General features: G+C 52.9%; 9 protein-coding genes across 11 annotated transcripts; 6 read left to right on the forward strand and 3 right to left on the reverse strand.

Annotated features, from left to right (window-relative positions):
- Positions 1–3,959: 3,959 nt before the first annotated feature.
- MRPL27 (mitochondrial ribosomal protein L27) lies at positions 3,960–7,231 on the reverse strand. Its single transcript, XM_082294298.1, has 4 exons — positions 7,185–7,231; positions 5,623–5,745; positions 4,842–4,909; positions 3,960–4,381 (listed from the first exon to the last, which is right to left on the reverse strand). The coding sequence occupies exons 1-4, from the start codon at positions 7,204–7,206 to the stop codon at positions 4,175–4,177; spliced, it is 420 nt and encodes a 139-aa protein (XP_082150424.1). The 5' UTR covers positions 7,207–7,231; the 3' UTR covers positions 3,960–4,174.
- A 176-nt stretch (positions 7,232–7,407) lies between these two features.
- Positions 7,408–11,798, forward strand: EME1 (essential meiotic structure-specific endonuclease 1; the record flags this gene model as incomplete). The annotated part of the gene is made up of 8 exons (XM_082294330.1): positions 7,408–8,083; positions 8,167–8,294; positions 8,468–8,560; positions 8,975–9,096; positions 9,292–9,424; positions 9,947–10,062; positions 11,084–11,273; positions 11,622–11,798. 8 exons carry the CDS (start codon positions 7,408–7,410, stop codon positions 11,796–11,798), a joined length of 1,635 nt encoding a protein of 544 aa, XP_082150456.1.
- Positions 11,799–13,626: 1,828 nt separating this feature from the next.
- Positions 13,627–17,910, reverse strand: LRRC59 (leucine rich repeat containing 59). Of its 2 annotated transcripts, XM_082294363.1 has the most exons (8): positions 17,651–17,723; positions 17,239–17,298; positions 16,839–17,096; positions 16,563–16,721; positions 16,152–16,256; positions 15,530–15,602; positions 14,923–15,096; positions 13,627–14,388 (listed from the first exon to the last, which is right to left on the reverse strand). In XM_082294363.1, exons 4-8 carry the CDS (start codon positions 16,701–16,703, stop codon positions 14,144–14,146), a joined length of 738 nt encoding a protein of 245 aa, XP_082150489.1. In that variant the 5' UTR covers positions 16,704–16,721; positions 16,839–17,096; positions 17,239–17,298; positions 17,651–17,723; the 3' UTR covers positions 13,627–14,143. The 2 variants fall into 2 exon arrangements, with proteins under 2 accessions (XP_082150489.1, XP_082150488.1); XM_082294362.1 differs by lacking the exon at positions 16,839–17,096 and having other exon boundaries at positions 17,651–17,910.
- Positions 17,911–21,752: 3,842 nt separating this feature from the next.
- Positions 21,753–57,514, forward strand: ACSF2 (acyl-CoA synthetase family member 2; the record flags this gene model as incomplete). Its single annotated transcript, XM_082294069.1, has 16 exons — positions 21,753–21,841; positions 27,200–27,395; positions 29,129–29,257; positions 30,222–30,275; positions 32,811–32,929; positions 33,135–33,297; positions 33,704–33,799; positions 34,706–34,854; positions 35,433–35,524; positions 36,600–36,676; positions 54,895–55,002; positions 55,110–55,261; positions 55,712–55,853; positions 56,938–57,048; positions 57,209–57,277; positions 57,369–57,514. 16 exons carry the CDS (start codon positions 21,753–21,755, stop codon positions 57,417–57,419), a joined length of 1,797 nt encoding a protein of 598 aa, XP_082150195.1. The 3' UTR covers positions 57,420–57,514.
- On the reverse strand, positions 41,120–46,094 carry CHAD (chondroadherin; the record flags this gene model as incomplete). Its single annotated transcript, XM_082293943.1, is given in 4 exon segments — positions 41,120–41,261; positions 41,426–41,589; positions 45,221–46,063; positions 46,065–46,094. Coding segments are annotated over 4 exon segments (1,179 nt in total).
- Positions 57,515–59,842: 2,328 nt separating the features above from the next.
- On the forward strand, positions 59,843–64,979 carry RSAD1 (radical S-adenosyl methionine domain containing 1; the record flags this gene model as incomplete). Its single annotated transcript, XM_082294300.1, has 11 exons — positions 59,843–60,007; positions 60,450–60,583; positions 60,663–60,867; positions 60,940–61,305; positions 61,390–61,453; positions 61,540–61,687; positions 61,758–61,812; positions 62,180–62,283; positions 62,359–62,526; positions 63,801–63,931; positions 64,845–64,979. 10 exons carry the CDS (start codon positions 59,843–59,845, stop codon positions 63,820–63,822), a joined length of 1,431 nt encoding a protein of 476 aa, XP_082150426.1. The 3' UTR covers positions 63,823–63,931; positions 64,845–64,979.
- Positions 64,833–75,029, forward strand: MYCBPAP (MYCBP associated protein; the record flags this gene model as incomplete). The annotated part of the gene is given in 18 exon segments (XM_082294198.1): positions 64,833–64,992; positions 65,094–65,197; positions 65,686–65,860; positions 66,624–66,739; positions 67,410–67,560; positions 67,740–67,855; positions 68,539–68,639; positions 69,261–69,369; positions 69,702–69,882; positions 70,401–70,588; positions 71,136–71,282; positions 71,429–71,701; positions 72,502–72,623; positions 73,366–73,481; positions 73,929–74,044; positions 74,235–74,450; positions 74,925–74,987; positions 74,991–75,029. Coding segments are annotated over 18 exon segments (2,493 nt in total), but the record flags the coding sequence as incomplete, so codon positions are not given.
- Positions 75,030–78,695: 3,666 nt separating this feature from the next.
- Positions 78,696–88,109, forward strand: EPN3 (epsin 3). Of its 2 annotated transcripts, XM_082294028.1 has the most exons (10): positions 78,696–78,913; positions 81,528–82,183; positions 82,540–82,658; positions 84,242–84,325; positions 84,610–84,717; positions 84,810–84,894; positions 85,143–85,454; positions 86,333–86,434; positions 86,820–87,041; positions 87,161–88,109. In XM_082294028.1, exons 2-10 carry the CDS (start codon positions 81,613–81,615, stop codon positions 87,478–87,480), a joined length of 1,923 nt encoding a protein of 640 aa, XP_082150154.1. In that variant the 5' UTR covers positions 78,696–78,913; positions 81,528–81,612; the 3' UTR covers positions 87,481–88,109. The 2 variants fall into 2 exon arrangements, with proteins under 2 accessions (XP_082150154.1, XP_082150155.1); XM_082294029.1 differs by lacking the exon at positions 84,242–84,325.
- A 488-nt stretch (positions 88,110–88,597) lies between these two features.
- SPATA20 (spermatogenesis associated 20) lies at positions 88,598–103,063 on the forward strand. Its single transcript, XM_082293995.1, has 16 exons — positions 88,598–88,656; positions 89,520–89,657; positions 89,746–89,810; positions 90,174–90,328; positions 90,543–90,686; positions 90,937–91,138; positions 91,237–91,367; positions 91,461–91,565; positions 92,072–92,146; positions 92,358–92,570; positions 92,727–92,919; positions 93,625–93,793; positions 94,208–94,416; positions 94,518–94,717; positions 94,838–94,918; positions 98,992–103,063. The coding sequence occupies exons 1-16, from the start codon at positions 88,625–88,627 to the stop codon at positions 99,160–99,162; spliced, it is 2,283 nt and encodes a 760-aa protein (XP_082150121.1). The 5' UTR covers positions 88,598–88,624; the 3' UTR covers positions 99,163–103,063.
- Positions 103,064–136,625: the final 33,562 nt, after the last annotated feature.

The following is a 136,625-nucleotide window of genomic DNA, read 5'->3' on the forward strand; positions in this document are numbered from 1 at the left end:
GCATGTGATGGAGCTCTTATCTACACCAGTGGAATAGTTGGGTTGTTTTTTGTTGTCTCCCAAAAAGAGATGGTTCTGTTGTTTTTCAATGAAACCCTGCCCTGGGACCCAGACTGTCCCTCAGGCTGTGCTCTGCTCCAGCTGGCTCCGGCCCTTGGAGCAGGCCCTGTGCTGCCAGGAAGGATCTCCCGGAGCCATTGGTGTCACCAAACAGGCAGGGGCTGCTGCCAGCAGCGAGAGCTGCAGGAGCCACGTGGGCAGAGGGAGCAACTCTTCTGCCAGGGTCCTGCTGTCCCATGCGAGCTGGCTGAGCTCTGCTCTCTGCTGGGATGGGTGTGAGGGATTTCAGCTTTGCTCATGTCCTCCTCATTCCAGGACCGCCCCCCGCCCTACTTCAGCAGCAGCCAGCGGCTGGTGGGACCCCAGCGTGGAGCCTCACGGCTGGAGAGCGCTGCCGAGAACCCCGGCATGCAGGTGATGGCAGGGTCCCTGCTGGGAGCTGGGTGGGAATGGTAGCAAAAGTGCTCATGAGCTTGGAAACAGACTCTGGTTATGGGGTTTTCCTGGAGCAAAAGGTGCTGGGCAGCATCTTCTGGTGCTATCCCACAACTTTGGGAAGTGCTGCCAGTATGTAAAAACCCCCGGGGGAGGCAGCATGTGGAGGGAAGGAATATTGCAGAGGACACCACAGTGCCCTGAGGTGTTTGGGCATGAAGTGCCAGTGGTAGATCCTGGGGGCTTGGGATCCTACAGTGCAGATCGAGGTGTAATTGCCTCCTGGGAGGGAGGATTTCCTCTCTGGGTGTTCAGAGAAGCCTACAACTACCTACAACTTTGAACCCTGAATTAACTCAAGGTGACACCAGGACATGAACTTCTAGTGAAGAGAGCCACCATCACACTGACCCTTTTCTGGGGATGGGCATTTCTAGGGAGACGAGCTCTTCTGTGTCGGACCCCCCAGCACGTACCAGCTCCCGTCCTGGGAGCAGCCCCGCCTGCCAAGCTACGAGAGCGTGCGGAAGAAAGATCGCCAGCGGGAAATCCATCAGATGATTGCCGACAGGTTTGGGCTGTGGGCAGAGCCATCCCAGGAGGTGAGCTCCCCTCCCTGCACTGCGGGGGTGGCAGAAGCCCATGGCAGTCACCACTGTGGTCCGTATCTGTGTCTTGCTTCAGCAGCTGGTGGTAGCCGAGGACTCTGTGCTCTGTGATTGCCTGTCCCTGATAGCTTTTATCTCTCGGAAAGCATGGGAGGCTCCTTTGGTGTACATCTGTGCTGGTTAATGATCCATCTCCCCTCCCCCAGCGCATTTGCAGAAATGCCTGTACCAGGAGGCATGGCAGAGCCCCAGGGAGAAAGGGCAGGCTCTTCGGATCACGGGCTCCATACAAGTCCAGGCTGGTTGGATCTCTAAGGCTTTCATGGGTTCTTGCTTCCTTCTCCCTGCAGGACACTCCTGGGGATGCCTCTTGCTATTACCTTGAAATGTTTATGGCTTATTAATGATCAGGAGACTTGGCTTGTTACCATATTTAAGATTTGCCCTCCCACAACAGAACAGGGGAAAGTGAGTGCATCTGCCAAGTAGGTCCTGTGGCAGCATCCCGAGATGCTCCTGTTCAGAGACCTCATTGTCTAAAGCAGAACAGAAATGTCTGAGACCCTGAGTAAAGCACTAGAAGTTCACTAATTTACCTAGATTTTGAGCTCTTAAAGCTGTACCATAAAGTCTGGCATAGTCAGCACTTGCCACTCAGTGTTTGGAGCTATGTCTTAGGACACCTGCCTGAAAAGTACCAGCCTGATATAGTGGAAGGTGTCCCTGACCATGCAGGGGTTGGAACTGGATGATCTTTAAGGTCCCTTGCAACCCAAACCATTCTGTGATTCTGTGAAACCTGGGCAGTGAGGGCACAGGACAGTAAAGCTCCAAAGACAAGTAGTTGAGGAATGGCACTGGAAGCTCTTCCACAACATCCTCATGCCACTTCCTGTCACTTGTGGGTAAGAAGCTAGCCCAGCTCTGCCAAAACAAATGTGACAAGGCCTGGAGGTTCCTCTCTCTTTGCAGTGAGACTTGCTGCTGAAACCTGTGTACAACGCCTGCTTTGTAGGTGCTTCTGTAAATCCCAGTAGCCTTTCTTTAGTCAAGGGAAAACAAATTACAGCCCTCTCTCAACAAAAGTCAAGTCTGTTCTGTCCTTCTGCCAAGTCCTTGAAGGACAACAGGGAAGAGCAGGAACCTGGCACAGAGTGTGAGGGGAGAATGTGTCTCTCAGCGGGTTTGTGCTATGTTCCAGACTGATGCTCTCATCTCCAGGTGTTCCCCTGCCTACAGCCGGCTGCGCTGGGGGACTGCGGGGGTTTAATTTCAGGCTGGTGGTGGTTGTGAGCTTTCTCATCCGCTCTGTAAGAAGAGGTGGGATAATCTGGTTATTTCTGATCCGGTGTAATGCTCTTCCTTTCTCAATAGATGCCACCTCCTTATGAGCATGCTCTGAGGCATCCTCCAGCTTTCTCAGGAACAGGAATAAGCTCAGAGACCTTGGACAGACATGGTGTTCCAGACCCTTTCCATGCCCCTCTCAGCTACCAAACTCAGCGAAACACTGCGGTGTAAGGCCTTGGCCTCGGTGTACTGCTGCTTCCCATGCTGTCAGCAACAGAAGTGCCTGGGATACCATTTTCCTCTACAGGAAATGGCCAAACCTTCACCCAGATCCACAATCAGCTGAGACACAGGCAAGCCATCAGTGACATCCCTCTTGCAGCACAAGGACAAGCACAAAGCCATTGCTGGGTACGGCACTGAGCAGAGGAACCGGGGACGCCTGCTCGCTCTTCTCTGGCAAACACCAAAGGCAAAGGTCCAGCTGCTGGAGCTGCACAGGGGAAAGCCAAGGGGAAGGTCTGCTAGGCCAGAGCTCCTCAGGAGCAGCATTTCATACCTCTGTGAGGCAGCGCTGCTGGCTGTACCAAGGATCAGACCTCAGGCACTGGTGGTGTTGTGCTGCTTCACCTGTTTCTTAGATTGTTTTACTGTATCTGGATTGGCTGCCAGGTGGGAATCCTCACATGTGAGGGGCAGAAGGGATGTGCTCTGGAGCATTGCAGTGTACTCTGGCACCAATGGCCTCTGTGACTGACAACAGTTCTGTACAGACCTCACATGGATTTGGAGGTCCATGGGTTATACCCAAATACCAAACACCAAGCTGAACCATGGGACTGGATTTACAGGCTGGGAAAGGACAGATGCATGGACTGAACAGCTGGTTGGTCTCCATGAAGGCTGCAAAGCACAGGTGGACATTTGTGGCTGACCCAGTTCACCTGGTCTTCTGTAGAGCAGAAGAATTGTCTAATAATGTCAACACCGGTGTCCTTACAGTACTGATTTTGATAACCTGTTTTCTACTGCAGAGTCAATGTTTCAAATTGTTTACAAACCTATAGATAAAATGAGATCAGTTTGGCCACAACGAATTGGGGCTCCTTTATTTTGAGGAATATAAGCTCAAAAATGTCATGTAATGACTCAAAGATAAAAGGATGAGTATCCTGGATAATGCTTTATCATACACCTCCAGCTGCTGAGCTTCAAATACCAGCCCAGACGTGGGCATCTTACCAGGCCCCCTGAACGTAGTAATGACTTAGAGTTAGGCCTGTGAACATCCCTCACATGGCCAGGTATTTAAGTTAATCATTGAGGGGAGTGAGGTAGAGTAAAAAATCCAGCTTCCAGGTACACAGCATTAGGTGCATGTGGAAAAGGATCTGTTCTGCAGCATTGTGGATTAAGGTACAAATAGAACAGTAATGACTGAAAATGAGCAAAAATAGAGGGAATTATTAGTGGGACAAGTACTGACACAAGAGCGATTGTAGAGGGAATTCATCCAGTTGCACAACAGACCAGGCTCTCCACATACTAAATGACCATGGTAACACATTCCATGTGCAGCCAAGACCTTCAGCTGCCCCACAGCATTTATTAAACACTCTTAAAAATGCCAGCAGGTGATCTCACTCTGAACACAGATCACAAGCACTTCAGGAGCAAAAACAAGTCCTAAACTGGTATCTTCAGAGCCACTCTTGTCCTCAGAGGCCAGTACAGCTGTAGTAGTCTGTCCTTCCCATCTGTGCCCATGTGACACAGCAGGTTCACAGCATGGTGACCAGTTTGAAGCTTCCTACCTCTGTGGTAGGGACGACGCTGATAAAGGTTTTATACAGGATTGCTCCTTTGGGTAGCTGGCAGATCACATCTCTGCTCTCACTGCTGCGGGGTGGGGGCACATAAACCTCTTTGGTGTATCTCACAATCCCATCCTCCAGGGCATAGAGTGTCTTGTTACGGCCCATCCCCACCTGGGAGAGGATGAGGAGCATTAGAAAGGAGAGGCTGGACACCCACAAGTAAAGCAGATCTGATCCCTGGTCTGCCTCGTTTGATATCCTGGCTTCAACAGCATCTGTTGCTTTATTTTTTAAAATAAAATCACACAACTTGCTTCCAGGAACCAGTGTGCAATGGTGCTCAGTATGAGACATGAGACACCCCTTCCAACCTGAAGCACAAGCGCCCAGTCAGGTCACAGAAGTGTTTTGGGATGTCCATGACTTGCAGACCTTCCCTAAGTCTCATGGACACAGGTGAGGCTCTGAGCAGGCTCTCTGACTAATACCAGGTCATGAAACCCAGTGTTGGGATATACAGAACACAGGGATGAACATTAAGAATGAGACTGAAAGAGAGGAGGCAGTGAATGTGGGACTCTGGGGAGGCACTGCTGTTCTGTGAGAACCAGAGAGAGAGAAAAGGCCTTACGTGAGCGCCGGGATGCCAGCGGATCAACCGCTGGGTAGCCAAAATGTTTCCTGCATGGACAAATGCACCTGCAACAGAGTGACACAATCAGACTGCAGAGAAACAGCTCCCCAGAGCCCTGGCAGAACACAAATGATTCCAGGACTTACAAATCCCAGCTTTCTGTGGGCATTTTCTAAGGAAAAATTATTTCAAATGCTAAAAGCATCTGAACAAAAGTGCTGTTATCAGGAAATAAAAGGGCAATGGATAGACCATGGCAAAAAGTCAAATCTCTGAAAAGACTGCTTCTAGGGTACAAGGCATTTTCTGGCTGCTGAAGGCATTTGTTTTATTACATTTACACTGATATGTTTCCATCAGCAAAGCTAATAATTATTAAGCCCTCAACTGCAAGAATCTGCACTTTGGCTTCTGCTAAGCCTTGTAATTCTCTCCTTTGTAAACACTGGAAATGCTCAGTTTTTCCACCCAGAGTGGGGGGAAAGTGCACTGCAGTTATGAGGCGTCCCACAGCGTTCCCTCCTCCCGGGCTCTCTGAAGAGGCAAAGTTAGAACCAAGTACATTTTCTGTAGGCAATTTTGGCTGATGGCCGGAGCTGACTCACCCTGCCCTCCCACCAACGACCCTTAATCACGAGGTTTCACTGATCCTCCCCTTCCCTTTCTCCTGGAAAAGTGTCCTGCCCACCTCCTCCTGAAACACTCAACAACCAACACGTACCAGGGGAGAGAAGCTGTGAAGAACCCAGTGAAATGCAAATAAGATACTCAGACCTACCTTCGACTTTTTTGAACCCATAGCGTTTCCCGGGGCTGCGGCCACCTAGGTTTTTTGAGCTGCCCCCACTTTTCTTAGAAGCCCATCTGACAGCAACCAAGCTTGTTTGGGGAGTGGTTAGAACTAGGTTTAGAGAAAGAACAACAACATCAGCTGGAAAAACTATCACACATAGTTCCTTTTCTCAGATGTAAAGGATATCAGTTAAGACAGGCTTTAAAATTAAAGGCAAAGGAAAGCCCTGGGAGAAACAAAAAGTACTTCCAGGATAAATTAGACCACAATGGCCTAAATTCCCTGAAGAGAGGTCACATCTCAAGTGCTGCTGCTGCTCCCCAGGTAAGAATTAAATTCTCAGCAACAATGTTAAAGGATGTGCACAAATTCCTGTTTCTTTCTTGTAAAATGCAGCACAGATGTCACTGGTTGCTGTGGATTGCTCTAACAGTGCTTTCAGAAAAGATGGGTTGTGATTTGTTTCAGTTTCCCCTTTGACCAAATGGCATTTACTTACACAGTTACATCCTGAAATCTTACAAATGAGCAGACTCCAATTCTGGACAATATATAAATATCTATCACCAGCCAGAAGCAGTCTGAGGATTATCTAGAAGGAGCATAAAGGTTGGACTTGCTGGTGTTGGAGATCTTTTCCAACCTTAGTGGTTCTGTGATTCTATGATTAATGGCTCTAAGAAGGAACAGAGAGCAATGGGAGTGGCAATAAGGGAGTCTGGAGCACAGTCTTTTCATTAATCCTCCCAGTCTAAGGAAGTGTTCAAGGCCAAGTTGGACAGGGCTTGGAGCAACCTGGTCTAGTGAAACGTGTCCCTGCCCATGGCAGGGGGTTGGAACTGGATGACCTTTAAGTTCCCTCCTAACCCAAATCATCATGATCTTAAAAATCTCTTCAGTACTGCCTTTCATGCAGTTAGGAGACAAACCTAGTTTTTCTGAATCTAGCCTCTTAAGCAGCAGGTTAGTGCAGAACAGTGGTTATCTTGTTTCCTTAACGTGAGTAAAACCACTAGTTTAACTTAATTAAATTGTCACGGATACTCAGCGAGCTAGAAATATGTCTCATCACTAGAAGTGTTCAAGGCCAGGTTGGATGGAGCTTACTGCAACCTGGTCTAATGGGATGTGTCCCTGCCCACGGCAGGGAGTTGGAACAAGATTCCTTCCAACCCAAACCTTTCCATAATTCTATAAAATACTGTTGAGAAAAGGGTACAAAACCCCATTAATTTCAGGAGATGACCCATTAAGTAAATTAAAGCCTCCGAGACGTGACAATCTACAGGAAATTAGGCAAAGACGAACTATACTTACAGTTTCACATACACAAGCCCGCCCATTTCACCAGAGCTCCGCCTCAGCTCCAGGCAAAGGCAAAAGCCTCAGCCTCGCGCTACCGGCCGTGACATCCCACCGGGGGCGCGACAATCCACGGGGTGACCTCCCTGAGGCGCACTCTCCCGAGCTCATCCCTCTCGCTCCACGGCCAGAGCCCCGCTCCCCACCCCTCAGAGGGTAAACCGCTGACACAGCCCCTCACTCACACAGCCGCCCCAGCGCCGCCATCTTGATGGTGCCGCTTCCCCTTCCTCTTCCCGCTGGGAAGGCGGTGCGCACGCGCCCGCGCTGGGCGGCGATTGGTCCGAGCGCGCGGCGTCGCGAGCGTTCGGACCAATCGCCGCCCACTGCACGCGCCTCCGGGCCAACCAGCGGCCGGCGCGGGCTTTCCCCTCAGGCGGGCACGGTTGCCCCTGAGGAGGAGCGGGGATGGAGGAGAGCGACTCGCGGTCTGAGAGCAGCGAGGAGGAGAACTTGCCCTCCTTGGCCTCCCTGCTGCGGCCGTCCCCGTGCCTCGGCGGGCCGAGCCGCCCGCGGGTACCGTCTCCTGATCCTGAAGCGGCAGAAGTTGTCGAGATGGTGAGCAGCGAGGGCGAAGAGGTGAATGAGGAGGTGATGGACGTCGTCCCTTGGCGTGAGATGATCAAGATGAGAGAGGGAGCGGAGCCTGAGCCTTTCAGCCTGGGCGCTGGCGATACAGGAGAGGTATCTGGGCTTTGTGCTAGTGGTGACCTGATCTCTCCTGGCAGCCATGGGCTGGGAGAAGACCTGGCGCCGTCTGGAGAAGTGGCTTGTGACAGTGAGAATGCTACACGCAGTGCTAAGAGACCCTCTTTGTGCTCCCTGCCAGTCGACTCAAACAGGCCTAGTAGCCCGCCGGTAAGCAGAGAAAGGCCAGAAACATCGCTCCCTCTCAAAAAGCGACAATATAGTCAGAAGGAACGGGAGGCAATCTACCAGAAAGCGTGGCAGAGAAGGGAGGAGCAGGAAGCAAAGAGGAGGGAGCAGGAGGAGGAGAAAGAGAAGAAGAGAGCCTTTGCCCAGATGCTGAAAGCTCAGCGGCCAGGAGAGTGCCAGAAATACATAACAGTGGTGCTAGATCCAGGTAGTTATCCTCACAGCCTGCACCTGCCTTGTATTGACTGTTGTCTCCTCTCTCTGGAGGCCTGACCCATGCATCGATTTCAGTCATCTTACAGGTGGAAGGTGGTGAGCAGATCCTTAGTGCTCTGCAGGCTGCCAATTATTCCTGTGTGTTTGAGAATCACGATATTCCCTGCAGCATCACCTGGAGGAGAAAGACAGTGACATCACAGGTATGCGAATAAAATCTTGATAATCTTGCATTTTTTTTCGTGTGTTATTTGCAGTCGGTAGTAATGGTATTTATCAACTCAAGTAAACACTCTCTAATCTCCCCGCTCAGAGCTCTGAGTGGGAGTCTGAATCCTAAACAGACTGTGGCCTGTTTGTTTTCATATCTGAACAGATGGGAGGAGGAGATGAATGGACAGAAGAACCAAATGTCCTGGTTCTGCTTGGCTTGGAGGAGTTTTTGTCCATGGCTCACAGCTACAAACAAGTGAGAACGCTCATGACTTTTGTGCTCCTGAACATACCTTGATGCAAAACCGGTGTTTTGTCATCTCTCTTGGTGGCAGGAAGGTTTTGGTGTGGGAGGAATGCAGGATTTCAGTAAGACAGAAATCTGGGTTTAGGAGCCATTAATGGATTCTATAATGTAAAGTTCTGACAAGCTTTCTTCCCTAGTTAAAATTTTCACACATTCCCAAAGAGTTATTATTACATCAAGTGGGATTTTTTTTTTCTTTCTTTCTGCTCTAACTTTACATTGGATCAAGTATTGCCTGCTTGCCCTGAAGAGCAAGGGTGAACAGACTCATCTGCAGACCTACAACGAGGGCAATAATTTGCAGTGCTTCTCTGTGTACCTCAAAATGGTTTAACTCCGTGTTTTTCCCATTCATCTTTGTAGAACGCTGACAGCTGTGCAGGAAGGCAGAAGGAGACCCTGCAGAGCTATGTAGCTCATATGATGGAGAAAATGCCTGGGAAAATTCTGGCTCTGGCAGTAATTGGAGTGGAAAATTACTTCAGGTCAGGCTTCTTTCTCTCCAGATGTTTCTGTGTTTTCTCTGGCCTTGAAAAATGCCATAGGTGTTTACTTTAATTCCTTCTAGCAAAGACTGGAGTATAAGAGGCATTCCCAGAACTGTTCCACCATTTTTTAGAAAGAAACAGAAGCAAAGGTCCATCCAGACTGTCACCCCAGTCTTACTTTACTCTTTTTAGGTCTCTCCAAGGTCAGCCAAAACAAAGGCTGCGACACACAGCAGTGAGTGGGAATCAAGAGAAACGGGGAGAACGGAGAAAAAAGGAGGTTAAGGGTTCTGGCCTGGACTTATCCAGAATGGATGTGGAAGAAGTGAGTGCTTTTAAAACAGGCATGCAGCCATCATCTGTTGTCTGCCAGTATTTGAATATTTGACCCAGTCACACAATTTTTTAGATGGGAGTATGCATCCTTCATTATTCATTAGTCCATCAGTCTGTGGACAGAGCTCTTTGGGTTCAGCTCCCCACTGCTCAGTCATGTACCTGCTCCCACACAGACTGATGTGTCTTGTTCACCTGGGTACTGATGTCAGTCTCAGCACCTCTTGCCCTTCATGGGCCGTTGGCAAAGCCCACTGGTGGTGGCCTGTTCATAACAAGAGCCACGGAGGAGCTGAGGCAGCTCAGAGGACACTGAGGCAATATTAGCTGTCAGGAGACAGAGTGCCCCGAAATACTTCAGTGTCTTAAATTAACTGTTTCCAAAATGGGGAGAGAGTGAAGGTTCTTGTCCTACAGCAGGATGTTCGTGACTCTTTTCTGCTTCAGACAAAAATGGGGTTTGATGCAACAAGACTGATTGTGCCGTTTGTTGTTCCCTATGGTGATACAGGCCCTGGTGGATCTGCAACTGAGCACACAAGTCCAAATCAGCATGTTTGAGAGCAGTGAGGAGCTTGGGGAATATGCCACTATGTTCACAAAAGCTGTGGCTGAGGCACCATACAAGTGAGTAAGCAGAGGAGGTTTGGTCCTACCTTTGGATAGGCTGCACTTAATGCTACTGGGAAGGAATAGCAGGTACAACACAGGGTAGAATGGTTCTTAAAGGTGCAGGTGACAGAGCAGCTGCTAATGCAGCTCCTTCAACACAGGAGTTGTTCTTGAAATTGATGTCCTGCCCACAGAGGCGTGAGGACAGACCCGGGTTTCATAGTCACAGGCTCATTTGGGTTGGAAGGGACTTTAAGGATTGTCTAATCCAACCCCTTGCCATGGGCAGGGACACCTTCCACTAGACCAGGTTGCTTAGCGCTCCATCCAACCTGGCATTGAACACTTCCAGGGACAGGGTATCCACAACTTCTTTGGGCAGTTTGTTCTGGTGCCTCACTACCCTCACGTTTCACACTGAAGCCTTGCCATCAAGTAGAGCTCTTGTTCTCAGTCAGATTTTTGGAGTGGGAAGGGAATGCAAGTAGGACTGGCTCTTAGAGTGCCAGCTTTTCTTCTTCAGTGTGTAACCAAGAGACGTGCCTGAGAATGAACCACTTGGCTCTTTCCATTGACAAGGGAGGACAGCAGATTGTTGCACAGTGATAGCTAGGAAAGCCATCTTGTGCAGTCTCACACAATCCTGATACTCCTATTACAGCAGCTGCTGGATTTTCCATGTCAGCCATGAGGAAAGATGAGATGTCATTAAAAATGACATCTAGAAGTGTTTTATTATGGTTGACAGCCAGAAGGTGAATTCTTGTTTACCACTTTGTCTGCAAGTTGGCTTGTGTCAGGATTGCTGCTGAGTACAGGATTGTTTCTTTTTCAGTAGCAGTCTGGGTCTTAAAGAAATTGGTAATGCATGTAAAGAAAACAGGGTCAAATTGTTTGCATTTCTTTGATGCCAGTGATGTCTCTGACATCTCAAGCGAGGGACGGCGCTCTGGCTCTGTGACAACAGATGGCAGGGACAGGATTTTCTTCACAGCCTCATTGTCTCATTTGCTTCCTCATTCCTTGTTCTCCCTAGGCGAGAGCGAGAGAACACAGGGTTCTCTTTCTACTTGGAGAAGGGCTGCTTCGGAGGGGTGAAGGTGGATCCTTCCGGAAAGGGTCTTCTGAAAGTTTGGAAGAGGCAGGTACAGCAATTTAACCGTGTCAGCTCTGAGATGGCTGAGGCTATCGTGTCTGCCTACCCTTCTCCTCAGCTTCTGATCCAGGTGAGGATGCCTCAGGGATACCCAGCACTGTGTGCAGGCAGTCAGCTCATGCAAGGGGTGGAAGAAGTAATTTAATAAGTATTAAATTAGACACAGTGATTCTGTATGAGTGGTTCAGTAAGTTAGTGAAGGAACTGATTCCTTGGCATCCACTCTTCTGGCTCCCCACTGAGGGAGCAGCATTGGCTCCACTCTCCAAGTTCACAGATGGGACCTGGGCAGAGAGCAAGTGAAAAATGAATGGACATTGTGGAAGGGCAGAGCAGTCACAGGTGCATAGCTTTGATTGGTTTTTTGAGCAATGGATGCAAATGGGTGATCTCATTGTTCCCTTGGTGTTGCTTTTAGGCCTATGAGAGATGCTCCTCGGACCAGGAGCGGGAGAACATGCTGGCCAATATCCCTGTGCACCGTGGGGAGGGGGTGACAGCCACCTCCCGGCGCATTGGGCCGGAGCTGTCCCGACGCATCTATCTGCAGATGACTTCCCACGATCCTGACCTCTGCCTGGATTTCACTGGGTAGCCCCAGGGAAAAAGGGTTTTACTGTTTGTCTGGTTCAAGTGTTCCCTTTTGAATTTCACTCAGTAGCTCCAGGAAATAAGGGTTTTACTGTTTGTCTGGTCAAGTTTTCAGTTTTCTTCTGTGAAGAAGTGCTTAGATAACACTCATTGATCCTTGTTTAAAGACTTGAAGCACATTTAGACTTTATCGTAGCAGGGAAAAGTTGGATAAAATTGCTGAATTGCAGCAGTTTACACATGAAAGATGGTGAACATCTTTCCTAAGCATGAGTTGCACACAGCTTACAGTACTGATGTTTTATTTGTCTTTCTATAAAATAAATAATTTTGAAGAAAAACCTTTACTCTTAATATGTTGTCTTGAAAATAGACAGGTATGTCCTCCGTTGAAAGGAATACTTCCTGCTGCTCTCCTGAACTGCAAGGACTTACCTTCTTCCTCCTTTGGGACAAATCCTGATGCTAGAGCAACATGGTGCTGCCCCCCCCAGCACCTGCTCTAGTGAGGTGAAAGAACTTCACCTCACAAAACAGCCTCTCATTGTTCCACTGTGGCAGGTGGGGATGAGTAAGACTAATTTTCAGATATAGAGTGATTCAATCTCCAGACGGCTTAATCTAGAGAGGGTCTTGAAATCTGATTATATGTGCTGGAATTATGAGGTCTAAACAGTTGGCAGAAAAAGCTTCCTTTTAATTAGATTGGGGACCACGGCCTGTCAGTGCAGCCATCAGCACTTGTGTGCACACAAGGACAGTTGAGGGTTTTTGTGACAGCAGCACTTACTGAGATGAGTGCTCAGAGAATTAAACTGCATCCCATGCTAACTCTTTGGAACCCTGCTGCCTCCAGTGGAAAAAATCTCCACCTGCCCTGCTTGTTCCAGGCATCCAGCAGGAGCCCTGCCTGGCCCACAGTGCTGCTGACCTGAATCTATAAATTGTATAAGCCTGGCACTCACCAACCTATGTAACACTTGTCTGGATGTTGGCAGGAAGGGCTGTGTGGAGAAAACATTGCTTTGGATGTTGTTTGTCGTTTTCCTGAACATTTCTGGATAGGAAGCAAGATCTTTTACAGAATGGGGTGAGTTAGACACCCAAAGTAAAGCTTAAAGTTGTTTGAAGGAAGCTTTGAAAACATGCACCCTGCTAAGGCAGAGGCAGCTCTTCCTTCCTTTTATCTGATACTTGTGCTGCTGCTCTCTCCTGTGTGATATTCAGGGAACCACAGTCTTATCACTGGGTTACAGAAAAGTGAAGATTTACTGCTGTGGTAGTGACCTGGGTGTGAACCACTGCAGATGATTTCCCCATAGCACTGCTCCTGGCAGCAATAATCCCAGGTATGAGAAGAGGGAGTGATTCTGGAGACCAGTGTATGATGTCTCTGTGGAGTCTGTAGCACAGATATTCTCTGAAACCTGCACTTCATTAAAGTACTTGCAAAGCCCTTAAGGATATGAAAAACTTCTGCTTGGTGGGGTTAAGGAAAATTTAAAATGAATTCATTTCAAATAATTTTTAAGGAACTGATAAAAAATTTACAGACCATTGCAGAGGTGAGTTTTCTCTCGAGATGCAAACCACCAAACTTCCCAGCCTTCCCCCAGCCCCGAGGCTTCCCCTTTCCTGCCAGCAGTGCTCCCACAGTGCCACCCAGTGCTGCTGCTGCAGCTGCAGCAGGCAGGAATTATTCCTATGTACTCAGAAATAATTTGTGGCTGTTCCCAAAAGGCCTAAATAAAGTTAAAACCCTGTTAACGACATAAACATCCAGTTCAGACAAATTGCTGTGAAAACTGTTGTATTGAAAATTTTCAGCTCCTTTCAATAGCCCATCAGCCTCTTCGCTCCAACATAGGGATGCACAGCCATCCTACACACCTGTAATTGGTCCTGGAGTGGGGCCTTAGTGTATTATTCCCATACAGCCATACCACCAATTTTAGCACGAACAGAAATGAGAGCAAGGAATGGATATGTATTAAAAACCTTCCACCTCCAGCTCAGAGCTACAGCTCTCACCCAGGTGCTGCGAGGGCTGCTTGTTCCCATTCCTATAGACTGGCAGCTTCCTGTACCTCACAATCCTGGTGGACACCACTCGGAGGAAAGGAGTGGTAACAGCTTTAGGTTAACGCGCACAAATAATGGGAGTTACAGGCCGACTGAGAGACATGCACAACAAAGACGGTTTGAACAATAGCTCTGCTCTGTGGAGTGGACCAGCAAACCAACGCTGACTGGTTCAAAGCAGTTTCATCAGAACACAATTCCATAGGAATTCTGGCTGCGTAGATGGTGGAAGGAGATGCTGACGAAGCAAGTGCCCATCCAGGACAATCACTGCTGCGAGTTGTGCTGTAGCATGTTCTGCAGCATTTTGTGGTTCTGCAGAGCAGCCACCACATCCTCGTAGAGGGTGTTCACGCTGACGCACAGAGGTTGATGCTGCAGCTCCGTCAGCTTGCAGGCAGCCAGAGTACAGAGGACGCAGAACAGCACAAAGAGCAGGACTCTCAGCACCGACCGCGACCACGAGGGCTTGTGCCGGGGGGGCTGAGAGGGACGGGAGCTGGAGGCCGGCTCTGTAGTGAGAACATGAACAGGATAGAATGTGAGGAATTAATCAACTATCTTTGACAGGCTATGCTCACAAACAAACTGTTCAGGTAAGATACTTAATCCTCTGCTGCAGTTGGCTTTTGTTGTGAGTTTTCATCACTTAGCTCTGATAAATAACTAGATGTGCAGGATTTAACTTCTTAGGATGAAAAGTTTCAGATCCAGTTTCATGGGCAGCAGTGAAGAGGGTGTAAAGCACCTCTGTGTTGCACAAGATCTGATTACGCAAATGTTCAGTGGACTTAAGAAAAAATGAGTGGAGGGAAGTTCTCATTAGGAACAGCTGGAGAATTTCCTGACTTGTAGCTCCACAGTTCATGGGAACACAGGCAAAAGGGAAAAGGGCACAGCAGCAGTTTATTAAAACTCCTACAGGTTCCCCCCTACCCTTTCCCACCATCTCCCAGTACCTGGGTACATGAAAGCAATTCTGGCAGCATCAAAATCTGATGAAGATGAAACCTGACACAATCCCACCCAAAATGGACACTACTTACTTCGGGTGTGCACTGTTTCCTTTTTAGTTTTCTTTTCCATCTCCTGTTTTGCAGCTTTCTGAGCATCGTACTCCCGCCTTCTGCGCTCCTTTTCCTCTGCCTTCTCTCGCTTCCGCAGTTCTCTCTCCTGAGCCTCCTTTGCTCGCTGTTCTGCTTCACGTTTCTTCTCCATTTCTGGGGGTTAACAGCAAGTTTTTCCCTTTTATGTAAAGGGTTGTCATTGCCATTTTCCTTATTACCTTATTATCCCAACTGGAACGAGGAAACCTTGGAAACCAATTAAACAACTATCCTCTTTTTAATATTTTATTTAGTATTACATACCTTGCATTTTACTGTGCTTTTTTTTAATGTTTTTATAGGTAACCTATAGCACATTCCATCTAGAGATGTTCCTGTTTCTCAGGCCAAGAAATCACACAGTTACCCCCCTGCTGTCTTTCTCCCTCTAGCGTTTTTACCCTACTACTCCCTGAGTACTTTGGGTTTGGATGGCCATAAGTATGTGTTAGATGGCAATTTGTTACATAGAGATCAGAATGTTTGGGTGTGTTAGAGACCAAGAGCTGTCCTCAGCAGACAGCACATGGGGGTTCTTTGTGCCTACCTCTCTCTGCCTGGAGTTTCCGCTGCCGTTGTCGATCCTGCTCGGACTGGATGGCTTTCATGTGCTGCAGTACCTTAAAGGGCCAAGGAAACAACCTGAGGGCTGTGCAGAAGCCTCGTGGCACAGTCAGTTCAGAACAGAACAGCTGGAGTGTGGCCGAGGACAGGCAGCTGGGACTGACCCCCAACCCTGACTTATCCCTACAGCTACGGCTCTGAAAAAAACTCACAACTTATGTGAGTCTCTGTTGTTAAAAAACAGATCTTCCCATTAAAAACAAATGTGGCAAACTGGTGCTTGATGATACAAAGGATCACAAAACATTTCTATTTATGTTTGCCAAAACTTCTCCATAGGTTTTTGTACTATCAGCACAGGCATGGATTATTACGTCTGATTATGCCTCCACTTTCTTGGCAATGGAGAAGCATCCTCCTCCGCCAGGTGTTTGCTCTCCACGGGCACAGCAGTAGTGGAGTCAGTGCAGTGGACCTGCACCTCGCTGCCTGAAGAAACTCCAAGCTCCTGCAGCAGCTGCCCAGCTTGCTAAGCAAACAGAGGAAGAATCACCAGCAAAGCCATGAAAGGAAAAAAAAAAATAGAATAAAAGCAGACTCCTTACCTTGACAGCAGCCTGCTTACACTGCTTCTCATCCAGACAGTCTCCTGCCACTTTAGCCAGGACAGGATCCAGGGGATTGTCCTTCAGATCCAGCCACTTCAGGTTCTGCAAAAAGGCACAACAAAGAGGAGGCTGTAAGAGCACAGCAGTCTCTTAGAGATCTCTAAGAGATCCAAAGCAGAAGCAAAGAACTGCTTAGTTTTCATATGAATGAAACAGGTACAGAAGATGAGCAGAGATGTTTTCAATAGATTGAGAGGATTTTCACTGAGCTGTGGTGCAGAGCCAGCTGAATTTTGGAATGGGTGTCAGCAGGATGGATGCTTTACCAGAGAAATCAACTTGAGCAGGATCACAAGACCCTGGGCTGCATCCCAAAGCTTTACATAACTGCCCAGCAAACAGTTTTACCTTGAGCTGTGCAAAGCTGACTGGCAGGGTGACCAAGCGATTGTTTAGAAGGTCCAGGTGCTGCAGATTGACCAGGCGGCCAAAGTCCAAGGGCAGCTGTTGCAGCCGATTTTTACTCAAATCCAGTTTCACCAGATGCATCAAACTGCAGAAGTCTGACTAAAACCCAAACAAAGAAAACCCAGAGAAAGCTGGTCAGCACCTTTGTGGAAGAACCTCAGTGGGAATTACGTGGAGACAGCCTGCACCTTGCATTAGGCACAATCCTTGACTTACTACAGGACTGTGATGGAGGGAAATTGCTCTCCTCCTTTGCCTTGGAAGATGGAGGTGAGACACAGCGGGACAGGTAAGACGGACCGAGAAGGTTATGGATGACAATATGACAGGAACAAACCCGAGCCTCCACTGCTGATGAAACTCCTCTATATTCACTTGGGAATGGTCTGGCAGGAATGTACTGCAATCTTCACACAGTTCAGACCTTTACTCTCTCCTGCCTCAGCCAAACCTACTGCCAGCACTGACCTGTCACTGACAATGGAGTCATTCAGCCACCCCAGGGCAGGGCAAGTGCCAGTTTCACAGCTCTTGGTGAGCCTCTACTGAAGCACCAGCTATCCTTCCAAATATTTCCCAGCAGACTCATCCTCACGGAGGCTCTCTAGCACCTTACCGGCAAGGAAATCAGGTTGTTACAGGACAAATCCAAGATAGTAGCTTTTGGAAGAGCGGCCTGAAAGAAAAATAAGGCACTGAATGAACACGGAGCGTCACCTGAGCCCTTTTGACACCTGCTAGTTCTGCTTCGGCCTCTGCGGTTTCTCCCGCATCAATCTGTCCATCCCCCGCGGCTGCTCCGAAGTCACGTCATCTCCGGATCCATCTCTGAGTCCAAAGGCGGTTCTTATCCCGGGACAGCAATGACTAGCAGCTGCCAGGCCCGCGGGACACAGAACCTCACTGCTTTAAATACCTGCAGGCCAGGTCACAACCCCCCAGCACATCTGGCTCTCCTACGCTGCCCCTTCCCGGGGACCGGGAGCCGGTACCCACCCCCGCCGGGCGGCCTGCAGCCGGACACTCACCAACTCCCGCACCGGCACCTCGTTCAAGTCGCAGAGGCTCAGGTCCAGCTCGTTGCCGTCCAGCTTGTCCTTCAGGCTGAGCCCCTTGCCGCTGCCCCGCGACATGGCTCCGTCGGCGGCCGCCCGCGGGGGATGCGGCTCGGCACGGGGAGGCGGCGCGGCTCGGTTCGGAGCGGCTCAGCTCAGCACAGCTCCGCACAGCTCAGCACGACCCAGCCCGTCCCGTCCCGGCGTGGCACGGCCCGGCCCCGCCACCCACTTCCGCGGCCACGTCCGCGCGGGCCCCGCCAGCCGCCGCCGCCGCGGGGCCGAGCGCGCCCGCTGCCGGCCCGGAGCGGGGCCGCACCGCCCCGCCGGCACCGCCGCCGCAAAACGCCTGAAAACTGTCTTAAGAAGGGATGTTATCTGATGTTTGATCGCTGCATACCTTCAAACCTAAGCAACAAGAATGGAGATTTAGTCCCCGAAGCAGAGAGCAGCCAATAAGGTCTAAGTGCTGTCTTAAAAAGACGAATTACTTGTTGGTAGAATTGCCTTGTTAAGTTTTAAGGCTTGATCCAATGATCTCAGACTTAGTGCGAGATTAACAAAGCTTGGGAAGAAGGATGTACTACTGATAGTGGGCACAAGGAATGCAGGATTTATGGGCTACTAGGACATTTGGCAGAATCCCCAAGATAAGGAAGAAACTTATAAAGCTAACTCAGCAATTGGGTTTAATCAGCTCCAAGTGGGTAAAAGGTAATTCTGTCAGGGGGAGATTGTGACTACCTCCTCATGGCCACAGACCCAAGAAAGCCACCAACTCAAAAGAAGAGAAAGACCAAGCCTGTGGACTAATTAGCATGGGAAGCGAGAGCATCATTAACCAATGGAAGATAGAATACTAATTAATATGAGAACTAGGTAACTTGTAGCAAATAAACATTAATGCCTTTGTTTGCTAAAATATATAAATAGTGAAAGGTTTTGACAGTCGTCATGCTGGCTTTGTGGATTTGCTATCCAGTGCAGAACTGTAAATAAATCCAATACCTCGACTCTGGGTGTGGATTGGCCTCTTGCACACTGGGTGGAAGAACCTATTTTGGGACACACTGGCACGGCTCAGGGTATCCCTGCAGCTGTCCCACCAGCCCTGGGACCCTGGCCAGGCTGGCAGGAGTTTAGATCTGGGCTACATGAAACAGCCCTGCAGAAGGAAGGAGAACTCCCAGCCCAGCCCCATGGGTGGGTGAGGTTTGCACCCAGTCCCATCACCAGTCACACACCACCCCACAGAGAAACAACTGGTTTATGGCCAATAATCCCAACAGAAACCCAGTGATGCATACCTCATTTTACAATATCTGATACAGCTGCTTCAGTCTCTCCACAGTCTCCCTAATCCAAGGGGTGAATTCCCTCTCAGTTGGGCTGTTACTCCACAATGTCTCTTCACAGGAGGAACGCTTAATGGATATTCCTGCTTTGCTCCCAAGGCTCCAGTGCCACAGGAGCAGAGCACTCTCCTAATCCTCTGTGGAGAAAGTCAGTGAAAGAGGAAAGAGCCTGAGGCAGAACCAAATTAGTGTTACCTGGTAATGGGATTACAGCAAGGACTAACCATGAATTTCCTGACCTCTGTGCTATGTATGTATGTATGGGACATTGCAAAGATGTTTTCACTACTGCAGCGCATCTACCCTGTGGATGCATTAGTTTGTTTTTAAGCTGCCAGTGAATTTCTTCCAACACCCAGAAACCAGCATTAACTCAGCACTGAGGTAACTGAGGCCACACGATTCTCTGAGCAAAGGCACCTCAAAACAGTGCACAAGGATTTTCCTCATAGAAACTACAATAAAGTCTGCCCAAGGCTGAGGTGCTCCTGCCCAGGAGATTATGGAAGTTTTTGGAGCACGTCATTGTTCCTCCAAATGTGAGAAGAAATTACAGAGCCCTCATCTGAGAAGAGAGAGGTCTACTTATCTGAGAATCTCTACCATCCCTCAGTTTTCACAATGTTTGTTTTTGGAGGGAAGGGCCAGAGAAGACCTGCTCCAGCAAATGGTAGGGAAGCCTTTCATTGCCAGATCTCCAAGGGAAGCAGCTGATTGCTGATCCCCTTGTTACCCTGAGGCAGTGAGGGACTCGTGATGTGCTGTGCTGTGCTGTGCTGTTCCCTTCCATGGCTGGGAGGCACCAAATACAGTCCTGCTCTGGAGGACAAAACCCAGAGGGGCTCTGAGGGGGCCTGAGCAAGACCATCTGCATCTCTGGGAAAGGTCTCTGTCCATGCAGTGCTACAGAGACTGAAATCTGTGTTTGCACAAATCCAAGAGCCTTTGGCTCCTAGAAAAAACAGGGGTGTAGATGGGTTACAAAACCTGCCTTCTTATTTGTGATTGTCATGAAGGCAGATTTTTAAATCTGGATTCGAAAGGAATGGTACCTTATGCAATGGTGTATGAAATGGTACTGCTTCAGGCATCCTTTGCCTTGATCTCAAACAAACATACGCAAATGTCAAGGTCACATTATTTTCTGCATAATTCTTGGTTTAATTCTTTCTTTAACCAGGATTCACCCTCTGGGCTAATGATCATAATGTGGTAAGATCAAGCTAAAAGTCATCTTTATTTTTATTTATTAAAGGTTTGCATCAATTTTTTCCCTGTGGTTATACAACACCGAGCGCTCTGATGCTCCATCAGCACAAAGACAATTGCTCTGTTCTGTCCAAACCAGTGGAAGAACAACTTCTGGCCACAAAAGTCACACAGCTTTACATCCCCTGTGGGAATCCAGAAACTCACCTCGCTGCTGAGTTCAGTGGGACTGACTTGAAGAGGTATCTGTGCATGTAGGCTAGAAAGACTTTGAAGCTCCACAAGACAGGCAAAGCATAGCACGAGGCACATCTGTGCACTCTGCTGGGGGTTGCAAGCACAGTAGCAAGGAGAAGGGAGCAGGAAATGCTGAGGGAAGTGGGATGAACACAGTTGATCTAATTGTGATCTATTCATCCTTACTGGGCCTGAGCTGGCCATGCCAGCCTGGGGTTAGAGACCATTCCCAGACTCTCTGAAGATCTCTGTGTTCCCTCTGCAGCCAAGGCAAATTTTTCACATTCCAAAGAAAAATCTCCCTTTCCCTACCAAAGAAGATATTGTCACTACTATCACCAAACAAATTCCTTATGAACTAGATGCGCATCGGGGAAAATCCTTCCTGTTTCTAAAAACAAGTGTCAGACACCAGGGTCTGGTGGCAGTTGGTATTTCACTCCATTACCAGCGCATTTTTTGCTTTGATGTCTGACATTCCTCATTCTGAGGTTGATATTTATGCCCTTGTTCCGTGTTGTGCTTGATGTGATACGGATACGCTGTGTCACCTCTTCAGCATCAGTGCTGCTGCAGAGCTCAGCACCACCACACTCCTTACCTGATGCCTGCCCACACCTCTGCCCTTAGGTGAGGAGGTGTCAGCGTGCCCAGCCTTGGAGCGGCTCTGCAGTTCCCAGCTGGTCTCTTCTCCACAGGGAGTGTCTAAAGGTGTTAGTGGGGTGCTAAGTGGTAACTCATTGAGGGGATAGGGCTGGAGGCCAGTTGGTGACTCACAGGGCTCGGGCACCTAGTGATACAGGTGGAGGTAAGTGGAGGCAAATGATGGTGGTTTTCTTGCACCAAAGTCCATCTCCACTCATTCGGGGTGTAACAGTGGTTGTGTCAGGCTGATGGAACAGGCTGGGAAGAAGAAATAATGGAGTAGGAATGTACAGGGAAGGAATTGCAGCGCAGAGCTTGGGATGGGGACCGGAAGAGGACGGGGCAAGTGCCCGGGCGGGACTCTGGGGGCTCCCTCTGAGCCTCCAGTTCCTCTCGCGGACCGGGCAGGGCGGGCGCTTTCTCTGCTCCCCGTCCCTCGGTGCCTCCTCCCGGCGGGCGAAGGGTCCCGGGGCCGCGGGGAGCCGCAGGCGGGGCGGAGCGGGGCCGGGGCCGGGGCGGGCCATGGAGCGCAGCGCCCCCGAGCACCGAGCGGCGGAACGGGACGGGACGGGACAGAACGGGCCGGGTCGCGTCCCGCCGGGTGCTCGGGTGCTGCCGCCGCTGAAGGAATGGCCACGGCCCGTCTGGCAGCGCTGTCCCGGCACGGGCTGCAGCTCCTGCGCCGGGCGGGCGGGCTGCCGGGATCCCCGCCAGGCAGGTGGGTGCGGGCTATAGGGGGTGCAGGGCTGTGGGGCTATAGGGGATGGGTAGCTGTAGGGGACTGGGGGCTATAAGGGGTAGGAATTATAGGGGACAGGGGGCTGTGGATGAGAAGGAATAAGGGCTATAGAGGACAGGGGGCTGTGGATGAGAAGGAATAAGGGCTATAGGGGGCAGAGGGCTCTGGGGTAGGGGAGCTGTAGGGCACAGAGGCTGCAGAGGATATGTGGAGACCATGTGTGATGGGGGACAGGGGCTATAGGACAGCTGCAGGGCGCTGTGGGTGTCCGGCCAGGCCAGTGGCTGCATGCAGGGAGGGCATGTTCATCTCGGTGTGTAACTCTTGGCTACCCTAAAACCCCTCCAAAGTGGCAGGAGGCAGGCTGCATCCCCTGGATCTGCTTCCCCCCAGCTTGGGAGTGGGCCTGGGGCAGGGATAAGCCCTGCACGGTGGGCGGAGGGATGTGAACGAATGGCAAGGGCTGAACTTTGAGCAGCAGCTCCATCCGGATTGCAGCAATGCGAAGTGTAACAAATGGCTTCCCCATCCTTCTTCAGGGCTCTGACTTGCAGTCAGTGTCCCTGTCCCCCTGTGGTCCTGCAGGCCCCAGGGTGCTGGGTGACACAGCGGGTCCAGGACACCAAGGAGCTCTGGGGCTTGGGAAATCAGGCAAGTTCTTTGCCTTGCTTTTCTTCAGTGCTGCCTCTTGGAGCAAGATTGTGCGAAAAAACAGCAATGTGAAGCACCTGGCTTTGGGACAGGCTCTGAAGGTTTAGCTGATATTCAGAGTAATAATCGCTGGGATGAATGACTTCCAGTGAGCAATTCCAAGAACCGGGTGGTGGGTTCCTTGTTTTTCACAGACAGGGTTTGGGTGTTTCTTTTCAGCTGGTTTGACATTAGGAGTGAAGTGGTTGAAGCCACTTCATCATGGGTGTGTGAAGATTGCCTTCTCAAAATCTGTCCTTAGGAAATAGGATCAGAAGGGAAGCATGACAGAGAGTTCACTGCAGCTCACTCCAGCCCAGGATTGAAACTGAGGGACAGGAACACAAAGCCCTTGGAGAAAGAGAGCATGTACTTAGAGAGTAAACTCTTTCTAGTAATGTTATAAAAAAGCTTATTAAATTCTGCTTGTAGGCTTGTTTATCCTTTTGGCAGGGAGAGTGCAGAGAGCAGAGAGGCACAGTGGAAAAATATAACCAGAAAGTTGCTGCAGGAGGAGTCTGAAAACCCAGGGAAGTTGATCTCTCCTTAAAGAAAAATAAACAAAACAAAAAAAGAAGTAAGAATCCGGTTAACTCTTTAGTCAACAGATTAAAGAGGAAATGAGAACAGAGTGGAGTTAAATTGCAGCACCCTTTAACTGCAGTCATATTACACAAAAGACCCAGAAGCTCTTGCTTTGGGGAGAGAAGCTCCTGGTAGATGTCCATGAGCAAAGGAACTGGCAGAGGAATCTGTGAACCATTCCAAGTATGATTTCCGTAGTCAGGACAGTTCCCAAGCCCTGGGAGGGCAGGGCCTTTCCCACAGGTGCAGAGGTGATGGCACCACAGAGCAGGTCATTGTCCTTCACTCTGCAAAGGGGACAGGAGGTTACCCTGCCTTGCATTCCTCTCTCATCCCTTTTGATAATTTCTGTAGAGACTGGTAAAGAGTTAAAGGTGAAAACAGAGCTGGTTATCTTATATCAACAACTCTAGACTGTTCAGAGAAAAGTACAAACAGCTCCTAGGATTAGTCCAGAGTGCTTGCTTCAGTCTGATCATTTCTGCTTCCTGCCATCAGGCAGGAGAGTTCTGGGGTTGCTGGGATTTGGCTGCTCCCCTGCCTTTTGCAGGGAACAGGATGCATTTTTCCCTCATCTCTGATATCTCTCTGTTCAGCTGTGTTGCTGAACTCCAGGGTTCCGGAGTTTTGCAGGGACAGCCTGTGGATGAGGCTGGCTCATTTGCAGGCTGTCTTGCTGCTGAAACGTGCTGCTAACAAAAGGCACGTGCTCTCCAAAAGTCGTGGTTTACAGTCTTTGCTTGACACCCAAGAGCAAGCAGAGTTTTATTTGCTCTCCTTCGGCTGAGTCAGGGAAATGAGAGCTGTCGTAATATTGGACCGTTGGTCTGATTTTATCTCCAGCAGCACCAGATGCTTCGTAGGAACAGGTGAAGGGTGAATTACTTGTTTTGTGTAACAAAGATGAACACAGAGATTATTTCTAAATCCTTTGGACTCTTTCTCTGTAGAGGTCTCTTGATAACATTCTCTCAGATCAGATACATACACTTGCTGCTGGCTATAGGCAGGAGGGAGACCAGCCCTATGTGATTTCCGGCACGATGCTGCTGATAATGAACATATCTTGTGTCTGCCTCCTTTATTCCACTCCTGACCCCCAGTGCTTCCAACAGGCTGCTGTGTTTTATCTCACACCTTTCACTTCTGCCACTGTGTTACAGAAATGCTGAAGCACATGTGAATGTCAGACCAGAGTTTGGGGAGCTCAGACCCGATGGCAGCTGAGAATTTTGCTTTAAAGCGTTTGAAGAAATGATGTGAGCTAGTGCTTTGAGAGGAGTCAGTGACTCTGAGTAATGAGCGTGAGAGATCTTAGCCTTCTTAGCCTCTAATTTCAGTACTGCTGATGCTTTCATTTGAAAATGTGAATGCTTGGGACCTCTGAGAGCAAGCTGTGTTCACACTGTGAAATACAGCACTATTTTCTCAGTATTTTGGAGCATGTGGCTTTGTAATGATATCTTTTACTGCTCTTTGATGCGCTTTCATCCTCATGTTTGGGGGTAGGGAGGAAGCCAAGCCGTGAAGCCTGGAGCTTTGTGCCTTCTTGCATTTAGTGTAAGAGTCTGGTTCTGAAAAGTCGGTGAAACCCTTTGGCTCTTCAGGTCTGGAAAATATTGAGATAGTAAGCCCAGAGAGCCTGATCTGTGTAATGCTTTGCCAAGACATGACAGTGTAAGATTGCCCTTTTCATTGGCAATGCAGGGTTGTGCAAGTACCTCTTTGAAAGCTGACTGCAGAGCAGGAGACTGCTTCAGCTGGACACTTTGGATTCTGATTGAATTTTCTTAATCTGAATTTTGTAGTATTTCCTCCCCCTTCAGTCTCTTTTTGTGATGGTCTTTTGTTGTTTATCTTTCCCAATGCTGAGCCTGCTTGGCTCCCAGTGCCCCCTGAGACATTGCTGGGGGAAGAGCTCTTATGCAACCAGGCCAGCAGCTGCTCCCTGCCTGCTCCAGCCCTTCCCAGGCAGGGGAGTTAGAGACGGGCTCTGCTGACACTGGAGACTACTTGGCTTGAGGGAGATGTGAGTATGGCTGGCCCCATTAAACGTTTCAACAAACAGCCTGAGGGTTCCTCATCTGCCTTTGTGAGCTATGACAGGGGACAGGGACTTCTCCAGTTGCTGTTTCAACCAGCAAGTGGTTGTGGGTCCAGTGGCTTTTACTGCTCTCCCAGGAGCATTCATCCTCCCCTTGCTTTAGGGAGAGTTTTTTCTACCTTTTATTTTATAGAACTTATGTTTATAAAGGCCTTTCTTCAGAGCTTTCTTTCATCTCTTCATTTATCTACATGCTTTGCCCAAGAGTTTCTGAACAATAAAAGGTAGCTCAGTTTAGCACTTGTCCTCCCTCCTCCTCAGGCAGCCTTACAGCCTTGATGTGAGTTGCGCAAGAGCTGGGTGGGGAGGGATGTCTGAACAGAGCCCATGGGAGTTTGCACAATTCTCCCTCTGCTGAAAAGCAGTGGGGGAAAAGGGTCAGGTAATTCACTTGTCTCTTGGAACAGTACTCCCCTGAAGGTAAAATCTAGTTTTTGTTCTCTGGATACTGAATTTCACTTCGTGTAGGAGGTAACTCCCTGCTCAGACTTGTTTCTTGTGGGCAGGAAAACAAATCTTCTGGGGCAGTAACACCAAGTCTTTGTAGAATATTGATCCCGTAGTAGATGGGAGTTTAGGCTGAGCTGTTTTTCTTCTTTAAGGCAGGGATTTCCCCATTATACACTGAATTATACACAGCCTCTGTTCTATGCACCTCACAAGTGTCCCTTAGCCCTGTCCCTCCTGGTTGTCTCCTAATGTTGGAATGGAGGAGCTGAAGTGGTGGAGGAAGGCAGAGAGGAAATGAGGAGGGACCGAGAACATGGGGGGCTTGCCTGGGGAGGAGGACAGCGTGGTGGGAGGTGGCTGCTGGAGCAGAGAGAGGCTTGTAGGAGATGGAGAAAGAAACCAAGGTAGGAACTGCAGCACTCAGATGGTCAGGAGCTGTGGTTTGAGGGGAGATTTCTGCATTTCCACTGATGATCAGACCTCAGGGAAAGCCTCAATGATTTTTAAATGATTTTCCCTATTGTTCTGACCACATCTTCTCATTGCTGCCTCTCTTGATTCATTGGCTTCCCTCTTGGCCTCCAGCACCTCTCAGTGCTCCTGCCCTGCCCAGGATTGCTCTTCTCAAACCCATCCCTGTTCTCCACCTCCCCCCCTGTCCCAAATTTGCAGTGGGGGCCATCTCCTCCCTGCTGTGGTATTGACTCTGCTCTTCTCCCTCCTCATCTCACTGGTAGTTCCTTGTTTTATTGATGCTGTTTCAGTCCCATAGACTCTTTACATTCCAGCTGTCAGAGAGAGGATGTGTACAGCTGCTCGCTGTTGTAAACACAGACCATTCCTTTGCAGACACCTCAGTTACAGCTCAACTTCTCTGATCTCTTTTAAACAGTTTTAATTCTACAGGATCAGACTCTTTGCTGATCATTTCAGAGACTGACCTCTTTAATTTTAATTCTCTCTGTCTCACTTGTTTGCTCTTTTCAGCCAGCTGGGAGAACTTACCTACAAATTGGTTTGATCCTGTTAATTCTCAGCTATTTATACCTTTGAATGTTGCAGAAAGACCAAACCCAATTGCCATCTCTCAATGAACTGCACAGCTCATATTCTGTCCAGGCATTCCAACATGTTTGTGTAGTTTTCACTGCAGGTGAATGATGGTAGGAGCAGGCTGTGGTTCTGCAGGGCTGGTGCAGGCTCCTTCCCCACCAGGTTTCACTGGAGGAATGGAGGCTCTGCGTGTTCTGCCTGCTGGTATGGACACGCATGTGGGTGCCCTGGGGGGTACCAAGGTTGTCCCTGTGCCCCAAGCCACTGCATAAGCTTTCAAAGTCCTCTTGGAAGTCTTCCTGATCCTGACCCACTGAAGCAGCTGCCTGTGGTTCCCACTGGTGCAGGAATGTTCATGAGGTACTCCCGATGTCATCGACAGGCTGGTAATCCCTCCAGATGGGGAGAACTGTAATGACAGGTTATATTAAACAGCCTCTTCTTTTCTTTCCCAGTGCCCTGCACACAAGGATGCCCTCTGTGTCCCCCAAGGTGACCAACAGCTACATCCAGGGGCCCTCAGACATTCCTCTTCTTGACAAAACCATGGGCCAGTGCCTGGAGGAGACTGTGGAGCGCTTTCCCGACCGTGAGGCCTTGGTCTTCTGCCGGGATGGGGTTCGGAAGACGTTTGCTCAGTTCAAAGAGGAGGTGAGTGCCTGGTTCACCCCTCAGGTGAGTGGATGGCAGCAGCAGGTGAGATGGAGAAATGGGAAACAGTTTCATTGCTCAGCTCAGGACTGAGATGAATTGCGTGTGGGTGGACCTTCATCCTGGCGCAGAGGGAACAGCGCGTTTCCAGCACACACCGACGGGTGAGCGCTGCCTTCATCCTCCTCAGAACCTTGGCATGGCAGGGAGGAAGTGGCATATGCAAAATGCTTGTTGAATATCCCATAATGAACCTTCATACTCTAAAAATTATCACACTTATCGGATGGATTATGGGCTGTGTTGTGGTGTTTTTCTCTACTGGAGTAGACTCCACCTTCTGGATTAGTCACTTTGACTATCAGAGGCCCTGAGTGTGGGGAAGATTTTTATCCAAGCATGAAGGCAATGCACAAAGTCAAGGACTAGGGCTCAGTATCATCAGCACAGATGTGTGTGGGTGTATGTATGTGTGCATATACAAATATATGTTTATCTGGTTTTGGAATGGAGCGACTAACTACCTGTGAGGTTTCTAATAAATGTATGATATGATCTTTGAAAGGAAAAAATGGTTTTGTTTGTTTTTAGGCTTACTATTGTTTTGGTCACATCCATCAGATAAACAAGGTTAGCTGTGTTCACCCTGATTTTAAGAAGTGGGCTGTAATTCAGAACTAGATCAAATTGTTCCTCAAATTCATATCTCCTACAAGGTAGATTTTATAAATTCATTTGAGAACTTAACAAAACTATAAAACATTTCCTGAATGTCTCAGAGTATTTATACATACATTTGTGCACCTGAAACACGCTTATGATCCTGCAAAATAAAGTAGTTGTTAATGTAGTGGCTGAATTTGAGTTAATGAATCACAGAATCATTCATGTTGGAAAAGACCTCCAAGGCTGAGTCCAGCCTTTGGCCGAACACAACCCTGTCATGTAGGTCAGAGCACTGAGTGCCACGTCTAGTCATTTCTTTAATGTCTCCAGAGATAGGGACCTCCCTGGGGAGTCTTTTCCAATATTTAATAACCTTTTCAGTGAAGAAATTCCTCCTAATGTCCAGTCTGACCCTAGCCTGGTGCAGCTTGCGGCCACTTCCTCTCATCCTGTCCCTTGTTCCCTGGGAGCACAGCCTGACTCCCACCTGGCTGCCCCCTCCTGTCAGGGAGTTGTGCAGAGCCAAAAGGTCCCCCCTGAGCTTCCTTTTCTCCAGGCTGAGCCCCCCCAGCTTCCCCAGTCACTCCTCACAGGACTTTTGAGGACAGGAGCCCTGGTCAAAAATCACTTGATAGAATTTTCTTCATCCAGATCCTTTTTGAAGTAAGTGATACCCAGAAGGGAAGCAGATCCACCAATGTGGATGGGCCCAGCACATGGGTGAGGCTTGGTCCTAAGTGGAATTGATGAGGAACTTGGCAATAGTCTTTGGGCAAGAAGTAACTTGCAACAACATATTGCCTATTTTGATTTCCTTCCTGCTTTGTTGTATTGTTACAGGTTTGTTATTTTTATGCTTTCAGTCAACCTGCTGAGCAGGGGCTGGTCTGTGCTCCAGGCTCAGAAGCTGCTGCAGCCATGGGCTGATGGACTGTTCTGGGGAGATACATTCTGTTGCATTTCAGTTACAAAGAAGATGCTTTTTCTCCAGAAAGCAGTGCCTGGAGACCAATAATCCCCACTGCATCCTGTGTGTGATCCTTAGGCTCTTGTGTTGTATTTTTCAGGTGGACCAAGCAGCAGCCGGACTTCTGGCCCTTGGCCTGCGGAAGGGAGACCGGCTGGGGATGTGGGGACCCAATAAATACGAGTGGGTTCTCATGCAGTTTGCAACTGCCCAGGCAGGAATCATCCTGGTAAGGAGTTTGCTGTGTCTGGGTCTTAGCAATCTATTGGGAAAGGAAATAGAGACCAAGAAGCAATAGGAAATACTGGAGAATAAAGTTTGTCTCTTTTTTCCGTGCCGTTACCTGGCACATCATCTATAGCTGAATCAAGCTTTAAAGGAAGGTCTGTGCAGCTCTCTGCATCTTTGTCCTCCACTCTGTAGGGAAGCAGACTGCAGAGGGAGGAGCAGCAAAAAAAGTGCTTGCAACAGCTGTTAATAGGAGGAGATGTGCTTTTCTCTACAGGATCATTTTTATGTGGGATGTTGCTGTCCTAACTGGTTACCAGCTGGTTGGATCCCTTCCAAATGTATTGCTCCGTGGAACAAATGCTCGCTTAAAAATCTAGTCCAGACTGCACATCCATAAAAGCCAATTTTGATTTGATAACATGACCAAAATACACCTTATTTAGGCAGTGCATTGTGCTGAGGTCTGTACCCTGCCTTCTGCTCCTTTTCTCCATCCTGGTTCATTCCAGTGTCTGCAGGAATAGGGTGGAAGAGCGTGGCTCAGTAGGAACCTGGGGGTGAACTTAACTCCAGTGGCCACTCTGTGGAGGGCCGAGTAGAAGAAGGTGTTATCATGGTTGTCCATCAAGAAACCTGACTTGCACAAGAGTTTTGATCTAGTTTAGTGGATTGGATCAACTCCTGTGAGACAGGAGGTCTGGTTTCTGTTCCTGAAGCTCTGTTTTGACTATGTGACCTCACATAAACCTCTTCTGCAATTGTTTTCTTGTGCACAAACACAGAATTCAGGTATTTTTTCTGTGAATGTGGAATCCCTGTGGTGGTGAGCTCTTAGTTCTGTGTTGGAGGAGGGGCTCTGAGTGTGGCTTAACCCTGGGGCAACTTTGCTGTCGGAATCTTTGCTAGGGGGGAGGGTGTTCAAGGCAAGAAGGTGATCAAACTTCCTGTTTCTTGCTCTTCAGGTATCTGTGAATCCAGCCTACCAGGCCTCTGAACTGGAGTTTGTGCTCAGGAAGGTTCGTATGGCACAGACTGTCTGCTGCAGGGGGTGGTGGGGACGTGGTGCAGATGAGCTGCTTAAGATTTGAGTGTATGGGAAGAGCTGGCTGGAGATCAGGGCTGGTGGTGGATGTGTAGAGGGATTGAAGCTGCAGTCCAGTGGCCACATTTCTTGCTGTTCCCTGTGGCTGCCTCCCTGTCTGATGGAAACTGCTGCATCTTTCTCATCCCTCTCTGTCTGCTAACAGCCAGGTACTGCCAGTACTACAGCAACCCACAACCCCTGCCAGCAATCATTTACCATGGGATGAGGGAAAAAATGCAGGACTAGTTATCTCTTCTTTGCCCCCCCTGCTCAGGGCAAAAATCACCATCTGGCATCTCAGCCTTGAAAGCAGAACCTCAGAAAGGACCTCATTTTAACCTCAGAAAGCACGAGTCTACTTGGTAGCTTGATTTCTCCTTCCCAGGTTTGTCTGAGGCTGGCTGACCTTGGATTTAAGATGGTTTAAGTCCTAGGTATTGCCACTGTTTAACATCTCTCTGCTGTCTGATCCTGCCACCTCATCTACCCTTGAATACCTGCCTGGGTTTGAGTTTGCACTGATCAATTTAAACTGTTCAGGCTCCCTTGCTCAAATAATGAGGAATTCAGGTTATTAAACATTTGATGGCTAAAAATTAAGATTAAGCAGCTAATTTGTTCACTGTGGTTTGTTCAGCTATAAATCAAAGGCTGATATTAGAAGAGAGGGAGCCACTTCTGAATGTTCCCAGCACCATCCAAGTTACTGTTTTACTTAGAAAGTGGATAATTTTTAGCAACTTTTCTCTTGTATCAATAACTCTGTAATTGGGTTGTTGGGCTGCAATTTGAATTCTTGTTTCATCCTTCATTTAATCCTCTCAGCAGTCCCACTGCTCACTCCTGTTCTCATTGGGGTTGAACCCCGTGCTGCAGCAGAGCACCATCTCTTCCAGGGTGTGGATGTCCTTGAGCTTCTCTTTCCTGCTGGAATGTGCAACTCAGTTCTTCCCTTTTTCCTCAGCAAGGCTTTGGTTTTCCTTTCCATCTCCTCTGATTTTCTCCTCTGGTGTAATCTGGAATGTTGATGGGGTAAGAGCAGAAATGTGCTTCAGCTCCACTGGGAATTGCTCCTGTCTTGCCCTTCCAGATTTGCCAGCATTCCCAGTTTTTTATGCACCTTTGACACTGGCATCTCTGGAGTTCCTCACCACCCTAAGGATTTGTTTGTGTTTGTTTATTTGCATAACAAAATTTCTGGAGACTTTAGGGCTTTTCCTTTTGGATCCTGTCTGTCTGTGCAGTCCCATCGGTATACATTGAAATATGTGTGGAATAAGCATTCCTTGGATTCCTGCTGTATTTCCAGGGCTTTGTAAAAGCAAACTGATGACGAGTTTTCATATTTTACATTCTTTGAAGACAGGTCTGCTGCCATTCAGGTTGAGACCAAGTAGGAGAGGCCCAACCAGAGACTCTTATCTTGTCCAGCATCAGCCCTTCAAGCTCCTCTCCTCACGTAGCATCTATTTTTCAGAGCTGGTTCAACCAGAACTGTAGTTTGAAGGAAGTAATAGTAAAAAGTTGCAGAGGCCCAAAACAGCCTGAGTCCCCTGGGTTCTGGGCAGCCTGTTCCAGAAAATAGAGCAAATGTTTATCTTCCTTTCTGACAAAGCCCAGAGGGTACTTACAAATAATTTATTGGCATAGCCTTTGTCTCCTTATTTCCCGGACTCTGGGAAAATAATGAGAACAGCTGAGTAAATCATTTATGTAAATAGTTTATTTGACACTAATGCATTTTTTGGAAGATGAAAGCAGTTTGCAAATCTGGGTCAAATTCAGCAAATCTCCTCTGCTGAAAAAGAAAAAAAAAATCTTGGAGTAATTAGGGTGCTTTGTTTTGGGATTATGTAAATGTAAGGGTTGAATGAAAAATGTTTTAATTTTCAAAATAGCTAGTGCTTTAAAAAGAGGTGGAAAAATCTTAGGAAAAGGAACAGCTCAAAAGAATTCCACAAAAAAAATCTTGGCTTGATCTTAGAGGCAGATTTTAGAATTCCTTGTTTTTCCAAAGCTCCTCAAAAATCCTCATTCCAAAACAACACAAATTAATTTGTTTTAGCTTTCTTTATTTCTTCATATTTTGGGACTGGGCTTTTTGTTAGTTGAGACTCATAATCTGAAAAATCAGTTGTTTGCCTTGTGCCCATAATGAAGAGTGTTGATCCTGGGCAAGGAGGAAACCTTAGGCTGCAGCTCTGCTTTCTTGACCAGCAAAAATCATCCTGAATCCCTCAGTGGAGAGGAGCAAAGCACTGGCTGCACAGCTGGCTCCAGGCTGGGGATGCTTGGTGTGCAGTGACAGCACAGCCCTGCTTTTGGGGGGTTTTAGGAATGCACAGCTGTAAGGGCTCATTTGCTTTTGTCCTTGGATGTTGTTCCTGTATTGGTGGTGACTGCTCTTTATCATGTCCTGACCATCAACCCAACGTGACTTTTCATGAGTTTCTGTCTCCCTTCACAGGTTGGCTGTCAGGCACTGGTGTTCCCCGCTCAATTTAAAACACAGAAATACTATGATATTTTAAAACAGTCATGTCCTGAGCTAGAAAAATCCAGTCCAGGAGGAATAAAGAGCAAAAGGTGAGCTAGGAATATGTGGTGTCTTTGCACTGACCTCACAGCCATGTCCTGCCTTGTGTCCCTCAGCTGCAGAACAGGGGCTTTGCTGAAGAAGGGTCCACAGAGGCTCTCGTCTGAAGAGAACAAGTTAGGCTGGCCCAGAGGTTTGACCTGGGCACTTTTCTCCTTGTTCTGTTACTGTTGATGGTATTTTTCTCTCTGCCAGGCTACCTGACTTATCCATTGTCATCATGTGTGACTCGAAGCTGCCTGGTACCTTCCACATGGATGAGGTGATGCAGGCTGGGGACAGCAGCCACGTGAAGCAGCTCAGGGCTGTGCAGCAGACCCTGTCCTGCAATGAGCCCATCAACATCCAGTTCACCTCAGTAGGTGCCTTGCTGGCTCCATGCCCTGGGGTTGGGTTCCTCACTGGGGACATGGGGAAAGAGATGTGCAATGCCACACATCACATTTTCTTCCTATTTCCCTCTGAAACCAAGCTTCAAGCTTCTGCAGTAGGATGGAAGAAGTGTTCTAGCATTTCCCCTTCTTCCATTCTTTCTGTTCAGCCCTTTGTCAAGGGATGATGGAGATGAGACAGGGCCAGGTGAATTCTGTTCAGCTGAAGTTGGGCTATTTTTTGGGATTCAGATGCTATTAAAGAAGTAAAAACAGTCTCCCAGGTCTGATAGGAGAAAACAGTGCAAGATCAGCCCGGTCTGCCTGGGCAATCTCCCCTGAGCTCACCCTCAGAAAAGGTGGTGTTATTGCATAATGCCCTGTGTCTTCCAGGGGACAACAGGAAGCCCCAAAGGAGCCACCCTCTCCCACAGGAACATTGTGAATAATGCCAATCTGGTTGGTCTGAGGCTGGGGGTCACAAACCAGGTGGGTCTTGGTGGGAATGGGGTTTGGGGAGGCCTCTGCTGCAACAGAGAGACCACATGTGTGGAGAATGCTGGTGTTTACTCAGTGGAAGGGCAGGATGTTTTGCTGCAAATGACACTGAAGGATATTAATGCATAGCATTTTGCATTTCAATGGAATTCATTGATGTTTCATTTTAGTTTCATGTGAAGCTTTTTTTTTAGGCAAAAAAATCTATCTTTTTGTGGGGGAAAAACATGAAATTAATCACTTTTCATTTTGGTGAATACTCATTTCGAATAATTACAAGACTCTGGATGTTAGCTTTGAATTCTGTTGAATGAGGTTTTAATTTGATTTACATGACTTCATTTCATGTCATGTTTACAGTCTTATAACTCTTATCAGGGTTCGACCTCTCTGTTTGTGGTTTCTTTTAAAAACTGCTAAAGACAAATATTTTCTTTTGAAGTTCTGAAGTACTTATTTCTAACATATCAGCTTTGATCCAGAGCATAGATGAGTTGTTTCAATCAGTCTTCAGAGCCTTTGGTGTTTTTAAAAAAACAAAGTAAAATGAATAGCATGTGCCAAGTCCTGCATATTTCATGCCTCTCACAGCACTCCCACTCGTCTGTTTTGGCATATGATATATAAGCAATACCAGACCAAGGTGTCCAGCAAAGAAGAGACATTGCAAAATTACAGGATGAAATATTGACATTTAAAACTTCCCAAACTGATTTTTAGTAAGGGTAGGATGTGCCAGTTGTGTTTTCACCTAACAGGAACACAGTGGAATGTCAGATTTCCAGCCAAGTGGATCAGGAAAAATGTCTCTGCTGAGATCTTTGCTCTTCAGCAAGGAGGTGGGCTGGACATGCCCTGGGAGGTCTTCTCTCCTCACTGTTGTCTGGTTGATCCCAGGAGAGTCGCTGTGGGCTCCCTGCGCCCCTCTACCACTGCCTGGCATCGGTGGGAGGCTGCATGGTGATGGCTCTGCATGGCACCTCCTGCATCTTCTCATCGCCCAGCTTCGAGGGCAAGGCTGCTCTGGAGGCCGTGTCTCGAGAGAAGTGAGAGCCTGTTTTGCTAAGGAGCAGTTCTTGGCCTCGTGCCTCTGCTTCTTCCCTTGCCCCGCCTGCCAGGACCTTGCTTCTGCTCTTCCTTCTCACGATGGGAAGATTTGCTGCTGCACTCAATTGCACAGGCACTTCAGGAGCCAAAATCTGCCTTTTCAGCTTGGGAGTGTGTCACCCTCCTCCCAAAATTAAGGGATCCTTCATGTCACCACAGGGCTTTGTCTGGGAAGCATAGTGGTGTCTTGGTTTGCTGTGCCTGCCGTGTTTACTCATCTGAACGCCTGCCCTTCTTTTCCAAGTCCAGCTCTGCTGCTGGGATAGTTGTGTTTCCAGATTGTTCCTCAAGTATAGCTTGGGAAACAAAAGAGCTGTTGCTGTGTCTGCAGTATACATGTACCTGTGTCTCTGTTTTATACAGATGTAAGTCTGTGTGTGCTGCTGAACAGCAACTCTGCTGTGCCTGCTTCCATGCTGCTGCTCTGCAGCCCGGGATGGGATGGGATGGGTGCTGAGCTGGGGATACCTTCAGTTCCACCTCTGCAGCTTTGCCTTTTTTTCCCTTTCTCCTCAAGATGCTCCTTCCTCCTTGGCACGCCCACCATGTTCATAGACATGCTCTCCCAGCCAGACTTTGACTCCTATGACCTGTCAACTCTCCGGGGAGGTAAGTCCCAGAACTCAAATGGAAAAATCCTGAGAACCAGGATATTCCTGGTTCCCTGCTGGGAGGCTGTATCAAGTTTTGTGAGCAAACATCTCTTCTGGTGGGAAGAATTTAGTTGCGTGAGCCTTATGTTTCTCCTGTTAATTTGATGCTACATTTCCTTTCCTTGGCCAGTCCTTCCATCATTATGTATTTTAGCACTCGTTCATCTTAAGGCAGTCTAAGGGAGGACCTTTCTATTTTAGCTGCAAGGGGAGATGTCAGGAACAGCCTGATTTTCCTCAACTCCTGTCTCTCCAACCACCACCGCGTGGCAGCAGATGCTTTCTGTGCCTCAGGCTGGTGCGGTCCCTAAAGCAGAGCCATGCTCAGATTTCTCTTTCTGACCTGAAGTTTCCTGCCCGTTTCTGAAGTCATTCATCCCAGTACTGGAGGGTGTGATACCGTGTGCTGGAGCTTCCTCTCTTGTCACAGCCCACCTTGCAAATAGCTGCGCAGACCACCAGTCCTTTTGAGGCAGTAACAGTACGGAGAGAAGGTGGTGCTGGAGCATAAGGAAATATTTTAGCAGGTTATCTAATCATCTCTGCTATGTGCAAAATGATCCTGTTTCATCCAGTTCCCCAGAAAAGCCCATATATTACCTGCCTCTTCTGCTCTTGTCATCCTAGGTTGGAATAGGTGGAAGTGGGGTCTGCCCTCTCCCAAAAGGGCTGCTTTGTGCAAGGCAGGCGGAAAGGTTTTTGGTTTTATGGTGATGATCTATGGGAGCATTTGTCCCACTATAAAACTGTGCCTCTTTCTGCTCTGAATCTTTCCTTGTTTGGGGAACCACAGGTTGGACTAGGTTTGTGCTATAGAGTATTTTCCTGTCGAGAAAGGCAAATTGGCCTTGTTGCAGCCTTTGCTTCTAGAACAACTAGGACCTGTATAAAAACATTTAGGAAGTATTTTGACAGGAACCAGTGTATCCCACAGGTCTTGTCAGCATTAAATCTGGGAGTGCAGAACCATTTGAGGGACCTCTCCTGGGAATAAATAGCTGGTTTCCAAGGTCTTTTCCTCTTTCTTTCAGGAATCATTGCAGGTTCTCCTGTTCCCCCTGAGATCATGAGGACAATTATCACCAAGATGCACATGCCAGAGCTTGTGGTGAGTTGTGGTTGCTGCAAGGGGTGTTTGTTATGGTGAGATGCTGAGTTTGGGTGTCTCTGGACCCCAGTGGTCCCTGGCAGTCTTGCAGCTGCTGAGATCAGGCTGAAGAGGGAAGGCTCAGAGGAGCTGGAAGACAGAAGTGAGGATTCTGCCTGGTTGCTGCTGGGGTGTCTGGGGAGGAAGCTTTGGAAGAAGACAAGGCATCACATTCAGTGTCATTAAGTGAAATTCTGCTGCTCATTTAAAAACTTTTACTAACATTCAGTTGTACACACTGCCAGGATGATGATGGCAGAGGCAGTGCTGGTTTATGTTGATGTGGGTGGATGCTTGTATTCCTCTTGCTGTGGAGCTGTCGAGTTTCTTTCCCCATCCTGGATTTCCTGTGGATGTAAACTCTCATTTCATGGTTTTTGTCATGTCTGAGTCAGGTCGTGGGCAAGGTGCCATCCACATGTGCAGCACCAAATGCTGCATTGCCAGAAGGGCAGCACATGCTGGGCCACGTGTGCTGCTGCTCCACCACGTGTCCCAGCACCCTGGGCCTGTGCAAGAGCCACCAGCATGTGCTGCATGTGGGGGAAAGGCCACCAGCAAGGGGATCAGTGGCCCTCCAGGTGACACGTCTCATAGGCAGGTCCTGCCATCTGCATGCGAATGGCTGAGCCAAAAAAGGACAATTTTGTTTTGCCCTAAAGGAAATTAATTTGGTGCCACTCTGCTTCCCAAGGCTGAGGAAGCAGCCAGTAGTGATGGATAAACACGTGGGTCTGGGAGTCAGATTAGGCTGTTGTTGTTGGCAGACCCTGACTGCACCAGGGTTTTACGGGGACAGCTGTGTGCTCTGCCACAGACCAGGGGAATCCAGGGCATCCGTCCTGGAGCTGCCTTGGATGCAGCCAAGTATTTTTCCTGGATATGAGGCTCTTAGTGCCGAGCTGGAAACTCCAGGGACAGCCTTGGTGCCGCTGCTTGAACTCTGTCAGGTGACAGCTACCTATTTTTATAGTAAGCTTGAGTTTGGCCTCACAAAATATTTTCAAGCATTACTGTGAGAGCCCAGGACTCATTAGGTGTCACATGTTCCTGTTGTGTAGCGAGAGAAATAATAAAACCCTCCCAAACAGTTGCTCTGCCCATGGGATAAAGAGGATTAAGTCTATATTTGTGCCACTGGTCTCATGTTACTCCTGATCCCTTCAGCCCTCAGACAGACACACAGAGACTTGTTGAATTCATCTTTGCAGCAAGAGCTTTATACAGAAGATGTACATAAGAAAATATACAATTCAATTTCTATATAGGAGGCAGAGGAGTTTTCACCCTCTTAAAGGTCATTTACACTCAGTTACAGAGGAATAAATAGACATATATTTATATAACTCCTCAGGATTAAAAACCATAGTTGAGTTGCAACTGTGGTATTGTGACAGCCGTGACAATAAACCACAGTCACCCTGGTGTGCTGCTAGATCCTCTGGAGTATGGGTGGGGAGGAGAGGAGGGGTGCCCAAGCCAACTGCACCGTGCACACCTTCTCCTCTTGGATGTCTTGGTGACCCCACAGAGTGGGAGGGAATCCAGTCTTCAGATGGCTCCAGTTCTGGGGGTTCCCAGTACTGCTTCCCATAAAGGATTTCTGGCCAATTTTGGGAGATTGTTGCCTCGGGGCCACCGGCTCTTGGTAACTGCTTCATCTGTCCCCTCAGCCCTGGCCTGCAGGGGTCCCCTCCATGGGAAGGCAGGGGAGTCTCTTTGCATGGGTTGAGATCAATTTTCCTTATCAAGCAGCTGGGGGAGGGATGCTCCTACCTTCCCACTTGCTCCTTCTCCTCTGGAATGGGAGAGACAGTGACCAGCTGTTTGATCAGGGACATGGGTTATGTTTCTTCTGGGAAAGATGACTGTGTTTTACTGGCAGGATCTAGCTTAGCTTGTCTTAGTATGGTCATGCATAGTTTAGTTTTTTAAAAGGCCTCTTTTAAAATACATAGATGTCAGAAAAGATTGAGAAGGTGGATTCCATCCTTGTGATCAGCAGAGAAGCAGGGATTCGGAAGAGGCTGGAGGTGTTCAGATACATTAGAAGTGTTTCCTGACAGGTAGGAGAAGCTCAAGGAAGGACTCGGAAGTCAGTAGTTTTCTGATGGTTGAAGTGACCGGTCACCAGGACGGGCCATGCTGGAGCCTGGCAGGGTTAAAAAAGAGACAAGGCCACATCTTTAAGGGGATTTTTCAAGCAGAGCAGTAAACTTGTAACATTTGTCTGTTTGTTTTGAAATCAGCGGATTAAGCCCATACTTGAAAGTGAAGTTTGGAGTCAAGGAGCTGTTACAACTTGCCAGAGCAGAGGAAATGGGTTAGTCCTGTCTCTGAGCTACTCTGACAACTCTCTGTGTGACTCCTGAGGATCTTACCCAAAGTGCTGATGGTCAGGGAGCACTTTCTTGGCAAAGGAAGGATACCCAGAGCAAAATTTTCAAGAGTAGTGGACTATTTTGATGCCCTGGTTCTGAAAATCCAGGGCAGGTGGAGTTTTAGAAACTACCAAGCAGCTTTTTATCTTAAATTTATTCAGTGACCCAAGTCAGTCCTCATCCCTGAAATACAGACCCCTGTATCTGACAGCTGCCTGGCTCTCAAGAGGTGCATGATGAAGTCAGAGTCCTTTCATAAGATTCATGCCCACCACACTGGAGTGGGTTTGTGTACCTGCGTTTTGGCACTGACACCTGAAGGCACCGAGCTTTGTCTCCTGCAAGACTGGAATAAATATTTTTCAATTTCATGAGCCCCTGTAAACCTGCTTGAGGGAGCTGGATGGAAAGTGTTACAGGAAAAAACCAGGTATTATTGTCATGGTTTTCTTACTCTCACCATGGAGGAGGGAACTGGGATTGAGTTCAGACAGGGAGAGAAGATTAAGAAGAGTCAGACCTGTAAATAAACTATGTTTAAGTACTGTGGTTTAGAAAACTGAAGTTTTTCCATACTTAGAGCAGAACTTTTCCTGCCCTGTATGGAATGACTGGTATTTCCATCTCCAATCCATAAAACCCTTTGGCACTACAAGAGAAATAACCACTTTAGAAAGGCACAGAGCAGCTGGTATAATCCCTGACATTTTGGTCATAAATTTCCTTTCTCCATCCTGTTGTGCATATCCTTAGTGAAGTGGGGACCAAATGGCCATAACATGGCACAATGACCTCCTCTGTCCATACAGTGCAGTGCAGGATCACTGCACTTCCCTTAACAAATGAGCAAAGGTCCCTTTCCCAAGAGCTTACAAACTCACAGGCTCATTGGAAATCCTCTGGAATCTGTACAAACTCCAGATCTATTCCTGGGATGGGAAAAACTAAAATGCTTGGGGTGGAGTGATGACAGTTGTGGCTTTTTTGGTCCTCTGTGGGCTGAATTTAATACCCTTGGTAGTTTCCAGCTGTGGAAGGTGTTTGTGTGATTGGTTTTCACAGTCGGTGTTTGCCTTGGTAGCTGTCAGCAAAAGCTCATTGCTGGAGGGGAAGGCAGCCCTGTCTCTGAATCACCTCCTGGCCCAGGACACCTTACCCAAAGAATATTTGCTGTCTTGAACCTCCCTCCTCTGGGATACTCATTTGAAGGCAACAGCTGTTGTTTTCAAATACCTGACTGTCTTGGAGGGAACTGTAGTTGTGGAAAGGCAAGTGCTGGATGAAGAGCTGCTCCTTATGGAAGGGATCTATTTTCCTATGGGCTGGGCAGCCTGGGGCAAGACTTCCCAGCAATGTCCTGCCCTGGATTTCACACCAGACCTGGAGGAGCTTTATAGGGCAAAGGGCTGAGCATCTCCAGTTGGTTAGAAAAATAAAGCTTGTGTGGTCCCAGCTCAGGGTAAGAGGGGACTAAATCCACCCTTGTTTTGATATATGGTGTTTATCCCTTTTGCACAACAATTACCTCCTGACTTGATATGGGGCTTTGTTGGTAGGACAGCGTGCCTATCACCATGGTGCCTGAAGCATGATTGAGGCTTACATCCTGTTACAGTGCAGGGCTTTTGTTTTTTTTCCTAAAGTACAACAATTGCTGCAAAAAGAGATTAAATTTTTTCCATGTTGCAATAGGAGCTCTGAAGATTTCAAAGTTATTCCGTGTGTGTTTTCAGGATCCTTACTTCTCTGGTTTATATTTATTTACATGTTTTGCCCTCGCTTTCTGCCCCAGGCCTGTCTTTAGCCCTGTGTTTGTTTCACAGAGTTGACTCCGTCCCTGATGCTCCAGGCAGGTGCTCTGCTCTGGGAGCTCATGGAGCCAGGAGATGGAGCAGCTCTGAGTGGAGACATTGGTGGGTGGATGGATGAGCTGCTGTGAGCCAAACCCTGGTGGCATTTAAGCCCGATGCCACAGAAGGTGCTGGGGCTTCTGGTGTGACTAAAAGGGAACCATCTTACGTGTTTAATGGCGGCTCCCCTTCCTGGACCTCTTGGTGGGCAGCTTGCAGGAGCGGAGGGCCGGAGTGTCCCTGATGGGCTGTCCCCGGTACTGCGCCGGTGTGGAGCAGGTGTCCTCAGCACGGGTGCGGTTGCCCTTCAGCCACCTGTGACACAGGGAGGAAGGAAAAGAGGAGCTTAAAAAAGGCACAAACCATGGACATCAGAGGGCAGGGTGGGGAGAGAGCTGCTGAGTGTGCCAGCAGTGTCCCGGCACAGCTCAGGAGGCCCAAGGAGACCCCAGGGAGTGTGGGGTGGGATGGTGCCGTACTTGCGCAGAGGTGCCAGCTGGCAGTTGCAGTGCCAGGGGTTTTGGGAGATCGTCAGCGTCTCCATTTTGTCAAAAGGGAAGTTTCGGGGCAGCTGGGTGAGCCGGTTGTTCTCCAGGTGGGCGGTTTTCAGCACGGTCACGCCGGCAAACGCGTTGTCTGCAAACTGAAGCACAAAGGTTCCTGGTGAGGAACGTGGAGTTGGGGAATGGGGACTTCAGACCTGAGGGCCTCTGTTCCAGACTTTGAGTGTCATAAGAACAAGGCACTGGGACATGTTGCCCAGAGAAGTTGTGAATGTGCCATCCCTGGAAGTGTTCAAGGGCAGGTTGGACGGGCCTTGGAGCAACCTGGTGTCCTTGCCCACGTCAAGGGGGTTTTGGAAAGGGATCATCTTTAATGTCCCTTCCAACCCAGGCCATCCTATCATTCTATGAAGCATGGAGAGAGCAAGAGAAGGAGCTGTGAACAGGGACCTGGCTTGCTGGAAGTTCTGTACACTTGAGAGGCAAGAGACTGGTGGGCTTGTGGGTGATGGAGTCTCCTACAAGGAGAGCTGCATCCCAAATCCATGTGGGATTGTCTTTGCAGCCACATCCCTAAATAAATTGAAGTCTGGCAGCCTTTTTTATTTTTGAGCCATACTTCTTCATTCTAAATGAAGATATTTTCTAGTATATTCCTTTCTAAGGCTGGAAATCCTCCCAAGGCCTGTTGCCTTTCCTATCCTGGAGCGGCTGAAGGAGGGAGTGTTTGTGGCGTCTGAAGGGGCTGTAGACTTTGGCAGTGCCAAGGGTCTCCGAGTGGAAAGTTACACTTGGCATCTGAGCAATGTAGAAATACAGGCAGGTTTCCAGCACTTCAACCTCCTCTATTTTTCCTCATTTCCAGTGGTTTTTTTGCAAGGGATGCTGTAAAGTTTGTCTTTTTGTGGTAGACAGGGAAGCTTTAAGGTAGAGCCTCCCTTAAGAAAGCTGCCAAAAAGCAGAGAGAGGCTGTAGACCTGGCTCTGCAGCCCTCTCCTCTTTTCCCCAAGGCCTCATCCCTGAAATTTTTCAGCCCATGGTTACTCAAGTTGGAAAGCTGTTGAAAGCAAACCCCTCAACAGAAACTTCCTTGGCAGCGATGGATGGAGAGGGGCTCCCTGACAAAGCACAAAGCTCTTCCTGGCTTTGACAAACCATTTCTCCCCCCTCTCAAAGTGGGGGGAAAGCTTTCTCCAGAGGTTGGAGAGAACACTCACTAGGTCTTCCCAAAGCCTCCCAGCCCAGCACCTGTGCTCCCATTTCTGAAAAGAACCTTGCTCTTCTCATGGACCATCAGGGTGTGTTCATGCTCTCTAAGGTGAAAACCTTGACAGAGGAAACACACTATTTTAAGCCGTGAACTTTTGTCATCTTCCAAATTAAGCATTACTGGATGGGAGTAGAGCTTAGCTAGGAGACTCCCAGATCCCTGTAGCTGTTGGACAGTCAGCACTGCTGGCCTTCTCTGTCCAAAACTGAGCTGACCTTGGGAGGTTGGACTGTGCTGATAGTGGAGCTGCTCCGAGGGATGCTGGCACGCCATGCAAGGGGCGGGAGGGTTGGACAGTGGTGTTACTGTCTCAGCTGCTCATTCCTCTCCCAGCCCCATGAGAAGAGTTCACATCTGCTGCTAACAGCTGCCGAGCCGCCTGCCAGAGCGTGTCTTTGGGAAGAAAAGGGTGATTTTTATCCCTTATTTAGATGGAGGATTGCCGCTGTTAATTTATTTTACACTGAATACGCAGACAGGAGTGCCTGTCTCAGGCTGAGGTACGAGGAGGGTCCTGGCCTGTGCAACACAGCCCTGTGGGGTCTGGTGTGGGTCTGTGATGCTGGGGGGGAAGAGAAGCTCTGTGCTGGAGCCTGAGGGCTGTCCTTCCTTCTGCTCAAGTGTTATTTAGGCTGGGGTAGAATTGCATGGGTTTACACTTGATCAGCTCAAAAATCTTGCAGCCATGCAGGGAACAGCTAAGGACAGCACGTTTGTGAAGGAGAAAGAGCTGCAGTCAAGATGCCAGCAGCACTTGGAGCATTTGGTGTTGATTTCCTGGATCACGCGGCCTCTGTGATTAGATGTCTCTTAGCTGTGCAAAGTTCACACGTGGGCTGTTTGGGTATGAGGCCTTTGAGGATTTAAAGGGAAAATGCTGAGCTGGAGGATTTGTATTTACAAGCCCTGAAGCTGCGGAAGCCACACCTGTTAGTGCTGACCCCATAAACTGGTGTCCTGTTGGGCTGCTGGGGAGGAAAGAAGGCACTGGCTGCACAGGAGCCTTTAAAGTTCCTGTCCACAGGTGGTCACTGCAAAAAACAAAGTCCTTTTTGCTGGCTAGAATTGTTAACCATTGCTTCTTGGCCAAACCAAGGATGCTTGTTTCCCTGGAACATCCCAGAGTCTAATTTCTTCAACATGTAACTTGCAACTCTGGTATCTCTAGCTAGTACAACATTATGCTGCAATATTTGACTGAATGTGCCTTAGAACTGAGTCTACAGAAATGCTGTGGCAGCACATCTAAGGTCCTGCCTAGTAAGGTCAATAGATTATTTTCAAGTGTTAAGTTTGCTCAGTCCCATCCTGGAGAGGTTTATGTTCCGAGTGGACAAGGTCTTAGATACTGAACTATTTTTGAGCTGGTTTATTTAGTGTTGTTCTGCACCTGGACAAGCTGTAATTCCAGTTTTTGAGCTTTTTGGGATGTTATCCCTTTGAAAACTCTGGTGTGATGCATTTCTTGTAGCTTTCATGTGATCTGCTCATGCCCATGAGACTGAGTTGTGAAGAAATTCTCTTCTTCATCACATTTTTCTGCATGTGGTGGTGGGTGTTGCTTTGCCATGCAGTCCCAACCTGCCTCACCTGGATACTCTTTGGGCTTCCTGGCAGAGCATCATCCCAGAGAGAACTGTTCTGTTCTGCCTGCAGCACCCTCCCTTTCCAGCCATGGGGGATTCACCCAGGACATCAGGCTGCATCAGGGTGCTGTGCAGGGTTCTGCAGCACTGCCTGGCTTTTCAGAGGTCCTAACACAAGTGATTCCCTGAATGTGACACTGCTTTCTCACAGAAAAAGGAGGGGGTTGTTTTGCCCTTTGGGATACCTGAATGTCCCTTCTCCCCTCCAGTGGGAACAGGGCCCCTTTGTAAGATGCTGCGAGACTTCTTTTTCAGAGAGCATCAATAAACAAACCTTTCCTTGTAACGTGTCAGGTTGGGAGGCAGCAGGGAGGCGAAGATGAAGGTCTGTACCCCTACCTGTCTGCAGGGCAGGGGTAAGAAACCAGGACTCTTCACAGATCCTCTGAGGAGTCTCCCTCTTCCAACCTATAGCAGGTACCTGGGCTGAGCAAAGGAGGCAGAGCAGTTCAGCTCTGCAAGGTGGAAGTGCCCTCCAGTACAAGGGACATGCTCACCTTTCATCCCTCACCTTGTTTCTGGGAGGAGGGGGTGTTCCTAATTGTCCTGGAGCATCCTAGGTACCTTTCTCAATGTCTGGTGTCACCTCCCAGCTTGGGAGGGAATGCCCTGCCTTGCATCCATCCAGGGGGCTTAAATCAGGTAATTTGGGCTTTCATAAATAACAGAAGGGTGGGGTGCTCACTCTCGTCCCTCGCTTGAGCCATGCAGGGCCTTGCTGCCTGCAGAGCCTGCAGACCTGCATCTCCCCTCTCCTCTGCAAGGGAGGGACAGCAAACCAAGGGCTTTGTAAAGGAGAAGAAAACCAAGCCCCCTGTTTCTGATCTGGAGCAAGTGGAAAGAGAAAGGACTCACCTTCTTCAGTTTCATGTTGTCCAGGTGGAGTGTCTGCAGGTATCGCCCGAAGGACTGGAAGGCATTGTCAGGGATGACCTCAATTGGGTTATGAGAAAGTTTCAGTTCCTCCAGCACTCTCAGCTTACTCATTGCATTCACAGGGTAGCTGCTCAGCTGGTTCTTGTCCAGGTGGAGGACAGCGAGGTTTTCTACATCCTCCATGGCCCCAGGTAGGAGGTTGGTGAGGGAGTTGTCAGAGAGGAAGAGCCAGCGCAGATCTTTAGCCCCATTGAAGACCCCTGGTTTCAGCTCCCGGATTTTATTGCTGCCCAAGTGTAGGATGAAGAGGTTGACAAGAGGGGAGAGGAGCCCTTTGGATAGGTCTGGGATCTTGTTCTTGTCCAGGTACAAGTAGGTGAGATCAGAGAGATCATCGAAGGCTCCTGGCTTTATGACACTGATCTGGTTGTCAGTGAGATAGAGGTAGACCAGGCTCTTGAGCCCCCGGAAGGCTCCGGTGGAGATCTCCTTGATCCGTGAGCTCTGGAGGTGCAGGGACACCAGCTTTTTCATGTCACGGAAGCCATTGGTTGGCAGGATGGGGAAGTTGTTCTTCTGCAGGTTGAGGAGCCGTGTCTGCTCGGGCACCTTGGGGATCTTCTTCAGCCCTGCGTTGTCACAGATGACGTGCTGCAGGTCTCCGCCGTGGCAGTGGCAGCTGGGGGGACATGCCTGCGTGGTGGAGACAAGACATGCCAGCAGGCTGAGGACACCGAGGAAGAAGCCTGACCCCTTCATGGTCAGATCTGGAATTAAGTGTGGTGGGAAGAGAAGCAGGAGGAGGAGAGAGATGGGGTGGGAGAGAGAGAGAGAGTAACTGGGTTTGCAGCATACTGAACACAGCCCTATTTATAATGTTATTAAAAAGCAAAATCCCTTCCCACAAACCGCAGGCAGCAGCCAGTTGGAAACAACTGGCTTTGGGAACTTACTGTGAGCTTAACCCCTTGGCACCAGGCAGAGGAGTGTCCACGGCCCTGCCTGGCCCTGCTGCTGAGCGATGTGCAGGGGTGGTTTTCATCTCTGGAGGAAAATGGGAGGCAAATAGTCCGAAAGAACCAACACAGACCTGCTCTGTGGAGAACCTGCCTGGTCCCTGCTGAGCTGAGCAGGGCCCAGATTCACCTGCAGGGGGGAAAACAGCCTGTTTTGGTTGAATAGTATAGCAGGGAGCACTGCTGAGCTCCACAGCCACCTCCTGCTGGAGCTTCCAGCAGACTCTGGGGCTCTATTTAGCTTCAGCTGGTTTGGGGAGAAGCTCCAGGTCCTGTTCTCACAGAGGATTGGAGGAGGTGGGAGTGCTGTGAGGTCATGCCAAAGGCCAACAGCGCTGCAGTTGCTCTTGCAGTGCCAAATTTTGGTTGAACACTTGCAGATCTAGGCTGCATTGAGGAGCTGGCCAAGAAAGGGAGTGCAAAGACAGTCTTAATTTCTACTGTGCCTTTTCTTATGAACACTTGAGGATAACATGCTGATGGTCAGGGTACCCAGCACCTTCCAACAAGGGATGGGGCAGCATCAGAGCCTGCAAGGAAGTGGTGGGACATAGGCTGGTGGGTATGAAATGCCAGGCAGTGGTGTAGAGGTAGGTGGCAATGCCTGTGGCTCTTGAGGCAGAGCTGTGGAAAGGGAAAAGCATTGGCATTGGTAAAGAGATGGAGAGGTAGCAGAGCAAAAAAAATCACTCCTGGAGCTGGGACTGGGATCTGCCTTGGCTCCTGTCTTAGGGTAGCGGTGGGAAAGGTGAATTAACACCACAGGGGCTGTCCCCTGCTCTCCCAATAAAGAAGGCTAAAGCAAAGCAGTTAAAAGCCCCAGTGCCTGCTTCTGTGAGTGTGAAGAGAGAGATCCAGGGGTTGTGGGGTGGGGTTTGGAACTGGAACATTTTGAACTGATTTCCAGCCAGTTCCTGGCTGCAGCAAGCAGCTGAGAGCCGAGCACATAACTGTGAGCTTGTTGAGATTTCTGCTCCTGAGGCTGGCTGCAGAGCCCCAGAGGAGCCTGTGCAGAGGCGAGACGGGCTCAAGAAAGGGAGGAAATCCAAGGGCTGACTTAGGACACAGACTGGCTTATTCACTGAGATTTCTGGGTTTTTCCATTGTTGCAGCGAGGAATCAGCCGGCGCCGCCGAGTGTGCTCCGGACCGTGTTATGCAAACGGCCTGGCAGCCCCGCTCTGGTCAGCAGCTGTCAGTCTGAGCAGTGTTTGCACTGCAGGACTAATTTGGGGGAGAAAATAGGCTTCTGGGGTAGGAATGTGGTTCTGGTGAGCCTGTGGCCGAACGATGATGTAATGTGGGGCCTTGGTGCAAACCAGGCCATGTGAGGCTTTCAGTGTTTGTCAGCCCTGAGGTGTGACGCCCTGACGTGGAGCAGCTCACCTCAGCACCAAGATGCTCTCACCTCTGGAAAGATGCTCTGACCTTGAGAGCTCCAGGCTCCTGCTGGAGGGACCTCCTGGTTACTGTAGGAATTAAAACTCTTTGATCAAAACAATGGTATTTTGGCTTATGCCTGGTTCAGTAGGCACCACAGTGGTCACGCACCTGCTTAGCGCTCTAGAGGAGCTCTTTGAGTGTCTTCGTCAGGACCTTTGAGACAGAGAAACAGGAGATAGACAGAAACTTCTGTGTTTTCCATCTTTGCCTCTCCAGTTTGCTGTTCCATGATTCTGGGAGTGCCCCTGAGTGTGCACTGCTCATAGAGCTCAGGCAGGGAGCTGGGTGAATGATTGGAAAAGAAAAAAAATCACCTCTAAAGCATCATCTTCTGTCTTCATCTTTTATTTTCTCTCTCTGAGCAGGTTCAATCACTTTAGTTTTCACTGTAATTATTTGATGAACAATTCCTGTAGTTATGTACCAGCTATTTTGTGCAAGAGTAACCGGTGGGTGAAATTTAAAACCCTGCCTGTTTCTGCTGGCCGCTGAATCTGGGGACTGTATCTGTGCTCCTTCCCTGAGAGTCTGGTACTTGGATTTCCTGTCCCCTTGCAAAAAATATCATCTAGCAGCTTACTGCTTCTGCAGAGATTTCGGCCAGTGTGGGTCAGGTTGAAGTAAAAAGTTGGTGAGGGCCTTGCAAACCCCATCCATAAATACATCCTACTCTGTGTATTTCTGGAACAAGACCCTTTTCAAAGGTTAAACTTCTCAAACCTCCTTTTCTTTCTTCCTTTCGGGATAAAATTCCCTTTCTTCTACCCTTTATCTGTTTGCTGGCTGAGGCTGCAGATTTGGGGGGACAGGGACACTCTCCCTGCAGGGATGTGTGTGTGAGACCTGTAGCTTCCTTGTGAAAATGCTGGGACGTAGCTGCCATGATGCTGCTGTGAGGTGGGAAGCTGTCCCTGCTCCAGGACTCCCACCTGCAGCAGAGTTTAGGTGGATGCCAGGTTATTTTTGGTGCCACAGTGGGGTGGCAGCAGGGAAGAGGTGTCCACTCCTCAGCTCCATTTCTCCAGGCACAAATGGTGAATAAAAGGAAGTTCTTTCCCCTAGTATTTTTTGATTTCCATGCCTCGGCGAGCACATTCCTGTGGTGGGAGCTGTTTGGCATCTGCTGCAGCTGGCACCTCTCCCCCAGCTCCTGGCTGTTTGTGTTTTGAGCTGCTCGCTGGATGGCTCTGCTCTTCCCACACCGGGTTTTGCAGCCCTCAACTGGCCAGCAAATGTCCAGCCATCCTCAAAAGCCTGCCTGGGTCCCGGTCGTGGGTGGTTTGCAGTCTGGAGGTGACAATGGAGCAGTGTCGGTGTCCCTGTGCCGCAGTCGTGGGGAGCTGGGTCCTGGCCAGCTGCTACCTCACACATCCCCTGGGACCAGCACTGCAAGGACATCGCAGAAGAGGCAGGATTATCCTGCCACCCTCTCTTTTTTTAATTGATTAACAGTTCTGCAAACATTCCTGGTGACTCGCAGATGCTGGACTCCCTTCCTGTCTTTCTCGGAGCTGCTGTGGGCTAAGCAAATAAATACAGTTTTTGGCGCAGTATAAATACAGATTTGGGGTGTTTCTTCGATGCTGAGGGTCTGAACTGTTTTGGCACAATATTGGAGATGGTCTTTTCCATGTTTAATCTTTATTTTTGTAAGTATGAACAGTTCTGGCATATCAAGACAGTTCCGTGTTAAAACATTCCATTGCTCTTTTAAGCCTGATTCTGTAGATCTTAGGGGCTCCAGATCTTGTTTCCTGTGTCAGTGAAGAGTTGCAATCAGCTTCTTGAAGTGCCACCAGTGGAGCTGGCCTTGGGGTGCAGCTTTGCTCATTTTGGCTGGAGGTGAGGGCTCAGGCAGCTTCTGGGGCTGTCCTGGAGTGCCCCAGCCCTTGTGGAGCTGAGCCCCTGGCACCGGGTGCTGGGCTGGGAGCAGGGGAGGAGAAGGTGCAAGCTCTGCAGTGTCCCATGGATTTGTCCCAAGGGCAGAGTACACTCCAGGCAGTGTTCAAGGAGCAGTGGTGGGTGAGCAAAGGGGAGTCCCAGAGGCTTTCCTGAGTTCCCCCCCTCTTCCAGGCAGCACCTGAGGGTCCCAGCAGTGGCATCCAGGGCTCTGAGTTCAGACCTGAATTGCCATTTTATTGAAGGGTCCTCATCACTGCAGTGTGGGGGCTGCTTGTTGAGCTGGAGGAGGTGATGGTGGGTCCACTTCCTTCCTTCTGATGGTTTTCTTCCACTGTAGCATGGCCTCCACCCATTGATCTGTTGCCAGTTTGGCTCCCCATTGATGTCCACCCACCCTTTCCTTCTGCTGATTCCAGCAGCTGCTGGATGAGGCTCTTGGCCTCTCCTGTGAAGCTCACCCAGCCCTTACAGCCTCTCCCAGCCCTGCTGTGTCCACCCTGCGAGGCACCAGACGTTCCCTAGCATCCCACTGCTCTGGCCAGGGCTCTTGTCCTGGTTTGCAGAGCCTCTTCCCTTGTGGAGCACCACTGATCCATGCAAGACTTCTGCCTTTCCCCAATGCTCCCCAGCCATTAGTCCCCTCTGCTCCATGTGGTGACAGCTTCCCTGCTTGTCCTTGGCCTCCCCACCCCACCCCACCTTGTTTTTGGGGAGGACCTGATGAATGGGTGGTTTCTGTAGCTGTGGGAATGGGCTGTGAGAACATCTAAAATGCTGCATGGAAGCAACAAGATCCTGGGCTTCCAGCCGTGTGTTTGGTGGGAGCTGAGCTCTCCAAATCCATAGGGATGTTACCTTTGCCCCTCAACTTTTGCTGAATTTCCTTCTCCAACAGCTTTGAGCGTCCAGATATCCCCAAAACAGTGGTTTTCTACCTTTATGTGACACTTTGTACATTTCCTCTCTCTTTTTGCTTTGAAGTTCACTTTTCCCAAATGCACTGGCACCAGCACTAGGGAGGATGGAGTTAATTGCACAGCAAAGACCTTTATCACACTGTGGATAAACCAGTAACTGCCCATGTCTTTGCTGGTTGCCACTGGGCAGCACTTCTGCACTGCTGGCAGGAAGGGGAAATAGTTCCAAGCCTCAAGGATGCTGCTTGGCCTGGAGAGAAAAGAGGCAGCTTTAACTCCAGACCACGGGAGCAGCTTGTCCTCACTGGGCAATAACAGGAGATTCATTCCCATGCAGTCTCAGCCGGGGCACACTGGGTTGTCCTTTTGGTCTCCTCCTGAGGCAAAGCCATTGCATGCCACAGCACAAAGAAGGTGCTTTGGGCACCTAACACTTTTGGGATCTTTTTTAAGCCTCATCCAAACTGGGACTGTCTGGCAGCTCTCTTGGTGGGGAGAGATGCCAACAGGGTGGCCACCCTTGGAGATTTGTCCTGCAAGACCTGTTTGTTTGTGTCCTGGTGTTTCTGACACAAAGATGGTACTGTTGCTGGGGAAGGAAATGAGATCTCAGTGTGACACAGGCTGGATGTGATCAGAAGTTGTTTTTTGCAGCAGCAAAGTTGACCTGAAGGTTCAGGAATATTCCAATACAATTTGGGATAGCGGGATATCTCCAAAGCAAGGAGACGCATGTCCCCAGAGGACAGAAAAGTTTAGGGTGATCTTGGCAGGGAGCAGCTGAGTGAGGGAAGGTTGTTGCTCAGTTGAAGATGATTTGGAGCTGTCTGTGATGGGAAGGGCTGGGGTTGACTCTGGTGGAGATATCTGAGACAGACACACTCGGCACGGGTTTAGGGATAATTAGATCCATGTAGCATGTTACACTGAGAGGGGTTCAAAGGGCCTCTTAGAGGTCCCTGAGCACATCTCTTGGGTTGCCAGTCTGCTTTCTGTTGTTCATTACACCCTCTTTGAAGTCTAAAAATCCCTATTCTTTCACGGTCAATTTGCTGGTTTTTTTCTGAGGCCAATATTGTCTCCAGCAAAGCTCAGTTTCTGTAGGCTTCAGTTTGGCGGTTCAAGCCCTGCTATCATCATCCTCCAGCGTGGCACAGCCAGAGGCTGGTGATGAGGGGTGTGAAGATCCTCCCTGAGCAGAGCACCAGGGCTGGGTGTCCTCCAAGGAACTCATGCCCTGCTGCAGCCCTGACCTTCTGCTCCAGTGCCACCCAGTATAACCCCACTTGGGGTACTGGTGGTACAAACCCCAGCCTTTCCATCACAGCTTTCAGCAGCAGTTGAATGTGGAGGGCACTGGGTTTTTATTGCTGTTGAATGCAGAGGGAAACCAAGGAACAGAGGGCTGATGTGGCTTGTTCCAAGTTATGCAGTAAATAAGCAGCACAGTTGGGAAAAACCCAGGGTCTTCAGAGTCCCCACTGTCCCCACCAGATTAGTCTGCCTCCCAAATGTTTACTAAAGAGACTGGAGTCCGATTGTTTGTACTTTATTTTTAATTTTTAGACGCTTCCCTCTTCAGGCTGTTTTGCCTGTTCCACAGTGACCAGTATTTGAACAGCACTAGCAGGAAATGTTTGGGAAATGTGCTTTAAAAAACACAGTCCTGCTAAGATGTTCTTTTTATTCCTGGTTTATACAGAGGCTTAGGATTCACAAAGAATGAATCTCTTGTTGGTAGGAGCAAGTTAGGCAGCAGTTTGTTTTGGAGCTGTCCTTGTCATCACTGAGGGCAGGACTGATCTGGGTGTTGGGGGGTCACTTCTGGTCCTACAGTAAAAAAGGGCTTTGCTGTCAATTATATTTTGTATTCATGTAGCTCCTCTCAAAGCCAAGGGTCCAAGCTGGAATCTGTGCCTCTGGAAAGCTCTGCTTTGACACCAGATACAGCTCCAGTGGAAATTATGGAGCTGATGCTGAAATTATTGGGTGAGGTTTTCTGGACTGAATTACACCAGATGACAAGGCTGAATGATGTTAAGTGTCCCTTTGGGTCATGAAAGCTAGGAATCTTCATGGATATCTCCAAGTTTAAATTGGTGTGTGGGGTTTAGTGGAAGTGTGGTTTCATCTGCTGCTGAAAATGGAGATGTTGGATGCTCCACGTGTCAGATAAGGGTTGGGAAGGACAGCAGTGCTGGCACAAGGGTTTGCTCCATCCCTTGCCTCCATCCTGGGAATACAGCTGGGGAAAACCATCCTAAGAGGGAGGTAACATCTTGGAAAGATCTGAAGCAACATCCTGGTGTCTGGCTACAGAGTGATGTGCTGGGGAAGGCAGTGATTGGGAAGCAGATGAGAGGCTGGAGGTTCAGACCTCCAGGGTCCGTGGTGCCCTCTGGACCAGTTGGGAAGCCCATTTGTGAGGGTGTGAGGGTGTTTATGGGGCCAAGGCAGCAATAGCTGGTGTTTGGGGTACAGGGCACAGGGCCAGGCATCTGGAGTAGCCTGGTGAGCCACAGCACTCACAGCATCATCCTGCCAGGGAGCTGCCTGCTCCTGCATCCAATTAAACTGCTGGAGCGACCCAGAGAGGCAGCAAGGATTGACTCAGGGCTTGGCTGGGATCCTGGGACCAACACTGCAATTCATCCAGCAGAGTAAAACAAAAAAACAAAGGCACTGGGATTTTTAATAAGTGTTTAAGGTCTTGGATTTGGGTCTGGTCAGTCATTTGATTCAGCCACAGGACTCGTATTAGTGGGTGGGAGAGAAATTCAGCCTGAGCATGAGATGCTGTGGGTTTGCACCCGGCTGGAATGTTGTCCTTGTGTCTGGGAGCAGAAGCCTATTCACAGTCTCTCCTTGGGGGCTGCCAGGCTCCAAGCAGAGCAGTTTGCACCAGATGGTCCCTGCAGCATCCTGGAGAAGTTCTTCTCCAGATTCCTGGATAAAAGCAGGCTCCATCTTGGATTCACGCTGACCCTGGTGCAGTCAACAAGAGCATCAGCCGTTGTGACAGACTGTGCCCAACATGAGATCCTCCAGCAGCTCCAAGCAGCAGAAAGCACCACCTGCTCCAGTGTTATTACCCACTGTTGTACACTATACCAGTGTTGTGTTCAGCTCGTCCAGGATATTTTCATCCTTGTTCAGAAGCTTCATCACAGCCCTTTGCAAAGCCCTACTTTAGGTGTCTGGGGCTGGGTGAGCACCATGCCCAAGCCATGACCATGTAGGCACATCTGGGCATTTGCTCTGAAGGAACTGACCAATTTGGTGAGTCAGAGCTGCTCACAGATCAGTCTGGAGAAGTGGAGGAGAAATGAGGAAATACTTCCCACATCAGCACTTTCACAGCCATGCTCTCCCAGCAAAGCAGCCACCGGTGACATTACTGGGGTGACATTACTGTGAGTGGGTTGGAGACACCAGAGCAGTGCTCCAGCAGCTCCCACTGCTGAAACACAGCTCCCAGGAGCTGGAGATGGAGCAGCAATCCCAGCAATGGTGCTGTTGGTGCAGCTCAGAGCTGCCCAGGGCACCTCCTGTGCAGCTCCCGCTGCCTCAGCCAGACCACTGAGCTGGGCATAAAGCGCTGGAATTTTCCTCGGAGGAGAAGTGACCTTCAGCTGAGGTGGCTCAGAGCCTGCCGTCGGGATTAGCTGTGAGGGAGGTTTAGCAGCAAGGAGCTTTTGTCCCGCTGTGAGGCTTTGGGTCTGTAAGGGCAGCTGTGCCGAGTGTTGAGCAGCCTCGTGATGCCCTCACAAGGTTTACGGGGGCTGATGTCTGCACAAAAGGATCTGCAGCAAGCAGCCATGCTGCAGGACACACTGTCTCCCACAGGAGCCTGCTGCTGGCTCCAGGGTTTTTCCAAAGTGATGTCCTGTGTTCCCTGAGCTGTTAGAGACGCAAGGCAAAGTCAGCACCTTGGCTGCAAGGGTACCAAGGCAAAGTCAGTGTCTGGCAGAGATGGTGTGGAGTCAACAGGACAGGGCTTGGAGAAGCAGGGGTTAAAAAAGAGGATGGTGAACCTTGGAGTCCTCCAAGAATAGCAGTTGGGGTGTCAAAAGTACATGACACCCCAAGTGTTGTGGGTGATGGGGTCTGGAGCGCTGTGAGGGAGGTGAGGAAGGCCATGGCAGGCAGGTGCAGTGATGCTTTAGCTCCTGTTTCTCCAAGACTCTGGCAGAAGTGTCTGGAGGGCCCCATCCACTGCCAGGAGAGCAGGGCTTCCTGTGACCTGAGTGGCTTGGGAGAACATCCTCCTCCCACCCCACTCTCCCCTGAGGTCATGACCAGCTTTGTCTTTCCCATGCCCTGAGCTGTGGCGTCCCCTTTCCCCTTGAGACACATTTCCTCTCCTGTGTTTGCAGGTTGCCTATGGGACCACAGAAAACAGCCCTGTCACCTTCATGGGGTTCCCCAGTGACAGCATCGACCAGAAAACTGAGACAGTGGGATACATCTTTCCCCACACAGAGGTGACCATGATCTTCCCCACCTGCTCCAGGTCCTCTGCCAGCAGCAGACCTCACTCCATTCTCCCTGTCTAGTGCTGGTGTCTAATTAAGCCCTTCTTCTCTTCCAGGCAAAAATTGAGGATCCAGAAACAGGGCAATCTGTGCCTCTGAACACTCCCGGGGAGCTTCAGATCCGTGGCTACTGCGTCATGCTGGGCTACTGGAACGACCCTGCCAAGACAAGAGAAGTGATCACTGCTGAGAGGTGGTATAAGACAGGGTGAGTCTGGGAACAGCCCCACTCGTCCCAGACTGTCCCACAGGGTGACACTGGATGGGGATGCATGGGTGTGTATAGGAGTGCTTGGCTGGGATTTCCAAAGTAGAGAAGACTGTCACAATTTATCCCTCTGGTCTGTCTGTGACACTTCAGAACTGCTTTTAGCACAGAGCCCTTGGTGCTGAGTGTCCCTGGAGAGGGGGATTGTCACTGGCCTCTTGTGGATGGAGGGACTGTGGGGGTAGAGGGCAGAGGCAGGAGCTGCCTCTCCCCTGAACCCTGGTGCTTGTGTGGATGCTGCCAATTTCTGTAACAGGAGCTCTTTGATCTCTTCCGTGTGTTCAGGTGGCATCTCAGCCATTATCCTCTGGATACCACCCTGGCTGGGTGGGAGCATCAGCCATTCTTCCACCCAGCTGGGACAGGACTAGGAGGGTGTTCTCATTGCAGGGACCTCGCGAGCCTGGATGAGCACGGCTACTGCAAAATTATAGGGCGTTGCAAGGACATGATTATTCGGGGAGGAGAGAACATCTATCCAGCAGAACTTGAGCAGTTTCTTCACACCCATCCCAAGGTTGAGGAGGTCCAGGTGAGTGGGAGGAAATTGGGTGGGTGAGCAGCTGGTTTTGGGAATCCTGCACATAAAGCTTGTGGGATTGCTGCTTGGAACCTGGTTGTCTTTCCCTGTTTTCAGCATCGAATTCTATGTAATATTGGTTAGCAAGGAGGGAGGAGGGAGAGGCTCGTGGGATGGAAGGGGTGGGCAGAGCTCCTGGCATGGGGCATATGGATTGGGGCAATGCCCTTGTGCTCCAGCTGCGTGTCTGCAAAGTGCCTGTCATTCTTCAGTTTTAAACTTCCTGTCCACTTTCATAGCTCCCTCTGAAATTCTTACTCAGAAAGCAGTCTGGAAGGACAGTTTTTACTGATAATTGCTCAACTCTGACATCCAGGAAGACTCTTCCAACAAGTCCCTGGAGATGAGGAGTGAGACTTTGTTTCATCCCTTTGCAAGACAACAAAGATTTCCAGGACTAAGCAGCTGCTCCCAGTCTGCTGGGATTGTTCTCCAGGTTTTGTGCCAGACAAGTTTCCCCATAAATAAACTGGTTATTTAGTCAGAGTTCTGCCTGTGCCAGGCAAGCATCTCTCCTTGGAACAGTCTCAGTGCAGATGGGTTGCAAACCAGCCCTGTTTATGTGGTTTCTAGGGCTTTATGTCACTGCTCTGGACTCAAAAGGATCGACGTGTCTCTAGAAGTTTGCAATACTGGTTCAAGGCAGGGAATGGCAGCAGGATTCTTGTGGAATAGTGGGAGCAAACTCTGGAGAGGGCTCAGGCTCGGAAAGCCCATTTCCTGGTGTCACAGGCAGTGGCCCACTAAGATCTGTGATTATAAGGGCTTCCAATAATCCTTTAATTCAACCTCATCCCTCCCCTGCCGTTCCATCTGGAGATCCCGAAGCACTCGTGGCAGCCTACCAAGTCTCCTGTTGTTTGTGAAACCTCTTGTCCCATTCTTTTGGAAGCAGAGGGATGACAGGTCCATGTTGCACCCACAATGCTCCAGCAACCCGTGGTATGGGGTCAGGGAACATGCCATAGGCCAGCACAGACCCCGTGGGAGGACAGGGACATCCCCAAGGCTCACACCATCCATCTGTCCCAACCAGGTGGTTGGTGTGAAGGATTCGAGGATGGGAGAAGAGATCTGTGCCTGCATCCGACTGCGGGCTGGGCAGGACTGCACCGAGGAAGAGATCAAAGCTTTCTGCAAAGGGAAGGTAGGTCCCCAGCCCTCAGTTTCCTTCCAGACCAGTACACCTGTTGGCTGCTGGGGGCTGGTGGATGAAAGCCTGTGGATTTAGAGCACTGGGGGACCCAGCCCTGACAGTGCCAGGCTGTTCCTTTCGGGTTGTGTAGCCCTTGTTTTTCTCTTCCCAGATCTCCCATTTCAAGATCCCACGTTACGTTGTGTTTGTGTGGCAATACCCACTCACTGTCTCAGGCAAGGTAAGAGGGGGCTGGGGCAGGGCAGGAACCCTGGCATTCTGTCCCAGCTCCTCTCTGAGTCTCTCTCCCTCCTCTCTGCACTCTATTCCAGATTCAGAAATACAAGTTGAGGGAGCAGATGGAGCAGCACCTTCAGCTCTGAGATTGGGAAGGCAGAGCAAAAACCACGCTAAATCATCCATTTCAGTCAGCTGAGTCTGCTTTTCACCTGTGCCTTGGTCTAAGCAGTGGAGACTTTCCCCCCGACATCAGGCTGATGGCACTTTTAGTCAATAAAACAGAGCACCTTTTTTTCCTAGTTGGGCTTGTGTCTTTGCCAACAGAAATACTGTGGTGTGAGGAAGGGATGCTTATTTCTGGAATTCTGTCCAGTTACTGAAAGACCTTATAAAGGTTTAAAAATTTTGCGTGTCTCTGAGCAGTTTGGCCGCAGCCATTTCAGAGGAGTTGAACAGATGCTGGTGGGTATTTTACTGACATTTTTAAGTCTGAACACGCTGGCCTGGCTTCCCAGGGTACGTGATGCCTTTTCTCCTTGGATGTTGTGAGACTCCTGGGTGATTTAAGAGCAACTGAACTTGAAATGAGGGGCAAGGGGTTCAGAGAATGAGACTTTGCTTTGGGGCTCCCTAAAACTGGCTGGAAAAGCTCACTCTGTTCCCACACCTCCCCCAGGTGTTTCCCAAGAAAAACCTTCTCCAAGGTAGACATGGCTTTGTTTATTTTGTTGTTTTGGACAAGACAGACAGTAAGGCTGTTGCAGAAATACCAAAATTCCTGTCCCATCGGCAGCGTGAAGCAGAGCGTACCTAGGACAGCATTTTACGGGAGTTATTTGGTACCTCCCAACCATGAAACACTCCTGTGAGAAGAGGGACAGCAGAGCTCCTCTTTGCCAGAAGTGTCCCACCCCAGCTGGAAAGCAGACAATGTTGCTGCCAACTCTCGCTGACCTCCTGCTGTCTCCCTCCTGCTTCCTTCCTGAGCTGGGCTAAGGCTGGACCCCCTCTGTGCTGTGGCTTCCTCCAGTGGGGGGAGAGAGAAAGGGTGCAACAGGGAGAGAGGGAGAGCGTCAGCGAGGTCTCAATCCTTCATCTCGCAGCTGGACTGGGGGCTCTACCCATGGAAGCAGACGGTGGGGACAAGTCTTCTGTCCACATCTGCTCTCTGAAAGAAAAAAACATGGATGGCTTGTGTCAGACTCTTTCTGTACAGTGTCTTCTCAGCAAGTTCCTCTCCTGTTCCCACATTGCTCGTGGGGCTGGTGTCGGCACTGATCCTTCCGCATTTCACTCGGGTCTCCTCCCTCCCCTGGTTACCTCTGTAACCTTCCTTCCCGAGGGAAGGACTGTTACCTGCAGCTGGAGCCAGGGACCTCGGGGCACAGAGGGCCTCAGTGACTGATGTCAAGGGAAGAAGGACTGTTTACCTTCTTTTGCTTCCCACAGCACCAACCCAGGCGCAGGACAGGCCTGCAGTGAGCAGAGCTTCTCCTCCCCTCCCTGATCAGTACCTCCAGCCCTGGCACAACCCCTGCTCTGCCCACAGGTGCCCCATGTACTCACCGTAGCTGGGGGGCAGTGAGTAAGAAATGAAGGTGAGAGCAGCCCTGGCTGGTGAGGACAGACACACTGCTGAGGAACCCAGTGGGTCCTGGTCACAGCAAGCACTGGGGGAACAGTCCCTGCCACCCCACTCCTGCTCCTGTTCTGAGAGTGGGGCAGCACCATCCATGGGTTTGAGCCCTGGCAGAGCCTGGTCCCAGGGAAGCTTTCCCTACCATCCCATGCCTTCCCCGGAACACATCCAGCCCTTGCAAACCAGGACACCTCCCGCGGTACCCCCTGCCCCTTCCCAACCCCTGGGATGATGCATCCCCGGCTGTAAATACTCACGGAAGAGGAAAAGCTGGTCCTTCTGGCTGATAGTGCGGTCTCGGTGCGTGCAGTGCTGCTCCAGGTTCGCTCCATGGCCTCTGCCCTGCCCGTGCCTGAGTCCCACTCTTATAGTCCTCGCCGACTGCTCGGAAACTCCCCGGAGTGGGGAAGGTGACACCAGGAGTGGGTTACGCCGAACTTCGCGTTTCTGTCCCGGGAATCTGCAGCCACAGCCTGTGTCATGGGCATTTCGGAGTTCCCCGTGGCTATATAGAGACAACTGCTAACATCGGGGTTCGTCAGCTGCGGCTTTGCACAACCCTGTGTGGGGACAAGCCACCTCCCTCCGCCGAAACGCTGGAAAACCCTTCCCAGCCCCGAGGAGCAGCCGGGGAAGGATGCGGGGGCGGGTCGCAAACCTCACTGGGGCCGTGTGTCTGGGGAGGACACCGGCCCTGGCATCCCCGGCACTGGGAGAGGACACTGACCCCTGTGTTCCCGGCCCCGGGGGAGGTCATTGACCCCAGCACCCCCGTCATTCACAGCGAGCATCCCCCGCACAGCCCTCATCGAGACCGAAGAGCTTTGCTTCCGATCCCTCCCCCGGGCCCTGCGCCCCGCCCCGGCCCCGCGCACAGCGGGGGCGGCCCCGCCCGGTGCCCGCCCGGTGCCGCGGCCCGCAGGTCCCATGGCGGCGGCGCGGAAGTGGCCGCGGAAGCTGGCGGCTGTCGCTGCGGCGCTGCCCGGCGGGGGTGGCTCGGGACGGGCACCGGGACCGGGTCCTGCCGCGGAACCGGCCCCGGAGCCGGTCCCAGAACCGGCCGGCCCCGCCACGGCCGCGCTCTACGTGCACGTGAGCGGGGACACGGGGGGGACCCCGGGGCTTGTGCGGGGTGCACGGGGAGTCACGGGTTAGCCCACGTGGGGACACAGGTGGGTCCTGGGGCTTGCACATGTGGGGAGAGGGACCCCGCGGCTTGCGCACCTTGAGGGGCACGGGGCTGGCACAGGTGGAAGGTGGATGTGGTTCCTTGGGGCTCGCACACACGTGGGTGCATGTGGGACCTCGGGGCTTGCACACGTGGGGGAGAGCCCAACCTTGCACATGTCATGGGGCTAGTCTGAGCTGAGGGGGTCCCCGAGCCGTGCACATGAAGGGTCACACCTGTGGGTCGTGTGCCTTGAGGGGCAGGTGGGGAGCACTGGGGTCCATGCACCGGGCTGGCGCTGTTTCCCCTCAAAATGGAGTGGCGAAGGGTGAGGGCATGGTCATCCCACACTCCCTGTGCCCGCAGTGGCCCTACTGCCGCAAGCGCTGCTCCTACTGCAACTTCAACACGTACGTGGTGCCCGCGGTGGATGAGGCGGCTGTGCGCGCCTGCCTGGTGCGGGAAGCACAGACCCTGCTCCGCCTCAGCCAGGTGCACAGGTGGGTGTACAGGGTGGGCTTTTGGGGAGTGCTGGGCCCTTCGGTGCCCACCTGCAGCTTCCCACCCTCTGCCCTACAGCGTCAGCTCCGTCTTCTTCGGCGGGGGCACCCCCAGCCTGGCCAGCCCTGGCACTGTTGCCGCAGTGTTGGAGGCTGTGGCGGTGGCTGCCCACCTTCCTGCTGGTGCCGAAGTCACGCTGGAGGCCAACCCCAGCTCCACCAGCACATCGCGCCTCGCTGGCTTCAGGGCAGCCGGGGTCAACCGCCTCTCAATCGGCGTCCAGGTGAGAGGGGCTCTCCTCGCCGCAGCCCCCACAGCTCCCCGTGACCCCATTGTCACCATGCTCCCTCTGCAGTCTCTGGATGACTCCGAGCTGAGGATGCTGGGCCGGGAGCACACAGCGGCAGAGGCGTGGAAGGCTGTGGAAGCAGCACGGGGGCTCTTCCCTGGCCGAACCTCCATTGACCTCCTGTTTGGGCTGCCGGGACAGAGCCGGGATGCCTGGGCCCAGCGGCTGGAGGCGGCGCTGGGGCTCTGTGACAACCACATCTCCCTGTACCAGCTGACGCTGGAGCCGGGCACGGCGCTGGCAGCACAGGTCCGGCGGGGAGCCCTGCCCGCACCGCCGCAGGACGTGCTGGCTGACATGTACCAGACCGCCCGCACCGTGCTGGCGGCCGCTGGCTTCCGCCACTACGAGGTCTCCAATTTTGCACGGAAGGTGGGATGCCCCTGATGCTGTGTCCCCCTATGCCATGCTGCCCCAGCAGGGTCAGCCCCCCCTCACCCCAGGGCTCTCCTCCAGGGCGCCCTCAGCACCCACAACCTCTCATACTGGCGGGCTGACCAGTACATCGGTGTGGGGCCAGGTAAGGGGGTGATGGGGGGCCAGTGGGGGGGAGTGTGTGGCCATGTGCCTCCTGAACTCTGTTGTCCCCCTCCCTGGCTGCTGCAGGGGCACATGGGCGCTTTGTGCCGCGGGGTGAGGGCGGCCGCAGCCGGGAAGCCCGTGTCCAGACTCTGGAGCCTGTCGCCTGGATGCGGGAGGTGCACAGCCAGGGACACGGCACCAGGAGTCGGGCGGTGCTGAGCCCGCTGGAGCAGTGAGTACTGGGGTCCCCCCCATGCCCCCTCCCTGTCCGTGCTAGCACACAGCTCTCTGTGCCCCCACAGGCTGGAGGAGCTGCTCACCCTGGGACTGCGCACGGATGAAGGCGTCACACACGAGGTTAGGAGCCACCCGTGGTGACACCCCACATCGACCTGATGCTAATCACAGAATGGTTTGGATTGGGTGGGACCTTAAAGCCCATCTCGTTCCACTCCCTGCCATGGGAAGGGACACCCCTGTCCAACCTGGCTTTGAACATTTCGAGGGATGGGGCATCCACAACTTCTCTGGGCAACCTGTGTCAGGGCCTCACCGCTCTCACAGGAGAATTTCTTCCCAATATCTAATCCAAATCTGCCCTTTCCATCCATTCCTCCCTTTTCCTGTCACTTCACTCCCTTGTCCAAAGCGCCTCTTCAGCCCTTTGGGCACTGGGATGTTGATGCCCCATCACTAACATCCTTCTCTCGCCCTGGGCACACAGCGCTGGGGGCACTTCTCCCCACAGCTCAGCCTGCAGGCCGTGTTCGGGGCGCCGGGGGAGGCTCGGGCACTGCAGCAGCAGGGCTGGCTCGTCCTGGACAGCGGGTGAGCCCCCAGGAGCCGTGGGCAGGACCGGGGGTCTCCCCGGGGCACCGGGGCTCACCACCACCTCTTCCCCAGTGGCCTGCGGTGCACCTGGGCCGGCCTGGCCGTGCTGGACTCGCTGCTGCCCGACCTGCTCTGGCAGCTGCAGCGGGTGCTGGGCGCTGCCCGGCGCCCACCGAGGGGGACCCCGGCGGGGGACCGAGCCGGTGGCCGGGACGCGAGGGCTGTAAGCGGCCACAATGGGTAATAAACCACAGGAGCAGTGTGCTGGCTGAGGGGTGTTGGGGCAGGGGCGCCGGCCGGGGGGAGGTGTTACTGCAGGGTAGGTCCCTGTATCCCGGCGCCCGGGTGTTCCTAGTCGCCCAGGATCCTGGTGTCCCTGCTGTCCCCGGAGCCCCGGTGTTCCAATGTCCCCAGTGTCCCTGGTGTCCGGGTATCCTGGAGTCCCGGCGCCCCAGTATCCCGCTGTGTCCGGGTATCCCGCTGCCACGCGGTGTCCCGGCACCCTGGTGTCCCGGCACCCTGGTGTCCCTAGTCGCCCAGTGTCCCAAGTCCTCGGTGTCCTCGGCGCCCCGGTGCGTTCCTGCGTGTCCATGGCGCATGCGTGCCGGGGGCTGCACATGCGCGCGGCGCGCCCCGCCCGGCGGAGCGGTTCCGCGGAGCCCCAGCAGGGGGCGGTGCCCCGGAGGCCGCTCGGTGCCCGCCCGGTGCCCGCTGGGTGCCCGTTTGGAGGCCGCTGGGTGCCCGTTTGGAGGCCGCTCGGTGCCCGCTCGGTGCCCGCTCGGTGCCCGAGGCGATATGGCGTCGCGGCGGGGGAGTCGGTCCCGGAGCTGGACTCCCGCTGGTACGGCCCGGAGAAGGGCGCGTCTGGGCAGCGGCGGTCGGGCCTGCGGCCTCGGCGGGGCCGCGGTTGAAGCGGCCGGAGCCAGCCCCTTCCCCGGCCAGTTACCTCCTGTCATTATTGTGGTAACTTTTTTTGAAAAGGAGCCGGTCCCAGCGGGAGTGGACGCGCAGGTTAAGGGGGAACAGCCCCTGGTGGGATCCCCTGAGCTTGGCCCGGCCCGCCGGTGCCGGCGGAGCTGCCGCGCACCCGGCTCTGCCCGGTTTGGCTGTTTCGGAGCTGTTCTGCCGCTGAACAGCTGCTGAAATCCGGTGCTGTGTTATCCGAGTCGTGCTGGGTGAGCGCAGGGAACCTGTGTGCTTGCAGCTGGAGCTGGAAGCTTCCCAGGAATGTGTTCCACCTGCAGGGATCTGTATTTATTTGCATTTATTTTACCCGTTGTCTCTCATCTAGAATAAAGTGTGAGACAATTCACTCCTACTTGACCCACTTTGGTTTTTGCAGCTTCTCAGAAGTTGATTTTTTTCAATTACAAGAGATGCTAAATTTAATTGTTCTGTGCAACCTTAAAGAGAAATAATCCCCAAACATAGTTCAGCTGGAAATCATTAACCGGGCTGAAAGGAATATGGTGCTTCCTTGGGAGACTGAAGAAGTCTCTTCATCTGTCTTTTAGGCAAGAAGCAAAAGACTTTTGAACGGCCCTGTTCAACAATTGCAGAAGAGCCTGAGCCCGAGCCTGTTCCATATGCTCTGCAAGGAGAGGACATCCAGGCATTTGAAATTAGGGTGGAGGACCTGGAGAAAGTATGTATGAGTATTTTTACTGGTAGAAACAGCTGCCTTAACTGACACTCTCCTTTTGCGTGTTTAACAGAGGGTACTGCCTATTTACTTAAGCCAAAAATCACTCTTGCAACTGATTTCTCATTCCATTTTATCTGTCCTGCTTTTTATAATGATAAAATGTCAGCTCATCAGGTTCAATTGCTAAAAGTAAAGGATTAGAAGTCCCTATACAGTCCTTTCAAATGTAAGGATAAGTAATTTGCTTCTTCAAAATTACATCTTCAGCTTTCTGATCTAATAAGACCTGTAAGTTGTTTAGTAGCTCTCATGGCTTTTGTTCCAAAACTCAGGTCACAGTGTGTGAGTGGAAGCATTTCAGTGATGCAGCAGCAGAAATCTCTTGGGAAAGTGATTTAAAACTCTCCTTCCATGCCCCTGCAACCAGGGCCCAGAGGAGTAAGACAGTAACTGAGTTGGTATCTGCACAGCTGTGTGTGGTGTCTTGTAGGGGAAGAATCATAGAAGATTTGGCTTGGAAAGGACCTTAAAACTCATCTATTTCCACCCCCCTGCCGTGGGCAGGGACATCTTTCACTATCAGAGGTTGCTCCAAGCCCCATCCAGCCTGGCCTTGGACACTTCCAGGGATGGGGTGGCCACAGCTTCTCTGGGCACCCTGTGCCAGGGCCTCACCACCCTCACAGGGAAGAATCTTTCCTAATATCTGAGCTAAACCTACTCTTCTAGTTTGAATCCATTCCTCCCTTGTCCTGTCATTACATGTCTGTGTGAAAAGTCCCTACCCAGGACTCTCAGGACCCTTACAGGAACTGTGCTGATATGACTGCTGTGCATATCCTAAAAGGATCAGCTGGAATGAAGGTGAGTCAGTGTGTACCTAACTGCACTGTGACTGTTTTATTTCCTGAAGTTCCATGCTCCACGCCTTGCCCGTGATGCTGGGAGAATTCCAGTTAGGAAGAGCAACCTCATCCCAAAATACCAACCCAAGGAGGTGGCACATCTTGTAGCACATTCTGTTTCCCCCAAGGCACCCAGGGAACCACTGGCTTTTCCTGGTAGGGTTCAAATTCACATCTTACCTCTGGGTTTTGGTTTTGCTAAATCAAACTTCAGTGACCTGGCTCTGGGGTTGGGTATTTTTATATGTGTGTTGTAGGACCAAGACAGTTTGATGATGACTGTGAAGAGATCCTCCCTCATCACATTTTGGGAAGTCTCCAGGAGCTAAAGATTGAAGCCTTGGCCAGAGAAAACACTCAGGTTGGTTTATAGAGTTAGGAAAATGCTGCTGCGTGGCACTTTTCCAGAGGTGGAGTGTGGTGCCTGCAGTACCTTTCGATGTTTTCCAGCACCTATCAGGAGCAGGCCAGGCCTGAGGTGTGGTTTTCCCAGCCTTGTCACACTCTGGGGGAGGGTTTGCCTTTGGAGAAACTGCACCAGCAGGTTTTGGAGTCCTGTGTGCAGGACCAGGTCATGGAAGGAACAATTACACAGGCTTCCTCTTCCCTCTGTGCCCTGCTGATGGTGTCAGGGAAGAGCTGGTGCTGCAGCAATGCCATTGCTGGAGTCTCACTAGTCAGATAAATACTTCTGTTGTATCTGAGTGTGTCCCTACTGCCCTGGTTTCCTTCCTCTCAGAGTGCTGGTGTAAAAGTGCTGTCAATCTGAAGAATTCTTCTCTCTCCCCTCCTCCCATTCCAGTTTTGGTGTGCATGGTGAGGTTCATTTAATGTTCCATTCCTCATCAGCTAGCAGATGCCATTAAGGTTCCTTGTCCAGATGTTACTGCAGCAGCTTTAAAAGAGGAACATGGAGGAGAGAAGAAAGAAAAGGCACATCAGGCCCAACTAGCAGAGCACAAAGCTTTCCAGAACTGGAGCCATCATATGGCAATGAGGAAAAAGCAGGAGAAGCACCTAGGAGGTGAGAAAAGCTAAGGAGGTCTCATTCTATGAAATTCTGTGTGCAAGTTGAAAAGTTTGATGTCCCCACACCAACCCGCAGTGGTCATTGCCCATCAGGGATAATCCTATTGCCACTGCAGTCTAATTCCATGTTCTCATGATGCCTTAAGAGGCCTCCTAGAAACAGAGACTAGACAGGAGTAAGGGAATAAAGGCAGGTATTTATTTGAAGGGCCTTCAAAGGTACCCCTGGGGAGCCAGAGGCCACTGCCCAGATGGACCCCAAGATGGACAACAGGTCACGAGTTCTTCACACTTTTAAAGGTTTGGTTCATTTGCATAGCAGGGTTAATTCTCCAATTAAAGCTTCAGGTTAATGATGTAATTTCCCTCAGCTTGCCACCCTTAGAGGCCTTTTGGTTTATACTTTTTGGGCCTAGGATGGTCTGGGTGTCCTTGAAGAGCAGACCTGGAGAGGCTTTGTTATGTCTGCCTGGCACAAGACAGCAGAAATTAACAGGCTACAAGAAACTTCAGAGTTACACACTGGGCAGTACAGGATGTGAAAATATGAAAGTTAAAACCTAAGACATCACTCAGAGCTCCCACACTGCTTGTGCTGTTGGCTCTGGATGTGGTGGGAAGGTGAGCTGGTGGCTTTGGTTGGGGGGAGAACAGTGATTTGGCAGGGAACAGTGTAAGTGGGTTACAGCTGAATGGTAACAGTGGCAAAGGTGTGTCCAGAAGTGCAGCACCGATGATGTGACGTTTCTTATTTACAGAAATTCTTCACAAGCCAGAGAATGAATTGCTGATGAATGTGTCAGACAATTACAGGCAAATCCAGGAAGAACGTGACCTCATTGACCGGAGTCTCCCTGCCCTATTTCCTGGAAAGGTGAGAGCCCCACTTCCTGTGTGTCCTGATTGTGCTGCTCTTTCGAAACAGCACAGACACTGTTCTGAGCAACCCTCTGAAGTGCTGTCAGGAGATGTTTATCAAAGCCACTCTGAGTCCCTCAGCCTGGTGTGTGAGCAGAGCTTTCAGGGACATGAAAAAAAAAACCTGAACTGTGCTATCCATACCAGTCAGGGGAAAGTGGTGATGAGCAAGTGGCATTTCTTGATTCTTACCAAAGACTCTTGTGCCCTGGGAAGTGGCATGGGAATGTGTCACAGTTACTGTTCCAGGGGCAGAAAGATCTGATAGCTTCGGATTGGATTTTAGTGATTGCCATGGAGAAAAGGCAGGGTAAGGCATGAGGGTTATGAGAGTATCGTGTTAAAATCCTTTTGTACATTTATAGCACTATCAAAGAACTTGCATTTGTGTGAGGCTTTATTTTAATATCATTCAACCTTCACATGCACTGGATAGAAGAAAGTCCTTTTGTCTTTGACAGCAGCCTGATTGAAATTTTGGCTTGCTCTGCAGGAAGGGATAATTCCTAGACTTTAAAAATGCTCATATAGGCAGGGTTAGACCTCTTCTTTTTAGCTTCAAGTGCCTGTGAAAATAGCAGGTAGCTGCACGACTGTGTCAGCGGGAGCCTTGTTTCCCACCCTAGGGATACCGAGTGGGAAGCGAGTTCTGGAGCCTTCCTGAGCAAATTGGGGATGAACTCACTGGGCTGACTCTGACCCTGACCCGGACAGAATGTGGGCACCCAGAGCCACTCACTCATGTGGGGAAACCCCGCACTGTCCAGAGGGAAACAGGTAAGGGAACACTGCATAGAGGAGATCCCAATGAAATGGGGCACAAGTGTGAAGGGAGCAGATCCTTCCCTGCTGAGCCTCCTCTTTAAAACACCACGAGGCCAAAGTTTGGCAGAGAATGAAATTTGATAGGCATGTGGGTATGTAGAGAGTGAGCTCTTGTATGGGTATTTCCACAGGTCTGAAGCCTCCAAAGAAGATTCCTTGCCACCTAAACTGGGATAAGAGTCTGTTCCTGAAACATCGGCGGCAGGAGCTAAAATCTATCCTAGAGGAGCTGGGCTTCTGTAAGCCGGTAAGACCAGAGGAGCAAGGACATTCTTTGTGTCTCTTGTCAAGTGCTGTACAGTAACTAAATTGCCAAGAGCTGGATGTGAAAAAAACATGAGGAAACTAAAACTTGATCCCACAGTGCTTTTCCTGAAAGTTCCCACATTTCCAAAGGGCCACACCTATGAAAGAGTTGTCTGACCTCCTGAAGTGTTGCATGGAGTAGTCCAGGAGCCTCAGAAAAGGACCCCAAGCCCTGCCAGGACCTAGGAAAAGAAAAAACCTGCCAAGTATGGGTGCAGGACTTTGATTTAGTGCCTTGGGGCAGAGGGAAGAGATCTTTACCCATGTGGAAGACACACTCTGAAATAATCTCCTGAAGGCAGGTGGCTCCTCCTCCTAAAAACAGAGCAAACCTCACTTTTTTGTCTTTGAAACCTGTCTCTGAGGATGAGAAACGTGTGAAGGAGACTTTCTCCATGCATCATTGGTAGTGGGGAATGCAATCATCTAGGATTCTTGGGAATCTCAGAATTGGTTCTTTCCCATGTCCCTTGAGCATTCTTTGGATACCTCTAAAAACCATTGTAGGAGCAAGATATCACAACTTCACTTTACTTGACTGAGTTGTGCATTTGTCTAGTGTTTTAATGTCCTTGCTATATAAAAGAGCAACTTTGTGAGTTGGTCATTTTTGTGTATGTCCAGGATCTGGAAGGACTGGAAGTGATTGGGAAAGGGCAGCCTTTCACATCTGTCTCAGCGGAGGCTTTTCGACATACCACCCATTCTGAAGAGATTGAGAACCTGTAAGTTTTACTTTGTGGCTAAAGAAAGAACTTTGGGTGTGCACCACCAGTCTGTGAGGGTATCCTTAGCTGCTCTTATCTAGAATGGAGCCTCCACTGGGACACAATAAGAGGCATATTCTTATATTATAATCACCAGATTTAGGAGCCTTTGTGCCTTGGGGCCTTGTGTCTAAGGAGCAAGAATCAGAGAAAAGTGTTGTTGAGGCTCTTCCTCCAGTCTTGGCTCTGTGTGGCTCCAGAGCTTACATCAGGCAGGGTGGGATTCTACTCCCAATTACCTCCATTTGGTTGTCTTTTTGTAGCCTTCCATCATTAATTTCCTGGTTTTCCCTGTCCTGTCCTTCTGTAACAGACACAACCTGAGGGCCTCTTGTCCTTTTTCACTCATGTGCCTCAGACAAGTCTCATTCTTTAATATTCTGGCTGTCCTGTCCTCCTTGCCAGTGACATGTAGCTCAATGGGTTCATCTGCAGGGCTGTGTCCCTAAAAAGATTACTGTGTGAGAAAACATTAATTTGGATTATTCCTTACAGGGCCTTGTAAATCACCCCTGGTTCTCCCCTCTCTGGAAGTGGATTTCACTCCATCAAAATGCTGGCTTTTGTTTTCTTTACCAGTGACCCCTTAGGTGACTCCTTCATTGTGGTTCCAGAAGCTGAAAGGGTTCCATCTTTAGTTTTCTGTGGCGAGCCTGCTCGTTGGATCAAGGGCATCACTACTTGCAGGGTAATTGTGAGATTTTAATTGTTTAGTCAAGCTAAGCCTATTTGAGTTCCCAAGTCACAGTTGTACAATGAGTGTCACTCCAAAGCCACAGAATTATTCTGAACATAAGAGAGTGTCCCTATGTTTGCTCCAGAGAGATCTAGGAACAGAAGGGCTCTGGTTGTGGTGTGAGGGTCAGATTCCCAGGCTTTCTCTGTATGATGGCCACTGCTTTGGACCTGCCTTACAAGTTCTCCTACCAAGGCTCAGCCCTTCATTTGAGCTATGACTTCATGCAGGATAAATCCTGCCAGATAGAGCAGAAATTGTTATCCTTTTCTTCTTCCTTGTAGAAGGAAATTGGCATTGCTGCCCGGCTCACCTTTGAGACTCTGACCAGTGAGAAGGCTGAAAACTTCCTGACAGTGACCAATGATGGCAAAGCTGCCATTTGGTACAACTGGATGAGGCTTCCCCAGCAGATCCCCTCCAAGGGGAGGAGGATACCCTGTTTTTACTTTGATACCAGACCAGGTATGAGACCTGCTGGTCTCCAAGACCTTTGTACCTCAAGCAGAGAGCAGGAATTTGGGAGTTACCTGGCATGTGGAGTCTGACTAATGGCAAAGCACTGCTGGGTGATTTCTCCTGAGGAAGCCACCCTGGGTGTCAGAGCTGACTCACCCTAAAAGAGCTGTGCAAGGCAGATCCCTCTCCTGGAACTTCAAGGAAAGAAGGTTGCTCCTGCTCTTTGTGTAAATGGGTGGAACATTGAGAAGTGAATCATTTTCTGATGGCAAACGGGGCATAATCTTCTGGAGAGAAAACTGAGCTTGCTGTAGGAGAGTGCATTGGGAATAACACCAGTTCAGGAACATAGGGACTGAGAGTAAGTCTGGAAGGAGAACAATAGCTGGATGAAGTGTGATAACCAGCTAAACTATGGAGAAGGAGTTTCCTAGAGAGATAAGGACACTTGGGATGGTGTTGGAAAAGGGTCAGGTTAACCAGGTGGCTTCTTGCAGACCAGTGCATTTCCTCTCTTATTTCAGGTGTAATCTTGCCTGGAGAAACTCGAAGTTTTTCCTTTACTTTCAAGTCAGAGAGACCAGGCATTTTCAGTGAGCCCTGGGAATTTAGGACACATCCTCTGTTATTAGGAGGAGCTCTGCTTCAGGTGACCCTTTGGGGAATTGCTGTGTATGAGGATAAATTGGCTGACTTCAGAGAGAAAGTGGAGGTAACCAAGCATGTAACTGGGTAACTGAGCTTTGAACTTTATATGCAAATAGAGGATAAGGGTGGGAGCGGACAACATGGTATTTTTATTGTTGTGCAATTGCTGCTGAGAGTGAGATTTACAGAACGTCTGCACATACTTGAGCAGGTTTGCTAAATAACATGAGGAACTCTGCAGTCTGTTGTAATGTTGTTACTAAAGACATGACTGTGTCTCCTAAAGTGTTCACACTTAAAGAATGAAATTTCTATTGGTAATTAATTTCATTAGTTACTTAGCGAGAAGGGGATTGACTGCTGTACACTATGATAGCAGTTAAGGTATAAATTGAAAATTACACTGTGGTTTGAAAAGTGTAGTTTGGGGGAGGATTTGTAGGGTTCATTTGAAAAGCTGTTGGAAGTATTGCTCTGCTCAATGGGGTTTGCAGTTGTTCATGTCCTTGTAATTCTGTATAATGAATAGTGTGGTTACAAGTGGGACTGAATTTGTGTGCTTGCATATGGAATGGGGACTCACGTGTGGTGGTGTTGTTGTGGTGCCTCAGAGTGAGCTGGCTGCTCGAGAACGTGCTGCTATAGTGAAAGACAGCCTGAATGAACTTCTTCACCGAATTCGGACCCCCGAGCGCACCCCATCTCCTGTGGATGCCTGTGTCACAGAGGAAGAGCTGTTCCACAAGAAAAATCCCAAGGTGATGTTTGCTATTGGATGGGCTGCACAACTGAAGTGAGAGGGGAGGGCAGACTCATGGGGAGTCCCTGGGATTCTGGAGCTTTAAGAGCTGGGTTTGAAGAAGGAAGGTGCAGCTCATGTTTGCCTTTTCCCCTGTTATCACAGTTGCATTATCAGCATCAAGTGGTAAAGCAGCTGCATGAACTATGGAGACAGCACCTCACTGTGCCTTCAGTCTTGGAGGAGGACGTGCCCTTGGACCAGAGGAGCACTGCAGGGGATACAGAATACCTGGAGAGCACTCCCTCTGCCCAGAGCAGCACCATGGAGCTCCCAGGTGGGAAGTACACATTAGAGGAGGCTTCAAGGGAAAAGAGCATTGAGGAAGAAGAAGCAGGTTCTTCAGGATGGAATCTTTCCCTCGAGGACTTTAAACAGGTGGTCACCTCTGTTCCCACTGGTGCTGTGACAAGCTGATGGTGTGTTAATTTCCCTGCAAACAGCCCAGCCTGCCCCAGTGTGAGCCCACCCAAAGGGCTGCTGCCAGTGTGCTGGGAGTTTGAGAGATTTATGATGTCTGTTGGCTCTGCTGACCACACCCTCAGTGCTCTTGTAAAGAGATTCCCAAGAGAGACTTTGTGGGCTGTTGTGTGAAGAAGAAAAGAGAACCACACAATGTAATAGATATTTTAAGCTCTTCCCCTGTTAGCTTTGTCATCCCAGGACTGAATGTGGGGGGCAGGCTGGGTTTACAGCTTCCTGGGGCTCCCCCAAGGGCTCTTCTCCTTGGAGAGTCCTTTCTATTCATCAGAACTAAGAGGGCACTCATGACAGGCTGTGGATAAAGTACAGACCTCCCTAGATTAAAGCAAGAGTGCATTGGATTTTGTCAGTGGTTTTTCTGTTGTGCTCTCTTGGAAATCTCTCTGCTGTTTTTACAACTAAGCTTGACTAGGGAGCCTTCTAGCTTGATAGAATCCCTCTTCCCCAGCGCACCTGAAGTTGCAAAGGGGCTTAATATCAGTCTGATGGGAGAATCTGGGATTGTTCCCCAGATCTTGGGTACCTTGGCCATATTCCAGCTGTGTAGGAAGCCACATCTGGGTGTGTAAGTGCCCAGTGCAGCCTGGTTTCAGACTGGTGTCCAGGAAGAGAGCTGTGGGCTGCTCCATTGAGCTCAGGGACTGGGAATGAAGACTGAGAAGTACCACACAGCCCCTGTGTGTTTTCTCTCACAGGCTATAATGTCAATCCCTGGGGAGGAGCAGCGGGAAGAAGCACTGGCCCAGCTCAATAAGGCAGCTCTGCAGCTGTGTGTTGAACAGAAACCAACTCAGTCAGACCTTCTGTATCCACTCTGGTGGGTTACCTTTGCAAGGAGAAGCTTGTGAAAACATTGTGGGATCAACAGCCTCAGCGAGCTCTGTTGCAAGTGTTGTGATTCAGAGTGCACATAATTATACGAGGTCTAGAAGTCATCTTTACACTCTGGTTTTTTATAGCTTAATTGTAGCAGCTGTCTAGGACCCAAATGCCTTTTTTTTTTTTTTTCTGGAGATAAGTTTAGAATATTAAATGCATGTAATTTTGGAGAGTGTACAAGATTATTTCTGGCAAGATTATTCCAGTCTGTATTTATGAAACCTTTGGGTATTTTCTGTACCCTTTTACTCAGATAACTGTCTCCTCCCTCATACAGTCTCTCTGTTCTTTGCTCAGGCTTTCAGACTGTAAACATTTCAACAGCTTTGAGTCGCTTCTAAATTAGAATGATGCAGGTTCCTCTTGGTAAACACAGAGCAGGTTGATGCTGATTTACCAACGTGTGTCATGCTGAAGAGCAGACCTAGTTTCACAGTAATATTTATGGGTTCCTGGGAGCCTGTTGATTTGCAAACCACTGAGATCTCGGAGGGATCTAATGTGAGGAAAGCAATTTAGCATCCCCCTGCACAGATATTTAGACAGTGGGTGCTGTTTTGTTGGTTTAGTCACACAGGGCAGCTGTAAGCAGCTATAAGGTGCCTTCATTTCTGGGCACAGGCTCAGACAAGGTGGCAGCTGCTGCACTGTCTTCCTTCTGATCCTGATCCTTTTCTCAGCCTCCAGCTGTGGCGTGGAGCAGTTGATGACCTGGTGAGTCACTCTCTGAGGCTAAGATCCCTGCTTGGTTTGATTAAGAAGGACACATATGTAGAAGCTGTTCCAGAGGAAATAGGTAAATGGTGGTTTTAGCACAGCAACTGCTTTCTGTGGGCTGTTGGAAATACAGAAAACATGATGAATTTGAACTGAAATGTCAATTTCAGCATGTCTCCCTGAAGAAAAAGCATCAGAGAAAAACTGGCAGGTTGTGTGACAGTCACAATACTAATTGGGATCTGTGGTTTGGCATCAGTAAAAAAACACCCCCACAAAAAGCCTTTTAATTCAACTAGGTGTAGCCACGGACTGACCCAGCAAACACTGCCTCAATGAGACCTCTTCATTCCTTATTTAAACAAAGAACTCTTCAAGGTATTGTTTTTCAGTGCAGTACAGCTCAGATTAATAAAAAGAGGAAAATACACTGCAAAAGTAACACACTCCCACTGTGCTAGTGCAGTGGGCTGGATTTCCTGGATGTGTGGATGCTTTTGGTTAATTGAAGTCCTCTCTTTTGTAGAGGAAGTAGAGCAAGGAGGAGCAAAAAAAGGAGGAAAGGAAGACCAAACAGCCACTAAGAGAGAAGAGAAAAAGGAAAAAGAAGGCAAAAAATGTAGAGGGTCATCAGGGAAATCGGTAGGTGCTGGGATGCTTGGTGAACCCTGAGTGCTGGGGACAGTGGGATCCATCCTGAGGTTGCATATCCTGAGTTGAAGCTGATTTCCAACCCAGTGAAAGAGGTGCTGCTCCTGGGAGGTGCGTCTTGCAGCAGTCTGAGCAGTGTCCTGATCTATGTCCCTTTTTTCCTTGGTCTGTCCTTGATTAGGATCATTCGAGCAGCAGAAAGCTGAAAACAAAAGATGAGAAGCGAGTATCTTCCATTTCAGTGCAGGACATGAAAGGGGGAGAAGAGTCTGTCAAAGGAAGAGATGAGAAGCAGAAGGTGGGAGAGGGAGCTGCACCTACAGATGAGGCAGAACCTGCTCAGGAGCAGGTGGACTCTATTTCACTTCAAAAATACCAGGAAAAGCTCTACATTGAAGTGAGTCTGACCAAAGCTTGTGTCATTGTCTTGGTTTTGTTGTTTTCTTGTAAAGCACACTGAGGCTCAGGGGGAGAGGTAAGCATTTTGTTAAACTCAGAAAACTGGCAGACACATGTCCCTTGTGCTGCAGCAAGGTAAGTGTGAAATCCAAATTAATTTGTTTCAGCCTGGAATCTGTTAGCAGAAATCCAGCCATCACATAGCCACATGCGGGACTTGTATCTGGGATGTCTTTAGCATTGCTTGCAGACTCTGGAGGGATCAGCTGAATTAATTGTGCCTCAGATAATGTTAAACACACTTCATAGCCAGGGAAGTTATTACTAGAGCTCTGTTAGCAGCAGGCTGCCACTTCTGTGTGGTTGTGTGTGTGCCCATATGAAAATGTACCTCAGAAACCATCTCTGTCAGTCTCAGCCCCAAGATTTCTTCATGTGTTTTCACTCAACTGTCTTCTCTGAATTTCTGCAGGTTTACAGGCTTCTGGATTCAATGGTGAGTGAAATGGTATCTTTATTTGAGGATCTAAAGCAGTAACATGCTCCGAAGTGGGAGAGTGAAGCCCTTTGTATGTAGAAATAGACTTCCTTTAAAAAAAATAAATAACCATGTTTACGCAGATGGAGTGGAGATTCTTCTTTCTGAAGTGATTCAGTGATTACAAATACTGGGCTGCCTCTTTTCTGACACACTATGATGTGAGACTATTGCTAGATCATCTGTTACTGCTACAGATGATGCTTGCCAAGAAGAGACAAGGCAAGAAATATCACCACCTCAGGAAACGTTAAGGCTGGAAAATACTGGTGTTTCTGCTAAAGGAGAATTTAAAAGTGCCAGTTGACATGAGGTATGTTCTTTGTGTCTTGATTGTGCTTGGCTAGCAGGTGAGTGAGCAGGGTGTTCCTTGTACTCATGAACACTGGTACCAGGACAGTAGACAAATCCATCCTGGTTTTTATCATATTTTTGGCTGCTTGTCCAGTCTCTCCTTGGGACTTGCTGATAGGAGGCTTCTCTGAGGCATTCTGGATCCCACTAAAAGCACTGTCCCAAGGGGTGTGCCACCCTGCCTGGTTTTGCACTCACAAATTTCCTTCTTGTGCGGATCTTGCCATCTCTTTCCACTGAGCTCCAGGTACCCATGCCCCATTCTGAGCCAGGTTTTACATGCTTCCTGCCAAGACTAATCACTCTTGAATTAAATGAGTAAAATTTGTGCTATAAAAGTTGTGAGCCATGGTAAGGCCTTGTGTTAGAGCCACCCCTCCTGTCTGTCCATCTGCCTGTGTGTCTGGGCTCATCACCATTTTCCATCTGTGTGCATCACTGCTGGAATGGGGCTTTTTGTGGAGGCATCCCACGCTTGAGCGTGGCACGTTGGACTTCACTTGCAGCAGGTTCCCAGGGCAGAGTGAGCTGTGTGTGGGGTCTGTCTCGGCCTGGTGTCAGGAAGTGCCACCTTCCTGCTAAAGCAGCTGGACAGCATTCCCCAGCAAGGCTTTGGCCCTGTAGAGCAATGACATCAGAGCAGATCATTAACTGGGGATGGTGATCCCACTGGAGCTCTTAGGCAGCAGATGCCTGTCCATGCTGAGCAGCGCTCAGCCGTGAGTTCAGTGGCTCTAGGTGTGTCCCTCGGGCACGTGCCCCTGTCCCTGGGCTGGCACACGGCTTGGAGCTGACCATGGAGCGTGAAATGGTTGCTCCTTCTGCTGAATTGGCGTCTTCTGCTTTCTCATTGCCTCTCCTGTGCTGTCCCTGGGGAGAGGATCTATTCCTCCTCTTGGCTCCCAGCAGTACCATGGCAAAGAACAGCTTGGTTTTTTTCACTGGCCAGGTGAGGCCCCTCGTGTTTTGAGATGTTTTCTCTTAGTGGGTTGTGGGGAAGCATTTTGGCTTCTGTAGCAGCAGGAGGCTCCTCTGGCTTAGTGGGCACAGACCCACAAAGGGAATGTCTCTGCTCAGCATTCCTGGAGTGAGAATTTCAGCAACATTTTGAGAATTAGGAGGAAAAAGGCCTGAAGTTGGGGTGTGTCTCACAGGCTCTGACAATAGCTCCTGCCTCCCTGGAGATGATTATCAGCTTGTGAATCTGCCCAACTCAAACTGCTCAAGCCATCTGTTTCTAGGAGAGAGGGAGTCTGCACGTTCTAGAGGCAACGTGATTGTCTCAGAGGCAGGGATCCTTTCCTTTGGAGCTTTACCGTAAAGGATGGCAAAGCCCATCCATGTCTCCATGGATCCATATCTTCAGTCCAGCCTATTGAAACCAGGCTCCATGTGTTCATCTACCCACAGGAAAATCTGTTAATACACCACCAGGTAGATCCAAGTTTTACATCAGTCACGTACAAGGGAAGAATGTCCTGTGCTGGCATCTTCCCTGCCGACAGAGGAGCCTGGTGGCAGAGAGCGGGTGGGTGGCATAGGAGTTCTGCAAAGGAGAACAAACCTGTGAATAGTCTTAATTTCTTGTCATAAATTTTTGTCATAAATATTGCCAGTGCCTCTTCCAGCCTTGGACAAGGGTGTCCTCAGGGGACAAGGTACAAGCAGCATGCAGGAAGGGATGTGCTGGGCCAACAACTGTGATACTCTGCTGGCTGGCTGCTGCAGCTTTTTCTGAGCCAGCTGCTTTTTTTTTTTTTTTTTCCCTTTTTGCATTGATCTGTGGAAGTAACACGGCGGGAACTGCAGTGGTATTAGAGCTGGCTTCCACAGAGCAGCTTTAGAAACATAAACCTCTCATTTACAGGCCACTTACAGTGAGATGTGGGCTCTGTCCTTAGCACAGAGACCCTCAAGTCTGTCAGCCCTGCATTCTGCAGGACCCTGTAAGGCTGAGTCCTTGCAGCCAGGCAAGGAAATTATTCCTTCTCCTCTCCCAAAGGTGGGCATTATTTGTATTAGTGTTAATAATTTGTGTTGTGTTTGCTAAATAACCAAGGTGAGCGACCTTCCTGGCCTTGGGAGTTGCATTCCCAACCCATCACGTGAGTGGGGCCTGAAGACATCATCACCACCAGAGAGGATGGGAAGAGGGGGAATTGCAGGAAAATGCTGCAAGCAGGACGTTACAGTGCATTTCCAGAGGCTTCTCAATGGCAGAGGGGGTCTGGGTGAGCAGCCAGGCTCTGCTGAGGACAAGCAGTGCTTTGCTGGGTCCCATTCCCACTGAGGGGTTTTGGGCCACCCAGCAAAGAAAACCCACATTTGTACAGCTCCAAAAACACCTCCTGGACTGTTTTCCCCATAGAGAGGTTCTGTTTGCTCATAAAAAATCACTGCCTGAAGAAAGGCAAGCTGTCTGCCTCACAATCTGACACAGTGAAGCAGGAGCACTGGGAGTGGAGGAAGAGGAAAGCCTGGAGCTTGGGCTGCCATGAAGAATGCCTGCCACTTCCCGAGCTGGGATGTTCTCCGGGCTGACCTGCAGAGGGTTTGGATGCTGGATGTGCTCTTTTCCCACACTGCGGCTGGGAGTGGGACTAGATGCTTGTTCAGCCTGCATGGCCAGAGCCTGTTGGGAATGTCAGGCTGCTGAGATCTGCAAAGCCCCCAGAGGCACATGGCCTCCCCTGAGACCCAAGGCAGGACCCTGGGGCAAGATGGATCTCAGCTCTGTGCTTTGTGTGGCGGGAGCAGCGGCAGGAAGGCACGAGCCCCCCCCTCCCGAATGTCTCAGCACCCCCGAGATGCTTTCCATCGGGGAAAATGTCAATGATATTAAAAAGATTATATATATCCATAATACTTGAAGGGCTGTCAGTGATTAAAATGGAAGGCAGAGGCCGGGAGAGAGGGGGTGGCATTGAAATGATCGAGAGACATGACTTATTTTGTCATGTCATCTGATGCCTCCCTCTCTCCCCCCAGCCAGGCTCCGGGAGCTGTTCAGAGCAGGGGAAGAACCCGCTCCAAATTTAGATCCTAGGAAAAAAAAAAAAAAAGAATAATAATTTAAAGAACCCAAATTGCGAGCGTGGCCTTGGGTAGCAGCGCGGGAGCTCCGCGGTGGGGAGGGTTGACATCCCTCGGAGCTTCTTCCGCGCTCGGGGACGTGGATTTCTATCTAAAAATAATGGGGGGGAGGAGGGGGGAACAAAAAAAAAAAAAAGGAATACAGGCGCGCAGGCAGCAGCGAGCAGCGTCTGGCTGGCTGCCAGAGCAGGGGCAGTGACTGAGCATTTACAGCATCCCCGCCTCCCGCATGCGGCGGGGCAGGGGCTCGGCGCCGCATCCCCCGCGGCCGGTACCGCACCGCGCTGCTCCGCACCGCACCGGGGGGGGCTGAGCGCCTCTGCCGGTGCCCGGGCGGCCCCGAAGGGGTTAAGCCGGGACCTGCCGCCAGGACCTGCCCAGCCAGCCCGGCAACTCGGCCGCGCGCAGCAGGAGCGGGCGGCTGCGGCCGCCTCCAGCCCGCGCTCACCGGCGGCACCGGCGGCAGCACCGCGCAGGTAACCGGGGCTGCGCGCCCCTGGCACCGGGCTGCGGAGGGAGGGAGGGAGAGGAGGAGGAGGAAGAGGAGGAGGAGGAAGGTTCTGGACGCCGGAGCATCGCGGGCTGCGGGGGATGCCGGGCCCCGGCGGCAGCTCGGTGCCGTGACGCCTCCCGGGCCGGGCTCGGGCCCCGCTGCGGGAGCGGGAGCCGGGCGGGTGCAGGAGCCGGCGGCGCGGCCGAGAGCGCTGCGGGGGCCGTTCCCTGCTGCTCCCCCCATGGCGGGCGCTGCTCCTCTCAGCCCTGCACCTGATTAAGGATAGAGCTGTAATCCCCCCCCCCCGGCCCGCCTCCCCTCGCCGGACCCTTTCGCCCCCCCCTCCAGCCCCTCCATCCCTCCCGCTCCCCCTCCAGGCCGTTCCTCCTCGCCCCCCCCCCCCCACCCCCGCCGCCGCCGCGTCGCCGCCGCAACCCCCGCGCCGGGCCGCGGGCGATGGGGACCTAGCTCCGCAGCCGTGTCCTTCTCCCACCTGGCCACCTCTTGGTCAAGGTCACTGCAGTAATTCCATATGAGCTGCTGGGTGCTGCCGCCTTATCTCCCACACGGCTTCTGTTTCACTCCCTTTATATTCCGGGGTGGGGGGGGGGATGATATTGTGTTTGGTAAACCCGCAGCTCTTAACCCCGCTGGCAGCTCCAGCCCTGATTACGTTCCTCTCATCCCTGCCCCAGCCCATGCTTCCCATCTCTTTCCATTCAGACTTCCCAGGCCATCTCATGGCGGGCAAAGTCCAGCTGGGGTCAGGTTTCTGGCCGGGATGAGCAATGCCGGGAGCCCGTCACCGGACCTGGGGTTTGTCCAGCTAGGAAACCTGTTGGAGGCAGAAGGAACCATCCTGCCTCCTCCTCGGACTGCCAGTGTGTTTGCTGGTGCTTTCCAGGCTGGTGGTACCTTTGGAGAACGTGACTTTATCTCCACCTGGGTGTTGGTGGAAAGCAGAGCGTGGAGCCAAGTCCTTGGAGGACTTTGCTGTGTTGCTGCCCTTGTCCCGGAGGCGTTTCCGTGCCAGGCGGGCAGCGGCGTGGCCGTCTGCACCACGGGCTCTCCCGGCGGGATCCAAAGGCCACGCTGACGGGCTGCATTGCGAAAGGGAATCGGTGCAGGGAAGCGTCTCGAGAGAAACTTCGTCTGCCCGCGAGCGTGGCGGTGCCAGGCTCCTCTCTGACTCACGGGAGATGTTGCTGGCGGAGCCGTGGGGCGCCTGGCTGCTGGCCCACGGGAGCAGGAGGTGCTGGACTGGTCGCACAGGTTGTGTGGGAGCGTGGTGGGCGCCCTGCGTGGCTCGTGGGCACGTCAGCATGGCCCTGGCCCAGCTCCGGTGGGATGGAGCGGTGTCCCGAGCTGGGAGAGGGCTGGATGTGGCACAGCAGCTGCGGTCCAGGGAGGTACCGGCACCCGAGGTGGGTGGTGGGATGGACACTGATAAGCGCTGTCTGCAGACTGCTGTGTGGGGGAGATATTCCTCTGCTCACACGTGTTATCTTGGATGGAGGAGAAATTGCCAGTGAGTTATGTCACGGCCACAGTGGGGGCTCTAGGAGCAGCTCGGTGCCCCAGCCCTGCGGTGTGGCCCTGCCGAGGGCAAGGCAGCTCCAGGCAGCCTCTGCCTCTCCCTTGGCTTGGCCCTCTGACAAAAGGAGGATGAACAGTGTCTTCTCACCATGCAGGGAGAAGGTGAGGATTTAGGGCCAGCATGGAGCAGGGCAAGGGGTTGTGATAGGCTCATGTGAAGACAGGTCCAGACTGCTCCACGTCACCACATCTGTGTTGGTGCAGTGCATCCCAAGGACAGGCATTGCCCGTGGGGAGGTACCGGGGCAGCTCCTGGCCATGCCAACCCATGTGGCCCAAGCCCTGCATCTGGGCACAGAGGAGTCTCAGACAGCTCGGGGTTTTGGTGAAAGGGGCATTGCATTATCCATCCTGCTGGCTGACCTGGCGCTGGCTGTTAGCACCCTGACTTTGCCAGCCTCTCGCAGGAGCAAAATTGCCGAATTTGCTGGGAAAACCCACCCAAGCATCTGCCAGCACCAGTGAGTCGCGACAGGCTCTGACTCATGACGAGGCTTTGGGTTTGCACGACACAGCCTTGACAGCACTGAGAGCCTTGAGCTGACAACTGGGACAAGCAGGGCTGTGTGCAGCTGCAGGTAGTGCATCTGGGGGTACAGGGGAACTCCTGGCTGCACAAGGGCCGGGAGGGTCTGAAATCAGCTTTGCCAGGACAGTGGAGCTGAGGCAGACGTGATCTGGAGGAGGGAGCTGCCATTTTCAGATGGTTACTTTTAGAAGCAGAAGTGCAGGGTAAAATCTCTAAATTTTGCTGAATCCAGACTCAAAACTTGGCGTGGCTCTGCAGTGCTGGGTATCACTTGCTACGAGATTTTTTTCCCCTTGAACATCCTGTGTGTCCAGGTTAGTGAGCTGTGGCAGCCCGGCAGGGTGCACCTGATGCCACTGTGATGGTCACATCCACCTTGAGAAGTGTCCCTGGTGCCAGCCGAGGGCTCTGGGGAGGGGTCTCACTGGTTGGGGCGATGCTGAGGTCTCTGTGTCACTGTTCCCTGCTGCAGGTGCCGGTGAGGCTGTGGCCGTGCTCACTCATCCCTTCTCCACTGTTCCCGCCTGCCCCCGGCAGGGCTCTGGCACCACACAGCCATGACGACCTCGGCGCTGCGCCGGCAGGTGAAGAACATCGTGCACAACTACTCGGAGGCAGAGATCAAGGTGCGGGAGGCCACCTCCAATGATCCCTGGGGACCTCCCAGCTCCCTGATGTCAGAGATCGCCGACCTCACCTTCAACACGGTGGCCTTCGCTGAGGTCATGGGCATGATCTGGCGGCGGCTGAACGACAGCGGCAAGAACTGGCGTCACGTCTACAAAGCCCTCACCCTCCTGGACTACCTCATCAAAACTGGCTCCGAGAAGGTGACCCACCAGTGCCGGGAGAACCTCTACACCATCCAGACGCTGAAGGACTTCCAGTATGTGGACCGTGACGGCAAGGACCAGGGCATCAACATCCGGGAGAAGGTGAAGCAGGTGATGGCGCTGCTGAAGGACGAGGAGCGGCTGAAGCAGGAGCGGGCACATGCACTGCAGACCAAGGAGCGCATGGCCCTGGAGGGCATGGGCAGTGGCAGTCACCAGGTCACCTATGGCCGCCGGGCATCACCCTACGGTGAAGATTACGGCCGGGCACGGGGCTCACCCTCCTCATTCAACTGTGAGTGTTACTGGTGGCTCACTCAGGCTCACTCAGGGCAGGCAGGTGTTGCATTTGGTTTGCACCTGCTTGGTGCCTGTCATTCTTCTGCATCTCTTGGGATGGTGGTGGTGAAGCCCATCCTGCAGCATAGGGCAGAGATTTCGCTGGGCCAGTGGTGGACGCCAGCAGCAGTGGCAGCTGGTGGTGCCTCCAGCCTTAAACTCATGGCTTGTTCAAGGTAGGGAGCTCTGATGTGTGGCTACATCTCCTGAGGAGGCTGGGCACTGGGATGGAGGCCTGGAAACTGCTGGTGTGCTCCCCAAAATACCTCAGTCCTGATGCCACTCCTTCCCCTTTTCCTCTTTTATCACCAGCATCATCCTCATCCCCACGGTTCGCCTCTGACCTGGAGCAAGCACGGCCCCAGACGACGGGAGAGGAGGAGCTGCAGCTGCAGCTGGCACTTGCCATGAGTCGGGAAGAGGCAGAGAAGGTAGAGTGGCCCTGCCTGTCCTGGGGTGTGAGGCATCTCCCTGCGCCTTGCCTTATCTGTGAACACAGTGGGTCAGTTCCCTGGGAAGAGGCAGGATTTTGGGGGCTGCCTGAGGCTGGTGCATGTACCTGCAACTGCACCAGGCTGCTCGCGTTGTGCCTGGCATCCAAAATCGCCAGTGGGCAGATGGAGGCATGGGCTGCCCCTGCTCCCTGTTCTCAGAGAGGACAGCACCAGGCTGGGGTCTGTCCAGCCTCCCAGACCCCAGGGTGAACATGGGGGGTCTTCTGGATTTGTCCCAACCCCCACCCCCCAACCTGGCTGCCCTCTTCTGCCAAAGACTTTTGGTCTAAGCTCCCCCCTTTCTCTTGCCTACCCACAGAGGTTTTAGGAGGCAAAGCCTTGCCCAGTGGTTTGTGTGGATGCAGGGCCAGCAGCATCCCTGGGACTGGGGGCTCACTGCAGGCAGGTGCTCCCTCCCACTGTCTGGTCCTTTCAAACTGGGCTAGAAGGAGCACTGGGAAATAGCCCCAGGAGGAATCAAGTAAGTGAGCTGCTGTCCCCAGTGTGAAGCCACCCCAGGCTGTCCCCTCTCCTATCTGCTGGCCCCTTTTCCACCAGGGATGGATTATTTGCTCACTGGCAACCAGCTGGCACAGCGTGGACAGGCCTGTGGGTTACAGCCAGTACACAAAGTCAGAGGGACATGGGGACCAAGGAGCTGCATGCCCAGACCGGTGGGCATCCCCTGGAGCTGGCACTCAGCACCATGAGCTCAGTCCTGCCAGGGCAGGGGATGTGCTCTGGAGATGGTGCTTGCTGCTGCCAGTCTTCCCTGCCCGATGGAAGCTCTTTTGGAGGCAGAACAGGGTGTATATCCCTATTTTTGTCCTGGAATTGGAGTATTTATAGCTTCCTCATGCTGCACTGTAGAAACACTCTCTGGAAAGTGTTGCCTGTTTGTTGGAGTCCATCTGGGCTGCACATGTGTGTGCACACGTGTATGGGTGTCAACACACGCACACCCCCATGGGGGTACCGACTCCCAGCCCCAGTGAGTCCCCACACTGCTGGAAAAGTGTCATGGGGGAGTGATCAGGGCCACCATGGTGGTACAGGGACAGCCTCTCCCCACAGTCCGCTCAGGTCTAGGTGTGGGGCTGGCAGGAATCCCAAACTGAGGCCGGTCAGTGTCACAAACCCTCTTCCCCAGCAGGCCGCCAGGGCAAGGGGATGCCTAATTCTTCCCCTCTCCTTCACTGATTGCATCAGGGTCCCCAGAAGCCTCCCAGGGGATATGCTGGCTGCCTAATTTGGGGTCATCCCAGCCTTAATTCAGTGGCAGGTGATGGGATCGGGGAAGGAGCTGGGCAGGGGCTGCAGGGAACCTGAGCAGGAGCTGGTTAGGGAGCACAGGGACACTGGGCTGGGGGTCTGCAGGCAAGGCCAGCTGGATGGGCACAGATGCTGTGCAGGCAGGCAAGGGGCTGCAGGAATGGCAGTAGCAAGGAGAGGGACAACTTCCAAGGAGTCCTGCGAGCTGAGGGCAAGCTGAAATGTCACCCAATTTCCTCTGTTGCCAGAAGCCACTTCCTCCACTTTCCAGCACAGACGAAGAAAGGCAATTGCAGCTCGCGCTCGCGCTGAGCAAAGAGGAGCACGAGAAGGTACCCGTGTCCCGCAGTCCTGGCACTCTGCTCTCCTTGCACTTGGCCTTCTCTCTGTGGCACCGGAGCCCGAAACATCACCTTGCTCCGGTGCCCGCTTTGCTTTCGCTGCTCCGGGCTGTCTGCTGAGTGCTCTCCCGGGGGATCCGGCCCTGGAGGAGCTGTCTGCTCGGATGCTGGGACTTCGGGGATGCGGTGGCAGCTCCTGTGCTGGGTGTGTCTCCTGGAGAAGGTGCTGGCTGCAGGGTTGCTGAGCTCACAGGCCCCACCCTTTGTCCCCACAGGAAGTGAGGACTTGGCAAGGGGAGAACTCCCTGCAGCAGAGACCCGTGGAGGAGACCGCCCCAGGGAGGGACGAAGAGCAAGAAGAAGATAAGATGAAGAAAAGCCAGGTACGGCACTGGAGGCAGAGTGGCCATACAGGGGTGATCCTGCAGGTCTGCCACAGGCTCCTCTTAACTCTTTATTCCCTTTCTGTCTGCAGTCCTCTATTCTGGAGCTGGCAGATATATTCGGGCCGGCACCAGCCCCCTCCAGCCACACGTCTGCTGACCCGTGGGATATGCCAGGTGAGGACAACTTGCTGGCTGCCAAAATTTGGGACAGTGGCAGAAAGCTGTCCCTTGCCTCTGTTTCTCCTCAATCCCCAGGAGCTCAACAGTGAGGACCTCTGTTTTCTCCTCCCTCTGCTGCCCACTCTGTTACTCTCCCAGGTGGTACCGATGGAAGCCATGGTCCCCTGGCCACATCCCCACCACTCAGCATTCCTCTGTGCTCTGCATTGTTCCCCTCTCCCACAGTTTCCCTTTTTTTCCAGATATGAAACCCAAAGTGGAGCCGGTGGCGTCTGCCTGGACCGGTGCAGCAGATCCCTGGGTGCCAGTCCCAGACCCTGGTGGGGAGCCCCTCTCCCAGGCGAGCGCCTCATCCCAGCAAACCTCTGCTGGGCCCTGGGACTTTCCCCCCAGCACCACTGCAGCCTCTGACCCCTGGGGGAAGGTGCCTGTGTCTTCTGGCTTCCCTCCTGCAGACCCCTGGGGGACAGCATCCCCCCCAGCCCCCCAGGGCTCCGGTTCTACACCAGCTCCCGACCCTTGGGCTGCTGTGCCTGAGCAGCCTCCGACCCCTGGTAAGAGGCTCGATGGACCTTTTGGCTTTGCTGAGGATTGAGGACAGCCTTGACCATCACTACCCTCCTGCAAGTGGGCATTTCTGGGTTCTCCCCCCCTCCTCCTTCCACCAGCTTCCCAAACACCCCTTCCCCACCCTCCTGACCATCAGCAGGACCTCTGCTCACCCCTCAGCATCCTGAAGACTTCAAGGAACTTCTAGGCTTTATCTCTGTACAGAATAGGCTGCTTTAATTAACACGGCAGTTAATAGAGATGTCCCATGGGAGCGGATGGCAGCCCCACAGGCCTCCAACAGCGGGGTGATGCTGTGTCCCGTTAGTGATACCTGTTTGCTCACCCCAAATGACCCCTGTACACCCTGCCAGGACCAGACAGGACCGTTGCTAGTTGCAGGTGCCACGTTGCAGATGGGGAAACAGTTGTGGGAGCAGCCTGTTGTTTCAAAGCTCAGTGTCACTCTCAGTTCCTCCTTGGTGTTCCCTCCATCCCTGTGCAGGTCCTGCATGTGCTGCCCCCAGTTTTGGTCCCCGGTGAGGGTTGCAGAACCTGGCCTGGGGGCCAGTGCTGGTTGCTAAAGCATTCCTGCAGACCTGTCCCCTCCACCTGTCGCTGCTGGGGCTGGGAAAAGGACCTGCTTCGTGTGGGGCAATGGCTGAGAGCAGTAGGGGTGTCTTGGTCTGCAATGATCCCATGATCTGGCTCATCTGAACCTTCCTCAGTGCACATTCCTGGCCCCCAACCCCATGCCCTGCACTGCACCCCCTCTTCTCTGTCTCCTTGCAGGCAGCCACCCCTGCCTCTCTCCTGCCCTTCTATCTCCTGCCTCCCACCTCCCCGCTTGCTCCCCTCCTTGAGTGTCCCCTCTTCCCCCCAGCTCCAGGGGGGAACGCTTTCGACCCGTTTGCAAAGCCGCCCGAGCCGCCGGAGCAGGAGCCCTCGCAGCCGCTGTCCTCGGCCAAGTCCAGCAGCCCCGTGGGTAAGAGCTGGGAGTGGGCAGGTGGGGACGGTGACCTGTCCCTGCCTGTGGCAGGGAGGCAGTTCTAGGGCTGGCCAGGGTGTGTGTAGCTGCTTGCTGGCATGGCCAAAGCTTGTTTCCACGGGCATGTGCCGTGGCCTCAGTCTGCCCCGCAACTGAGGGAGTAGCCCTGGTTTCTGCGTGTACCCGTGTCCCCAGCTCTGCTGTCTCTCTTGGTGGCTTGGGGGATACATGGGCAGGCCATGCTGCAGGCTCAGCCCCACCACATCACACTGTGACCTGGGGTGTGTTGCCAGCCACCCTGTGCAGTGACAAGGGAGGATGCTGTCACCCTTGGTGCCTCCCGGCTGGCTCATGTGTCTCATCTCCCCTCCCTCCATCCCAGAGCCCGACCCCTTTGGTGACCTGTTCCCCAGCACCAGGCAGGATGGGGCAAAGAGCTTCGACCTCGCCAACCTGGCTGACTCCCTGCCTGAATCCAGCAAGGAGCGGAAGGACTGTAAAACCCCTGAGGCCTTCCTCGGCCCCGCTGCCTCCTCCCTGGTCAACCTGGACTCCCTGGTCGCACCTACTCCGGCCTCCAAGACCCGCAACCCCTTTCTCTCGGGTAGGTGCTGCAGGGCTGCTGGCCAGGGGCTTCCCTGGGCTGGGCAGGTGCTGGGCAGGGGAGGGGGAGGAGGAGGAGGAGAAGGGCTGCCCTGACGTGTCGCATCCTCTCCTTGCCAGGTCTGAGCACGCCGTCCCCCACCAACCCCTTCAGCCTCTCTGAGCAGCCCAAGCCGACCCTGAATCAGATGCGGACCAGCTCGCCAGTGCCCGGCTTGCCCACCGGCCACCCAGCCAACTCTATGACCTACAGTGCGTCCCTGCCGCTGCCCCTCAGCAGCGTCCCCGCTGCCACTGCTGCTCTCCCTGCCTCCGCCAGTGCCTTTCCTCAGGCTGGCACCTTTCCCGAACTCCCCAGCACCTTGCCGCAGCCTTTACTGCCGCTGAGCGGCCCCCCGGCCCCGCCGTCCGCGCCCGGGGGGCTCAACCCCTTCCTCTGAACCCTCTGGACATGTGGACTCTCACCCTCTCCCCAGCTGTTACAATCCCCCCCAATCTTTCCTTCCACTAAGACTTGGGGGTTTGCTAAACTGCACGGGAGGGTGCCCCCCATCCAGCCCCTCCCCGTGCCCACTATGGGGGGCAGCCAGCATGAGCCCCCGTGCTTGATGGGCAACAGGGGACCCCTTCCCCTGCGAGGGCCGCTGTGCGGGGCCACGGTGGGGCTGGCTGGGGGGCAGCCAGCATGAGCCCCGCTGCTTGACGGGCAGGAGGGAACTCCCTTCCCCTGTGAGGGGCCATGGCGGAGCCCTTACGAAGGGCTGTCGTGCGGGGGCTGCGCTCACCGGGCCGGGCGGGTGCACAGGATGGACCCCCGGCGTGGCGGGGCTTTGCCCCGGCGCCTGCGGGGATCTGGGGCAGCGCGGGGCCGGGGTGGAAGCTGGCGGTCCTCCCACCCTGCGCGGTTCGCGCTCCCTCGGCTGCTCCCCCTCGGCCCCGTCCCGCCGCCGCCCCCCGCCCGCTGCTGGGCGCCGCTCTCGGGGCGGGGCGCGGCGGGGCTTGGGCGCGGCGACGGCGGCTGCGGGTGCCCGTACGACAATAAACTGCGCTGAGCGACCCGGTGTGCGGCTGTGGGTGCCCGTACGACAATAAACTGCGCTGAGCGACCCGGTGTGCGGCTGTGGGTGCCCGTACGACAATAAACTGCGCTGAGCGACCCGGTGTGCGGCTGTGGGTGCCCTGTGGGACAATAAACTGCGCTGAGCGACCCGGTGTGCGGCTGTGGGTGCCCCGTGCGCGGCTGTGGGTGCCCTGTGGGACAATACAGACAATAACACCGCGCTCAGCGACCCGGTGTGCGGCGGCGGGCCGGTAACGGGGATGGGCCGGTAACGGGGCGGGACCGGGGCGCGGCGGGGCGGGGTCTCAAGGGGCGGGGCTGCGGCTCAGGGGGCGGGGCCTGGGGCGCGGCGGGGCCGGTGATTGGCGCGAGGGCGGCTCAGGGGGCGGGGCCTGGGGCGCGGCGGGGCCGGTGATTGGCGCGAGGGCGGCTTAGGGGGCGGGGCCATGCCGGTGACGAGGGAGGGCGGTGGCGTTGGGGGCGTGGCCAGGCCCGCGCCGGGGCGGGCCCGGGGAGCAGCCGCCATGTTGGCGGCGCCGCTGCGCTGCGCCCGCAGGTACCGGAGGGGCCGGGGGGGCGGGTCCGGCCCCGGGCGCGGTGGCTGCGTGCCCCGCCACCCCCCAAATCCTCCCCGCACCTCTCCTGTGCCCCCCGCATCCCCTGAATTCTCCTGCAACGCCCTGTACCCCTCCTTCATATCCTCTAGATCCTCCCTGCACCTTCCCGAGTCCCTCCTAAAGCCTTTCCGCACCCTTGCGCTTTTCCTGCCTTCCCCAACACCCTCCCCATATCCCTCTGTATCCTCCCTAAATCCTCCTCGCACTCCCGCAGCCCCGGCACCACTTTACATACTTTGTTCCCCCGTTCTGCTCGCCTTTCGCAACTCCTGCATCCCAGCCCTGCATCCCTCTTGCATCCCCCACACCCAGGCCCTGCATCTCCCCGGCAGCAGAGGGGTCTCCCTGGTCCCCTCCTGCCCCTCACTCCCCTCACCATAAAGAGCCTGTGTCCCCTTGCACCCACGGCACGGGATGGGATCGTTCTCTCTGAGCACACGCAGGTCAGGCCCCACAGGTGCTGCTCCTGCGCTCACAGCTGTTGAGTGTGCCCCCTTCACTGCCCCGTGGGTGGGGTGTGCCAAACTGGAGAACAGCCTCCTCTGAGCCTCCAGTGACTGGGAAGGACTTGTAAGCTCCTGGAGGGGATTGGGGTGGACTGAGACCCAGCAGAGGCACCCGGGGCTGGGGCTGAGAGTGGTTCCCTTGGTGTGGGGAGTGAATAGTGGGGAGCAGCGCCCTGTCCTGGGGCACGGCAGGACCTGGGGTGGTGCTGCTGCTGCTTGGCGCTGTCATGGCTCTGTCCAGAGGCTGAGCTTTGTTGAGGTGAGCAGGGAACCCCTGAGCCTGTTTGGTGTCACAGGTGCACATTTCTAACGGGAGTCGCAGCCATGGCCACGGTGGGGACACCCGGCCCCCCCAGCGTCCCTCGTCACACCAACCGCCTGATTAACGAAAAGTCCCCGTACCTCCTGCAGCACGCCCACAACCCTGTGGATTGGTGAGAACAATGGGAGCCTTTTCCCCTCCTCCTCATCCTCTTCTACCTGTGCCTGTGGGGCTGAGGGATTTTTGTCTTCCCCGCACAGGTACCCTTGGGGTCAGGAAGCCTTTGATAAAGCAAAGATAGAAAACAAGCTGATATTCCTGTCAGGTAACCAGAAACAAGATATATTTTGTGTTCCCACGTGTTGTTCAGTAGATGATCAGATAAGCTGAGCTGCATCCTGAGCTGGTGTGTGAGTAGCCATGTAGGTGTGGATGACCACCAAGCAAGAGAGTGCCACGTGCTGGAGTAGCTCTCTCTGAAAATGGGCTACATCCAGGACCAGAGTCCTTGGCCAGCTTTTAGGAACAAAAGCTGGGGAGTCCAGGAGGCTTTTTTCCTCCATCTCTTCTCCAGGGAGGCAGCAGCTGTTGCCCGTAGCAAGGCTCCCCAGCTCTGAGTGTTCTCCCCATCAGGTGTTTCCTGCTCCCTGCAAAGGACCATTCCTCACTCACTTAAGCTTGTTTGCAGTTGGCTACTCCACCTGCCACTGGTGCCATGTCATGGAGGAGGAGTCCTTCAAGAGCAAGGAGATCGGGGAGATCATGAATGAGCACTTTGTGTGCATCAAAGTGGATCGTGAGGAGCGGCCAGATGTGGACAAAGTGTACATGACCTTCGTGCAGGTGAGGGAGGCACAGGTGGGGCCCAGGAGGCTTAGACTGGCTCCTTCAGGGTGCTGTTTCTTGTCATGTTCCTCAGGCAAGAGGAACCAGTGTGTGGGGTGGTCTGGATGGGTCACAAGGGTGGAGAGAAGCACACAGGCTCTGGGAAGTGCTGGAAGAGCACACTGCAGGTGCCTCTTGCGTGACCTTGGTGCACACACGATTTGTCTTTCAGGCCACCAGTGGTGGAGGTGGTTGGCCCATGAGTGTCTGGCTGACCCCAGACCTCAAGCCCTTTGCTGGGGGGACGTATTTCCCTCCTGAGGATGGAGTTCATCGTGTCGGCTTTCGGACTGTGCTGCTCCGGATCGCAGAGCAGGTGCGGGGCAGGAATGGTGTAGCAGGCAGGGCTAAACCAAGGCGGGCACAGGGAAATTGGTCTGGGCTTGAAGGGTGACTGAGTTAGGAGATTCAGCTGTGAGGAAGAGTAGTCCAGAGAACAAGCCAGAGCTTTGGCTGGGTTAGAGGTGGGTTTGAGCTGGTTTGGGGAGGGTGACTGAGAACTTGAGGTGTGGTTTGGACTGGTGCAAGGCAAGAAGAAGAACCATCTTTTTCCCTTTGCATCTTAGTGGAAGGAGAACAAAGATGCCCTGTTGGAGAGCAGCCAGAGGATTCTGGAAGCATTGCAGCACACATCTGAGATCCGTGTGCAGGGCCAGGAGTCGCCCCCACCACCCAAAGAGGTGATGGACACCTGTTTCCAGCAGCTCTCCAGATCCTATGATGAGGACTATGGTGGCTTTTCCAAATCCCCCAAGTTCCCCACCCCAGGTCAGTCTTGTCTCTGCTGCTGAGACCTGCTGTGGGGCAGACAGCGTTGTGGGGGCAGAGCCCACCCCACAGCCTTCCATTTTTTTCCTGTGTTCCAGTGAATTTGAATTTCCTGTTCACGTACTGGGCCCTGCACCGAACAACTCCAGAAGGTGCTCGGGCACTGCAGATGGCTCTGCACACCCTCAAGATGATGGCCCATGGGGGCATCCATGACCACATCGGTCAGGTAGGAGTAAATCCTTGGGGGTAAGCCCCTGCCATGCCCAGGACGTGTGGGGTGGAGATGTGGGGTAGAGACATGTCCACATGGTCTCTGCAGGGGTTTCACCGCTACTCCACTGACCAGCACTGGCATGTCCCTCACTTTGAGAAGATGCTCTACGACCAGGGGCAGCTGGCAGCCATGTACAGCAGAGCCTTCCAGGTACAGCTCTGGCATCCCTCTGTGGGGCTCCCACTCCTGCAGGCTGGGCAGGACAGATCTGGTTTGGGGAGCAGCTTCAAAGCCTATTCCCCAAGATACTGCCCATTCCATGGGCATGGAGCAATCCAGCGCTCCCCTTCATCTCCTGGTGTTTATCCACAAGTGCTGCACAAACCCGTGACAGTGTAGCCCCGGGGCTTTGAGCATAATGGGGAAGGGACCAGCCTTTGGGCTGGTTTTTGCAAGTCAGCAAGCAATGCTGCTGCCTCTGACCTTGGTGTGACTCCAGCATTGCTCTCCACTGCCCTTTGTAGATAAGCAGTTATTCACTGATAGTAGATTTCTGTTGAAGATCTTACTCTGAATCCATTCCACATTTGAAATCCTTGGACTTTCAAATGCTCCTTTGCTAACTCTTCAAATTGAAATCTCTCACCCTACCTTGCTGTGTCTCTTGCCTCACCCCTGCCCTTGTAACACTGATGTTCACTCCGTGCCTCCCTCAGATCTCTGGTGATGAATTCTTTGCTGATGTTGTCCGAGACATTCTGCTCTATGTCTCACGGGACCTGAGTGATCAGGTAGGTTCTTCCCTGAGCTGAGCCGAAGGGAGCTGCTTACCCTGCCCTGACATGTGGCTCGGGGCTGTTTTTCCCTGCCTTCCCTCCCAGCTGAGCTCAGTCTGGAGCACTGCTGAGGCTCATTAGCCAGACTGCCAGCCCTGCAGCGATTGGGAGCTGGCTGAAAGTGCTGTCCTGGTGCTGGAGGGCCTCTCTGTTGCTTTTTTCCTAGGCAGGAGGTTTCTATAGTGCAGAAGATGCAGATTCCTACCCGGCCACCACATCTGGAGAGAAGCGAGAAGGAGCTTTCTGTGTGTGGACAGCCGAGGAGCTCCGGGCTCTCCTTCCTGACCCTGTTGAGGGGGCCACAGAGGGGACAACCTTGGGAGATGTCTTCATGCACCACTATGGAGTGGAAGAGGCTGGCAACGTGGACCCCATGAAGGTGAGGGAGAGCAGAGACTTGCCCGGTGCCAGGAGCACTGGTGAGGGACCTGCGTCCATACACACGGAGGGATGGCAGAGCAGCCCCAAAACACTCGGAGTCCAACACTTCCCAAGCCCGATGGCATTCACAGAATGTGTCTCCCTCTCCCTTCAGGACCCCCATCAGGAGCTGAAGGGCAAGAACGTCCTCATTGCCCGCTGCTCTGCGGAGCTGACGGCAGCCCGGTTCGGGCTGGAGCCGGGCCGACTGAATGCCCTCCTGCAGGACTGCCGCCAGAGACTGTCCTCAGCCCGGGCACAGCGGCCACGGCCACACCTGGACACCAAGATGCTGGCGGCGTGGAATGGTGAGAAGTGGCTCTGCTCTGGGGGCACGGGCCTTGGCTGGACCCCCACCGGAGCCTGGTAGCAACAGATCCTGCTGGGACTGGAGAGCTCCCACAGAGGTACTGGGTAGGCTGTGTGGAAGGAGCCCCACACCTGCAAGGCTTGGGAGCATCAGGATACTGTTCCAGCTTTATTTCCCTCCCCAGCTGCCAGCAGAGAGCAGCAAAACTCTTCCCGTGGCTCAGTCCAGCTCCTCTGGCTGGGCTGTGGGGAAGGGGACTGAGTTGGGGACTCAGGACCCTGGTGGGCACAGAGCCCATCCCTACTGCTGCATGGGTGGGGTATCACAGCTCTGTGTCTGTCTGGGGGTCCTGCCACAGGGAATAACTGCAGGACCCCAGGCGCTGTTCCCAGCAGTAAATTCCTGGGTGTTTGGGTCTGGAGCTGGCATGGGCTGGAGTTACCCTGCAAACTGGAATAGTCTTGAGCCCTGTATCTGCCCACAAGTGAGGGCTCAGCTCTTGCTGGCCTTACAATACTCTGCCTGTCACTTTGGTGACAGCAAGTGACTTTGTTAGTGATTTGAACCGAGCAGAAGAGCTGAGACCTGCTGGCATCAGGGAGGACGAGCTTCATGTTGACCATCCTTCAAAGGACTGACAGTGATCCTCTCACTTAGTTCCATGAGCCCTCCCTGACCTGTACCGGTGTCTCTGCCTCTGCAGGGCTGATGATCTCAGGCTTTGCCCAGGCCGGGGCTGCCCTGGCTGAGCAGGGGTATGTGAGCAGGGCTGCACAGGCAGCTGCCTTTCTGCGGACACACCTTTTCGACCCTGACAGCGGGAGGCTGCTGCGGAGCTGCTACCGGGGCAAGGACAACTCAGTGGAGCAGAGGTGAGTGTCAGAGAGTCCACAGACTTGACTGGCCACCTGCAGGTGCTGCCCAAACCCCCAGCAGTCCCTGTCCTTTCTTCCAGGCAGGACTGAACTGGGAGGGAGAGAGGCTGTTTGTTTCGTACAGAGCTCTGGTGCAGTTTAGGAAGGATTAGTGTCCCCCAGCAAGTGAGGAGGAATTGAGGTCAAAACCTTTTCCTGTTCCTCATCTTTCATGCTGGCAAGTGTTTTCCCCTGCCTTTCTCTCCTGTACAGAACCCTGGGGCTGAGCCGTGTGGTGGCACAGCCACTGCTTTGCTTGGTGGCATCTCCTTGGGTAGCAGAGACCAGTAAGCAGGGCTTTGCTGGGTTGGAGAACTTTTCAACCTGCTCAGTTTAGAGATTCTGATTGTCCTTCCCTGTCTGCCACTGCAGCGCTGTGCCCATCCAGGGCTTCCTGGAGGACTATGTCTTTGTCATCCAGGCACTCTTCGACCTGTATGAAGCGTCGCTGGAGCAGGGCTGGCTGGAGTGGGCCCTGCATCTCCAGCACATGCAAGACAAGCTCTTCTGGGACCCTAAAGGCTTTGCTTATTTCTCCACCGAGGCTGGCGATCCCTCCCTGCTCCTGCGTCTCAAGGATGGTGAGCTCAGGGACCTGGCCGTGCTTTCCTTGGGTGGTGTGGGAGGACAGGGCTGTGGGGTGGTGAGGCAGTGGGCTGATGGCAGCTGTTGTCCCTTGCAGACCAAGATGGAGCAGAGCCCACCCCCAACTCTGTCACTGTCACAAACCTGCTCCGAGCAGCTTGTTACTCTGGTCATATGGACTGGGTGGAAAAAGCTGGGAAGATCTTGGCTGCCTTCTCAGAGAGGCTGCAGAAGATCCCAATAACCCTGCCAGAGATGGCCCGGGCCACCGCTGTCTTCCATCACACCCTCAAACAGGTATGGGCTGGGGCTCAGTGTCCCCTGCAGGACTTGCTGTAGGGAGCAGGGCTGGCAATGGAGTGGGTGCAGTCACAGCTCTGTTTTCTCCCTCCTGCCACCCACCCTCCCCCTGGACAGGTCGTCATCTGTGGGGACCCCCAAGGAGAAGATACCAAAGAGATGCTGCACTGCGTCCGCTCTGTCTTCAGCCCAAACAAGGTAGAGGTGCCCCCTGCCTGCCAGCCCTTCCCTGGCCTCTGCTGCCTGCACTGCTGGTGCTGCATCCTTTCTCCCAGTGCAGCTGTTGCTTCTGTCCTCCTCCTCTGTCCTGCCTCTCTTCTGGGAAGCATCCTGTCCTTTTTGTATCTAAGCACAGCCAGCAGAGCCAGGGCTGAGCCCCTGCACAGAGCATGGGCAGCCCAGCCCAGAAGTGGCTGCAGCAGTGGCTGTTACTGCTGCTGGCTGTTTACACTGCTCTCAGCCTGAGCCCAGTGCTTTCCCAAGGGGAACCTTTCACTCCTGTGTGAATGTGTCGTGCCCAGTGTGGATGCGTCATGTCCTGTGCAGATCCAGTCAGTGTCTGGGTCACCTGCTGCCTGGAGACACCCTTGCATCCTTGGAAGGGATGAGGCAGTACCTCAGTCCAGTTCTGGGTACCGCCAGCTGGGAGAGGCTGGCTTTTCCCAAAGCTTTTCTCCCATTTAGCAGCTGTTGCTGTGTATTGGGGTTCCTGCCTGGCCCTGCTTGTCCTTATCCCTGCTTTGAGATGTGTCAGTGCATCCCACAGAGGGGCTGGAGTTGTTGGCTGCATCTGGAGCTGGCAGGGAAGGGCAGCACAGCAGTGGTGACCATCAGGTTTGGTGGGCAGTGTCCCTGCCTTGGGGATAATGGCTTTGACCTCAGCAAAGCTGTGGAGCTGAGGGAAATAGGACTGGGCTGTGAGTGAGGGGGCTCAGTGTTTGGACTGGATTCATCCCTGGCCGTTGGGTCCTGGTGCCAGGGACTGGTGTGTATGTGGGGAGCTGAGGCCAAAGCATCACTTTCCCTCTGTAACACCAGCTAGGATGAACTGGGGAGGGCTGAGCCATCAGCACAGGATCCTCTGCTCTGTCCTCACATTAGCTCAGCCCACAGGGGTGTCACCCCTGACCCTCTGCCTGTGTGCCCAGCAATGTTTAATGCCAGCATTGGAGGAGGGACACATTCCCAGGAGCATGAGTAGGGCACACAGCTCCCTGTCCTTCCTCTGCCATCACCTGTCCAGCAGCTCCCTCATTCCATGCAGGTGCCTCTTTTGTGTGTGAGTCCTCTGTTCCCACACTCTTTTCTGTCCCTTTGGAGGATTACACTGGGTGACCCGGTTTGCAGGAGCCCAGCACCACTGTTAACAACCCTCTGCCCCAGCTGGTTCAGCCCTTGGTCCCCTGAGCCCACACTGGCAGCTTTGGGGTCTGGAGCAGAACAAATACACGGCTGTGTCCTCTCCTTCCCTGCAGTCTGGCTCCCTCCTGTCAAGCTGGTAACAAGCCTGGCTGGTGGGGATGCTCCTTCCCCAGGGGAGGGTCTTTTGCCCCCAAGCCTTTGCATTCCTTGGGGAAGGGAGGAAGATGAGGGCAGGGTATTCTGGATAGATATTTCCATGGGGGAGTGAAGCCGGGGTCGTGCCTGCCCCGGGCTGCTTGGAGGGGCATGCAAGAGGCTGCAGCTGGAGGCTGGCAGCAGGCAGGGTGGGAGTCTAGCCCTGCTTGGCCCTTGTGTGTTCCTCATGTTGCAATGATGGGATGCAGCTGAAGCTGTTCCAGCTTGGGTTTGTTTCCTGGATGAAGAATTGTGGCAGGAGGGAAAAGCTCTCCCCCAGAAGAGCTGTGGACATATCTCCCCTTCTCCAAGCCTGAGTGTGCGGGAGTGGTAGGAGCATCATCTCTGGCCAGTAGCAATGGCTCCTCACCTTGCAGGGCTGATGGGAGGAAGGGGGGAGAATCCCACTTCTCAGAGTTGCACTACCTTTGGGAGCAGCCCACTGCCTTCCAGCAGCCATCCCTCTTTCCATGCTGCATCACACAGACATGAGCATGCTCCTGTTCCCGCCTGCCTCCATCCCCCTCCAGCTGCTCCCCAGATCTTCCCCACCACGGGAAGCTGCCCTAAGCAGAGCAGCCCTGCGTCACCTGCTCCAGGGACATGGCTGGTTTGGGAATTGCCTTTGCCAAGGAGTTGGGGGAACATCCCTGTGTCCCCTGCGCTCTCACTCCCTCTGTGCCAGCAGGGTGCTGGGGGCCAGGCTTGCGTGCAGGAACACAATTAATTAGGTCGTTCCCCTAATTAATTCCTTACAAACCTCACCCTGAAATCCTTGCTGTAATGAGATGCTGATGATAAAATGGCATTGAGGTCGTGATTTTAAATGGACCCTGGGTCTGGAGGAGCCCTTTGCTGCAAGCAGCTCTGTGGGGATGCAAGTGGGGGTGATGCTGATAGCTGTTCCCAGGGTGTCCTGGTGCTGGGAGCAGAGAGGGTTGGGTCCCTGCTCTGGGGCTGGATCCCAGCTCCTGGTATAGATCCCTGCCCTGTTAATGGTCTTCAGGGTAATTACCAAGGATCCCATTATCTCCTTGGCTGCAGAGCGCTCGCCTGCCGCTCGCCTTCATCCTGGCCCCGTGAGAGGACCTTGGGGAGCTTGTGAGAAAAATGAATAATGAATTTCAGATTGGACATGAATTGGTAATTAATCACTCCTGGAATTAATTCCAGACAAAGGCGAAGGGGGAGGAAGTTGGGGGGGGGGGGGGAGCAGAAGGCAGGCAGGGAGAAAGGCTGAGCCAGAGCTGGGTCAAGCAGATGTGGGGTGATGGGGGACGGGACAGGACTGCAGCAGCCACTATCCGGGGCAGGGACTTGGGGATGTGATGCCCCCCATGGGACACAAGGGCAGCCCCTGCCAGGCATGAGTGAAGCTGTGTGGGTGTCTCTGGATGTCAGTGCTGGGTCTTCTGCTGGCCCTGGTGTAGAGGATGCTGTGGTGGGAGATGTGTGCTGTGAGAGGCAGCATTTGGTGTCAGCATCCCTTGGTGGCATTGGTGTGAGTAGCAGGGACGTGTTGCTAGTGTGTCTGTGCTCGGGAGGCGCATGCAGGGCTGGGATTGGGGTGGGCAAGGGAGAGCTGTGTGCTCCAGCAGCAGGATGTTCCCTCTGTGCCTTGGGAAGGGCCAGACCTTTGCTCACCCTTTGCATCTGTGTCGGCGTGAGGCTTGCTGACAGCTCCTGGCCTTTCTCCTGATTAGCCTGCAAGCCCTGAGGCTTTAACAAACATTTTTCCTTTCAGAAGAGCTAATTATCCTGGCAGCCCGGTCATCACCCCTGGCTGGTGCTGCCGTGTGAGCTGGGAGAGCCCCTGACCAGCTCATTGCTGCCTGAGTTGTTTTGGGAAGCGTGGGGAGGGCAGGAGGATGAGCTGCAGGTGGGGTGGGGCAGTGCTGCAGCTGTTCCTGGGGCTGTCCCTGGGCTGGGCAGGTGTCCCCAAGGAGCTGGCTGTGCTGGTGATGCCTTTTCCTGGTCTTAAAATCAAGAGTCATACATGGTTAGAAGGGGAAAAGGGATTTTACCTTGGTATTTATTTTAAGGATCCTTAAGTGTACACGTCCAGGTCATATGCATTGAGATGCACCCCACCGAGCCTATATATCCCCCCAACCTCGGGTATAACCTTATAGGTTTTACTAATTAGCCGATCTATCCAAGATTCCCCAATGAGACGTTCAAGTGAGCCCCCCTTCCCCAAGGAACCTTCTCCTGGATGGTTCTATCTTGGTTTACAGAATGTGTTCTGGAGAGGACCTTGGGCTCTGGGGCACACTGATCCCTAACTACAAAGCTTCTAAAATGCTGAGTCTCTCAGCTTGACAAGTCCAAGAATGGAGGCAAAAAGCACTAGGAACACAGAAGTTGTAAAAAGGTATAACAGGGGTATAAAAGAAAAGGCAAAAATCTTCATGGCATCACTGGGATGTGCTGATCCCTGTGCTTCATCCTGGCTGCCAAGTGTCCAGTGGTTAAGGGAGGCAAAGCTGCCACATCTCCATCACGCTTCTTCCTGCACTGGTGTTAAAGGGATCTGACTACTGGGGGACTCTGGCAGAGGGCTGGAGTGGGTCCCTTCAACTCCCCGTCCTCTCCCCATTTTGGGGAGAGTGTGGGGGGACACTGCCAGCCCTCAGTGTGTCAGTGGGGCAGGAAGGACCAGCTGGCTGGTGCTGGCTGTGCTCTCTGGCCCTCACAGCTCCTTCTCTGGGCAGGTGCTGATGGTCGCAGATGGAGACAGCGCTGGGTTCCTCTACCGCCAGCTGCCTTTCCTTTCATCCCTGGAGAGGAAGGATGGGAAAGCCACCGCCTACATCTGCAGCAACTTTACCTGCTCCCTGCCTGTCACCTCTGTCCAGGAGCTGCGTGGGATGCTCAGCCCATGAGCCCCTCAGTCCTGCTGCCTGCAGGAAGGGGGACAGACTGGCTTGGGAAGGCACCCTGATTGCCATTCCAGATGGTTCCTGGCAGTGCAGTGGGGCTGTGCCCTTCCCCACCTGCAGCAGGTTGGTGTCTGCTTGCACTCGTGCTCCAGCAGCATCTCAGCACAACCGACTGTGGTCCTGGGTGCTGTTTTTGGCATGGCCGGGAGACACCCACTGAGGAACAACTCCTGCCCCTGCACTCACACTTGCTTCTTGCCTCTTCTTGCTGGGGAAAAGGAAAACAAATTAAATATAAATCCCAGTGTTAATGGAGAAGTCAGATGGGAAAACTGTTAGGGTTCCTATAGCAACCCAGGGTAACACTGTCAAAAGCACCTGGATGACTTGGGAGTCAAGTGCTCTTGAAAGCGTTACTGGCTACGACAGCTGTGGTATTTTTCCATTACAGAGAAGATTGTAACATACATTAACTTAATATGTAGTGCATGAAAAAAACCTGCTGATTACAACTGATGAGAGCTTTATTCTCCCTTTCCCCCCCACCTTCACTCCTTGTCCTCCCTGCTTCCAAATGGGTGAGTACCAGGTTTTCAGCATCCCTCTGACACCCTGGGCTCCCCCAGCACGGCACCCCACATCTCAGCTGGCTGGGTGCCGTCATCTGGCAGCAAAATGGCACTGCCCACTGTCTTTCCAGTGGGTTGTGCCAGGATTTGGGGGTAACTAGCCAGGAGAAGTGCCTTTGAAGTCAAATTGGAATTTTGCACTTCATCTGAATGCTTTCTATGCTTGTGGAAGAGGAGGGATTTTGTTTTCTCTCTTCTCTTGCTTTTAAAAGCTGAAGTGTTTCTGGAAATCCAGCTGAAAATTGCTGGTTTGGCAGATGGTTGCCTGCTTTCCTCTGGGGTTTTTTTGGTTGTTTTTTTTTTTTTAAAACTTGGCATCTCTGCTGCGGGGATTGATTTGACACCCATCCTCAGGAGTGCTCGGAGCGAGTTGGTTTGTGTCTGCCGGGAGAGCAGGGCTGGTGCTGAGTGCCAGTGTGGAAGCCCACGTGTCTCAGATGCCACAATGCCAGCTGTCCCCGGGGTGGCACGGGGCTGGGGTGACGTGCTGAGCCCCTTTTGGTGCCCACCAGCCCCCTGTGGCACAGACACAGAGTCCTTTCCTCCCACACCATGTTGCTTGTTGGCATCTCTGTGAGCAGCCCCCAGGCAGAGCTTTGCTGTGAACCTCTGTCAGGATGAATTGGGTTCACCTCTCGGTAAAAAATAAACACAACAAAAAAGAATGAGAAGTTATTGTTGATGAATAACTGCTGTTGTGACACCTCTGTCCTCCCGGTGCCTCTGCCTTGCTGCTGTCCCTGGGGGCTGGTGGCCATGGTCTGTGCTTCCCACACTCTGCCTGTCCCCAGAGCCACCTCTGGGCTTTATGGCCTTAGCAGGGGTGGCTTTGCTTGAGTTCTACTGCAGCCCCCCTTCTGGACCCCTTGGTACCCCTTGGCATGGTGCTGGGGCACCCAGGGGTGCTGCTCCTCTGGTGGCCATGGTTAAACCCTCCCACTGGTGCTTCTTGTCCTGTCCTGTCATCCCTTTCCTGTCACCAACCCTCTGATTTCGTGGCAAATGCTGTTTTGCTGCAAGGATTCTTTTCTGGGGCAGTTACCAGGAGACAGGGCTGGTGGGTACTGCCCAGCCTGCCCAGGCTCTCAGGAGGATGGTGGAATGGGATCTCTGGGCTCAGGGGTCCTGTGCCACTTCAGAGTGTCTATTTTCCCGATCCCTTCCCACATTCCCTTTGGTGGCAGATCCGAGGGCTTTCTCCATCAGCGCAGAGGCTCAGGGTGCCTGGAGGCAGCATCCTGTACTCCCTCTGCTCCTTTCCAGCTGCAGAGCTGTCAAAAAAGCTCTCCAAAAACACATCACATAATTGATGTGCTGCTTTTTGCCCACAACCACTTGGGTTTGCCGTCAGGCTGCTGCAGAGGGCACAGGGGGCTTCCTCCTGCCTGGGGACTCCGGGCTCCCCTGGGAGCCCCAGCAGCTGTGGATGGGGAGAAACAGGTTTTCCCTTGGTGTCTTTTTAATTTATACACCTGCTTTAACATTTAACACTTACATTGGGGGATGTGCAGGGCACCCCGTTGCTCAGACCACCAAGGCATGGGACACCCACCGTGCCCCTTTGGGGGGTGTGGGACATGTGGGGTGAGGGGGAGGCAGCGCCAGCAGCCACCCTCGCTGCGCTAATGAGGCTTTCCCTCTAATTAATATTCCCTGGAAAACCCAGCACTGATTCTGGATTTCTCAGCTTTTATCTCCTGTGGCATTGATGTGACATCAATGGGAAATGGGCTTTGAACGCTGTTTGTTGTGGGGGATGCTGCATCTGCGGGAGAGGGGGGATGGAGAAGGGTGTCCCAAGCCTGGATCCAACCCTGCTCCTATGTCAATACCCCTGTCCAAAACACATGGAGGGGTGCAGTTTGGGCGTGCCAGCCTTTGAGAAGGTACATCAGGCAAAATACTGAGGTTTTTTAACCTGGGCACATGGTTCACTCACACATGAGCACCCAGGTCTGGCACGGCTGAGCACCCCATTGCCCCATGCTTGGGTGGCCAAGTAGTCAACACCTGAGCACTGATCTGCTTATGCCTGAGTGGCTGATTAGCTCCTGCCTGAGGGTTATTTTGGGCATGAGCAGGCAGGTTTTGGTAGCTGGGGGTGCTGCAGGAGGAGGTTGGGAAGTGCTGCTCAGTGGTTGCTCTGAAAGTGGTGGAGAGGCTCCATAATGCCCCAAAATATTAGGGGACCCTACGACAGGCAGGTGCAGGGGGGCAGGAGATGTGGGGCTGGTATGAGGAGTCCCTCCAAGCCCATCCTGTGCTGTTGAGCCCAGTAACTCCAGTGTTCACCCAGAGGGAATGTGCAGCCAGCAAGCTGCCATGGTGAATCCCCTCAATTCCAGCCTCCTCTCCTGGGTAATTTGGGGTGCTTGCTGCGGTCGCCTTGCAGCAGGAGGTGGGTGGGGGTATGTGTCAGGTTGCACCAACCCTCCTCTGGCATCCCATGGAGCATCTGCAGGCAGTGGAGGGGGCTGGGGGGCTCAGCAGCTCCTGCTGCCCCTCCCTGCCCCAGCATTTGCCTTGCACAGATGTTCACGCCATCCAGCTCCAACTAATTCCAATATCCCTGACAAGTGAATTTGCAGCTGAGGCTGGCCGACACTTGCTCAAAATGTGCTTCTTTCTTTTTAAACTGACTTTCCATGCAGATGAGTGCCAGGGACCAAGGGGACACAGCCAGGCTGTGCTGTGGGGACTCTGTGGGGGTATCCCCTGTGGCTCAGCTGCTACTTTCCCCTCCCACAAAAGTGTGTCCTGGCCATTTCTACCCAAACCCTACATCACCTCTGCATGGCCCTAGAGCATGTGCCCTGCCTGGCCTTTCCCAGAGCCCCTGTGTGCTCCAGAGCTGTGCAGGGGAGCTCGCAGCTCTCCCCAGGCTGGCTGCCTTTGCCAGGTGCACTGGCCAAGGTGTTTTGGGGACCATCATCCCCATGCGATGCTCAGCTGCTCCGAACAGGCTCTGCACCCACGGGCCGATGCTTGGGAGCAGTTGAACACTTGGAAGTCTCCCATTCCTGCCTGGCAGCTGCAGCAACCCCATCCATTTGTAAAGGGCATGCCATGGCTGGGAAGGCAGGGAGGGATGGGGAGGGATGGCTGGAGGCCATCGGCACCAATTAAGGGTTATGCAATGGACACTTGGCCATTACATGGCCATTAATCCTCTTTTAATATAGTTTTGGTATTTACTGACTGTGGTAACTGTTGCATTAAATCAAAATTAAATGTTTATTTTGGAGGCTCTACAGAAGGGTGGAGGAGGATATCCAGGGAGGAAGGTGCAGGTTTGTGGGTGCCTGGGTGGGAGGGGGGTGTACAGAGGAATCAGAAGTGCAGTGGAGGGATGGCCTTGCCATCAGCGTGGGGATGTCCCCAGGTGCTGTGCCAGGCTGTCAGTGCAGGTGAGGTGACAGTGGCATCTCCGCTGCCTTCAGCACTTTGTGAGCTGCTAAATTAGAGGTGAGAGATGCTCAGGGCTCCCAGGGAGCCTGGGCTGCTAATCAAAGGGGAACAGGCTCTGCTTTCCATCTGGGGTTTTATCCAAGGCTCCAGGAGGGCTGAGGCTGCTCCTCTCCCCATGGCCGAGTGGAATTTGGAATTAACTCCTTGTGTGCTGCAGCCTGGCAGGAGCAGGTAGCAATATTTCATGATATCACCTGCAACTAAAACCCACATCAGGAATGCTGAGGCTGGAGGAAGCCAGAGCTGAGAGGCAATGCCCAGATTCTGGGGGCAAATCTCCTGCTGGAATAGCAGCTCCCAGCCATAGGAACTAGGTTTCTGGCTGCAGCGTGGATGTCCTGAGGCAACTTCCCTGGTGCCTCTGGGCTGATGCCTGCTGGCTTGTTTGGGGTTTTTACCCACAGAGAAGAAACCTGAATGTCCCTGTGTGACCCAGCACTCTCCTCCCCGTCCCTGACACCCATGAATCTGGGACAGGCAGAGCTGGGCTCGCTGCAATTATCCGTGGATTAACGACAGCTAATTTAGTTTGAGTCACAGAAGCTAAACTGGATCGATACGGGGTGAAGAGAATGAAGGAGGAATCAATAGGTATTCAGAAATGCAGAAATGGGGTTGCACGTCCCTGCGGGATGATGCTTTTGGGGCTGGGGCAGCGGTGCTGCCTGAGCGCTGTGGGGCTGGGAGGGAGCGGTGGGGACATGGGAGCGGGTGGCGGGCGATCCCCGGGGCGGTGCACGCCAGAACGGCAGAACTGCGACTCAGCACAAGGCTTTCATCGCGTTTGTGCAGCTCAGCAGACCGGAGGCTGCCGTGACAGGCGAGAGCTGCGGCTCTGCGGGATCCGCGGCACGGCTTTGACAGCCGGCCCCCGCCGGGGCCAGTGCCGGTGCGCTCTCCCCCGCTCTCCTGGGGCCGCCGGGAAACCGGTTTGATGTTCAACCACAATTTGGATACGAGCTGGCTTGGGCCACCTGCAAGGTGTGCACCCACCGGGCATCCTCACAGCGGCATGGAAACTGGGCATGTCCCGGTGACCTCTGGGGTTTCTGTGCTCCCGTGGCACCACTGAGGGCTTGGTCTGTCTCCCTCGTGTTGCTGCCTCCTGGCCTGGCAGCAGGACACGAGGCAGGGTCCTTTTTCATAGCTGACAGCCCATGAATATTTATAGCAGCATATTAAAAATGGCCTCTGCATCCCAAATTAGTCACGGGGCCCTGGGTAGAGGCAGGGCGCTGGGTGCAGTGGCACTGATGTCACCCCTGGTCAGATGGCAGTGGCGTGGCGCCTCAGCTGGGATGGGATGGAGCAAGGGATCCCTGTCCCTCTGGGGCTGCCTGAGCGACTCTCAGGTCTTGCCTTTGGATCAGGCCCTGCTCCCATGGGTGACCCTCTCATCCTTCCTGGGAGCCTGCTCAGGGTGCCAGCAGTGCACAGATTTCTACACCTCTTGGCTTCTCTTGCTCACCATCTTGTGCTTTAAAACTTGTGCTTTAGTGGCTGTGAATGAAGGTTCCATCAGCTGCTGAGGGCTGTGGGAGCTGCTGCCCCCACCACGTGCTGTGGATGTGCTGCCTCTGGGATGCTGCCAGAACAGGTGTGTTTATCTCTAAGAAAAGAAAGGAAATCCATGTTTTGGTGAACAAATAGAAATTGAAGGGGGAAAAGATGGAGATAAAGCTATTTCCCATCTCCTGAGGGGTTGGTAGAGGTAATAGAGAGAAGAATCTAATTTAGAAGGAATCTACAAAGACGGAAGTGCTGGAGGGGTCCTGGTTGTAGTGTGAAGCTGCAGCCTGAGCATTGATGGAGCAAACCCATGGGTATGGGATGTGCCCTGGCAAGAGTAGGTGTACCCCTGGTGTTTGGAAACCCTTCAGCCCATGGGCAGGCTTCACCAGGGGCTAAACTCTGGCAGGGGAAGGGTTCTTACTTTGCTTTCTGTGGCCAGCACTGGCGAGGAGCTCAGGGAGAGCCCAGTCTGGGAGGAGGGAGGCAGAGGAGGAGGACCCTGTGCTGGGAGCAGGCAGGCAGAGGCAGTGAGGCAGAGCAAAAGGAGATAGTAGACAAAATCAGGAGGTAATCAGGCTGGAAACACACCCCGGGGAGGGAAAGCACTGAGCACGGCTGGGTTAACCCAGGTCAGTGCAGGGCAGAGGTTCAGTGTCAGCGTCCCTGTGACTGCAGTGCTTTGGCAGAGCCCCCGAAGGGGAGTGGGGTGGAGGGGACAGAAAGGGCCCGGTGTCCTTTGAGACTTGAGAAGCACAGGCAAAAACCCCTCTAAGGAAGGTGCTGTTCTCTCTCCACACCACCTCCCCATCCTCCGGTCTGCCCTGCTGCTCTGGGCTCTCTCCTCTCATGCTAATGATGGTCCTGGATGCTGCCACTAATGAAGGGCCTCGGCTTTGATCGCCAGCATAGATCCTGCGCTTGTTTCTGGCTGAGATCCTTGTGGCACTAATGAAGTCCCCAAATCCCTTTTATCTCCCAGGACAGCCAAGGGGAAGGGCTGCAGTGCAGCGGGAGTCCTGCAGCCCCCCCGAGGAGTGTAGCACCCAGGCTCCTCCTGAGCCCGATCTCCATGGCAACACTGCGGGATGCTGCTGCTGGGTGCTCCTGCTGGATGCTCTTACAAGGCCACCGAGGGGAATCCCAGCAGCCTGGGAACTTTGACAGGGTCAGGGAGAAAATGCCTGTCTGGGTTAAGAGCATGCCTGCCTGTGTGTTCTGTCCACCCACAGAAATATCCCTGTGGATATTGCTCAGAGGCTCTGCTTGATCCCAGCAGCAGCCACTTACAACTCACTCAGTCCACGCAGCCTCTCCAGTGATGATGAGCATCTCCCAGAACAAACAATTACAGAATTAACCCCAAAGGCCTTTCAGCCTCTAATTTTCCATCCCTGACCATGTCCTTAGCTTGGCGTTGATGAGCCAAGGGATAGAAAACCCCAGCATTTCCATAACACAGCACCAGTGCAGCCTTCGGCCCTTGATATATATTTCTCCTTAACATCTGTCTTTCCTTTTTTGCTGTGGTTTTTATTGCCAGGCACAGTCAGATTTAAGGAAACACAGCCCAGGCACAGGGGGCTCAGGAGTTCTTGTGGTGCATTGGGAGGGGGCTGTTTCAGGTGAATGCATGAGCTGGTTTGCAGGGAAATGGGATCCATCCTGCTTCCCTGAGGGTCTCCTTCAGGATGTCTTAGGGCAAAAATCAGCCCTGCAGAGGAAACACGTTGCTGTGTTGTTGCTTGCTGGGATGGAGGTGTCTTGAGGGGCCTGCCCTCTTCTCTCAAAGTTGTCCCTCTCGTTTCCCCAGGCTGTGCACTGGGGAGCTCGAGCTGCTCCCCTTCATTTGTTGTCATTTATCTATAATTTAGAGTGGAGTTTAGTTATATTCTAATTGAGTTTCATGTGTCACAGCGTGTCTCAAACAGAAAATAAAATATTTAACAACCTCCACTGGTAATAAAGATTCACATTTGCCTCATTCTTGTTCACAGTACATGAATATTCTGCACCGCACTCCGCAGGTATTAACTTCATTCAGATTTCTCCCTGGTTATGAAATATAACAGTAATGACAGATAGAAGCCAGAGCTTAAAAAAATTATAATCAAAACCAACAACAACAAACCAGTTTGATGTCATTAACTCCCCTCTGTTGGTTAGGGGAGTATTAATATGTTCCCGTTCATTGCTGGCTCCTCTGTGTGTGCAAGTGCTCTGTGTCTGCTCACACTATTATGGGCAGAAACTGGGGCAGGAGAAGGGCAGGGGCAGCTCCAGAGCTGGGAGAGATCTGGCCTTGGAGGGCCAGGACCGAACTGTGCTGAAATAAAGCCAGGCCCATGTCTCCACTGTGCTGCTGCTTGAGTGGGGTTGCACATGGGGTTGGGTGTGGACTAAAGCACCACTGCTCCCTGCTGGGGCTGGGTCAGGGCTGTCACAGCCGGGCACTCAGCTGCTGATATGGGACAGGCCCATGGTGGGAGTAAGCCCTGGGTGATTTTTGGGTGGTGGCTTGTCCCCCCAAGGGTGAGTTGTGTCTGTCCTAAGCAGGCAGGACCTGGGTACTGTGGGAAGGTGGCTCTTGGGGAAGGTCTTGGGACTTGCTGTTCTGAGGGTGGCTGAGTACCATCGCCAGGCCTGATGTGCGGGGCTTGCCCAGGGCTGTGCTGGGGGAGATGAAGCCACTTGGGACACAGTCGGGTCCAGGCTTGCCACTGAAACAACTCCCGGGGGCAGAGACGGGCTTTGATCCTGTTGATGTCCCTGTGCTTTGCTGTGGAGCTGCTGGGAGGTTGGTGTGGGGCACCTGCCAGTCCTTTGCCACATCCTTGGGTGGTCTGAGGACTTGGGCTGTTCCTTGGAGAGCTCCCATAGGAAGGGCTGGGGCTGTGATGCCTTGGAATCTCCAAACCCAGTCATTACCCCAAGAAAAGGGAGGATGGGGGGACACACTGGGCTGGTACCAGCGTGCAGAGCACAAGGAGTGGCACGGGGCTGGCAGTGGGCTGCCCTGGTGTTGTGGGGCTTTACAGCACCACATTCCCTTGTGTTCTCTGCACCCCACAGGGCAGCTGGATCCCCACCAGCTCTGCCCTTCTCCCACACTGACAGCCCTGACCCACCGAACCCCGCACCTCCTGCACCTGAGAATCTCATTTTGCCGCTGCTGTCTCTGTCCATGTGCGCTCACGAGGGGCTGGGCAGCCCCAAACCGAGCGCTGCCCCTCACCGCCACCACACGGGTTAACCCCGGTGCCAAAGCTGCTCGTGCTGCCCGTGGACTCGCGAAGGGAAAGGCCACACACAGGCGGGGTGATCCAGCTCAAACGTGTGGAACTGGCTTAAAGCTCCCCGGGAGCCACAGCGAGGAGCTGGCACAGCAGAGGGACCGCACGGAGCTGCAGACAAGTGGCTCACACCCCGGCCTTGCCAGGGTCACCCTGCTGCTCTGCCACCTCTCACACCACATCCCTCGCTGGCTTCTTGCACGTCCCCATGCCTGGCATGGCTCTGGGGCATCGCCTCTGTTGCCTGGGTTCCCGTGCATCCTGAAGTTGCTGGGAGCTGCTGAAAATTCAAAGCGCTGTTTTAATTATGTGCCATGAGGAAAGCAGCCTCGATCTTGAAAGGAGGCTAATGATGGGACCGCCAGGATATTTTCGGTGGCAGGAGCCCAGAATCCATCTCAATGTACATTAAAAAGGGAAAAATTTCAGGTTTGCCTATGAAATAATAACTAATAACTTGTAAACAATGACATCACCGTACACCTCTCTGCTGGGGAAGCGATTTAGAGATGCCTTGCTGATGTGAAGCGACAACATCTGCTCTCTGCTGGAAGGAGGAGGAAGATCTCCTCATCAGCATTAAATTTAAATGTCCTCATTTCCACGCTTCTGCAGCGCTCAGCTCCTGCAAGAGGGTGACTGAGGAGCGCAGGCTTCAGTGGGGGTTCAGCGAGCCACTTCTCCCTGCCTGGCGTTCTAAGAGTGTCAGAATCAGAGTTTTCTATCCAGGAAGGCTCCCTGGGTCTGTATGGACTCAGTGTAGGATGGGATTTAGTCTCCCTGTGGCCCAGCACTTTGTTCAACATCTCATCCCAGCAGAGGGTGATGAGATGCACCCCAATGTCCCCAGAGGTGGGACAGAGAAGTCCAAGTGCTCTTGGTGATGCAGAAATTGCTTTAGGGTGAAGTGAGGCCAGGATGACCCCACCCCAGCACATTGCACTATCCCCACACCCCAACCAGGGCACCCCTGTCTGCAGCCACCCAGCTGCACTGCCCCCCATCAGCCACCCCCACTGCGAGCTGCTGGCAGGCTTTGTCATGTTCCACATTATTTTTAATTATATTTTATTTTAAAGGGCTGTTAATTACAAAGATTTCCCAGCAGAGGCCTTACATGAAAAAAAAAAAAAGAAGGAAAGGGGTAAAAAAACCCCTTTCCACATCAAGGGTTCTTACAGGTGAACTGGAATATGAGTAAGACTGAGAGGGGTTAAGCAGTGAAGGAGCAAAGTTTGGGGTGTGTAAGGACCAGTGGCACCCAGGGGTGCCTCTAGTTCATGGCCAAGATCATTTGTGGGTGCAGAGCCCCCTCCCTGGAGGAAAGAGCTGCCAGCCCAGCCATCCCAGATGTTCCAGCCTGCAGCTGCCAGCTTGGGGCAGAACTGACTGGGATGAGATGTTCAGTGGGGTAGAGGGCACAAGCTCTCGCTCACAACCCAGCACCCTGCTGGCTCGGCCCTAGGATACCTGGCCCTCGACCTCCACAGACCCCGGGTTAAAGCCCCACTGTCCCTCTTGCCTTGACCCCTCCCCTCCCAGTCCCCCCAGGGACAGGTTTCTCTGTACCCCTGTCCTTGCTGTTCTCTGCTCCTCGGAGAAAGGGAGGCATCTGTGCCGTGTCAGTCGGTCACTGCTATCAGTGCCACGTGCTCATTTAATATTCATTCGTTTTAAAGCCATTTGGGTCATTTTCTCCCCAGCTGGAGGGGAAAGCTGCTGTTTTAGGACAGGGGAAGAGGTGTGGACGGCGTGGTGCTCTCCTGACCTGCCATCCAGAGCTGCGAGTTTGGGGACAGAGTTGGCCTCTTTGGGGAGGGACTGTGACCCCCTTCCCCACGCAGCACAGCCCTGCACAGAGGTTTAATGATTTTGACCTATATGAGGTGGGACTCAGCTGCTCTGTGGTGGGAAAGGTGGCAGGATAAAAGCTTTACTAGGGAAAAATTTGATTCGTTTTTTTTCTCATGCCTGGCCACCAACACTAAGAGGTACTGACCTCTCCCTACCCTTGCCCCCTCCCATGTTCACCTTTTCTCAGTTAGCAATTTGCTCAATTGCTCAGCAGTTGCCATCACAGCTCCACCTCCTGCCTTCCCCTCGCCAGACCTGGGGCAGGAGGGTGTTTGGTACAGCTCTGGGGTGGAGTTGTTCTCTGGCTGGAGCTCCTGAGCACTCAGGTAAGAGCCCAAGCAGAATTATTGTGCTGAGACCTCTTGGTCTTGTGCCCCTTGTGCCAGTGGAGGGGGGTGGGTGGTGCCCTTGGGTGCCTCTGGCTGCTATGGGATCTTGGATGGAGACCAGGGGGTTGCTTTTCTTGAGCTTGGAGCCGCTGTGAGGGCAGGGCGGTGACTTCTGGGTGTGCTGCTGTTGTTTGGAAGGTTTCTTTTCTTGCCAACCAGCACATGCTGAGCGAAATCTGTGTCCTGATCCCTGCTGAGCCCAAGGCTGAACTCCACAGCCCATCCTCAGGTGTTCCCCTGGTTCTGCCCCTTGACTCTTGCTTCTTTTCTCTTTTTGGCACCTTATACCCTTCCTTTCTGAGGCCATTCCTGTCTCTGGGCATGCCTTCCTGAGCTCCCTGGTGTGCTGGACGTGCTTTTAGCAGTGCTGGGGCCAAGGCAGGTGCTCTCTGGAGCAGCAGGTGATGCTCGCCAGCGTCCCCGTGCTCCACAGGGCTGGCAGCAGCAGAGCTCGGGGATCCAGGGCCTGGCAATAAGCATCTCAATTGCCTCCTGTCTCTTCCTCTCAGAAAGATTTGAAGATTCAGTTAGAGGGGGAGTCACTGATAGCAGCAGGGCTGGCTCATGCCCCATGCTCCCGCTCAGTGGGAACTCAATGAAAGCCAAAAATTCGGGAGGAAAAAGCAAGAAATGCAGATTTGAGGGGATTGAGGGATGGCTCTGAGCACAAGTCTTATGAGGAGCAGCTGAGGAAGCTGGGGGTGTTTATGGTGGAGAAAAGGAGGCTCAGGCAGGATCTTATTGCTCTCTACAGCTGGAAGGAGGTTGTAGCCAGGTGGGGTTTGGTCACTTCTCCCGGGTAACAGCAAGAGGATAAGAGGAAATGGCCACAAGTTGTGTCAGGGGAGGTTTAGACTGGTTATTAGGAAAAGTCTCTTCATTGAAAGAAAGGGTGGTCAGGCACTGGAACAGGCTGCCCAGGCAGCTGGTGGAGTCACCATCCCTGGTGGGATTTAGAAAATGTGTGCATGTGGTGCTTACAGAGATTTTTTTCATGGTGGGCTTGGCAGTGCTGAGTTAATGGTTGGACTTGATGATCCTAGAGGGCTTTTCCTGTCTAAAAGGTTCTCTCACTCTGTGGCTGGAGGCTTGGGGATGTGCTCCAGCCCCTGGCATTGCATAATGGTGCCCACTTGGGAGAGGGATCTGAGGGGAGCACCAGGCTGGGCTGGGGAAGACCCGCTCCACAGCGTGTGCTCAGTAGGGTGAGCCTGGGTGTCAGGGCAGGGCTTGATCACCCAAAATCTCATCCCTCAAAGCTGGGTCTCCACAGCAGCAGTGAGAGCAAGGCAGGAGCTGGGCTGAGGCTCCATGTCCAGGGGTAGAGCAGGGCAGAGCCTCCCTAGTGTGTCGGACAGGGACCTGCCTTGATCTTGGCTGCATTCAGTAGAGCTTGTTTTCCCTCGGGAGGGAGGAAGCCACGGTTAATGTGAGAGGGTATTTAACAGGGACAACATCCAATGTGGTGCTGGGTCCCTGTGTGCCATCTAGGGGGCCTGTCTTTGTGGGAGTGATGGATCTTTGTGTTTTCTGATGGTCAGAGCCAGGATGTTGTCACTAAAATATCCAATCTGCCCAGACAGAATAGCCTTGAAAGGACACTTCCCTCTCCTCTCTGTGTTTTCTGGAGGTGATAGAGTTTGTAAAGGGAAATGTAAATTTTTTAAAGACGGCGGGGGCAGAAGGATTTTTATTATAAATTATATTTTTACTATAAATTTTGTTCTGAGCCCCAGAGCTGAAACCTGGGCTCTGCTCAGCTCTTGCCAAGTCAGGAGAATGAGCCACACTGGTGCTATGGCCCCGAGCGGCTCAGCCCTTGCAGACGTAGCAGTTCCCAAAACTCGGGCCGTGCTCAGGTGTGGATTGATTGTGTACCAAAAAGTCAAGGTGCAAACATTGATCATGCAGGAAAGTGTTGGTCATCAGCCAGCAATAAGCATTCCCCAGCTGAAATTCTGAATTCCTTCATGCACACCAAGTGGATGGTGCTGGTCACAGACATCCCGTCGCGCAGTGGTTGTGCTTCATGCCGTAGTATTTATTCCCTCCAACTATTTGTCTGGCTCATCACTTAATAAAGATTGAGAGAGACAATAAAAACATTCATTAAAGAGGAAAAAAATGAAAGATGAAGCCTTGCTTGTAACCTCTAGCAGCTGGTTTCACTAAGCTTCTCCCAAACCCTCCACGGTCGTTCCCAGTGCCAGTACCCAGCCCCTCCCCTGGGGTTTTGGGATGCAGCACCAGACTGGGAAGGCCATGGCATCAATGAGATAACTGGGAAGAGCAGGAAAGTGTCTGGATGATGACAGAGGGAATTAGCAAAAGGACCTCTTGGGGGAAAAGCAGATATTTGGACGGGGTTATGCGGGGTTAAGGAGCTATTTTGTGCTGTGTGGAACCTGCAGCCGGTCTGTTGCTCCTCCCAGATCCTCCACTGCTGTCCAAAGGGGGGGAAAGTATTCTTTGAGCTGTAGGTACTGAGGATGGGAGCATCCCAGCAGGGCTGTGTCAGGGCTGGGGCCGGGAGGAGCAGCCAGGTCCCTGGAACAGGGAGGGCAGGGAAGCGGGGTGTGCACGGGGCTGGGGTTGGTGGGTGTGTCTGCTGTAGCTGTGTCAGCTCAAATACTGTGAATGGTGTTTCTCCGGGGGTCAATTCACTGATGGGGCAGCCAGGAGCCCCTCTGCACAGCAAGGGCTCCAATCCCACAGAACTGACTGTCACTGGTGGGGTGGGGGAGCAGAGACAGAGTAGATTTTCTGCTCTCAAAGTGCTCTTTGACAGCACTCTAGTCAGTGAATTGGTCGTGGGAGGCCTGGTCTGCCCCCAGACTGTGACATCCGAAACAAAATGTGTGTTTTCCCTCCGGTTCCAAGGCATGAGAAGAGCTTTGGACTTTGCTGCGATTAATCACTCAGCCCCGAGCCAGATACTATATAGGTTCTGTCTATAGCTCCCAGAACTGATAGAAATATTATCCTGCCTTATTAAAATCACCCACAGCTACTGCAGCTGTATGTCAACAGCAAAACAAATAGCGACTGGTTCCCATCGGGTTGGAGCCTCTCTGCTGAGGCTGTCTTCAATCCTCCTCCTGCCAAAGTGCTTACAGATGTAGGCTTTCCCCGTTGCAGCTCAGAGTAGCTCCTGTATGGCTGATTCCAAATCCCATTACCATGCTGGAGCCGGAGCCGTCTTTGGTGAGCATCAGCTTGGCTGAACCTCCCCCTTGACGTGAAATGTTGCTCGCAATGCTTTTCCTAGAAGGACTGCTAAGGAAGAGAGTGCAGGGCTGTGCTCCCCCCAAAAAATCCCTAAACGGAGCGGAAGAGTAGAGCAAGAAGGCTGTGCTGGAATGAAAGTGGGGCTGCTTCCTCTTCCTCTTCCTCCTCCTCCTCCTCCTCCTCCTCCTCAGGTGTCCCTGCCAGGGGTCTGCTGAGTAATTTGGGGCTCATCTCAACTGCTGTTGGGGCCGTAACTGATGTTGAAGTGCATGAGTCCCCTTCCTCTTGCCCCTCCAAAACCATCACAGCCCTAAAATTCCTGCCACTAAAGCTGTCCCTGGCTCACCCTCATCCCTCACTCCTGTGCTATCTTTGGTCTAATTAGAAAGCCAGGAATGTGCATGTGAGGCAACTGTGACCTCGTTAGTTTCTTATGCTGTATTGAACTTTCTACTCATTTACATCCCAAATCCCTAAATGTGCAGCTCTGATCTCTGGGGACACTTTTTGCTGCTTTCCATCCTTCTCACCAAGGTTCTGGGCTGGAGCTGTGTTCCCAGTCCTCAACAGATCGCTCCACTTCTGTCTGGAAGCTGAGCCCCCCTCAAAGAAACACCCTTGTTTGAGGAAGACAAATTCCTGGTCAGGCCTGGGCACAAGGGAAGGGCTCCCTGGGGAGATGCCGTGGGCTGGGGCAGTGCTGGGAAGGGCTCCTGGTTTAGCTCCTCTGCCCACCTGACACAGGGGTGGGCAAACGAACATCCTGGCTGGGCTGTGCCAGGCTCTGGGCTCTCATCCCTCTGAGATCCACAACCAAGATCACTCTTCCCCTAACAAGAACATCTTTTTAGTTTAGTATTTGCTCATGCCAAACTCCTGTTAGGCTGGTGGTGCTGGCTTGATCCTCCTTGGGTGCTTCACTTTAAATTTAGGCTTGACAGACCATGTATCCTCTTCCTTTTTTCCTGTCCTAGTTGAAGGGAGAACGCTGTTGGAGATGGGAAGGTTTGCATGTCTCTTCTGTGTGATGTTGGATGCCTTTATAGGGCAGGTATCTTCTAAAGCAAAATGCTTTCAATTCTCACGGCGAGCATAATTCTTGAAAATGTATGCAATAAACAAAACGAGCCAAATGTAATTAAAATGGAGACAGCATATAATCTGGTAACCCACTTAGAGGCTCAAAGCTTCAGCTTTTAAAAAATGTTTGCTCCAAATCCATTTAAATAAACAGACCGACACACAAAGACTCTCTGTACATCATCAGGATACAAAGAGAATCGGATCAAAAGCAGCTGTGACCAGGCTGTACATATGTAGTGAGGAAATTGCTTGATCTAAGACTGCACCTTGTACATGCAAATATGTTTGTGGACCTTCCCGGGATTGCATTTGTCCCTCAGCCGAGCTGTTGGGCTGTGCTCTGCCAGGGAGCAAGGGCTGCTGTGTGCCCCACTGCCAGAGGGTTGGCTGGGGGCTCGGGGAGCTCTTGGCATGCTCGTGTGTCTGCTCTGTGCTTTGGCTGTGGCAGAGAGAGGCCGAAGACAGCCGAGCTCTGCCCTTTCCGTGCACACGCTGCATCCAGAGGGGGGGATCACTCAGAAACCTGTGGAAAAAAATGGGAGTCCCTGTCCTTAGCACCTGTGTTGTGGCCTCTCTGCTCGCCTGGTGTCACACATGCCATGTGCTGTCACACCAGTGTCCCTCTGGGCTTGCAGGAGGGTGTCCTGCACGGGGGGGCTGTGGGGTTTGCATCTCCTCTGCCTGGACGCTGTCACTCACAGCTCTGCAGCAGAGCCTGGCTGGCCTTGAAGTTTTGCCAATAGCCATGTGATTTGTCTCGGGTTGGACAGCACAGGCTGTGAATCCAAGATCAAGTGTGCTCCCAGGCCAGCAGGATTTGGCCAAGAGAAGGCATTTTGGGTCAGACAGGAGCATCTGCCTGTTGTTCTCGCAGGTGTTTTTGGACTAGCTGGAGCTCTTGGGAAGTACATGCTCATATTTATATAAATATGATGCAAGGGCTACTGGGGAAGGGTGAGAAAGCTATTTCTAAAGTGGAAAAAAAAAATCTAAGCGTTAAGAAGCAGGGTCCTGGCTCAGCCTGGGGATGTCAAAATGCGGGGTGCTGGCAGAAAATCCTTTACTCGGGTCCCGCTGGAGGAAGGTCTGACTCGGCAGTGGCCGGGAGCACCCAGCGGGCCGTGCCCCTCGCTCGGGGCCGTGTGTCCCCCGCTTGTCCCCCGGGGCGCTGGCGGCGCGGTCGCTGCCGTCGGGGCCGGCTCCCGCCGCGGCCGGGACTCGCACCGGCAGAGGGAGCTCCGGCCGCGTCCTCGGAGCAGGGGGGACGGGGGGGCACCGGCTGCTCCCACGGTTTGGGGCTGACGGGTCCCCCTCCCCTCCTCGGGGCCGGGCCCCCCTGCGAGCTGCCGGCCGGGCTCGTGTCTCCAGCCAGCCCGGGGGCGACCGGCTCGGGACGGGCTGACCACGCTCGAGCAGCCGGGGACTTGGGAGGGGGGGGGACGACACCGGGCAGTGACCCACATGCACCGAGCGCAGCAGCACGGTGTCCGCTCTCAGGCGGTGGGGGACGGGGCAGGGGGCAACCCCTGGGGACGCGCAGCAGGGCGAGGATCTCGTGCAAGGCTCAGGCAGCGCTCGGGAGGGCTCGGTAGCGGCTCCTGCAGCCCTCGGCACTTTGGCCCGGCCGGCCTTGCACTCCTGGCGCTCTTCCCTCCCGCAGGAGAGACCGCGCGGGGCGGTCTCCCCCCGCCGCATCTTTCCCCCTTTGCCTCCCCCCGGCTTCCCCCTCTCCCGGTGCCGCAGGGTCCCACCGGGGGCTGCCTCCGCCTAACGTGGCGTGGGGCTTTCCCCGCTCTTCCCCGCCCCCAGCGCTCGGCGCTGCATGTCCCCGTTGTCCCCCGCACCCCCGCAGGGCAGGGGGTGCCCGGCCCCGGTGCCCGGGCGGGTGCGCCCCGTCCAGCCCCGCCGGGGACCGCGCTGCCCGTCCAGCTGTGCCCCCGGACGGACACGCACCGCAGCCAATGGGGAGGCGCTGGGGGGCCGCGGGCGAGCCCCCATTGGCGGCGGGGGGAGGAGGAGCCGGGACTTGAAGTTGGAGTGAGGGATCCAGCTGTGCGGAGCGCTCGGCTCGGCGCGGCCGCCGCGGGAGCATCCTCCGCCGCCGCCCGTCCCCGGGGCGCCGGGCAGCATCCCCCGCCCCGGGCAGATGTTGGGGCGCGGAGGGGACAGGCAGAGCCGCTAAGGGCGGCCCGCCCCGCGGGTGGGGGCCAGCACCGGCAGCGGGGGCCGCCCCGCCGCCGCCTCCCTGCCCGCGGCTCGGCCGGCTCGGGCCCCCGGAGGCACGGCGAGGAGGAGCTACGGAGCCCGCGGACGGCAGGGCAGGACGAGGGGGGCGGCCCGGCCCCGGCCCCGGCGGGGGACGAGGCAGTGGCTCGCCCGGCCATGTCACCCCGGCGCTGAAGCCGCCCCGCCGCAGCCCCCAGCCCCCCGGCCCCGCCATGGCCGCGCCACTCTAGGTGTCCCACCGGCTCGCCCCTCGTCGCCCCGGCTCCCCCGGGGCCGCCGGCCGGAGGATGGACGAAGATGGACCGCGAGCGGCCGAGGAGGATCCGGAGCCGGGCAGAGCCAAGACTTTCATCCGCCTTAATGACCTGTCCGGGGCCGGGGGCCACCCGGGGCCGGGGGACAGGGAGGCGGGCAGCGGCGACTCGGAGGCGGAGGCGCTGCCCTACCCGGCGCTGGCCCCCGTCGTCTTTTTCTACCTGAGCCAGGAGAGCCGGCCACGGAGCTGGTGCCTCCGGCTGGTCTGTAACCCGTATCCTTTGCAGGTGTTCGGAGGCGAGGTAAGCCCCACTGGGCCCGCACGCCCCCGGAGCGGCCGGCAGGGCGGGGGACACCTCCCGTCTGGAGCCCGCCGGGTGACGGGGAAGGAGCCGGGGTTCGGGAGGACCCGTCAGCAGCCGTCCCCGGGGTAGCGGGGGGCAGCCGGCGATGCTCGCCCCCTCCCCGGTGCTCGCCCGGGAAGTTTTCCGGGCTGTTGCAGGGGCTCGGCGGTCTATGTCGGGGTGCGGGGCTCCCCCTCATGCAGGGCTTCCCTCTCCCGGCCGCGATGCCGCGGCTCCCGCGGGCTTCAGCGCTCCGTTCCACGGGGACTCCGAGTGGGAGCTGCTGGGGACCATCCTTCCCCGGGGATCGACCGTCTCCGGTCCCGCTCCCCAGACACGCTGAGGGACCCTAACCCCGGTCTCTTGCTTTGTGGACCGGTTCTTCCTCCCTGACCCCATTTCTTGACCATTTTAGGCTCCCTGATCCCTTCCCCGAGGGTTTGCGAGGGGGTTGCAATCTGGAGGGAGGTGGAGGTTTTCGGGGGGTGGGGTTGCTGCCCAGCTCCAGGGTCCCTAAACAATTCAGGGTGCTCGAGCCCAGTCGAAGGGCCCGTTCTCTGCAGTCCCCCGGGGGATGCTCCTTGCTTGGAGGGGTCGGGGCAGGTTGGGGGTCACGGTCCCCTGGGTGTGCGTTGGCCAAGGGCAGCTGTTTGTCAGATCCTGGGGTCAACCACGACCCTCTAAAGGCTTCTGATCTCCTTCCAAGCTCCCTATCTGCTCTGGCACAGGCCGAGCCGCTTTAGTCAAGTTTAAGCCTTCAAAAGAAGGGAGGGGGGGGAAAAAAAACAGAGGAGACAATAGAAAAATTTCTTCCTTCCACAGTCTTGGTGTCTTTAAAGCTTCCCTTTGGAGTTGGGTTGCAACCAGCACACGGCTTGTAGCATTCCGAGTATTTTACCATCCCCAAACTCCAGTTCCATTTATTATTTGCAGAAACAAAACCCCGAAATGAAATAAAGTGAAGCGATGTGGCTTCCAGCAGGGGCTGGTGCAGACGCTTCCCGGGAAGTTCCCGTGTCCGTGCTGCGCTGCCGGCGCAAGAGGCAGGCGAGTAGGTCTGGGCAGCAGCCCCACATCTGGAGGGGGAGAGGCTGTGCAGCAGCAGGGAGGACATGTTACATGGTACAGAGGACCAGAATACCCTGTGCAAGTCCTCCTCCTGGTGTGCGGGAGCTGTTAGGAATTACATCCCAGCTGAGGTCGGTGTGCTTGGGAAGAGCGGTGAGGGTCTGCTGGAGTTGTGAATATTGTTTTACTTGAGCTTCAGCAATGATTTCTCTGATAAACAGGCTGCCTTTTCTCCTAAAATGTCCCCCAGGAGGGAAAAATCCAAGATTTCTCTTCCCAGTCATGAATATCCTCAGCAGCTTCTCCCCAGATCTCTTTCAGACCAGCTAAGCAGTTCAAAGCTGCCTTTATTTAAACATCTTAGGAAATCTCGCAACTTTGTGAAGCCTTCTGTTTTGGAAAGAAATATTAACGACAGGCTGCAAGTCAGTGTGTTCTTGTTGCCTACTATGACTAATATTATTTATGATTGCTGGTTTAAATATGTTTCCAAGTCTCTTTGTTCTGGTTTTTTTTTTTTTCTTAAATTTTTAATCTTTGAAATGATGTTTTGAATCTGGTGTTAACACCTGCATGGTTTTAGTGTTTTCAGTAAAATCCCCCACCCCAGTAGTGGCTTGAAATGTGTTTTCTCCTCTGTGGCTGTGAAAACAAGCTGATTAACTTTTGTCCTTGGAAAATTAGTGGTATTGTGGGCACCTGAAAACACCACTGTGAGCCGGGGATGAGCATTAAGTGCAGTCCTGCTAGCTGGGATTTTTCTTGTCACCAATTTTTCACTTGTTACTGACAAAGAAAGGCTCTTGCCGGGAATCCTGGGGCCATGAGGGCGATGTTGTGGGTCTTTGAGTCGTGTGGTTGAATGCAGCTGTTTGTTTTCAGGGTCACTGACCCAGAATTGGGGGAGTTTATTTAAAAACAACACAAAAAACCCCACAGTTCAGCCTACAGAAGAGAGGAAGGCAGTACCTTGGTACCTGCACTGTGTCCCATCACTTGCTGAGCTGTTCAGCAGAGCATTGTCTTGCTCATCCCTTTGCCTCTCTGCTGCTCCAGTGCTGGAGCTGAGCCTGCTCTTGTTTATATTTATTACTTTTATTTTTTTTCTTTAGTGTGGTGGCCCTTCTCCATCTGTAATCTTCTAGGAATCATGCCCCAGTGTTAAAACCATGTAAATCACGTTGCTGGAAAGTCTTTGTTGCCACCAGCTGCCTTGCAGAGGATTGACAGTGCTTTGGCTGATGTGGCTGCTGAATCCTGCCCCATCTCCAGGGGCTTGGAGTTTTCACTGCCTTCTGCCACTCTCTCAGGTGGATTTTACCTTTCTGCATCTGCTCCTGCAGAAACTGGATGGGAGGGCTCTGGTTTGAGCTGTGCTTGTGGAGATGCAGAGCTTAGGGCTTTTCCAGGCATATTTGTGGTGCTCTAATCTGACTGATAAAATTTGCTGTGGATGAGGCATTGGGAAGAAGTGCAGGACCCACTCTTGCCCAAGAAGGACAGTTTGTACCCCGAGGTGCAGCTGGAACTCCTGGGATTCTGCTCTGTATCCCTGTCCAGGCAGTGTGCGTGGCTGTGGTACCTGAGGCCGGGTTAGGGGAGGGTGATGGTTGAGGTGCTGAGTATCCAGCAGGGATGCAAAGTCCTGTTGAGGTGGTTTGTTGGGATTTTCTGCCATGTTTCTGTCCAGAACATCCTCTGCCTTGACCAGGGAGCTTTTTCTCTTGCTGTCTGGAGCAGAGATGTGGGGTACTGTGCTGCTCTCCTTCTCCTCCTCTCCCTTAGGGCTAGAAGGAGGTCATGAAGTTTGTCCTGATCCAGAATTTTTCCAGAGCCTGAAACCTTGGGATTTTTAACTCTAAACATGTACCAGATGGCCAACCTGTCCTCCCCCTCCATTCCATTGTGGTCTTTGAGTGAAAACCTCTCTGGGAGCCACGAGGACCTGGGGGGATGAGCCTGGTTGACAGCCTGTATATTCCTGGTGGCTTTGGGGTGGAAGGTTCTTCCCTGGGTGAGAACTTTCTGGGTCAAGAGGGAAGAAAGAGCAGGGACAACTTTAGTGGTCACAGTGCTGGGCCCACAGGCTCAGAGCTGGGAAAGGCTGTGGCACATGCAGCGTGTCCTGGTGTGCGTGCTGGCAAGGCCATGAGAGGAGAAGCACGAGTCTCTGAGGGGGAGAAAAGAGGAGGGAAGCTGGTTACTTGACTTTCACTTGTAAAATAAAAGCACCAGGAAGGCTGGGAAGATGAAAGGCTGTATCAGGGTCTGTGCCAGGCTGCTCCTCTGATCAGAGACAAGAAACGAGGCTATTTCTTGAGAGTTGTGGAGTGATTGAAGAGCGGGGATGGAGAAAGTGGGGAGGATGCTACCACTTGGCATTAAGAGCTCTGAATAGAGAAATAGCAGTGTAACTGAAAGGGCCTGTGATATCTATTGTAGTACTGAAAACTGCCTCGTCCCCCACGCCTGCCTGCCTGCCTGCAGAGCGCTGCTGCCTGGAGAGCAGCACGCGGCAACGGGGCACTGCAAAAACCTGCTGGAAGGTGCCATTCCTGGGGAGACATCCCCAAATTGGCTGAAATCCCGTTTTTTCCTCCTGGTTTGGAGGGCGAAGGGCAGGTCTGCAAATTCCCTCGCTGGGAAGGGGAGGTTTGGGTGGCACCAGGAGGAGTGCTCCCATCCCTCTTGGCTGCTCTGCGGCACAGTCCCTGGGATTTGGGGTTTGGGAATGGCTTTGGCAAAGAAACATATCTTGATCCGGTCACAGAAAGCAGCCCTGCCTTCTGTCTGCAGCAAAACAGAGAGGACTCTTGCAGCAGCCACCTCACATGGCTCCAGTTGCTCCCAGTAGGGAGAGGTGGGTGACCAAAGCTGGGTCCTGGGGAGGTGCTGGGTGCCCCCAACTCCTGTTGGAAGTTGCAGATGCCCAGACACCTCCAGGAATGGGTCTGGAGCCCCCATGGCATCACGCCAAGGTGGAGCCGAGATCTGCACCAGGCTGGCTCATGGGATGGCTGGAGCTGCTGTGCCAGAGCTTGGTGCTTCATGGAAGGCAGCACTGGCCCCACCGAGGGCACAGCCAGCCCCTGCTGAGCTCACCCTGTGCCCTGGGCTGTGCTGGAACCACTCTGTGCTGGTCTGGCTGGATCCAGCTCTTCAGGAGGGCCATGTCCATGTGTCTGACTGCACCAGAGCCAGGACCCTCCTGCTGGCTGCGGGTGAGACCTGAGGCTGCTGAGCTGTGTTGTGGTTTGGGCTCCCCAGCCCCAGCAGTGCCCCCCCAGTACCTTTTCTCACGGGAATGCCTGTAGTGAGGGCAGTGGGCAAGTGGAACCCCTGTCACCCTGTGGGAGATTGGGGTCCTCACCCCCTCCTCAGCCATGTCAGCTCATGGGGAGAGCCAGGAACTGCTTGTGCTGCTCTTTGAAGAGTTCAGTGTGGTGCAGGGTTAAAAATATACTTTTTTCTTGTTATCAAAGGGGTGTATTTTTTGGGGCGAGTGCACGTGGTGTCCTTTACACTTCTATACATTTGTTCCAGCCTCACTTCTGCGTTTAACAAAGCAAAACGCTTTGATTTGACAGGTCAGACCTGAAATGGATCTTGTTTTCATTTAAAAACCCCACAAAGGAGCCAGAATCCATTTGCTTCACCTGTGTCTGATCCATCCCAGGGCACCTGAGCTTGTTTCTCCTGTGACCCAGTTCGCTGGCTGGTGCCTCCCATCCCTCCTGGGACAGATGGAATTTCTCCCGCTGTGGTTGAGCCTCTGCTGTCTCTGTGCCCCTTCCGTGGCTCCTGGGGAGAAATGAAACATGACTTGTCTGGCTGATGCCCGGCCGAGGGGGCTCCCACAGCCCCTTGGCCCTCCTGCCTGGGACAGAGCATCCTGCTGCTCCCAGGGCAGGTGCTGGCACATCCCTGGTCTCTCTCCAGCTCCTGCGTGACCACCTCGTGGAGAAACAGGACTCATCACCTTTTAGCAAGGGCAGCACAGGGGTGCTGCGGTTATTTCCCTCCTCCCAGGAGACAAATAACTGCAAATCCTCTTCCCTGCTGTTCACAAACCCTTTGGGAGCTCAGCAGGCGGTGTTCACTTCCCGGAGCTGGGCGCAGTGGCCAGCATTCCTCTCATCCCTGCCTCCCTGGAAGAGCCAGGAGCAGCTCGATCCTAATGTAGGTGACACCTCTTCTCACCAGGGATCTCTGGAGCCACCCATGGCCCAGCCGCGCCGGCAGCCAGGCGCTTCCTTTGCTCCCCGCGTGTGTATGTGTTTTTTAAGGAGATTCTTCTGCGAATTCCCTCTTCCAGGCTGTTGTGTCACATCTGGAAGTTTGTGTAGGAGTTTATCCAAGCGCTGGAGTACAGCGCAGCTTTTTCTCATTTAAAAATCATAGGCTGGCATTTTGAAGCGGGCTGGGGTGGGGGGGAGGAGGGAAGGGGAGAGGGAAGCTGTCTGCCAAAAAGCAAACTGGAGCAGAGGAATCGTAATGACTTCCAGAAGTTTTCTTTCTTTCTTCATTTCTTGCTTTCCCTCCCTCTCTGCCGGCTCACAGACAAAAGGCTCGGCCTCATGCGGTCCGTGGTTATGTCATCCCGGCCGGGAGGGGTGGCCCCGTCCTGCCTGGGGACCCCGCGCTGCTCGGGGACAGCTCTGCTTCGGCTCCTCGTAGGAAATCCGGAACACGGGCTCCCATCTGGGGTGGGGGGAGGCGTCTCTGGAGACTTGTTTGGTATCTGCACAGAATATTCTGAGCTGGAAGGGACACACAGGGATCATCGAGTCCAGCTCTTCGGTGAATGGCCCGTGTGGGGTTGATTTTCATCTGGGGCCAGCAGCCGGGGCAGGGGGCTGGGAGGGGATCCCAGCTTTCGCCCCGCCCCTCATGCCCAGGACAGGAGGGGCAGACGGGCGGGTGGCGATCCGGGGTGGGGTTGGACCACCCCGCGCCGCTCATGCACGGGGCTGAGTGTCTCCCACCAGACTCCCTGCTCTCCTCTTGATCGGCTTTTGTGTTCTCTGCCCTGTTCCGTAGTGCGGGGTGTTGGAGCCAGTCTGGAAATGCCCGGGATTTTATGATGCACAGAAAATTTCTGCTTTCTTCTCCCCCCGCACCCACTGCAGAAGCTTTGGCATCGTGCTGAAAAATGCTGCTTTCTCATTTTTATTTGAAACTCTCCTTCACTTTGTTTTTTTCCCCATTCTGAAAAGACCAAGTTTTGGATTACCCCAAGTTCCCTGCCCAGGTTTCTCTCAACTCTCCTTTTTTTTCTACTGTTTTGCTGGAAGGGAGCAAAACCTTCGGCCAAAATGAACCTCCCTGATGGCTTTTTCACTTGGATCATGAAATCATTTTCCCTTGGCAGAGGACCCATGGGGAGCCTTTGCCCCCGGCAGCTTTGCTGGCTGAGAGGAGGGTCTGAGGGAACGGGGCCGTCCTTGGGGAACTGGGGAAGGAGCATCCGGAGTCAGGTTGGGAGGGCTTTGAAGCTTCACTGTGGTTTGGAGGGGGTTGAATTTCCTAGTTAATTAGGAGGCCTAAGTGTTTCTGGGTTTGTTACGAGGCCAGATCGTGGCTTTCCCTTCCCCAGAGCCTTGGCTCTCTGCTGAGCAACCTAGATGTGAAATGTTCCCTTTGGATGGTGATGCACGCAGAGGTTTCCCCCAACCTGGGTTCATTTGGCTTTGGCTTTCTCCAGCCTTGGCCTCTCACCCAGGAATCTGGCCTGGTGCTAAGAAATAAAACAAAACAAAAAAAAAAAAAAAAAAAAAAAAAAAAGGAGGAAATTCTCATGGTTTTATATAACGGAGTGAGTAACGACTGGTCGTGCTTTGGGATGCTCTCACATCTGCTTCCTACCAAAGCCCCAGCAAAGAAGCTTTGAGCAGATGGAAAAACCACATTTTTCAGCCTGAATATTTGCTGAGAGAAGCTTTGAGGCTTGCTCTCTGTGCTGGCTGCCGTGGTGCTGGTTACTGCCTTACGGGAAAGGGGCTGCTGGGGTGCCAGGAGCAGCATCCCGTGCCCGAGGTGTGGCACGGCCGGGCAGGTCCTGGCGGGATCTGCGGCCGTGCACGTGTGCGTGGGACCGGGACGTGCCCGTGACTCAGCCCCCAGAAGTTCACCGCTTTAGTCACAAGTAGATGGAAATTGTCTATTGGTTTGGCTCCCGTGCCTGAAATGTTGTTTTGGTTGGGATTTTTAGCATGTTCCCTAGGCGCAAGGGACTGGTGGCTGTTGGTGTTGGGGGTTTTTTTTTGTCACCCGTGTCATCCCAGTTTTCTCTCTCTCTCTCTCTCTCTGCCGGGATGCAAAATCCAAGGGTGAGGGCAGGAGAGGGCTGAAAATGGGAACAAAATGCTAAAGCAGGTGATGACTGAGAGCTGGGAGCTTGGCACAGACGAGTTTATAAAGAAAAGGGGATTTATTTACTGTAATCCAGGCGCTAGCCCCACACTTACAGGGTTCCTAGTGCAAAGCATCCTTATATTTATCTCTAATTTGGTTCTCTTCCAAGAGGTTTTCCCCAGTGAAAACTGAACCAGCTTCGAGATGCTCCCTAAGCCTGGGGGCTGAAAGCAAACCCACAGCCAGCAGCAGTGGAGCTGGGCAAGGGGATTCACAGGGATTCACCCACCTTGGCAGCCCAACCACCCCCGAGAGGTTTTATGCCTCCAGGATTTCCTGTGATTCATAACTTAATCAGGTCAGGTTTCGCACTCCCTCCTCCTGCGTTATTGGCCGCCTCTGCGCTCCCTCCCGAGATGCTGGTGGCCAGAGCAGCCCAAGGCAGAGCCCTCCCCTGCCCAGATGGCGAACAGGGCTTGTTAATGATTTGTTAATTCAATTAGAAAGTGCTCGTTAACCCATGGCGAGGCTGAAGCTGCCTTCAGAAGGGCAGGGCTCACCCCCATGCCTGCGACTCCTGCTGCCAAAACATTTATTTGGTGTTAAGCTGCCAGCCACGCTATGCAAATAGAGATGTTAATCATGAATAAGGTTCATTTTTAACTCCGGGTTGAGACTAGACTTGGGAAGAACCCTGCTCCGGGGAGGGGAGAAGGTGGTGGGAGCTCTGCTGTGGGTGGGTGTGCAACTCCCAGGGCCAGGTTGGCTGGATCCTGTGGAAGGGAACAAATGTCTCTGCTCCTGCTTGGCCCCAGGGTCTGTAGGAATAAAATGTTCCTTCTGCTGCGGGTGAATGAGGCTTGTAAGTGCATTTGATGGGCTGCTCCTTAACCAGCCTCCTCTGCATCGGTGCTAGCTGCTAATAACACGAATCCCAGGTCTGGGCTGGTGGTCCCCGTGCCTGTGTTGGATGCAAAATGTCTTCAATTTGGGAACCATCGTGTCTAGATAGCCTGGGTGTAGCAGCTCTACCTTAATGGGAGAAAACAAACTCCAGTAAGAATGATAAATAATGGAGCCCTCTGATGCTCCATTGAATTAATGCTTATCTGGGCAGATAGGGAGCAAAGGAATTAAATTAATATCTGACTTGTAACTGCTACTGTATGTGGTTATTGACTTATCTTGCTTTGGAGGGCCATAAATATGTCTTGGGATATACCCCCGAGACCATAATCTGCTCAGGATCACGGTGCAGGTCTGTCTCTGATGTTCCTTCAGAGATTCATCCTGACTTCTAGGGTCAAAAATCCAAATTCCTCTGACAAAGGACCCAGCCACGTGCAGAGGGGAATATGTTTGCTCTATATGGCAAGCATACAGCATAAATCTCGAAGGTCTCTGCCTTGTATAAATTGCTTTATTGTTTGTGATCCATGGCTGGCTCAGCATTGGAGGATGTGGAGCCTGATTTGACTCAGAGGAGAGGTGCAGGTGAAGCTTTGTGGCTCTGGAATTGGGATGGATCACAACTGGAGCCTCATACTCTTATCCACTGCCTTTCTCCCTGTGCCTGGGATTTTGTGCCTCTTAGGAAGTTGTTTAGGGGTTAAGGATGGCTTTGGGGGGATAACATGGGCCTCTCAGCCTACCCCTCAGTAGCCGTGGCCCAGGGCTTTGGGTATCCATGAGCCTGGGGGGTGGAGTGAGAGCTTCCCTTTCAGCCCTCAGTACTGTGTGGGTGCTCCTGTTGATGAGCCAGCGGATGTGAGCTGACCCTGGGCACCCCAAACCATGCCGGCCATGGGGGTGGCACAGGGCATTTCCCAGCTCTGTGTGCTTGGTGTCCTGGGGCTTTGTACCCACACGTGTGTGCTGCACACAGGGTCAGCAGCTTGGGAAACCGATGGATGGTGACAGCAAGGGCCAAGCTGACCTGTCATGGTCCCTTCGTGAGGCTGACCTGGAGCATCCCTGTGTGCCTGAGCCGTGGCAGGACATCCTTCCTCTAGCTGAGGTGGATGTTCCCAGCTCTTGGGCTCTGTTTTACACAGGGGATAACTCTCTGCCTGGGTGACTCCCCTCTCAGCAGTGTGTGTTCACCCCCTTCTCCGGCACAGCCAATGTTAGTGCAGGAGTCTCCAGGCCATGAATGGTGCTCTGAGCCCCCAACCTCCTCTTCCTCTCACCCATTGTTTCAGGCCCTGCTGCCTGGATGAGGCGTTGCTGTGGTGAGGGTATTTTTTAGGATGCTTCTGTTTTATCTTTCCATCCTGTCCCTTAGGATGGTGCACGTCCTGCCCCACAGCAGCCCCCTCCAGGCACCAACACGCTGCTCCCATGGGAGCAATTTCCCCTGCTGTGGGCAAATCACAGCCCCTTCTTCAGGAACTGCTCATGGCAGCAGCACAGGGGAATCCTGTCTTTTTCCAGGAAAAGAAGAGCAGAGGAGCCCAAGGCCAGCACGGGGTACCCACAGCAAGGGTGGAGACACTTCTGCCTTCATCTCAGTAAATGGGCTCTGGCTCCTCCAGCAGCGGATGTTCACATCTCAGCTGGGTTCTGGGCTTGGCTTTGTGCTGGGTTTTGTTTTCTCTTTTCTCATAGCCCCATGAAGCTGGGCTGTCTCAGCTCTGGGAGCTCAGAGGGCTGAGCAAGTGGGGGTCGAGCTGCAAATCTCATGGTGAACTGGGGGACAAAAGGAAAGTGCTTTGCTGTGCCTCCCCCTCCCCCCCCCTGCAATCTCCCCCATTCATCTGCTGAACACCTTGATTTTTTTTTAACCTCTGGTTTGGGGTTTTTTTTTTACTATTGCCTGGATTTTGCATGGGGGGCAGGCTGGAGGTTGGGGGGGGGTGTGTGCACTGAATCTATTCAAGGAGTTGTGATCTTTGCATTTCATTTTGCAGTTCAGCTGGAAAGATCTCGTTTCCAAATACACCCACACACAGGCACAGCAAGAGAGGAGAGCGCTGGGGAGGGAGGGAGCTACTCAAGGGGGATGGGGCAGCATGGGGAGGGCTGGGGGCCATGGCAGGGGCACTGAGAGCCTTGGCAAATCTGACTGGGAGTGGTCCAAAGCCTTTATCCGAGGGCAGGAGATACCTCTGCTCTGTATCTCAAGGCCATGCAGGTGCTTGGCTGCCATGTGAGTGCTTGGATGCTTTAGTCCAGAGCAAAGAAGGCCTGAGAGGAGCAAAGGTCCCCCAGCAGAGCCCTTGCCCTGAGCCTGGCAGTGGCTCTAAGAGCATCTGGGGGGACGCCAGGGCAGTTTTAGAATTGCACACAGTGTGTGTGTGTACATACACAGGTCCCCACCACAGGCTGAGCAGAGCCCAGGACATGGCTACACCATGGTGAGACCTGCTTTTGCAATGAAAGAAGAGCAAAGGCACAGAAAGAAGTCACGAAAACTCCTTTCCCAGTGACCTTCAAGCCAAAATCATCTTATTTCCAAAGATGAGCCAGTGCTGGAATGATTCCTTTAGTCTGTAACTCCTCATCCACACCATCTCCCTCCTGGGCCTTCCTTGCCAGCCAGGTCCTGATTCCAGCTCTTGGGTTCTGGGGGAGCTGGTGGTAGGGTGGATGCATCCTGCATCTCCCAGTGCTGTCAGGGATGGGGTTAATGGAAAGCAAATGAACCTTCGTCCTGGTGGGCATCTAAATGTGCAGCAGAGGGTAAAAGTGAGGAGCTGAGCAGATGGGGACTTGGTGGTGGTAGAAGGTTTTGGACAGACACCTCAGCCTGCCTAAGCTGGGAGCTGATGGTAACCTTGCCTCTACATCAGAGTGTTGGGGCAATGTGGGGGTAGTTACCTGAGCCCCCAAATCTGGGTCCTTCCCTGGCTTCAGGGCTTGGGAGCAGCTTGGGGTGCTGGGGTGTTGTCACAGGTACCTGCACTCCCCCCCATCTTCCCCCGGGCCCCTTGGGTGGATGCTGGTGGCACGTCTGGAGCTCAGCCCCCGCACACCGAGTCCTTCCGCCACCCCTTCGGGTCAGTGCATGATTTTTTCCATCGCTCTGAAGCGGCTGAGCTCATACAACAATATTCCCTGGGCCAACACCGCTCCTTTTTGAAGTTCCTTGTTTTGGTATTCCTCAAGCTCTGTATCCTCAGGCATGAAACACAACACCCCTTGGCACTGGAGGCATTTCCCCGACGCCGTGGCTTTGGTTATCCTCAGCATCCTGCTGCCAGGTGAAACCACTGCCCCATCCCTGAGCTGCTGGTGGATGCCATCTCCTCCCAAACTCACCACAAGGCTTAAAAGGTGGTAAAATAGGATCCTTTGGCCACCTTGGCATGCCGCAGCATGCCGCCAGTGGAAAGGCAGCCACTGGAGCGTGCTCAGGGCCGTGTTTGTCTTAGCCAGTGGCCACGACTGGAGCCGGGGCTCTGCCAAGCAGTGAAAATGCCAGAGCAGTGAGTTTATCCCGTGGTGTTTGATTTGTGGTCACGGTGGAAGCCGGGCTGGGAGTGACAGTGGAGGATGCAGCAGAAAAGAGCAGTTTTGGGACGGTCGTGCAAACATCTCGTGGTGCTAAAAGTTGGGATTTTCTCCTTTGTTTTTCCTCCCCCGCTGCTGGCCGTGCTGGTGGCGAGGTGAAGTTTATGGGAGAAATAGCACGGTTCTGGGAAATATTTTGCCTTGCTTGTATTGTTGAATTTTATTTTCTTTTTCTGGCAGCGGATGAAGGAAACGGGAACACAAACAGCTTGGCTGGTGGGGTATTGGTCCAGAATCAGCCTGGGCAGTGAGAGGCTGCTTTTCTGGGGACAGAAAATACTCGAAAGCGGATGGGGTTTTCATTGTTTTCATTCCTCTCACTTTCTGTCCCCGCGCTCTGCTGGCTCTTAGGATGATGTTAAACAAGGGGAGAACATATCCTGCTGTTAAGGCAAGGATGTGCATTGATGCTCCTGGCCTCCCATGTGTTCTCACTGATTAAAATCTTAAATTCTTCCATTTTTTACAAGATTTTGGGTTTCTGTGCTGAGCTGGAGAGTCTCTATGGCAACGGCTACAGGCAACTTTTATCTGTAACCCTTTTTGGGTTTTTTTGGCAGAGGGGGGGAAGAGGATGGGTGCATGGTGCTAGAGCATCAGTGACTATTTGAATACCCCAAATATTTGGGGTGGTGAGTGCTGGGAGAGAAATGGAATTGAAATACAGAATTGCTTCTTGCCCATGAAGCCAAGGGCCTGGGTCCTGGCTGGAACCCTCTCCCCTCTGCTAATTATGGCATTTTTTGACTGTGAAGAGGGGAGAGTCCCATCCATCCCCACATCCATCCCACCCCAAGGCCAGGGGTTTCCCACTTGGGTGTCATTTCTGGAGGAGTTTAGAGCCATTCTTGGAGTGTGATTGCAGCAGCATTTCAAGACAATTAAAACCTGAGCCTTTTAGGAAAAGTTGCAGCATGTAATAGAAAGGAAACCAGCTGGGCTAGATTGAAGCATAATAGGTTTTGGGAGTAATTTTTAGAATCCTATACTGTAGGTCTTTCTCGAAAGATACTATACAATTTAATAACATGTTATATTCCTATATGTTATATTTAAATCATCCTATAGTATCGTGTAGGAGGAATCTAATTTTCCACTACAGGGTAATATACCTTTCTATAGGTTTTTGGTTGTGGGTTTTTTTTTATTTTGGTCCATTGGAGTTAAATGAAAAATTATATCCTTCCTAGAAAATCTAACAGAATGATGAGAAAATAATACCCTTAATTTATTTTATAGAGTGTGTGAGTATAGGAGTTTATGTAGCTGTATAAAAACCCATTTAGGGCCTGCTGGGGAGGTGATTTGAGATAGGATGGAGATGGGTTCAGATGCTGTGCTGGCCAAACAGTGTGGGGGCTCTGAAATGGGGCCTGGGACTGTCTAAAGGGGGAAAAACTAAAAATAAATAAAAGCCAGGACTTCCTTGCATCTCTATTTCTGCTCCTGGGATGCAGTTAGAGAGACGATGGAGTGGTGGGTGCAGGGCTGTGGCAGGAACTGCTGGAGCGGGGTGAGACTGGGGGCTGGATCTTGTGCCAGGGGCTGGAGAAAGGAGCAAGCAGCTCTCCATGCTTGGAGAAATGGGCTTTGGAAGTAGCTGGCAGGGGCTGTGCCACTCTGCATGGCTGTTTGCAGCAGGCTGAGGGAGGCAGGAGAGGGGTCCACGGCACGGCGGGCGATGCCCTTGCCTGTATTTTGCAGCACTGGCACATCTGTAAGGGGTGAGTTCTGTGGTGGTTTTGCCTGGTCACGCATGGATTTGGCCATACCAAATCCACCATACAAAGCTGGGGAATAATTCTCTGTGCTGTGCTGATGGGGAGGTGTGACAGGGTTCCGTGGGCAGATGGCAGCTTGGCCCTTCTGTGTGCTCACCCTGCTTTGTGGGGTCTGTGTCAGCTGTAACCCCACCAGTAAAAGCCCATGGCTGGGATGCTCTGCTCACTTATGGAGAAGGTGCTCCACGGGCTGGGGCACATGTGGTTCTCCATGGAAAAATGTGGGACTGGGCTCCCTCTTCAGCTTAGCTCGGAGCTGCCTGTCCCTGTGGTGTCAGGGACCTGCATGGCCAGGTGCCCACCCAGATCCCAGGGAGCTGGTGCCATCCCAGAGAGAGACAAGGGGAAAGTGGTGGCTTTGGTCCTTCCAGGTCCCCAGAGGACAAGCGCCTTTTAATAGCCATGGCAACTAATAAGCCCTGCGTGGTGACAGCCCTGCTGTCTCCATGGAAACGGACCGAGTATCACATAGCAACATGTGCCTCACGTACCCATGGAAACGGCCCGGTAGCTTTTTAGCATCCTCTGTTAGATCTCTGCTCTGGGAGGTGGTGGTGGGGTTTATCCCGAGGTGAACCCACTGCTGTGGGGAGGGGGGGCTGGCGTGAAACTGGGGAGGAGGGTCTCAAAGGCTGCAAGAAACCAGGGGCTTTATGGGAATCAGGCATATAAGGTGTCCTGGGGGCAGTCCAGTGGGGTGTTCCCAGGCTGATGAAGATGTGGAAGGTGCTTGCTATCCAATTTTTTTCTTCCTCATGACAGCAACAGGACTTGGATGGGGGGGGGGGCAAAATAATTTGGATTTGAATCTGAAGGGCTTTGGGTAACTGAAGAAGAAATATAAAAGATGCTCAGGGCTGGAGGGCTGGAAACCACCTCACTGCAGGCAGAATGGTGTCACAGTATGATACTCACAGGTGGGTTTTCTTTGTGGTCTCTGGAGTCACCTCATCCTCAAGCTGGGGTTTTCCAAGCCACTAAAATGAGGTGTAGAGACTGGGAGTGTCCCTCCTTAGTGGGCAGCACTCAGCAAGGGGGAGGCAGCAGGACACATGCTGTCTCTCCATGCAGCCTCTGCCATTTCTTGTTCAGCAGCTCATTAACCAGCCTGAGCTGTTACAGGTTAATTAGGATTTGTAGCTGGTGAGTGTGAGGGGTTTGTTGGGGTCACAGCATGCTGAGGTTGGTGTAAAACAGTCTGGATGTCAAGTTGCCTACGTGTGCTGGGTGCAGCAATCGCTCTGAACCGCTGTAGCAAAGGCAACCTTCCCCAAATTTACCCACTAAGAGGCTGAAAAAATTAGGAATTCATTTATTTGGAGCTGTTGAAGCGTTTCTTGCAAATGCATTTCTTCCCCTCTTGTCGCAATGTGTTTTTAATGGGAAGCCTGCATGGACACTTAGGAGTATCCCTGGTTTCTGTAAACATCTATGTGAATAAATGTGATGGCTTTGGGAAGGTTTACAGGTTTGGTGTTTTAAGGGCTGTGAGCTGAGCTGGTTAATTTTTTTTTTTTTGGTGAACTTTCAGACCAACCTTTTGTCTCTTATTTGCTTTTATTCTCACAGCTTTCACTTGGTCTGTGGTGGGCTGGGAGACACCTTTCAGTGACACCTTCAGCAGTGTCCAAATCCCACTGTTTTTTTGGGAGTTGGGAGTTCTGAATTTGCTCAAGCGCTCTTTGAGTGGGACTGGGGAACTTGAAAACTTCTGGATTTTTCCCTGTGGTTTGTGTGTTATGGGAAGATAAACGTGAGTTAAGAGCAGGTGCTGTGGGGGGAGGTGTTTTCTGTGGGAAAGTTTGGGGCTGTGGGTCTGTCCTGGTCGGAGGTGAAATTGGTGCCACAATGGAAGAACATTAAAACTGGAAAACCTGTGCTGAAGCTCTTCTGGCTCTCGGGGCTGGCAGCAAAGACACACCTCTGCGGTAGTGCTGTGCCCCAAGTGATGATCTCAGGCCTCCATTCAACCAGCAGAAACCTGGTTAAATAAACAAATAAATAGGGAATTGTGATAAAATTTCCAACTATTGAGCTTCTTACCCTGACAGGTGTTTGCTTCTGGGATGGGAGTTAGCCCTAGGGTCAGCAGGTACCCCCATGCCAGCACTGGGCAGGAGTTGCCCACTCTGGCTCCCTGGTGCTGGAATGGGCTCAGTGATAGCGGCATCAGCGCCGGCTTCGGAGGAAGGTTGCAGCCTGCTCAACGAGGTTTAATTAAATCTGAAATTCCGGCTGTTTTCTCCTGGGCTTTGGCTTGGGATGCCACGGGTAGGGAATCGGAAATAAAGAGAATTAGAGCAACTTCAAGGGCTCCTAGCGAGTGGGGGGCTGGAGGCTGGGTGGGCTGCAGTGAGACAGAGCCGTGGTGCTCCTTTGGGATGTGCACGGCGTGGATGGGATCACTCCCAGGGAAAGACTGAGCTACCACTCCAGCTGAGCACTGTCCAAATCAGGGCTTTGTTCAAACCCAGAACTCAGAGTTGGCAGTGCCATCTCCGAATCCCCCTAAATGACTGGGCAGCTCTGGGCCGGCAGCAAACATCCCCTGCAGTGGGTGTCTTTTCCCCCATTTTTTAGGGACCTGCTTATTAAGGCTGTGAAGAGCCTGGCTATAAATGAGATACAAATGTACAGTTAACACCACATCTCCCTAAGGCCAGTGTAGGTATTCTGGTATTTAAACTAGCAGAGCCTAGGGGAAGGAGCCAGCAAAGGGGAAAAAAAGAGGAAAAAAGGCTCTAATTGAGGTCAGTGTTTGAACAGTGAAGACCAATTAATGCTCCTGAATCAATAGGTCTGCGTGACTGAACTAACACATCCCCACCAAGGGCTGGTACAGGCTGAGAGCTGGCCTGGGGTGAGCTGCTGCTGTGGTGGAGGTTTCAGTGTTGGCAGAGACTTCACTGTTGACAGAGGTTTTGGTGTTGGCAGAGGTGTCATTGTTGGCAGCCCTGAAGGATGCTGTGGGCTGAAGCTGGTGGTTGGCTGGCGAGGGCACCAGTGGGCAGCTCCTTCTGCCTCCAGCCTTGTGAAAATCCACTTATACCCTCAAACCATGGTCCCTTACCCACTACACTTCCATCACCAGTTCTTCAGGCTAGGGTATATTAAACTGGGGGGTGGGGGGGAGGGAGACGCCCAGCCAGGGAAGGTGGGGTGCAGCCGAGGTGCTAAGCTGTACTTCCCCCCCAGGTCCCCATCAGGATGGATGGGAGCTCTGGACATCCCTCCCCTCACTTTTTTGGCCAGCTGAGCCTTTCCGGGGCGGTGGCTTAGCAAACGTCCAGCATTCCCAGACTCACATTTTTATTCTCCTTTATTGCTGTTCCAAGAAAACCCGTGTGTGCGTGGGGAGAGGAGATTATCACATTAGTGGTAAATACCCTGAGGGAAGGTGGGGAGGGCAGGTTGTTTTTTCCTGGTCTATCTTCCAAGGACAGCCGGGCTGAGCAGCAGCACGTGCTTGTGGAATGTGGCACCCATGGGTGCAGCCGTGCTGGGCAACACAGTGTGCAGGCAGCCAATGCTTTCCGGGGAGTCTGCACTCCCAGCAGGCAGGAGAGCACAGCAAGGAGGAGGAAAAAAATCCTTGCAGTTATTATTCCACGGATTTATACACTGAACTGATGCATATGGCAGATGAGATGATTTGCCTCCAGGCATACAGGAAAAGCGACGTGAGGCAGGATCTTTTTGGCAATCCTGCGTCTTAAACGTGAGATGAAATCTTCTGGGATGTGAAGGGGGTGGAGGAGCTGTGGTTTGGGTCCTCTTGGGTTACACTGTCCCTGTACCACGGAGCCGGGTGAGGCTGCCCTAACGGTGCTGCTTTCTTCCCCATCCTTTCAGAGAAGGGGGAGAAAGTCGCTGCTATTTCCACCGTCTCACTCCGTTTCCAGGTTAGGAATCCAGGACGTTCTCAGGTTTGCCGGAGGAAGGTGAGGGAAAGGCTGTAAAACCTGGCTGTGCTCAGGAGATTATTTATGGCCGGGTTCGGTGCCACGTTTGATGCTTTTCGCTGCCTCGTTCCCACCTCCCACGGCCCCTCGCTGCAGCTGGGCTGGAGGAGGGGGAAGGGGAAGATGCCGTTGGCAGCTCCCACGGGGGCTGATCCTGCCCTGCCTGGGCAGTGGGGGAGATGAGCACGTCAGGTCTCTGCAGGGTGCTGAAACAGCAGGTCTCACCTGGCCTGGCTGGAGGAGCATAAGGGACAGGAGGTTGGTGTCAGTGTCCCCGTGCCAGCTCCCTGCAAGGTGACACAGATCCTGGGGACCCCCCAGCCCCTCCCGCTGTCGCCGCCGAGGGCGCGTGGGCAGGCGGGATGAATGAGCGGTGCCTTCGGAGTCGCTCGCAGCAGGTGCTAACGAGCGTGGCTTGAAATACCTCATCACCGATAAATAGGTGCGGTTTGCTTTGTGTATGGAAAGGTAGAGAAGAGCCTGTTTGCTGGCCGAGAGTGTCAGTGGGAGCTTCCTCCCCCTCTTCCTCCTCCCACCTGGCCACCTGCAGTGCCCTGTGACCAGCCTGAGGCTGAGGATGCTGCAGGTTGCGAGGCCATCGCCTGCCAGGGCGGCTGCAGGATGCATCCCGTAACCGCTCCGGGGGCAGCAGCACGGGCAGGCTGCGGTGCTGGAGGGGTGTCAGGGCTCGAGCGCTGGTGTAACTGTGCTCCGGCTGTGTCCCTGGGAGTCAAGCACAGCTCCTGGAAGTGCCCGTGGTCTCAGTGCTTCAGCCCCTGCCCTTGGCTGTTATTTCCCTTCGTGCTGGTAGGGAGTCAGTGAAATCAGCACCGACGCAACGAGTTTAGAATGGGCACAAACGGCGGCTTCCTTTGCCTCCAGCCCCATCCCGAGCTGCAGATGAGAAGTGTGATTTATGTTTTCATGCTTTTCTAGCGATTTCTGGTGTGTTCCCACGACTCCAGCTGCCGGGACAGCCGGGGAAGCAGCTGGCTGGGCGAGCTGGCATCGCCGGGCACTCCTCGCTCCTTGTGGCTGGCCCACGCCTGCCCAAATAAAAGCTGGGGAGAACACGGAGCTTGCAGGCTGCTGCTGGAGGTGCGGAGGGTGCTTTAGCAAACTGGCATGTTCTAAAATTACCGAGGCTGGCTCCCTGCTGGGGAAACTGCTCGCAGGGTGCTGTGTGCCCCGTCTCCTCCGCAGCTCCTCGCTGCTGGCGAGGCTGATGGCACCGCATCTCCCATGGATAGAGGGGCACCAGCGTTGGGTCGGGGCAGCTGGCGCTGGGTGGGCTGTGGAGACCCCCCGCACGCATGTTTTTGGAGAGTGGAGAGTAAACACTGTCATTTTGCGTTATGTCCCCGCTCGCTGTCACACGGGCGCCGCCGACGCTGCCTTGCACCCACCCTGCGGGCAACCTGAGCCCGGGCGGCCGCAGCCGAGAGCCGGCGCCGGCCAAGCCCCAGCGGCTTCGCCAGCCGCACTCTGCGGAGCAGCTCCATTGATTAAGA

The sequence above is a fragment of the Coloeus monedula genome (assembly GCF_965178545.1).
Source record: "Coloeus monedula genome assembly, chromosome: 19".
NCBI lineage: Eukaryota > Metazoa > Chordata > Aves > Passeriformes > Corvidae > Coloeus > Coloeus monedula.

What these genes read in the sequence shown, in the direction of transcription:
- MRPL27 (XM_082294298.1), bottom strand. Translation starts at nt 7,206, where the DNA reads ATGGCGGCGCTGGGGCGGCTGT. An exon ending in GGCGGCGCTGGGGCGGCTGT is followed by an intron (nt 5,746 to 7,184) that starts GTGAGTGAGGGG and finishes CTCTAAACCTAG; the next exon opens with TTCTAACCACTCCCCAAACA. An exon ending in TGGGTTCAAAAAAGTCGAAG is followed by an intron (nt 4,910 to 5,622) that starts GTAGGTCTGAGT and finishes ACTCTGTTGCAG; the next exon opens with GTGCATTTGTCCATGCAGGA.
- LRRC59 (XM_082294362.1), bottom strand. Translation starts at nt 17,755, where the DNA reads ATGTCGCGGGGCAGCGGCAAGGGGCTCAGCCTGAAGGACAAGCTGGAC. An exon ending in AGGTGCCGGTGCGGGAGTTG is followed by an intron (nt 17,299 to 17,650) that starts GTGAGTGTCCGG and finishes TTTTTCTTTCAG; the next exon opens with GCCGCTCTTCCAAAAGCTAC. An exon ending in GTAAGCAGGCTGCTGTCAAG is followed by an intron (nt 15,603 to 16,151) that starts GTAAGGAGTCTG and finishes TGGCCCTTTAAG; the next exon opens with GTACTGCAGCACATGAAAGC.
- EPN3 (XM_082294028.1), top strand. Translation starts at nt 81,613, where the DNA reads ATGACGACCTCGGCGCTGCGCCGGCAGGTGAAGAACATCGTGCACAAC. An exon ending in ATAAGATGAAGAAAAGCCAG is followed by an intron (nt 84,718 to 84,809) that starts GTACGGCACTGG and finishes TTCTGTCTGCAG; the next exon opens with TCCTCTATTCTGGAGCTGGC. An exon ending in TGAGCAGCCTCCGACCCCTG is followed by an intron (nt 85,455 to 86,332) that starts GTAAGAGGCTCG and finishes TCTTCCCCCCAG; the next exon opens with CTCCAGGGGGGAACGCTTTC.
- SPATA20 (XM_082293995.1), top strand. Translation starts at nt 88,625, where the DNA reads ATGTTGGCGGCGCCGCTGCGCTGCGCCCGCAG. An exon ending in CAAGCTGATATTCCTGTCAG is followed by an intron (nt 89,811 to 90,173) that starts GTAACCAGAAAC and finishes GCTTGTTTGCAG; the next exon opens with TTGGCTACTCCACCTGCCAC. An exon ending in TGTACAGCAGAGCCTTCCAG is followed by an intron (nt 91,566 to 92,071) that starts GTACAGCTCTGG and finishes TGCCTCCCTCAG; the next exon opens with ATCTCTGGTGATGAATTCTT.